Raw genomic sequence first — 144,179 nt, forward strand, 5'->3', positions numbered from 1 at the left:
TGTGTTTTCCACAAGCCCTTTGTTAGAGTGGTTCAGTCTAGCTCGATCCAGTCAGTCACATTGTGAGCCACTCGCACATCTGTTGGTTGGCCGTCTTGTAAAGAACCTCCTAGGTGTTAGTTGACATCCTAGGTGTTGGTTCACAAGAATCACTTTGACAACGGAAGGCTCCGCTTCTCACATCACCACTAGATTCCATATACATTTTAAAGTTGTCACATTAAATGTATTATGTTTACTGGTAATTGCTGATTGTTGAATTAAGTGACACTTAATTGATTAGAATGTTACCAAAGACCATTAATGCAAGTCCATACGCTGTTTTATACAATCTATGCTGCTGATCCACTGCACATCTCTCAGTGTATCACAAAAGCTGAAATTAACTGAATATTATTGAAGACTACCTCAGGGACTCATTGATTTCCTTCTTATTTAAGTAATTTGTAATGTTCATGTGGTTTATAAAATATAATAGCTTAATAGAGATTATTAGGGTTAATAAAAGCGCACCCTAGTTTAATTGTGGTAGTCTGTGGTTAATTTATAACAGTGAACAATTGTCTCTAAGTGCTGAATCAATGTCCTGTTGAGATAACAATCTGAACAGACATAGACAACATTGTTATTGCGGTAAATGATGAATAACTCCACTTGAAATTATAATCCAAGTTATTGACACCCACTGGTGGTGAAGACAAAAATGGATTTTTGCCTTCATCACTAGTGGGACCAGTTATCCAGGTAAGCAAGATAATACCAACTATTAGACTTAGACATATTTATTTTGTCATCTAGTAATTCAGCAAACTGTTATTACAATCCATTGACCAACATTCATGGTATTTCTTACCCTTGATTGGAATAGTGAATTTATTACATATAACCTTGTGTTGTAGTTAGTAATTAATTTATAATAAAACTGGTAAATTGCATGACAGCTATATCCTCCCATCTTTGTTTTATCCATTTACAGCAACGGTACTTACCTTTGTTATTAGTTTCTTAATTCCTTCTTTCTTTTTCCCTTTTTTTATAAGTATGCCTTAGGCATTCCTCTCTTTGTAGAATTACATATGTTCCTCTGAGAAGAGATTCTAGGCCTCAAATTCCTAAATATCTTGCCCAAGGGCACACATCTGGCAGGAGAGAAATTTGAAAATTAGTGATTCCGGGATGAGTCTGCTGATTAACAGAAGCCTGAAGGAACTTTATATTTGTTGTGACCTGAAAAGGGTTCAGGATGTCTTGCTCTCTAGTACAGTGATCAAAATAATATATTAATATTTTAATTGAATACTTTGCCGTGCACAAAGTTGATAACAAAACCATAAAAATAATCATAAATGGAGATAAAATTTATTAACCTGGATGTGGAGTCACACGTAAAATAAAATTGGAAAGCAGACTACAGGCTGATCCAACCTTGATTTCATGTCCTTAAAACAGGTCAGAATGAGGCTCAGTATTGTGTATGGCCTCCATGTGCCCGTATGGTCTCCTTACAATGCATGGACATGCTCCTGATGAGGTGGCCAATGGTCTCCTTAGGACTCTCATCCCAGACCTGGACTAAGGCATCCACCAAATGCTGGACAGTCTGCCGTGCAACATGTTGTGGTGGATGGATCGAGACTTAATTGTCATGTTGGGATCAAGGTTTCTAACCCACATGCAGAACACACGGACTCAGAGGAAAAAGTTCAACAGTTTATTGAAACACAATGTGAATAAAGTACTGATGTTTGGAAACAGATCCAGGACTGGTCACAACAGGGTTCTCTGCAGAGAGGGACAGCTCGGTTAGCTGAGATCCAAATTCTGTTGTTAGTAGAGAAAATGCAGGTCTGTACCTGTTCAGTGATTTTGGCTGAGCAGCAGAGGGAGGGAACCAGGAGGGTCCAGAGGCAGAAGGTAGGCAGAGGGCTTGGCAGAGGCAGGGCTTGACTTCAGACTTTGCAGTGTTCAGATCAGAGTTACTTCCCAGTTCTCTTCTTGAGAGCGGGCAGGCAGGTTCTGATAGTTTGACTTTCCAAGGTTCTTCTGAGATCAGACAAGCTGGTTCAGCTGAGAGACTCTTCCAGAGTTCCAGGGTTCAGTCAGGTTCTTCCTAGGAAGCAGAGAGGACAAAAAGGTTAGGTTCTGGTTCAGGTTTCAGGGGAGTCAGAGAATCAGACAGGTTGGTTGGCTCAGGCTTGCTAACCGTAACTGGCTTAGCACTCTGGCACTGGAGTGTTGCTCTGCCACTGCTTAAATGCTGGTCTCCTGATGAGCAAACGAGCCGCAGGTGTGGTAGTCAGCTTCTGCTCCAGGAGACCTAGAGACCCTCTGCTGGAGAAAGGTGGACAGACCTCCAGATCCCAACAATAATGTCCCAGATCTGCTCAATCAGATTCAGATGTGGGGAATAGGTGGGCCAGTGTCTTCATCTTGCAGAAACTGGTGACACACTCCAACCACATGAGGTCTAGAATTGTCCTGCATTTTGAGGAATCCAGGGCCTACTGCACCAGCATATTGTCTTATCAGGGGTCTAAGGGTCTCATCTTGGTACCTAATGGAAGTCATGCTACCTCTGGCAAGCACATAGAGGGCTGCGTGGTCCTCCAAAGAAATCCCACCCCAAATAATTACTGACCATCTGCCAAGCCAATCATGCTGAAGTATGTAGAACTCTGCATATCATAGTAAATTGACATTTCCGATTTAGAACCTATCGAACCTGGAATGCCAAGGATCTCATCTGATCCGATCAGCTCTAAATCACCTAAGCTTTGGAGCTCATAAAATGTTCTTTCTTGAACAGTTATAATTGAATAGTATAATTTTTCTTGTCTAAAGCATCAAGGCAAATGGCATTAACAAACTTTCAGACATCTCCATACTTCAAAGAATGGAAAGGCATCCAATTTGATCTAGGTTTCTTTAAGATCTACTGAAGTTTTTTTAAGCCAGCTGAGAATAAAATCGTTTATACAAATTATATGAATAAATAACACAAAAAAAAGGAATTGCAAATACATTTACATTAGAAAAGTTAAATTCCTTGTATGTATAAAATGTTCAAATTAATAGAAAATTCCATATTTGCACCAGGAGTAATTATATTAGTTTATAAAAGAAAACCAGTGATATTCATCTTAAATTTGGATTTTTAGTGTTCCCTTGGCCAACTGTAAGAGAAAAGTACTTCCCTCCAGATAGATCAGTGATATATAGTACCTTCCAGGGAGACATTTAACTGCTAAATGCTCCAGTGGAGCTGCTCGAAGTCAGAAATGGAAGACTCCATCTGTGCTGAGCGGTCCCCAGCTGTGAGTATATCTACACATATAAACGTGACGAAAGGTTGACAAGGAAAGCACTGATGCTTGGCAGATCATTCCCCGGTTTAGTAAAAGATGGGAAAAGACAATTTGTCAGACTGTGACGCACTTGATTCTTAATAATAGATTTAGGGTTATGTAAATGTCAAATACCATAATGTGTTTTCTGTTTTGCCTATAATTAACAGTGTGAAAAGTGCACAGGAAAAAACTGACTATACTGAACATTCTGAGAAATATTTTCATGTTTCTTGAATAGTTTTCTAGTTCCATTTCATTTTTGTTTTTATCTACGTTCAGGGAACAGAAACCAACCAAAGTTTTCAAAGGCAGCACTCAAGTGTCACAAAAAACCAACAGTGTGTCCCAAATTAATCTCAATTTATGTTAGTATTTCTCTGAATCCCTTAGACATATTGTTATACAGAGGCTCAAAATCTAACACTGTATACTTCATAAAAAATGTCTTCCCTGGGTTTCCATATATTTTGTTGTTATTCCTGTTTTTCTCAGGTAACACTAATACAGTTAGATTTTCCCTAACATAAACCCCATATTTCCCAGTAAATCTGTATAGGAGATGAATAGCCAACTTTTTTCAGAAGACTAGGGCCCTAGTCAACTAAGAACCCAAATAAGGAACTGAACTGTTTATACCAAAAAACAATACTGCATATGTAATTTGTTTGTTGGTGCTTTGCTTGGATTGTATGAGATAATAGTTACAGAACTGCTACAGACAACCAGTGTTGGGAAAGTTCTCTTTCTACGTGAACTAGTTCAAAGTTCAGTTCACACATTTTAAAATGAACTAGTTCAGTTCATAGTTCATAATTCAAAATGTTGAACTAAGTTCACAGTTCCAAAAAATGAACTAGTTCATAGTTCTTTTTTTTTTTTTTTCATATATTGCTCAATTACACCACAGCCTACTGTAGAACCACAGACAGCAATTATTTTATCAGTTGTAACACTGAAACTGTGCGTCAGATTTCATCTTCATATCCAGTTTTGAATCCTTATCCAACCAGGATTTACATTAGCATTAAGGGGACAGCATTTCCCCATTGCTGCTTTAATGCTTTGTTGCTGTCCATTCACTTCACACTAGTAGCAGCTGCAGCTTTCGTCCCTACAGTATATTCTCAAAAACCTCAGGAAAAATGTGCTGCTTGAATGGTCTTTTTTATGAGGAATTATTAAAAGAAAACCAGGAAAGTAGTCTTTAAGGTGCAAATGTTTTTTTTTTCATTTTAATATTTTTTTCCATTTGAAATTTCATTTCAGTACATACTAAAAAGGAATCCTGGAATCCTGGAAAATTATACCAGGCAGGTTTAAGTGGTTTGCAGAGAAATGGAAGATTGTTGCCTTCATCCTCACGGACCACCTGGTCATAAACCTGTTTTAAGTGATCATACTGCTGCTTTGTCGCATCCACGGTCGCCTCCATGCGGCTTTGGCTTCCATGCTGCATTTTGTTTTGATGACGCACGCGGCTGTAGGCTACGACACTGGTAGCTGGTGTTGCCAGATTGGGTGTTTTTCCCGCTACATATTAAGGCCTGTTTACGGTGTGATTTAGCCGGGGTTTCGCCTGGAGGGCTCCATAGAAATTTGGCAACCTATTGAACGAAGTTGAACTGAGAGAGCGTGCCGTTCACAGACACCAAAATGAACCAGTTCACAATAACGTTCATCAGGCAGTAATACAGTACGTTCAGTTCACGTTCACCCAAAATATGAACGAGTTCATGAACTTTCGTTCAATGAACGCGTTCAGGCACAAGACTGCAGACAACCATATTCAAATAGTGATTTTGAGTTGCTCTCACCAGAGTTAACAGTGGGGGGAGATAAGTATTTGACCCCTTGCTGATTTTGCAGGTTTGCCCACTTACAAAGAATGCATTAATCTACAATGTTAATCATATGTACATTCTAACAGTGAGAGACAGAATCCCAAAGAAATTTTCAGAAATTCACATCATATGAATTTATAAAAATTGATAACCATCTGATGAGGAAAAACAAGTATATGACCCCCTACCAAACAGCAAGTATTCTGGCTCCTACAAGCCAGTTAGTCTTTCTTTAAGACACAGCCCCAATCCCAACTAATTATCTACATTAAATGCACCTGCCTCAACTCGTTACCTGTATAAAAGACACCTGTCAACACCCAAACAACCAGCATCCAACATCACCACCATATGTAAGACCAAAGATCTTTCTAATGACATCAGGGACAAGATTGTTGATCTGCACAAGGCTGGGATGGGCTAAAAGAGAATCGGAAAGCAACATGGAGAGAAAAGATCAAGTGTCGGTGCAGTTATCAGGAAATGTAAGCCAAGTGGACGGGACAACTCCATCGTATTGAGGGGAGGATGGACGGGGCCATGTATCGTGGAATTCTGGACCAACATCTCCTTCCCTCAGTAAGAGAGCTGAAGATGGGTCAAGGATGGGTGTTTCAGCATGACAACGACCCTAAGCACACAGCGAAAGCAACAAAACAGTGGCTGAAGAAGAAGCACATCAAGGTTCTGGAGCGGCCAAGCCAGTCTTCAGACCTGAATCCAATTGAAAATCTTTGGAGGGAGCTTAAAATTCGAGTTGCCAGGTGACAGCCTCGGAACCTGAATGATTTGGAGGCTGTCAGCAGGGAGGAGTGGGACAACATCCCTGCTGAAATGTGCACAAACCTTGTCACATACTATAAAAACCATTTGACATCTGTGCTGGCCAATAATGGCTTTTTTACAAAATACTAACATGCTGTTTGTCCAGGGGGTCAAATACTTGTTTTTCCTCATCAGATGGTTATCCTAATTAATAAATTCATATGATGTGATTTTCTGGAATTTTCTTTGGGATTCTGTCTTTCACTGTTAGAATGTACATATGATTAAAATTATAGATCGTTGCATTCTTTGTAAGTGGGCAAACCTGCAAAATAAGCAAGGGTTCAAATACATATTTTCTCCACTGTAAGAGAGTAGACAGAATTGGTTGTGCATACCCCAAAGACCCCAAAATTTGAAACAGCAATAAATGGTATATTGGATAGCTATTTGGAGAATTTGCAGAAAAGAAGAGACATTGTCTGTTTATATTAAAAATTAGAAGTAACAAGGAACTATTGCCTAAAATACTACTTTTTTATTGTCCTGTTATGGTGTTGCAGGCATACCATATGGACAAGATTGTTGCATACATGTGCCAGGACAGTTCAGCTCTGCAAAAATTATTTCTCAAGTCAGAACGCCTATTGTGTTTGGTGTTCTCCCATTTGAACTTGGTGCTTTTTGAGGAAGATCAAGTCAGATTGAGAAAATTATTTTCAAATTGGGTTGCAACTTGCATGATTTATTGTTAAGTTTGGAATGACTGGTTTTCTTTTTTAGTGGCTCTCTAGGTCCTCTTTAGAAATATATTCTGGACTGAGGATACAACTAGATCAGTTGAATTCTCAGTCATGCTCCACTGTCTCTCTCTTTGTTTTATTGACTTGCCCTAATAGAAGAAACCCCCCAAGCCATACTGGGGAAAAAAATCAAAATATAGATGAGTAATTTTTTCTTAAAATAAGTGCATTGTTTCTTGAATTGAGGTAAGTGAGACACTTTGCCAATGGAAGAAGAAAATTTACATTTAAATAAAAAGAAACAAAAAAACAATTGAATCGTCTTATTTCAAGTGTATATTATCTAATTACCTTATTTTAAGAGTAAAAATCCTCATTTTGTTGGCAAATCATCTTATTTACCTACTCAAACTAAGGGTAATACACTTAATTTAAGAAATTTTGACTTATTTCTAGATTGTTTTTGCAGTGCATACCTCCAACCTCATGGTTAATCCCATGCTCAACATATGGTTTCATCTTAAGAAACAGTTTAAATGTACTGCTCCTATAGTTTTAACCCCATTGTTAAAGAATTGAATGTTTAAAACTTTAACTTTCTCTATATGGCATTATAAGGGACTGAAATGTTTTGAGGATTTTTATAGTGTCGGGACTTTCTGTTCTTTTGCCAAAATTGAACCTTAGTGCATCTCATCTCTTTTGATATTTTCAAGTGAGAAATTGGATAAAATCCCAGCCAAGCAGGAATGCTGTGAACTAATCAATCACAAAGTTTATGGATCTCAAAGGTTTTTCAGTTCTGGGCAATCATATGATGAACATTTATCGACCAAAACACGGAAGATTTGTTACAGTAGCAGCCATTCAAAATGGCCCTTCCCAGTCAAACACCAGCTGAATGGCAGCCCACTTCCCTGTGACTCCCAGCAAAAACCCCTCCAACTTCCAGCCACTGGCCTTCTCCTGGGCATGCTTTATTTTTTACTCCGAATCCACCATTTCACTGAATTACAGGGTCTGACCAGGAGATGACACTTCTCTTTAGATCTTAATGTAAACAAATCATGACAGAAATAATTATTTAGTACAAAGATTGATGTTTAAAAAGGAATTGTAGGGGACCAGCCAAGGGCCCATCAAGGAACTGGGGAAATTTTGAATGGCTACTACTCTAGCTTGAGCTGCGGTCCTTGATGGAGACTGGTTGGAATCTGTGGTGGAAATCATTCAAAAACCTCTCTGTGTGCCTGCCTGACCTTGATACAGTTGGAAAATTTTGATACCATTATTTGAAGACAAAGCCTGCACAGCTTTTCCCAATACTGGGAGTTGCCTGTGACACATGTTGAGGCTCATTTTGCAATTGTACATAAATGAATTTCTCTTCTACACCATGTCTAAGGTACTTTCAATAACTACTGCCATCTCACCATACATTGGTACTTTTGGCCATGTGGAAGACTATATTATATTAAATCATTGGGAGTAATAGCTTTTACCTCACTGTTGGCTAATGCCACTTCCTTCAGAATTGGAAATCTACTATGTTTATGTTTATGCATTGAGCAGACACCTATATCCCAATATAGTTCATGTTAATTTACTATAAACAAAATTGGCTTACCAGAACAAATCCTTAAAAAAACCAAAAACAAAAAAAAAAACGATAACACCAACAAACAATGTGTTGGTGTTAACATTTCAATACCTGCTTAATGACAAAACAACAAAACAATACTTTTATGTTTTTCTCTCTCACAGTAATCATAATTCCTTATGCACGACTTGAATATCAAGATAGACAGGGAATGTATCTGGGGCAGATTTTCCGTTTTTGTACTACAGATGTGTGAATAGCAATGATGAGAAAGCAACAGACAGAGTAGCTTGTATTTTAAATTGTGATACATTAATGCATCTTGCTACTGAGTAACACAAAAAGAGCTACTTCATATTCATTAGTGCTGCAAACCTTTACATACATTACGTTCCTTTACAAAAGACAAACTTCTTGCTTATTTACTACAGTTAAATAACTAGCTTTCTTTACAACATAAGAATAGTAGATCTAAAATCACCACAGCCAGTATATTTGAAGATGTGGTTTTGAGTCTTTAATGCATCTTTAAAATCAATCTTCTTATATGCTGTTAAAAATGAAACATGGCTTTTTGTCAAGCTTTTTTTCCAGTTTTGATTTCTACATATTAATTCAAGCAGCAGTAAGCGGTTGACTTAAAAAGAGCATTGCCTTTATTGAGTGGGTTGGCAAAGTGCTGCCTCAGCATTAATTGACAAGCCTCAGTTCACTTTTACTGAATCCACTTTCTTTGGAGTGATCAGTGGTCTTCACAGGCTATGAACAAATTTTGGATTTAACGATAAGAAGTCAAGTAAAACAAGTTACACTTTTGACCCTTTACAGAAATTGCAAACCCAGCAAGCCAAAAAAGAGTTTTTTCTCTCCCAGTGATACTTCATTAAGAATAATTGGCTAAATGACAAGTCACCATGTTGCACAGCCATTTCATCAGCAGTTGTCACTGTAATTGGGAAAACACTTGCAGTAGAAGGTTAGCTTGTGATAAGGATGGAGGCTGACTTAAAGCTGCACTCCTGAATATACCTATAATGTAAAAGCCTTTTAGCGGAAGCTGGAACACTGTGATGCTTTGAAACAAAAAAAAAAAGCTTTGGCGCCAGTATTTTGAAGTGATGGAGGTATACAAGAGTATATCCATAAAAAGGGAAATATGGCACTTAAACTAAATATGCTGTGCCTAGATGATGCAGCAAGATTTTGTTCTGCTTATGTGTACATGTGGCAACTAAAAATTTGTTTTCATAAACACAACAATGAGACGGAAGGATTAGGGTCTTCTAAGGGGTGTGAATAATCAGATCAGAAGACCAGCTTTGCTATATTTAGGGTATATTCAGCTTTTGAACACTGATATTAATTATAAGGGTTGAAAAAGAATTAATGCTTTCCACATGATTCATATATTCAGACAGGACTATGAATGAGAGCATTTTTCCACATTATGTTTGCAGGTGTATTGCATTAAGTACACAGCTGTGCAATTTCCTCGAAACTCACCATTCAAAGTGTTCTACAGCCTAGGTCAATGATTGGGCACATTCATGAGTTACCAGCTGTCTGCAATGTTTGTCTGACAAATTCCTGCTTATGTCTGCTGCTGATGTGCTGATTCCATGTGATCACACCTGGGTTCAGCAACAATAGCCAACATATGGAGAGGGATATAATACATGGAAATTGAAACTTGGCAAAAATCAGTGGGAGTTTGGAGAAATTTCCTCAGGGAACAACAAGAACATGAGTTGTTTGTCAAGAATTTTGAAAAAAAAAATCATGCATTTCCATTCCTTGAATAGAGGGATTCCATTCTAGGCCCTAAAAATTTAATTAGTAATTACGATGGATGGATGGATGGATGGATGGATGGATGGATGGATGGATGGATGGATGGATGGATGGATGGATGGATGGATGGATGGATGGATGGATGGATGGATGGATGGATGGATGGATGGATGGATGGATGGATGGATGGATGGATGGATGGATGGAAATCATATTGTGTTTCCACGTTAGTTAACTTCCCTTTGAAAATCTGGCGAGAGTTGGTACATTGTAGAACTAAACCAATTGCTCTCTATTTATGGATTTCTATGGTATGTACCGGTAACCTGCATGGAAATCCGAAAAATTTGTTTTGTCATTTGTTTGTATTACTTATGATAATACGCAATTCTACATATTTACTATTTTGAGTTTTGTCCTGTTCTGTCTTATGTCCACCTATGTGCACATTTTAAATGGATAAACTCACAGCAAAACAGCAGTGTGTTGTAAAGAAGTAACCCGAATTTTATAATGTTAGAAAGAGAATTTATTTATCGAAAATGATAAACTTTAGGTGAACCTTTTGACCTTCTGGATGTGTTCTTCCTCATTTTTCTCCTTGGATCTCTCTAGACAGGGAAAAGTTAAGCCATAGGGGCATTAAATCACATGGACGTACATGCACGCACGGCAGGCCCAGCTAGTAATCATGAGACTGGAGCACAACAGAGAGAGAAGGTGTGTTATGTCACACTATATTCATTTAGATTATCCACTTGACAATTTTGAGTTATTCCTCCTTATTTCTATTTAAGTATTTCAGGTACAAAAGTAAATTAAGATCAAAGCAAAAAAAAAAAATGTCAGTATTCCATTTACTTTAGGATCCATATGGTGTAAGCAGCCAAGAAAAACAGTGCACAGTTATTTTTGTCCAATAAAAGCAATTTCAGGAGCTTCCACCGTATTACTGGCACAAGAGACTTGCAGCAGAATGGTGGTATTTGTTAATTCAAACAGCATGACAAAAATTATAGCATCCAGGTCTCTGAAGCCTACAAAAGAGAACAGACAGAGTGCTTTGAAATACTCTCCAAGCAGCTAATTCCAGTCTTCAGAGTATCAGTTCCATATGTCTAAAAGAATGGGTGACAAAGGAAGGAAAGTAATCTGTGGAGACAGAATACTTTCAGATGACCCGATGAGGGAAAGTGATGTCACCTAAAGATCCCACAATCAGCAGAGTTGGAGCTTTTTAAGTCCAAATAAGATCTTGTTTTAACCCTTTTCTGGTACACTGACTGATTATGCAAAGTTGGAGTTAGTATAGCTTTATTAAATAGCAGTTTGGGAAAAGGTTTGTTTAGGTTATAATCTAAACACCAGTAATTTTATAAAAATATGGATAGAGGTCATGGTTATGTTATAATGAAACATAAGTCGATGTAAGATATACTATCCTGTTTTCAGTTTCTAAACTTAATGGGTTTGAAAAAGTGGAGGGGCTGCAACTTTAGTGCACAAGCTGTGGCTTCTGCTATAAACTTCAGAGCTGCTTCAATTATTATTTTCATGTGCTTTAGGTCTTGGTTGGGTGACAGCCTCATGAAAGTATGGTTACACTTCTTCTCCCTACTCTTTAAAACCCTTCCGACCTCAAATTGCATTGTAAAGAGAAAACCAGTATGAGGATCACTTCATTTTCTTTTCTTGTCTCAGAGAATGTCCCTGTAATTTTAAGAAGATACTTCTCCAACCTCATGTCGACATCACTTTTCCTGCAGTGCCTTGCAAAAATATTCATACCTGTTAAACTTTTATTTTTCATGTTTTCCAACTTTACAGTAAACACACCTTTTATAATTTTGCTGCATGTTGAAGTAGCTTTGCTACCTTGATTTTGATATTCGTTTTCCTTAAAATAATATCTTGACAAATAATATCTTAAAATAATATCCTCTATTTCTGAATCAAATTGGCTTTTATCTTTTTTTTTAACCTCTGGTGTCTAATGCTGTGCATTTTCTATTTTTAATCATTTCATTATTGGACATTTGTCCTCATTCGTAACCGCAACAATGATAAAAAAAAAACAAAAAAAAAAACATCTTTACACCGGGAAGCAGGTCATTAACATCTCAAAAGATTCAAAAATAACTATAAGCAACTACTTCTGCAACTAATAACTGAATTAAAAGAGGAGCCAAGGATACTAAGAAGGGCCTAGGTAAAGAGACAGAAATACAAGTAATCTCTTCCATCACTCAATATGGCAACCTGGAATCTTTAGGAAAGAAGGTAGAACTCAAAGCCCTCACAACGACCCAGCTAGAATATTAGGCATCCTTTTATTCATTTGGTATAAAACGTGTCTCCAATCTGCAATGGGGATCTTTTAGGCTTGCAAAAGAGTATTGTTATGGGCAGCATTCCTGCTATTTTGATCATTTACTGACCAAAACACCTGTTTAAACTTTGTCATTGATCTGTAGTATATGTTGTGTTTATTGTTCTTAATTACACTGATTGTTGGCTATTGTTCTCAAAACCTCTGCCTTAAGCTGAATGTGTTCAAACTAGTTAACGCATGGGTGAGCTACTTTTACTGTTCAACAACTTTTGAGTTAGATTTTACTTAGGGGTATGTTTGTAAGGGCTTAATACACATGCAAGCCAAATATTTAATATCCAGGTTTTGAAAACCATGCATCAATGCTCTTCCAATTTTTTTTCTTTTTTTTTTTTTTAGTGTTTAAGTTGTTTTTTTTTTGTTTTTTTACCATGAATTCCAAAAAATATATGTTTGTGGTTATTATGAAAAATACAGAACAAAGTTCACACATATAGGTACTTTTGCAACGAACTGCACATCTCTAATTTATGGGCAAATTCACAAGGCTGGTCCAGGCTAGTAATCTGTTTGAAAAGTTTTCTTTCCTAAATAGATAAAAGACAAAGCCAACCAATGACATGCACTTGTAATAGATTGTTTCAGGCGCAGTTGATCCAGTATCAGGCTGACTGAGCTAGAAAAATGTAGAAGAAAAATCATCTAATCAGCTGGTCCAGACCAAAAACAAGTTAAATTCAATTAAATTCTATTCTGTTAACATGTCATCTCAAGGCACTTGAACAAGTAATCCATTTACTTAACATTTGCAACACATATAGGACTTTGTTCACCAAACTATAATGCCCTCCTACCCTCTCTCTCAAACCCAATATTTTAAACACTTCATTGTTTTGAAAAGCAACAGCTGTATTTAAGGACTGATTTCAGTGCAGAGATAGGTTTTCAGAGAGGCAGCCACATATGAGGGAGATTTAGACCTGGAGGAATACACCTCTGTTCTCGGCTTCATCCTCAAGTGTACTGAAGATGTCACTGCCACCGGGACCGTAACCTTTTATCCAAACCAGAAATCTTGACTCAATATTAAGCTCTGCTGAAAGCTGAGGACCCTGTTTCCCAGACTGGTGAGGCACTCCAAGAGGTGAGAGAAGGAGTGACTGGAAACATTGCAAAGGCCAAAGCAACATGTGTCCAGAAAATTCATGGTCATCTCACCACTTATGACCCACAGCGCATGCAGAAGGTCATCAAATACATAATTAGCTACAACATACGACATAAAATATGCCCAATGGACCCCTAGTTACTAGATGCTTGGAGCAGATTGTTTGCCTGATTGTTTGAGCATCCCAACTCCCCCGGTCAGTACCAGATTTCTGTCATGCCCCTCTGTGTGACCACAACAGATGTGAGAGAGAGGCTCCAGGTAGTCAATCCCCATAAGGCCACAGGCCCTGGCAACCTCCCATGGTAAGGGACTGTAAACACCAGCTGTCTAAGGTGTCACTGGTATCTCTCCTGCTTAAAAACCGGCTTAAAAACCGGCACCACTGTCTTTGCCCCCTAGTGATACACAGTGAGAGGCCTGAATGACTACCAACCTATAGCCTCAACATTGGTAATCATGACATGCTTTTAGATGATAGTCATGAGCCACAGCACTCAATGTTGCTGCAGACCCACATCAGCATTCCTACAGGGGTGACCTGTCCACTATTGATGTCATGTCGTTGGTGCTCCATCCAGCCCTAATCCATCTAGACCACAACAATTCTTACAATTGTCTACTCTTTTTGTATTTTCCTAGGCCTTACGAAAAATCCAATAAAGACATATAAACCCACCAAAAAATATAATTCAGACAAGAAAAAATAGATTTTGCCTGCACAATGCCTGTGAAAAGTTGATAGCTCTATAATATGTTCTGGGTTGAGAGTAAAAAAAATATACATGTTATATGCTTGAGTCATGGGTTTTGTTTATTAACATTGCACAAAAGCAAAGATCCATATGAATTTCTAAGTTGTAACAGTCTAATAATCCTACATTTTTTTTAAACTGATTCAAAGGATCACTGAAGACAAAAGCTCACATTGCAATGAGGGTTGAATGGTTCTACAAGTTTGAAAGAAAACTTTTATATTTTTACTTTTCAAACATCTCTACTCTATTTTATACAGTAAAGCTGCTCACCGCTTGCTGTGTCCAAATACATCCAATTTGCTTTGAACAAGCCAGTGTTTGCTACATGGTGGAGAGAGCACAGCCATCCTACTAATTGAAGGACACCTCCTGGTGAGACTAAGCGTTGGTTAAGGCTACCATTAATGAGGGGGCCGGCCTGACTATAACCTTGATTTCCTTGTAAAATGACTTATTATATGAACAGCAGCACACAGTTGTTGAAGCTAATAATTAAACAAAGACACAGACTAACAGGCCCAGCAACATCAATAGCCCCTTTAGTAATGGTTTGTAAAATAAAACCAATTCAATACACCTTTAGGAAAAGAGAATGGATGCTTAGAAAGCAGGTTGGGTTGCAGAGGATTTAAACATTGACTGAAACCTTTTCCTTACACCTGGAATATGCTAAAAGATGACTTTATATATCAAGTGCAGGCAGATTTACGATTTTGGATCCAGTCAAATACATTTTGATGGATAGGAGTTTTTGTCTAATATGTGTTTATATTATTAACAGCTCTCTTTGATAAAAGCTAATCTCCATGCTAAGTACTGTGACTGGTACATTTCAGTGGATCACAAGTCAAAGTCTATTTAAGGAATTCCTTAGAAATAAAGTTCCTCATCTCACAGAAGGCTTGATCTTCAGTGCAGTGATGGATAATACCTCCAATATGTTTTTGAATTTCCCTATTTGAAAGGATAACTGGAGACTGCTTAGCTTTTTTATGAAATACATAAATTATAGCTGACAAGAATCCCATTAATAATTAATTCATCAGTCTCACCGAGGGGTATTTAAAGTTCGTCAAAAAAGGAGTCCAGGTCCAATTTATTTAACTCCAAGGAGTCCAAATAAATTGTCTCTTCAATCCACCTTATAAAGCTAGGTGGTGATTGTCTTTTGCATTCAATCAGGATCAATTTTGTTGGACAGGACAACTCCATACACTCTCTAAATGTTTTTAATTCAGTTAATTAATAGGATCTGTAATTATTAATTGACATTAATCACATTTCAATCAAAAAACACTTTTTCAGTTCCAAACCACTTTTTCCTCCTCAAAATTGAATAAATAATTGTGTAAGCACAACAACACACACACATATATATATATATATATATATATATATATATATACTTTCCATGATGGGCCCTTGGCTGGTCCCCTAAGATTAATTTTTAAACATCAGTCTTTGTACTAAAATATTCTTTCTATCATCATTTGTGGCCATTAAGATCTAAAGAAAAGTGTGATCTCCTGGTCAGACCCTTTAATTCAGTGAAAGAAAGGAGTCAGAGTAAAACAACATGCAAGAGGGCATCACTCTAATGGCTGGAATTTGGAGGGAATGGGCTGCCGTTCGGCTGGACGTTGCATGGGAAGGGTAATTTTGAATGGCTGATATTGTATGTCAGAGAGAAGATTGAGTATATCATGATATATCAATGTTGGTTTTTAATGTGACAGTGATAGAATTCAATCCAGGTTATTGCCACTGGGTATGTTTTGAAAGGAAGAAAAGTTTTTCTTTGAGTAAAGTATTGTAAGAAGTAACACTTTGGGGGATTGTATGTTGCAGTTTGTTCAGGCAATGAGAAAATGTGTCCCTCAGAGAACAGATTGAGCAGAAACGTAAAACCCTTGGTATACCACAAGTGAAAAGTTCCATCCAGGCCTGGTGGAAAAAATTATTATCTCCCAAAATATGAGCATATATGGAAATGTCTTTCAGGTCAAAATGCCTCCTGAAATGTGATCCTAGCCTAACAGTTGTATTAAGTATTGAGTTTATTTGAAAAGGAGGTTGGGTTAAAGCAGAACATACCAGTGGCATATTCTATAGATACCCATGAAGCACAACAATCTTTATTCAACTCCAGGATATCAACAATAACAATGAGCCAATTTAAATAGATATGTAGAGAAAAAAAAATAAACAACAACATACAGGATCATTCTGTTTCAGAAGGAACAGCAAACTCTTATCTAAGTGTACTTTGTATCCTAAGAGTGCTCCAAATTGAATGAACAAGTTAATAATAATAGGAGGAGAAGAATTTGGGTTAGATGCACAGAGTGGTAAGTCATCTGCATACAGAGACAACTTAAGGCATGAGCTACCCCGTTCATGGCCTTGGCAGGTATCAACCTGCCTAAGGGCAATTGTTAGTGGCTCAACAGCAACTGTACAGAGGAGTGGGGAAAGGGGGAACCCTAGGCGCGTGCCTTTAATCAGAAAGAAGTATTGGGACCAGTGACCATTGCTTATCACTGTCACAACTCTGTTGGAGTATGGCAACTTTATCCATGAAATGAAACCATCTCTAAGGCAAAATTTGCGAAGTGTAAGATAAAAAAAAATTCACACCTAACCTGCTCAAGTCTTGTTCTGCATTGATAACTAAAATACAGTGTCTTGGCTGGGTGGGGTAGGAGCTATGTTAAATAGTCATCTCACATTGGCTGTGAGACTTCTTCCCTAAATGAAGCATGTCTGGTCACATGAAATTGTGACGATCTCGGCACTGGTGCTGGCTTAATCTCCAACTCCTCACACCTGCTCACTCCACCCTGCCTGCAATTATCTCTAATTGGTCCCACCTCTATATATAGCTCATTTGGATCTGTTCCCAGTGCCAGATCGTCTCAAACCATCTTTTGAGTACCTTCCAGCTCTTCTACTTCTTGCCTGCCTACCTGTTACCTGACCTGTTTTTGCCTTTTTTCTCTCCGAGCCTGCCCAACCCCCTTATCTGATTCTGACTGCCTGCTCTGAATCCAAACCAGTAAACGGACCCTCGAACGGACCTGGACCTCTCTTTTGGATTGCCCCTCTGTACCTTCGCTTGGACCCCGTCTCTGAATCCACAAACGAACTGCCTCTGGAGCTCATCGGCCTAAGCCCTCAGCTGACCATCCGCCGCTCTACGGCCACCGTTTCCACAAGCCCCTTCATCGGTCGGACTCCTGCCCCGGACCCTAAGCGGTGCTAATCGCCCACCCTGCGACCCAGTAACAGGGGATTTCCTGACCGAGAGCCGCCTGTACGCCCCCCTCGCCTTCCATTATAAATAAAAACTGTTGCATTCTGCTTACCGTTCTGAGTTGTTTCCTGGGTCCAAAATCCTGTACGTTACAGTACGATCTGGCCAAAACATGGACCCATCACCAGACGGTCAGTGGCGGGCCGGCGTGGAAAAATCCATTTCAGACTTAGAATCCGGCGTGAACGAAATTTTACACCATCTTCGTAACCAGGCTCCCCCAGCCCCACCACTTCCGCAAACAGTTCCTGTTTCCGCGTCACGTGCTGTGACGTCATTTCCTGAACCGCGTCTGACTCCGCCAGAGCTCTTTAGGGGCGATCCCAAGCATTGTCGGGCTTTTCTCACCCAATGTGAGATTCATTTTGAACTGCAACCCTCCTCCTACCCCACTGAACGTTCAAGAGTTGCTTATGTTATTTCCTTTCTCACTGGTAAAGCGAGACTGTGGGGAACCTCTGAGTGGCAGAACGACTCCCCATTATGCCACTCGTATTATGAGTTCTCCAGGGAGTTAATTAGAGTGTTCAGCCCAATATTGCCCAGCAGGGAGTCCACTAGGGGGCTTTTGTCTCTGAGACAAGGAGACAGGCCAGTTTCTGAATACATCATTAACTTTCACCTTTTAGCGGCCGAAAGCCCGTGGAACGAGCCCGCCCTCATGGATGTCTTTATCACTGGGTTGAACGATAGAATTAAAGATGAGCTCGCTACCAGAGATTACCCTAGAACCCTGAAGCAACTAGAGGACTTGGCTACCCGCATCGATCTCCGTCTTATGGAACGGCGGAGGGAACGCCGCTCAACTTTTTCCCGACCATCTTCGTCCTCCCCTAATCAGGCAGCGCTGCCGCCCCCTCAGGTTCTGGCAGACCCTGAGCCTATGCAGTTAGGGAGAACTAGACTCACTATTGAAGAGCGGCGCCGCAGGTTCCAACATAACCTCTGTCTGTACTGTGGAGGAGAGGGACACCGAGCCAACACCTGTCCGTTAAAAGGGCAGACTCAGTAGGGGGGGGGAGATCCCTACTGAGTCATACCAGGGTCTACGTCTCCTCCGATTTTCTGCTACCTGCTACTATTTCTGTCTCTGCCAGAACTCATGACCTGTCTGTCTTTATTGATTCTGGGGCCGATACCGAGTTTATGGATGAAGGACTGGCCAAGAGTCTTAACATCCAGCTTCTTCCAGACCCGTCTCCTCACAGCATCCTAGCACTGGACGGCCATAAGTTGCATCACTCTCATCTGGTCTCCGAACCTGTCGGGCTTCTGATTGGAGGTAATCACAGCGAAGTCATCACATTTATGATCATTAACTCTCCTCAGGTCCCCATTGTCTTGGGCAGCACCTGGCTCAAGAAACACAACCCTCTTATAGACTGGCGGAGGGGGGAGGTTACTGGCTGGGCTTCTTCCTGTTCTGCCTCCTGTTTGAGGTCGGCCCAACCTCTCCAGTCACCCGTGAGTAAGCCTGAGGAGACCTACCCTGACCTTTCCCGGGTTCCCTCTGAGTATCACGACCTTAAGGAGGTGTTTAATAAGGCCAAAGCCACTAGTTTGCCTCCTCACCGCCCTTATGACTGTTGCATCGACCTGCTCCCCGGAACCACTCCCCCTAGGGGCCGCCTTTTTTCTCTGTCTTCCCCTGAGTCTGAGGCCATGCAGAAGTATATTGAGGATTCTCTGAGGGCAGGTATTATCCGGCCCTCCTCCTCGCCTGCTGGCGCGGGGGTTTTTTTTGTGGGGAAGAAGGATGGTTCACTCCGTCCCTGCATTGACTACAGGGGGCTGAATGACATCTCGGTTAAGAACCGATACCCTATTCCTCTGATGAACACGGCATTCGATCAGGTCAGGGGGGCTAAATTGTTCACTAAGTTGGATCTTAGAAACGCCTATCACCTGGTCCGGATAAGGGAGGGGGATGAGTGGAAGACAGCTTTTAACACTCCCACGGGTCATTATGAGTACCTGGTAATGCCCTTTGGTCTCACAAATGCACCCGCGGTCTTCCAGAACCTTGTGAATGAAGTCCTCAGGGATATGATTGGGAGGTTTGTCTTTGTTTACCTTGACGACATCCTGATCTACTCAACAGACCCCATTTCCCATAGACAACACGTTCGCTCTGTTCTGCTTCGACTTTTACAGAATCAGTTATATGTCAAAGCGGAGAAGTGTGAGTTTCATGTGACTACCACTGCCTTTTTGGGTTTTGTCCTGTCCCCTGGCCGGATGGCCATGGATCCTGCCAAGGTCCGGTCAGTCACAGAATGGCCCACACCAACCGACCGCAAGCAGCTTCAGCGGTTTCTTGGCTTCGCCAACTTTTACAGAAGGTTTATTCGGAATTATAGCCGAGTCGCTGCCCCTCTCCATGCCCTGACCTCAGTTAAAGCGAGGTTCAACTGGAATGAAAAGGCAGACCAGGCTTTTCACAAACTAAAGCTCCTGTTTACCTCTGCCCCGGTTTTAGTATCCCCTGACCCGGAAAGGCAGTTCATTGTTGAGGTTGATGCCTCCAGTGTGGGTGTTGGGGCAGTCCTCAGCCAGAGGACAGAAGAAGGCAGAGTTCACCCATGTGCCTTCTTTTCCAGGAAGCTGTCTCCAGCTGAGAAGAACTATGATGTGGGCGACCGGGAGCTCTTGGCAGTCAAGCTGGCATTGGAGGAGTGGCGGCACTGGCTGGAGGGATCTAAACTGCCTTTTCTTGTGTGGACAGACCATCGGAATCTGGAGTATCTCAGGACGGCCAAGAGGCTCAACCCCCGACAAGCCAGGTGGACCCTTTTTTTTAGTCGGTTTCACTTCACTCTCTCTTACAGGCCTGGTTCCAGAAATGTCAAGCCTGATGCCCTCTCTCGAATTTTCGAGTTGGAAGAGGACGATGATCGGGCACAGGACTATATTCTTCCTGACTCGGTTCGATGTGGTGTTACTCGGCTCGGTCTGGAACAAGAGGTTAGAGACTCCCTGGTTGGGGTGAATATTCCTGAGGCCTGCCCCGAAAACAGACTTTTTGTTCCTGATCTCTTACGGGGTAAGGTCCTCGAGTTCTGTCACTGCTCCCGACTGTTTTGCCACCCTGGCATTATCAAGTCCTTAAATATTGTTCGCTCCCGTTTTTGGTGGCCCACCCTGACCCGGGATGTCAAGGACTTTGTCTCGGCCTGCACCCGTTGTTGCCAAGCCAAAGTCTCACGTCGTCCCCCGTCAGGCCTTCTCCGGCCTCTGCCTGTTCCCTCCCGGCCCTGGTCTAGTTTGTCAATGGACTTTGTCACTGGCCTCCCTGTTTCTAAGGGCAATTCCGTAATCCTTACCATTGTGGACCGCTTTTCTAAGATGGTCCACTTGGTCCCCTTAGCTAAACTCCCCTCTGCTAAGGAGATGGGCTTCATCCTGGCGAGGGAGGTTTTCCGGCTGCATGGCCTCCCCTCCGACATTGTCTCAGACAGGGGTCCTCAGTTTGTGGCCCGTTACTGGCAGGAATTCTGCTCTTTACTGGGGATCTCAGTCAACCTCTCCTCTGGTTTTCACCCCCAGACCGACGGTCAAACGGAGAGACTCAATCAGGAGGTCGAAGCTAAACTTCGCCTTCTATGTGGTTCTGACCCCACTACTTGGTCCCAAAATCTGCCTTGGGTGGAGCATGCCATCAACTCCACACCCTCCAGTTCCACCGGGCTCTCTCCCTTCTTTGTTGTGTACGGCTTCCAGCCGCCAGTGTTTTCCGTCATGGAGAGGGAGGCCAGGGTCCCGTCTGCCCGCCTTTCTGCACTAAGGTGCCAACGTGCCTGGAGAAGGGCTAGGAGGGCTATACTTACCTCCTTACATTCTCAGGTACGGGCAGCCAATCGCCGACGGATTCCGGCCCCTCTGTATCAGCCTGGGGATAGAGTTTGGCTTTCCACCAGGGATCTTCCCCTCAAGGTAGAGAGCAGGAAGCTGGCTCCTCGGTTCATTGGCCCCTTCCCCGTCTCCAAGGTCATCAACCCGGTGGCGGTCCGTCTGCGCCTTCCCCCGTCAATGAGGATTCACCCTACGTTCCATGTGTCCCGGGTTAAGCCTGTCAAGACCTCCTGCCTTGTGCCCACCTCCAGGCCCCCGCCTCCCGCCCGTCTGGTTGATGGTTCCCCAGCCTACACGGTGAGGCGCATTCTTAGGTCCAGGAAGTGGGGGAAGGGTCTTCAGTATCTCATTGACTGGGAGGGCTATGGTCCGGAGGAGCGGCAGTGGGTACCTTCCCGGTACATCCTGGACAAATCTCTCGTCAGGGATTTCCACAGTACCCACCCTGACCAGCCTGGGGCGTCTGGTATCCGCCCTTGAGGGGGGGGCTCTGTGACGATCTCGGCACTGGTGCTGGCTTAATCTCCAACTCCTCACACCTGCTCACTCCACCCTGCCTGCAATTATCTCTAATTGGTCCCACCTCTATATATAGCTCATTTGGATCTGTTCCCAGTGCCAGATCGTCTCAAACCATCTTTTGAGTACCTTCCAGCTCTTCTACTTCTTGCCTGCCTACCTGTTACCTGACCTGTTTTTGCCTTTTTTCTCTCCGAGCCTGCCCAACCCCCTTATCTGATTCTGACTGCCTGCTCTGAATCCAAACCAGTAAACGGACCCTTGAACGGACCTGGACCTCTCTTTTGGATTGCCCCTCTGTACCTTCGCTTGGACCCCGTCTCTGAATCCACAAACGAACTGCCTCTGGAGCTCATCGGCCTAAGCCCTCAGCTGACCATCCGCCGCTCTACGGCCACCGTTTCCACAAGCCCCTTCATCGGTCGGACTCCTGCCCCGGACCCTAAGCGGTGCTAATCGCCCACCCTGCGACCCAGTAACAGGGGATTTCCTGACCGAGAGCCGCCTGTACGCCCCCCTCGCCTTCCATTATAAATAAAAACTGTTGCATTCTGCTTACCGTTCTGAGTTGTTTCCTGGGTCCAAAATCCTGTACGTTACAGAAATAATATAAAGATGGAACTTGATCTAGTCAGGAACCAAGACTTTTGACCAAATGTTCTAATCTTATGAGTTTGGATGGTATCAACTACATTGAAAAGGACATTTATATTTTCACAAAAGGACAAAATTTTTTTTTTTTGTGGCTAACTCCACCAGGGCCTGGCATTTTGTTTGTCCTTATATATCTGACTTCTAATAACGATATGGGAACAGATACAGGTATTTTTTCCAAGTGGGAGAGCAGTAAAAACAAATAATTGAGAAAACTATTTAATTGGGACCTATTATTTAGATTTTTATGTGTATAATTTAGTATAACCTGTTTAAATGTATCATTATGTCTTTGTGACATATTAATAGGTTTCCTGTATTTTCATGTATTTTAGTGATAAGACATTAAGCTGACTTTTGACGAATTTGAATTAGCAATGACTATCTTTCTCACACTGGTGGACTTAAAAAATGAATTCACTAGGAAACACAGCTCTTACTGTTTTCACTAAAACATTCATAGCCACAGATCATCATTCCATTATGTCACAAACTTTACATATAACCATGAGACTGTAATATACCACTATTAATGTGTACATCTCTTTGAAGGAGAAGTTAAAATATACCTGGTTTTCATCAGTGTTTACAAATGAAACAATTTTAAGTATGGCTTTGATTTTGTTTTCACCTCCCTAAGGAAATATTTGTAATGAAACTATCAACTTTCAAGTTCTGCCAAAGATTATTTATTAGATTTAGGTCCAAGCTTTAACCAGGCCATAGAAACTGATTAAAATGCTTTGATCTGAACCAACTTCTTTCAGCTCCAACAGCATTTGTAGGATGCCGTCTCATTGCAGGATAAAAAAAAAAACTCCCTACTTCTCAGATTCTTACAGCCTCTATCAGGACTTTTCTTTTTTTCAGGATTAGTACTGTCCATGTTCTGATTATGTCAAGCCACCCTCCTTATATCTGCTTAGTAAAATCATTCTCACAGCATTATGCTGTTACTAACATATGCTACACACTTAAAACAATGCACCGAAGGTATTTTAGAGTTTCTCACACAAAGTCCGAATTTTATCAGATGGCTGACAATATTAGTTTTTGCCTTACCTGACCAGAGAACTATCCTCCTTATCCTTTTGAACCACCATTTTGTTTTAATTAATTTGTTTCTTCTGACCAATACAATTCATAGATATATATCTAAGGCTGCCACTGTAACCTGAACAAATTTAATAATGTCTGATTAGTAAATATGATTAAAAACTTGCTTTTGGTGCCCCCTGACGTTTAAATGCAAATCACACTTTGTTATCCAAAGTGCAGACTGTTTCTGGACTCCTCAAGCAAATTATAAATTAGAAAAATATTACAGTAACCTTAATGAACCTTATTAAAAGCAGGCCTCAGATAAAAGACATGAGAGGAAATGATAAGCACATTCAACATCAGCACGGGCCAGACTGAAAGGTTTTCATTCAGCTAATTATTGCCATGACCCTGTCAGAAGATTATTTTGGAAGAAAAATGTAGCCAATAATTTATGCACCATTAGGTACCTGAGTAAATCCTCACAAGTTTTTCATGAAATTGTAATCATGCACATATCAAGAAGAAAAAGAAACTTCATACTTAATGAAAACTGCAAAGTTTCAAAATATTACAGATATTGTAACATTTACAGATGCTAACAAGGTTTACAGTACCAGTTTGGTTGCGGGAACTGGTTTTACAGTTTGACCTTTGAAGTTATTATAAACAGAAAAAAAAAGAACAGACAAAAAACAAAAATACTTATCTCCACAGCTCACCTTGACCGGCATCAATAACTAAACAAAGCAGAATAGGAACAATAAAACTTCTAGGATGGGTTTAGTTTTGTTAGGGTTGCACACTGCTGTGCCTCTTGCTGTACCTGTCAGCAGAACACCATGCCAATAAAAAACACTCCAGTTCATTTCAGAGTTTGGCAGAGATCCATATATTTGCTCGACTTTGGCAGCTTACCCTCATCTGCAGCGCTAACAGACAGATTGGTCTGGCTCTAGCAAAGTCCTTCTCTATACTCTTACGGGAGGGGTCTTCTGAAACTTTCGCTTGCCAAATAAATTCTCCAGCAGCCTAAACATCTGCCACAGGATGACCTTTTAGACTTCTTTATTCAAATAAATGAACCAAACGTGAATCCAGTCTTAAAGAAAGTGTATACAAAGTGGTCCACATCGCCAAGATGCATAGTGTCACCAGCAATAATGAGGTTATACAAACTTGTTTGGCTGTGGTTAAGAAAAGGAAATATTGCCCTATACTTTACAGGTTTAACAGCCTGCAAATAACTTGAAAAGAATACTAGGATAAGAAGCTGCAACAACCTTTATACCACCTTCGCATCATGATTTTCACCTTCACTAAACATTGCCATGGCAAACTTAATGGCTCTAGCAGCCTAAACACTTAATTCCAAACATAGCCACTAGGTGCTATTATAAGCAAGACTAGGGTGACCAAACGTCCATATTTCCCGGGACATATCCGTATTTCACGTCCTGTCCCGGGCGTCCCGGTTTTTTTTAGAAAGTGAGGAAATGTCCTGATTTAACTGCGCACGACGCTCCGTGTGACGTAATCCCTGAGCCGCGTCAGTGCGGGCAGCCCTGTTCTTAATCAGAGGCTCTGTTCGAAAACCTGGGCTGCATCCTCCAAGGACGCGGTCTACCTAGACTGGATCCTTCCAAGTCCTTGAAAATAAGGAGGCCGGAAGAGTTTTGGCTGTAAATTCGAACAGGTCCTCCCAGGGGCGCAGATAGGTTTTTGAAACTGTGGGGGACAGTTAAAAGAAAATGTGACGAACTTGAGAGGACCGTGGCAACCAGCGGAGCTCCAAAGCTGACGGCAGCTTCGGAGCTCCGCTGGTTGCCAAGTTGCCAAGTCAACTTGGCTGGTTGCCAAGTTGACTCTCTAGGACACACCCCCTCCTCATTTGCATAATGAGGCATAAATGCATAGAGAAATGTAAAAAGGGCAGAGAGAAATAAACAGCGGCGAAGAAATAACTAAGGTAAAAAAATACAGAGGAAGAATAAAACAGACAAAAATATTATAACATGCACATAAATCAATACTTAAAAATATAAGTAATTAAAAAATAAAGTTGAAGATTATAAAGGACAGAAAAATAAATAAGGTAAATATTACAAAGGCAAATAAATAAAGAAGCTAATTAAGAGTTATATACATTTATGTCTCACTTTTTTGTTGGCAATTAATTGTATGCTTATACATTTATTGAGCATTTATTTATTTCTGTATTTATTTTTAAATATGGCAGAGTTGGTCCTTCATAGGGTCTGTTCTATATGTTGTCTTCTCAATTCAGGGGGCCCCATGCATGTCTTTGCCTAGGGCCCCAAATTTCCTAAATCCGCCCTGTGTAGTGGAATTTGTCTAGCTTTGAAGTTCGTTTTTCTCATGATTCAACCTGTAACAACCTAAACCATTTGGCTTGGCATAAATACGGATTCAAGTAGCCTACTGTAGCCTACACATTTCTGAAAGACCCCCCAACAACTCCAGAAAAAGTCGGAACAGTCGATTTAATTATAAATAAATAAATGCCAGTCGATTTCCCCTGCCTCCCGCCTTATGACATTGGCACCTCTCTTCACGCTATTCTCACTGACCGTCTCTACTCTTTTTTCCACGGCGACATCGAACAGACAACCAAAAAAATGCAAGGTGATATGATACTGCGATGAACAGTTTACTTACAGTTGGTGCTTTTCGAAAAAAGGATGCAATTGTTTTCTGTTTTTTCGGTTTGGCTGGCCTCATGTTGATGTCCGGACTCCGGAATTGGGAACTGTCCCGCCACTACTGTCTGTCTGAGTAACCATGGAAACCAGGCTCGAGACGTAAATGCCAGAGACAGGATAACTTTTAGATTAGAAACGACGCAGGTAGCCTGCAGTTAAACAGAACGATTTCCCGTCTATGATCTGACTGTTTTATGTTGTTGTTGCAAAGCAGTAAATTAGAAAAAGCTTTTTTTGATTTTCTGTGAGTTTCGCCGTATGTTTTTTTTTTTTTTTTTTATAAAAGTGGGGGGGACGGATTGAGGGTCATTCGAATCTGTGTACGTCAGAACACCCCTGACGTACACGCTATCTGCGCCCTTGGGTCCTCCCATACGCCGGGTTTTACCGGCGTATGCTCTGTTGCTTAGCAACCGTGAAAGTTGACACACAAAGCAGGAAAAGAATGATTACCGAGGTTTTCAAAACTGTTTGTTTATTTATTTATTTTTAAAAAGTTAAAGTGAACAAAGACTACACTCACAAGAATCCAGAGTGGAATAAAGGTTCCAACCACCGGGAGCAGGAACAAATCAAATCAAATGTAATGATAGAAACCTTAGTCAGTTAAATAACCTGCTGCTGTCATTCTGCTCATCTCTGATGTTGCTGCTATTTTCAAATTACTGTAAAAATGTTCATAGCTGCATATTGGTTATTTATTCTCCAGTTTTATATTGTTAAAACACTTTACAGTATTTTATTTTTTATATTTTAACTCTTCCCTATTATGTTATTCTTATACATTTTTCTAAGGTCCTCATTTGTGTTACCATTTTCAATAATCTTTCTGCTGCTGTAAATTTGCCCATTGTGGGACAATAAAGGGATTTTCTATTCTATCCTATAAAAGGGTTAGAAATACATAAGTAAATCTAAACAATGTATGTATAAAAATATATCTGCAAAATCTCTAATATTCAACAACAAAAAATACTTAGTTAAGCATATTGTGCAAAACAACAATAAAAAAATTAAACTCCTATCAGATTTATAGTCCTACTCTGCAGATCTATTAGAATCTGTCCTTAAATTCCAGCCAAACTCATTTAATCAGTAACAGATAAAAACCTTTAGATAAACCAAACATTACCGCCACATATCTGACTCTATAACAATTAAAACAACTATTTTCATTCATTTCAGACGGAACTATTCACTGACTGGATTATATTAAACTGAACTTCCAATTTTCACCACTGTTCTGCGCCAAGTAACATTTCCTCTGATCACGGAGCAAATCCCGATGATTAGACATTTGTTCTTTCAATCAACCCCCCCCCCCACCGCTCCAAGGTGTCCTGGTTTTCCCAAATGAAAATATTGTCACCCTAAGCAAGACGTGATGTTACAAGTCAGGGTTAAGCAGCTCTCACCAAAATCTAACCTTCTTTATGAAATTTATTTTTCTTTATCTCTATCAGTTTTCATATAGTCTGAGTTTGGACATCATGAGATTTTGGTTTCACAACAGCAAGTGTAGGTTAGCTTAAACAAGTCTCAGTATGTTCACTCGGAGCCGAGCGGGTGCCAGTAACAAATGTATAAAAAGCCATCATAAATGAAGCCCTGATTCAAAGAGTCACCATGACAATAGGCAAGAAGAGGTCCGCCTACAGTATTTCACTTTGCTTAAATGCCAGATTTTAATGTAGAAATATGGTAAGTTGGAGCAGGTTTATAAATTAAAAGAGCAACAGAGCTCCAGCTGCAAAGACAGCAAGATAGGAGATTAAATCAGAAGTTTATATGTCTGTTATAATCACAGTACCATTACAAGGGAAAACTATTTTACTTCTGCTGGTGAATATTCTGTCATTGTCATTCCAAAAAAAATTTAAAAAACAATCCACTGGACTTTTTTCCAAATTCAAAGATGTTTTGCTTCCCATTCAGGAAGCTTTTTCAATTCAAAATGTCAGAATTAGCGTTGAGTTCAGGGCTTTACAGAGTGTACCAAAACAAATATCTTGTTTTGGCTTAAAAAACATGCAAATTGAACCGAAGAAGAAGAACAGATCCGCTCGTTTGGGTTCTTTCTTAGCCTGCAATACCCAGTACTGTTCTATGCCTCTGAAAGGGGGATGTTAGCGGGAACTGTTGGCCTTGCTGAACAGGCGAGAATTTATGGTCCCCTCTATGGGTGTTCATACAGGGGACCAAAAAATCTCACCTGTTCAGCCAGTAATGGTAGTGTATCAATCTATTGTTTTTAGGTGTAATCTCAAGAGGTAGAAGCGTACCAGGGAGCAGGTGAAGATGAAGCATAAAAAAGTTTTTCAAACAGGTAAGATCTGTGCACCTGGTTTACGCTCCTCATTTTTATTCTGTCTTAAACCACAGTTAACACTGAGCTGTTTGACTGGGCAAAAGTCTGATCATTTGGATAAGGATAATAACATACATACAAAAAAAAAGGCAGCTATTTCACTCATAGTACAGATGCTATTCACTTTGCACCTGCTTTGTCGTTCAACTTTGCACATAATAATAAGCTTGCATGAGACTGGGCTTATGTGTGCCACATCTTAAATGTGGCAAAAGCTGGTCCACACTACGGAGGGGAAATTGATTAGCAAGGAAATCTTATTTCAATTTACATCTCAGATATAGATGTTGTGTTCATTTTCCTGTTGGTTCATTATGATCAGCATAGATTGACGGTAAAATGTTTTTGGGGAATATCAGTTTGATTATATCATCTTCCTTATCGCTACATATAATTGTTAATCAAGAACAAGCCCCTTTCACATTGAAATTCATTGCATCTTTCATTCAAATGTAAATGGCAATTAGAATGAGCTGTACCTTTGAATCTTTTTCCATGTTACAAATTTACTTTACTTCTCCATTACGCTTACTTGCGATCTAAGAATATTTAAGACTATTGAGAGACTATTAAAAAAAAATACTAAAAATATTCATGTCTTGTTGTTACCATGGGACCTCTCATTAAATTTGCCTTAAGCTGTTTTATTCTTAATTAAATTTCTGTTATATCTGGCTTTAACACTCCTGTGTGATCTACTAATAAAAATAAAAGCATTGTACTACCAAACATTTCCTTAATGTGAATAACGCCAACATTAAAAAAAATCCATAGAGAGAACGCTTTGCACTCAACCTTGTATAAAGGGATGATGGATGCATGACACACAAAAACAACATGTGGGCAGGTTGCTTATGAACACCGCCGTTCTTTGACAGGATGCCAATTAAGCGTTGGCAGGAAACTTTAGGCGTACACTCTCAGCATGACTGCATTTTCAATCATTCAGTCACTCAACCATTTGTTGTTTCTTGCAATTCCTTTTTAGACCTCATATCAGAACTTTTTTTATGTATGTGCTTGGAATTCTGAAGTCTCTTCAAAAAGTGAAGATGAAACTTTAATTACCCCTTTGGGAAAACTGGGTTCCTGCTGCAGAAATTAATGAAAACAAAAGAATTAATCAAACAAAGTGTTTTCAGGTTAACACCAGCAATAAATTAACAATATTCAACATATTGATATCTGCTTGGTAAATATTAAATGGTATAACTTGTTCTTGTTGTGCTGAATTTTAAATGTTAGCTTTCTGTTGTATTTGTTTATTAACCATACAAAAATATTTGTTTTCACATTCTGCCATATTAAAATCCACTTAATTTCCACTTAGCCTTCTTTTAATATGCTGTCTTAAATTAAATCCAGTACATCCAACTGCCTTGAAAAGCTTATCAGACAGTATTTATTCCTTGGAGTAGAACTCTGAGAGATTTGCTACAGAATATCAGGGAAAAGAACATAATCATGAAGAGGGACACCTAAATAAATAGACCAGAGCTACTGGGCCATTCCAATCAAGTAAGGGGCCATTGCAATACTCGATTGGAATGGCCCAGCCAAAGTCCAGATCAAAATGGAATAGGAAATGTGTGCAAAATTTGAATATGCCATTTAGGAATGCTTTCTATCCTGATTGACAGAATTTCTAGGCTGTTTTATAAATAAGGAAAATAATGATATCATAAAACATGTCTAAAGAAGTGCACAGCTGGTAGAATGATTCACTGAAGATTTTCAACTGCAACCCAATTACAAGGTTTCCCCGTGGAGCCTTAATAAAAATACATACTGAACTTTTTATGTCTGAAAAAGTGTATGAAAATGTACTTAGGGAACTTTCCTTGCCTTCAAAAACACACTTTATGTGACCAAACCGCAGAGCTTATTTTTAATCTATCAATGTCGTCCTTAACATAAATAAATGATAGAAGAATACACATCTAAGATTATCTCTCTTTTTTTGCTGATAATCTGTCAGTTGCATTCATGAAGTTTTGTAGATTTTGTCCCGGTGAAGATTTAAATTCCTCCATGGTGAGCGAACAGCGTCCCAAATAAAGCTGTGAATAATTTATGAAACATTCTCAGAGCCCCTACATAATGACTTTAAATGGACATCAGCCAAGCGTTAAATGACAAGGATTAATTTACTTTAGAAATAATAGTCCTAATGGAATATTGAATCTTGTGGGACGTGACCCAACTTGAGAGCCATCTTTGTCACATACAGTGTGACTTCAATGAGCTGTGACCCCAAACCTAACTATTAAAAAACTTTTTGCTCAGACATTCACTGCTTTTATTACATAGATCTACTTCTACTTCTACCCCTACTACTTCTACTTCTACCCCTTTTAAGGCAGTAGTAGAAGTGTGCACCTGGAATGCTAACGAGATTAAAATAAAAACAATAGACTAATTAAAACTAGGGTATAAACAGATATTTTTTTTCTTTCTACATAATCCGATAAGCTCTTTCATCAGTTCTCAAGGTAACTTGTACCTCTAGAACCTTAATCAGTCTTGCAGTTGAACTGAAGGAAGATAATTACTTAAGGAAAGCAAAAGTTGAGGATTTGGCTATCCGACCTTTGCCAAAAACGATTATTTGAAGGTTACTGACCTGAAGAACCGCAGCAACCAAAAGAAAGCTGGTCCTTTCCGAAAACAGATTGTTTTAATTGCATTGTGTTGCAAAGAAATCTGGGTTAAACATCACCCGCTGAGCTAAAACCCACTGGAATAATAAGCACTTAAACCTTTTCCACCACTGTATTCATTCCATGTGACTTTTTTCTGACTGGGACAGTAAAGGCCTTGCTTTTTATTAGTCTTCTTTCATAAGCTTCCATTAAAAATTAAGACAAAGGCCAAACAGGCATTGCGGCTTCCTGATAAATAAAAATTACTTAAATGTGCAAATGGTAGTATTTCTGTACCACTTCTACAGTTGGTTGCTTATCTTACTGTACTATAAATATTATTATTATTTAAATACTCTCATTACTATGAAATATCTAGTTTTTGTCTTACTAAGCAATAACAGCTACTTTTTTGTCATGGTTTTGCACTTTTTCGTTCTGTTTATGTTTTCTTTTTGAGTTTATTTGTTTCATTTCTATTTTGTGTAGTTTTCTGGTGGTATTTGAGTTTCTTATGTATTTTTTGTTTACCCCCTGTTGCTCATCTCCTTCCCCTAGCTCCCTTCTAGACTGTTCTGTCCACACCTGCTCCCAATCAGTTGATTACCCCAGTCTTTGTTCTGTTTGCCATATATGCTTCTCCTCTTTAGTTACTGTTTGCTGGTTTCTCATCATTTCTTTGCTCCTCATTTGTGTTTTTTCCTGACCTCTCATGTATTTTGGTTTTCTATATTTTGTTTTTTGACTTTGCTTCTGTTGCTTTTGGATCAACATTATATCTGCAAGAAACTGCCTCAGCTTCAGTCTAATCACAACCTGACACTTTAAAGTTTAATTATTCAAGATTACATGGTCACCTAAATTCAATTCAATTCAGTTTATTTACATAGCGCCAATTTACACAACACATGTAATCTAAAGGCACTTTACAATTCAAGCAGATCATACAGTCATTGATTCAAAGTTTCCTAAGGTAAAAGCTGATTGTATCAACTCATTGACTCGTAAGCAATCCCAAACAGATGTCTCTTTATAGTTTTAATAAAAATAACACGTCACAACACATTTATATAAAGCAAGGTTCTTCGACCCACAGTCCTGCATGTCTTTAGATTCTAGGTGTTTTCCAGCCTCCACAAACCTGACATCAATGGATGAATTACATTTGCCTTTAATTGCTGCTAAGGAGGTAATGCAATTATTTTATTTAGGTGTGCTAGGGCAGAAAAACATTTAGAACATGCAGGACAGCGTGTCATGAGGACCAGGGTTGAAAACCCCTGATGAAAATGTGCCATATGCATTAAAACAAAACTTGATAGTTGTAAAACTTCGGTTACCCTAATAATGTTATTGATTTGAATACCCTTAACTACTTTTCACTGACTTACTGAAACAAAAAATTGGTTTGGTAACTTCATTAAGATTTTAACTTCATAGCCAGGTGTATCCTATCACGAGAAAACGTATTAAAGATGGCCAGTTGTTCTCCTGTTTGAATATCCTAAAGATTTATCATGGGCACCTCAAAGAAGAATGGTGAGAATGGTCAAGGACAACCCATAGACCAGCTTGAAGGACATGCATCTTGTTGCAGATGGTGTCACTGTGCATCGTTCAAAGATTCAGTGCACTTTTTACAAGGAGAAGCTGTATGGGATAGTGATACAACAGAAGCCTTTTCTGCAGGCATGTCACGAACAGAATCACTTGAGATATGCAAAATCACATTTGGAGTAGCCAGCTTCATTTTGGAATAAGGTCCTGTGGACTGATGTAACAAAGATTGATTTATTTGGTCATAAAAAAGGCGTTATGCACAATGGCAAAAAAGCACAGCATTCCAAGAAAAATACTTCCTACCCACTGTAAAAATTGGTGGAGGTTCCATCATGCTGTGTGGCTGCTTTACCAATGCTGGCACTGGTAATCTTGTTTAAATGTAGGGCTGCATGAATTCCACTCAATATCAGCAGATTCTTGAGAATAATGTTCAAGAATCAGTTACAAAGTTGAAGTTACGCCGGGGACGGCTGTTTCAGCAAGACAATAATCCAAATATCCAAAACACTGATCCAAATCTACTTAGGCATTGATGGCCATCCCAATGGATATCCCAATCCCCAGACCTGAATATCATTAAACATATGTGGGATGATTTGAAGCAGGCTGTCAATGCTTGGCCTCCATCAAACTTAACTGAATTGGAATTGTTTAGCAAAGAAGAAAAAAATCAAAAATCCATTCATCCAAGATCCAGGAACTAATTAAAAGCTACAGGAAGTGATTAGAGGCTGTTGTTTTTGCAAAAGGAGGATCTACTAAATATTAATGTCTCATAAAAATTGACAAATTCCCAAAGTGCTGCCTGTTTAGTAGATGCATTTATTTTGAGAACGGGATACAGGCTATGTATGCTCTTGTTAAGTCGTGCTAGCCCCCGGTCCCCATACCCCAAAATCCCACATCCTCGATAACTGCTCCATGCCAGACCGCCTGACCAAAGCTAAGCCTACAGCCTCGGCAGTTCCTCCCGTCCTGCTCCGCTCCGACTTCCCTGGAGCTCGAGGAGAGCATGCGCGATATTGTTAAATTCATAGGAGCAAAACATTGGGAAATGAACCCCTAATTTAATATGACATATTTAACACTCCCCATCAGCATTAATCACATACGTTTCTTTCCAAGCATTTTCTTTTCGTTGTAGATCTTTGTAATAAGGATAATTAGGATCATACAAAATTGGTTTGTTCTCTACTTCAAAGTTCAACATATCTTCACCCATGCCTGTGATAAAAAGTTTCTTGAAAGTTGTTGTGACTGGATATGATGAAACTTTTAAGCCTTTCAGTATCAAACAAATATTTTGATGGAGATGAGAAATCTGCTTCCTGGTATGTTGAAGTACCAATATTTTGCATCGAATAATTTAATTAAACAGTCTTAGTTTTTGTGAATATATAAGAATTTTGCTCAAATTTTTAGTTACCGGTCTGTTGTTACCATATTTTAATTTGTCAAACTGTATCTTCTTGACGTTCTTTTTCCTGTTTTGTTCGATTGCAATTGCTTATCTTGACGTGGCTGGTCCGGAGCGGAGTTAAAAATAGCTTAGCTCCGTATTTTGACAGTGAAGGACAGAGAAAACATACATGGACAATGACGTGCAGAGGAGTAACGGTGGATGTGGAACAGTTCTCATTGATTAACATTATGCACAAGTAGGGCTGGGTATTGTTAAAAAATTTTCGGTTCCGGTACAAATACTGATACCTTCACTTCGATACCGGTTCCTGAACGATACTTTTTTCGATACCAGTTTTATAATATCAATTCGAAAAAAAAGAAAATTACACAACATAAAAAAGTACAAATCTTGAGTTTTATTTTAAGCTCTGATTTTTCCATTTACATTTTTCCTCTTACATAAAAAAAAAAATTCAGTGTCTAATATTCACTGTTACATTGTGAGGACCTTTTTACTTAGCAGTTTTCCTTTAGAAAAATTACCATGTCTGACAAACAAGCCCGTTGAATGGGATCCTACTGACAGTGCACCGCTGGTATGTGGGGGTCTGAGCGGCTCCGACAGAAATATTGGAAGGCAGGATGAACTGAATGCACTGATTAGTTTTCAGGTGGATTTTCCCACTTAAAAACATAATAAAGCTACTGATCACAGCAAATATAGCTGCAAGGCAAATAAATGATAGAGGAGCTCCGCCCAACGCGTGTCAGAGCCACTTTTCGACCACGCAGCCAGAGCAGCAAAGCTGCTTCAGCCGCGCGTCAGAAGCTGGTATAACATCAAAAAAGGAAGCAGCAGACGTGATTTTGCTGCTCTTGCTGCGTCCTGTGTGAAAGCAGCATGATTCACTCCGCTCTGGCTTTGCTCTGCCCACGGGCTGCTGAGAGGAGGATGGTTGCGCCGGCTGCGGTCCGCTCTTCTTGCAGTCAAACACCGAGCAACTTTCTGCTCTTAAATTGTTTCCGTGCACGATGTATTCCATTGAGCACTATTGGCATGGCACTACTGACACCGATAAGCTAAAATGGTGGGCAGAACTATAGATCTATAAGAACAACCAGGTGATGAAATATCCACCATGGTATAGAAGGCTGGAGGCTAATATAAAGGCACGATGGAGAGAAGTGAGGCAATTGATGGAGGCCCTAAAAGGTGTAATTAAAAAGCAAGTACCCAAGCGGTGCAGCAAGATGTCCATACCTGGAGCACCAGAAACTGCCATAAAAAGGCACCAGTCCTTGGCCAGCTGCCTAAAGAGGTACATGAGAGACAATGAAGCCAGACAGGTAAACCGGCTGATTAAAGTCGCAGGCAGGGGACTGGCAGGCAGGCAGTAGGAGGGGAGTAATAGTAGAACAGGAAATTGGAAACTGAACAGTACTGGAAAGGCATATGAGAGAAGGAGGTAGCATACAACAGTGAGGCATAGTGGTTGGTTGGTATGAGAGAGGACCACAGCAACCTCCCTGAACAGAATCCAGTCACTATCAAAGTGGCAGACATCCAAGGAAGAGTCTCAAGTGTAAAGAACTGGACAGCACCAGGTTCCAATATGATACACTCCTACTGGCTTAAGAAACTCATGGCACTCCATGAATGCTTGGCACTAAAAAATGAACCAGCTGCTGAAAGAAAGGAATCACCCTGAATGGCTAACCGAAAGGCGCACAACCCTGATCCTGAAGGATCCCTCAAATGGTATAATACCCTCTAATTACTGGACAATAACCTGCCTCTCCACAACATAGAAGCTCATCTCCGGGATCATAGCGGCTAAGGTAAGAAGGCACATGGATCAATACATGAGCACAAATCAGAATGGAGTTGGTAAAAACACAAGAGGTGCTAAACATCAGCTCCTCGTAGACAGAACAGTCGCTTGAGACTGCATAACCCGAAACACTAACACGAGCACTGCCTGGATTTGATTACAAGAAAGACTATGGCTCAATGCCACACACTCAATGAATTGGGGAAGTGGAAAACCACCCTTGTGGCCAATGGCAAGACACCGGCACAAGTCTCCATCAAATGTGGCATATGCCAAGGAGATGCGCTGTCCCCACTGCGGTTTTTTATAGGCCTGAACCCCATCAGCCAAATAATCAACAAACTGGCTATGAATACCAACTCAGGAATAGGGCCACCATCAGTCACCTCTACATGAATGACATCAAGCTTTATCCAAAGAATTAGCACAACATCGACTCACTGGTCCATACCACCCGCATCTACAGCAAATACATTGGGATGTCATTTGCACTAGGGAAATATGGTTGGATGGTGACTAAGAGAGGGAAAGTAGTCCAAAAAGAGGGGGTCTAAATCCCAGAAGGAACAATAACAGACATTGAGGACAGTTACAAGTACCTTGTAATCCCACAAGCAAACGGCCACCTTGAAATGGTGAAAAGGAAAGCAGCTACGACCAAAAACCTCCAACGAGTGAGGCAGATCCTAAGAAGCCAGCTTAAAGGAATAGTACACCCAAAACATGATTAGCCTTCATTTTCTACTCACCCCCATGCTGAACAACACTCTGGAGTACTTTTTTGATATCTCAAATGCATCTGGAGATCTGGGAGGCTTCTTGCTGTCTGCTGACATTCAAATAATGGAGGTCTATGGTGACCGAGACAGAAAGGTCCATAAAAGTCCACAAAAAACGTGTCAATATTCCTCCATACTGCTCGTCCAATGTATTCCAAGTGTCCCGAGTGGGTAGCATCCAGAATTTACTCGAAATGAAGTCATTTAGAATGTTTTTAGAGCATAAACAGTAGTGTATAGGATTTCCTGAAAGGGCGCACATGCGCGCTCACGACACTACGGAAGCCGGCAGACCAAACCAGATGAAAGTGCGCATTCAGCGTCTGCTCTGCCAATAATGCAAGCGTAGAAGAAGAAATGTGCTGTTTACCTGTGCAAAGAAAGAAACAACGAAAGAAAAATGTCTGAGGACTTCAGTGTTTAGGAAGAGCATGAGTTCTTTGCTGAGCTGAATGCGCTGGTTTGGTCTGCCGGCTTCCGTAGCGTCGTGAGCGCGCATGTGCGCGCTTTCAGGAAATCCTATACACTACTGTTTATGCTCTAAAAACATTCTAAATGACTTAGTTTCAAGTAAATTCTGGATGCTACCCACTCAGGACACTTGGAATACATTGGACGAGCAGTATGGAGGAATATTGACACGTTTTTTGTGGACTTTTATGGACCTTTCTGTCTCGGTCACCATAGACCTCCATTATTTGAATGTCAGCAGACAGCAAGAAGCCTCCCAGATCTCCAGATGCATTTGAGATATCAAAAAAGTACTCCAGAGTGTTGTTCAGCATGGGGGTGAGTAGAAAATGAAGGCTAATCATGTTTTGGGTGTACTATTCCTTTAATGTCAAGAATAAGTCTTGGGCAATAAATAGCCATGCTCTACCAATGATAGGATACCCTGCAGGAACAATAAAAAAAGAAAGTAATAAAATGTAAGTTTTGAATTCTGAAATATTTTATTTGCATTTAAAAACTATTTTCTATGATTGAGGTGGCTTTTTTCATTGACTTTGTTGTTTGTTTGAAGCAGCTTCTTTTTTGATTGAATGATAAAGACACAAATGTCCTACCCAATATATGGTCAAATCAAAGAACAATGTTACTTCAATTAAAAAAGTTGCTTTAAACAAAAAAAACTTGACTTCTGTCAAAGAAAACATTTTCAAAGAAAATAAGTGTTCATATGTAGTTTCTTGAGGCTCAACTATATTTTTGCATTCAAATACTTGTTTTTCTTTGAAGTTTTTTTTTATTGAAGTAAAGGCATTTTTAATTGAAAATATATTTTTTTTGATTGAGGCAACCTTTTTTAAATTGAATAATAAAGAAACAAATTTACCTTCATACGTTACCGGCTTGCGTAAGAGTGAAATACAGTACACTGCTGAGACTGGATAAATGCACACAGTGTGAAGCTGTTTACTAGCAAAGCTCCAATATTTTTGAAGTTTCAACAGGGATTTACTTTTGTTACAATGCCTAAAGCTGAACAAAACAAAACAAAATTCAGAAAAAGCTCTGGGGCTTATTTTAGCTTGAAAAGCAGCAGTTACACAATATTTTATAGATTTTGGGGTTATTTTAGGTTTATAGTTGTTACATATAGATGTTTGTTATATACACTGATTTTGACAAACTGTGGAAAAATACTTGCTTCATAAATGTTTTGTGGTCATCAAAATGCTTCAGCCTTATTCTATGTGTAAAATAGCTGAGTAAAAGCATGTGATACAATTTGCCACAATCTGGCACATTTGGAGAGGTTTGTAGATGCTGGTGACAACAAAAGCTCAAAGCCCCACAGCTCTTTAACTGTTGCAGCTAGAGGTTTAAATTTCCTGTATTTGTGCTTGAAATGATGTAGAACAAATGTAATTGTTACAGCTGGTGATAATTTGTGTGCAAATGTAAGTGTGCAGGTGCCAGTTGCTGATTGGTTCCAGGATGATGACATCATGACATCCCATTGGTGGCTTCCTGGAAGTGACAACTATAAAAAGGCTGCTGATGTGGACTTCCTGGTTCCGTCCTCCACTCTTCCCAACTGGCCACACTGTTAACACCTGAACATTCTGGAGCTTGTAGGAGTGAGCTGCCATTTCTGTTGCTTAAGTTTTCTCCTGTTTTTCTTAGTTAGGGAGGTAAGGTGACTGTCATTTGTTTACTTATACTGCAGTAGGTAAGTTGGTTCATTTCTTTGTTTTAGACAGTTGCCTTTTGTTTGTTATTTTTGGCATATAGCTCTCTCTGAAGTCATTTGCTCCACTTATGTTGTAACTTTAGAATTATTTTCCTTTTTGTAAATAAATCACTTTCTAAAGATGTGCAACTTTGTATGTGTGAGCTACTTGGGATGGGAAGAGGATGGATCCACTCTTTAATATGTTATGGTCTGGCAACCCTAGACGGGTCGTAACATATTAAATTGGGGGCTTGTCCGTTTCTTCTCTCGTTCTGTGTTTGGTAAGTGTTTGCACGCTCTTCTGATTAGCAGTTTTATTCTATGCACAGGGGACTTATGGAGAAGGGATTTTCTCTTGAGGATTTTGTAAGTTCACCTTCTTGGATAAAATTGGAAAGATGTAAAAAAAGTGATCTGCTTATATTGGCTGACCATTATGATGTTAAGGTGTCTTCCAGTGATCGAAAGTCAGAACTGAAGGAAACACTGTGTGAACAACTGGTGGAAAAAGGTGTGTTGCTAACAGCTGCGGTGAAGGAAGTCGAAGACGCAGCACTGGCTGATATGCCTGCTACAAGCTCTGAACCCAGCACCAAACCTCTTGAAGGTATGTCGTCAGAGGATCTGCGTCTCACACTCCATATTAGGGAGGTGGAGAACCGTACCAAGGAGCTGGAAGTGGAAGCCATGCGTCTTCAAATCAGAGCTCTTGAACTCCAAAACGGTGCTTCTGCAGTTTCGCCACAACCACCAAGCACAGGTTCTTCTGTTTCTGTTTCTTTTGACATTAGCAAACACATCACATTGGTTCCGCCATTTCGTGAGTCTGAGGTTGACTCTTATTTTAGCGCATTTGAGCGCATAGCAGTTGCTTTAAAATGGCCGAAAGAATTTTGGTCACTGTTGTTGCAGTGTAAGCTTGTTGGAAAGGCCCAGGAGGTGTGTTCAAGCTTGTCGATTGAACACAGTTTAGATTATGACATTCTTAAGAAAACTGTTTTACAAGCATATGAACTTGTCCCTGAAGCATACCGGCAGAAATTTAGAAGTCTTAGTAAAACTGCTAATCAGACGTTTGTTGAGTTTGCACGAGAGAAGAACGTTTTGTTTGATAAGTGGTGTTATTCGTGTAAAGTTGAAACTATTGATGACTTGAAATCACTGATTTTGATGGAAGAGTTTAAGAAATGTTTACCTGAAAGGATTGTAACTTATTTAAATGAACAGAAAGCATCATCGTTGGCAAATGCTGCACTTTTGGCTGATGAATTTATTTTGACTCACAAAAGTGTATTTCCTTCACAGAATGCGTTTTCTGAAAATGTATCTGTAAAATCAGTGAGTCGAAATGTGCCATCAGTTGTTTCAAAATCAAACAATCGTGATTGCTTTTATTGCCACGCACCTGGACATTTAATTGCTGCATGCCCAGTCTTGAAGAAAAAAGGTGCTAAAACCATGAAAACTCCTGCAGGTGTGGGGTTAATACAGTCAACTTTCCAGCCGACCATACGCGGCGACATTCAGCAAAAACCCAAAGTTGATGTTGACCCACAGTTTTTGCCATTCATCTCGCAGGGCTTTATTTCTTTGACGGGTGAGGAAAAGGATAAAGTTCCAATCACAATCCTTCGAGAGACAGGTGCTCATCAGTCATTCTTGTTAGAATCCGTCCTGCCTTTATCTGACGGCTCATCTTGTGGTTCAGATATTCTTGTGTGGGGAATAAAAATGAGTGTTATCAAAGCTCCTCTGCATATGGTGCACTTATGTTCACCATTAGTTTCGGGACGTGTTAAAGTAGCAGTGCGTCCAAGATTACCTATTGAAGGAGTTTCCTTCATCCTTGGTAATGATTTAGCTGGCGGAAAAGTGTTTCCGGCACCAGAAGTTGTTGATGTCCCAGTTTCGCTTACTTCTGTGACTGACTCAGCTGCCACTTTGAATGTGTTTCCTGCATGTGCAGTTACACGTGCGCAAGCTCGAAAAATGGGTGATGTCATAGATTTATATGGGTCTTTTATGGCTACACTTGATGAAGATGGCTTTGATTTAAGTGACTCTGTAAAAAGGTCAAAAGGTGACACTCCTGAACTTATTCCCAAAGATGAAACTTTGAGTTTGAACATTACTAGGGAAATGTTGATAAAAGCACAGCAGAATGATCCATCACTGAGTTCTTGTTTTTCTATTGCAGATAAGAGCGAATCTAAAGCACCGGTGACCTATTTTGTTGAAAATGGTGTGCTGATGAGGTCTTGGTCTCCAGATTCAGGTGATATGCAAAGAATAAATCAGGTGGTTGTGCCAAAGGATTACAGGTATCAGATTCTGAGTCTCGCACATGATGCCAGCTTGGCTGGACATCTGGGTGTTAAGAAAACTTATCGTGTGTTGCGTAATTTTTTTTTGGCCTAAGTTAAAGTCAGATGTGGTGAATTATTGTAGTTCATGTCATACATGCCAGTTAGTGGGAAAGCCAAATAAGCCGGTTTCACCAGCCCCTCTTCATCCCATTCCAGTGCTTGGTGAACCATTTGAGCGAGTTTTATTGGATTGTGTGGGGCCTTTGCCAAAAACTAAGTCAGGTTATCAGTACATCTTAACAATAATGTGTGCTGCCACTCGTTTCCCAGAAGCTATTCCATTACGCACATTAAAAGCGAAGAACATTGTGAAAGCTCTCATAACTTTCTTCTCAACTTTTGGTCTACCAAAAGTTGTTCAGACAGATCAAGGGACAAATTTCATGTCAAAGGTGTTTGCTCAAGTTTTGAAGGAAATTAACATTAAACATCAAACCTCCAGCCCTTATCATCCAGAGTCTCAGGGTGCGCTGGAGAGGTTTCATCAAACCTTAAAAACAATGTTGCGCAAGTACTGCCTTGAATCTGGTAGAAGTTGGGATGAGGGTCTTCCACTTCTATTATTTGCCATTAGAGAAACGATTCAGGAATCCCTTGGATTCAGTCCAGCAGATTTAGTATTTGGACACACTGTTCGTGGTCCGCTCCAACTTGTTAAGGAAAAATGGTTGTCGGAGTCATGTCAAACTGAACATAATGTGTTGGACTACGTTAGTAGTTTTAGAAACCGTCTATTTCATGTATGTCAGTTGGCCCAAGAAAACTTAGCAGAAGCTCAGAAGAAAATGAAAGCTCGATATGATAAAAAAGCTGTGAGAAGAACTTTCACTCCAGGTGACAAAGTTCTGGTGCTACTTCCTTTGAGTGGTTCGAGTCTTCGTGCTCGATTTTCAGGACCATATGAGCTGGAAAGAAAAATTAATGAGACAAACTATGTGATTAAGACTCCTGATCGAAAACGAAAAACAAGAGTTTGTCATGTTAACATGCTCAAACATTACATTTCCAGGGAAGGTGTTGCAGATAAAAACTCTTCCGTTGCTTCTGCTTTAGTTTGTTCTTCATCCCCACCATATCATTTAGCAGATGATAATTTGAGGGAGAACACTGGTTGCATGCCTATGGCTCGCTTGCGAAATTCGGAAGTGTGGGCAAATTTGGAATCTTTCCTATCTCATCTATCACAGCCTGGCCAAAAGGATATAATCGGCCTGATAGAAGCTAACTTGTTGCTTTTCTCAGACCATCCACACCAAACATCCGTGCTTTGCCATGATATTGAGGTGGAGGTTGAGAAGCCAATTAAACAACATGCATATAGAGTAAATCCAACCAAGCGTGTTTTAATACAACAAGAAGTAGCTTATCTGATTGAGCATGGTTTAGCCATACCCAGTAACAGCGCATGGAGTTCGCCCTGTATTCTAGTTCCGAAACCAGACAACACGGCTAGATTTTGTACTGATTATAGAAGGGTTAATGCTGTCACTAAACCCGATTCTTTTCCACTTCCAAGGATGGAAGATTGCATTGATCGCGTCGGCTCTGCTAAATTTGTAACAAAGTTGGATCTGTTAAAAGGTTACTGGCAAGTTCCGTTAACACCGAGAGCTTCTGAAATTTCTGCGTTTGTGACTCCTGATAATTTCCTGCAATATACCGTTATGCCTTTCGGGTTGCGTAACGCACCTGCTACGTTCCAACGGTTAATGAAAAAGGTATTGTTTGGAGTGAAAAATTGCGAAGCATATTTGGATGATGTAGTCATTTATTCGGCTACTTGGTCAGAACATCTGGACACTCTTTCAGAAGTGTTCAGTCGTTTTCGTGATGCTTCTCTTACCTTGAACCTGTCAAAATGCGAGTTTGGAAAAGCTACAATCACGTATTTAGGAAAGCAGGTTGGTCAAGGACAAGTGCGGCCTATTGCTGCTAAAGTGCAAGCAATAATTGATTTCCCTATTCCGCAGAACAAAAGAGATTTGCGGCGATTTTTGGGATTGTGTGGTTTTTATCGTGGATTTTGTAAAAATTTTTCAGATGTGGTTAGTCCACTGACTGAACTTGCTAGCCCACTGAAGTATTTTGTTTGGTCTTCTTCTTGTCAGGTTGCGTTCGACTCTGCCAAAGCACTGCTGTGCAGTGAACCAGTGCTGGCTGCGCCTAATTTTGAGCGTCCTTTTAAACTTGACGTTGATGCAAGTTTGTGTGGTGCTGGAGCTGTGCTTCTACAAGAGGATGAGAAGGGCATAGAACATCCTGTCTGCTACTTCTCGAAAAAGTTTAATAAGCATCAGGTTCATTACAGCACAATTGAGAAGGAAGCTCTTGCTTTGTTGTTGACTTTACAGCACTTCGAAGTGTATATTGGTTCTAGCGCACAACCCGTACAGGTATTCACTGACCATAACCCACTCGTGTTCGTCTCCCAAATGCGAAACTCCAACCATCGGCTGATGCGATGGTCTCTGTTGCTGCAAGACTTTAACTTGCAGATTAGTTATAAAAAGGGGAAGGATAACATCCTAGCTGATGCTTTGTCTAGAAGTTTTAACTAATGTGAATTAAACACTCAGGGGTGTGTTTAATTTTTTGTGAATGGGGGTGTTACAGCTGGTGATAATTTGTGTGCAAATGTAAGTGTGCAGGTGCCAGTTGCTGATTGGTTCCAGGATGATGACATCCCATTGGTGGCTTCCTGGAAGTGACAACTATAAAAAGGCTGCTGATGTGGACTTCCTGGTTCCGTCCTCCACTCTTCCCAACTGGCCACACTGTTAACACCTGAACATTCTGGAGCTTGTAGGAGTGAGCTGCCATTTCTGTTGCTTAAGTTTTCTCCTGTTTTTCTTAGTTAGGGAGGTAAGGTGACTGTCATTTGTTTACTTATACTGCAGTAGGTAAGTTGGTTCATTTCTTTGTTTTAGACAGTTGCCTTTTGTTTGTTTGTTTTGGCATATAGCTCTCTCTGAAGTCATTTGCTCCACTTATGTTGTAACTTTAGAATTATTTTCCTTTTTGTAAATAAATCACTTTCTAAAGATGTGCAACTTTGTATGTGTGAGCTACTTGGGATGGGAAGAGGATGGATCCACTCTTTAATATGTTATGGTCTGGCAACCCTAGACGGGTCGTAACAGTAATACAATGAGACATGCCTATTCTCAAGCATGTCTTTATTACTGCTGTTAAAAAAATATGAATATTTTCGGGAAGAAAAAAAACAACCTTGAGTCATGTTTGGACTTAGGCAGCTTAGGCTGTGTTTTAATCACAATATTTTTGAGAAACTAGAAGGAGTTAGCTTTCAAATAATGTATCACACATGTAATTTGGGGTTATAGTTCCTCAGTTCTTTGCTTTTCCATTTGGGTGTGCAAAACAGGTGAGGCTTACTTCTAATTAGGTGGGTTTTGTACAAGGCAAATAAATTTCACTTCATAGCACCTAAAACAGCTCCCCAGTACAAAAAAGTAGAAAAAGCAGCTCCTAACAGGTATTCGGCATGTATCCTAAAGAATAATATGGAAGCTCTCGTTCTATGCTGATGAATATGTATTAACCCTGGGAAGTGATTTTTTTTTAATAGGTAAAGTGAAAATGATGGCATGGCCTACTTACTGATTCGTTTGGCTAATGATTACCTGAGTATCTTGAGGCATTTACTCAAGATTACACAAATTCATATTAAGATCTTCATATCAGATTATGAATATTTTTCTAAGCATTAAGTAAGTACAAAAATGTTGAATGCAGATGATTCAACATTTTTGATCAAAATAATCATGTGAAGCACAGTTTAATGACCCAAAGTGACCAAAAAAACAAAATCCCGGATACAAGCGGCTGAAGTGAATATTCTCCGTGGTGTGTCTGGGCTCTCCCTTAGAGATAGGGTGAGGAGCTCAGTCCTCCAGGGAGGACACAGAGTAGAGCTGCTGCTCCTCCACATTGAGAGGAGCCAGTTGAGATGGCTCGGGCATCTGATTAGGATGCCTCCTAGACGTCTCCCTGGTGAGGTTTTCCAGGCACGTCCCACCGGGAGGAGGCTCAGGGGAGACCCAGGATGTGCTGGAGGGACTGTTTCTAAGCTGGCTTGGGACCCTACTCAAGCTGTTACCCCCGCGACCCGACCCTGGATAAGCCGAAGAGGGAGGGAGGATGGATGGATGGATGGATGGATGGATGGGTAAGTACTGTTTACTTAAGAAGTGCGTAAGATAAACGCAGAATTCATAAAAGAATAAGATGTTAAAAAGAATTTGGTTTATTTCCTCATGTTTAGATGAAAGAAACCTTTGCTTTTAGTACATGGCAAGATATGACATATAGTTAGCAGTGGCACAAGTTTATATGATGTTTTTTTGAAGAAAAAAGTATTCTTATTGGCCATTGTTAACAAGAAAAAGTCAAAGGTTTATGGGTAATTTTTCATCTTTTGTGTTCAAACCGAACACAAAAAGAAATATCAGAAATCAGTTATTAAATTTAATACCAATATTTATCCTAATAAAACTTTTAAAATCCATATGTTTCGGCATATCCACGCAAATACAAGGAACATGGATTTGCATTGGAGGCTATGCAATGGAGTGAATAAATTGGATGAGTGTCACATGAGCCTAGAGTAGAATTTCATCAATAGCCAAGGCTCATTCATCCAAAATCATGTTCAGTGATGCAAATACTCCATCATTTGAGCTCATTTATCCTAGCTTTAGGGTGTGCAATGGAGATAAATGTGATTGCTCTCCACCCGCCCTCATACACAACTCTACCCCAAGGAAAGACAGGGAAAAAGAAAAGTAACCTTGTGAATGCATCTATTTCATACTCACAATGACTTGTTGCTCTTCACAGTACAAGCCTGGTGACATTTCACTTCAAAGCCTTCCAGGCTCTTCCTCCAGAGCTCCATTTTCTCATTCAATCTTTGCTCTGTAAAAAATCTGAAATTTTCCAAATGATCAGAACCTGCAATCCCGAGTTAAAATGTACTTTCAGTCAAGGCATGTGCTATACTGAAATCCACAGTAGAAATATGAGTGTCTGTTTGATCAGTTATGATTGTTTTTTAATACATTTAAGGTAAAAACTGAAAGTATAAACAACAAATTAAGATGGAAACTTGCCATCTTTAAACCTTAATTACCAAGTCACAAGAAAGCTTTATTTATTCATATTTCCTCTAATAGTCACCATGCAAAATTAATGACAAAACTCCTTTAACTGTTGGAATGTCCTCAATCTGGGAATAGTTGAAATACCTATTGTAAACAATAAGCAGTCCTTTATGTAATGGATAAAAAAGCTAGTTATAAGATAAAGACATTTAGGGCACCTGCAAATATTTCCATTAGTGAACTTGCTAAAAAGTCACTACAAGGTTACAAAATACAAATACAAAGAGATGCAAATAAAGAGGAACAAAAAAAAAAAACTGCTTAAATAACATTAGCTTTTAAAAGCGACAGCCCACAAGAACTGAGTTTTTAATAAAGGCTTTTAACATTTAAAAATGCAGAATACAAGTCCAACAATCAATATTTAACAGCCTTAAAGTACAATAGTAGCAGCTTTTATTTTAGTTCTTCTGTTCCACTACTTCAGAAGAATATCACAGGAATATAAAAGTGTAACAACCTTGAGTTTATACCTTAATTTTTTTACAGAGGCTTTTGATTACATTATCTATGCATGTAGAGACCAATTATAGTACATATTTTATTAGTTTAATCATCAATGATTTTGTTATTCATTTTAACAGTATCTTATTTAGATTTTTTTTTATTTTCTTCAAATATTCGTATTAATTCATTATTTGTATTAATCTTTGTGCAACTGTAATGTACTTTTCACTGTGACTTTTTCTATATATTTTCCTCATACAATACTTAGAATTCTCCTTCTATTAAAATGCACTATATAAATCAACTTGCCTTGCTTTACCATGTGTGCTTAATTTGTGAACCACAAGCAAGACGCCTGTAGTGGAGGTAGCTGATTGAACTCACAGTTTGTAAGCAAAAACCTGTTACTACAGTAATACAGCATAATTACATCTATAGAGCAAACTACTATATAATGCATACCCTCTCAAAAAAAAACAAACAAAAAAATAATTTGTGTTTTATTGTCCTTAAGCAGCAATATGTGTGTCATAAATCCTATTTATCTGCTTTGCAAATAAGAAAGTTGATCCCAAATAATTTTTTCTTAAAGTGCCTAAAATGCTTCCTTTTAGATTTTCTGCTTATGGTGAGAATACATTTCTATATTTTGTACATAAACTTTGATAACTTGGCTTTTTTGTCTTTTGTTTCCACCATACTAATTCCAGAGCTAAAGTTCTTCTTGTGCTTGCCTATCAACCTGTGAATGCAAGTAAATCCCCCTTCTGGTTGCATACTAAGCATGTCTAAGTTGTTTAGTAAATGCGTATGTTTTTTGGTTCAGATTTATTCAAATGAGAAGTAAAGTATTCGGCCTTTCTTCCTCTTTTGATAAATCACCAGAGGAAAGTCATTTATTGAAGAAAATAGCATTATGTGTCAAGTCAGTTATATCCGTAGTAACACATGATGAAGCATTCCTGGTGACGTGTTTTAGCTACTGGTACGAGTGTCCTGCAGATACTCTAGATGGGACAAAATATCAGTCACCGTCAAGAAAACAGATAAAAGAGAAGGCAGCATTAGACTGGGACAAATGCTTAGCTTTAAATAAATAAAACCCTTTGGGGAAATTAAACATGTTTGGGACATCTCTACTGTTTATAACTTTCGTTGTTAAAGGTCATTCAAACAGAGCTTTATTTGCCATTACCTGATTTGTCTATTTTAATGCCCAGGGCAGTTTTGTTTAGATAATAAAAAATAAAGCAAACAAAAAACTAACTTGTAATCAAGGGGTGCGAATCTTTGAATATATATATATTTTTTTAGCAAAATGTGTCTGGAATATGTAGCTTTTCTTATAAGCAATTATAAAACAGCAAGAAAGGACAAAAAAAAATCAATAAAAGCAGCAGATCTGATTGGATTTTTGCAAACATAACTTTTAGTTTTAATTGTAATATTTCACAAAAAGCTAAATTTAGGAAATATGCTTCTTTTTTATTTACTATAAAAAATCCTGTTCACGTCAGAAATCATAGGAACAACCCACTATATGCAAATAGATCCCCGAAGCGAATAAGGTCTAGTGTTAAACCAGATAAGGTGCAGCAGTAGTATGTGACGGCCACTTATATCTCCTTAAAAGGGAAAACCAAAAAAGGCTGATCAGAACTGGATACTGGATAATATAGTGGTAAGACATTGTCAGGGCCTATGAATCCTCAGCTGTGATATTTAGGTAATAATTGGGGGATTTCAGATATAAATGACATTAAAACATGGATCCATGCATTTGTACCATGCATTATGTGAACAATTAGAATTTACATTCTAAAGGCTTGAAGCAGAGCAATACTCTATGTCACTGCTAAGGCTGGAATTTTAACACGTTAATTTCAATTAGTTAATTAAACACATTTCAAAGCATAAAAACAAAAAAATGCAATTAAGTGCATTTTCTTATATACACACTATAATCCCAACCGGGAACTTTTGTACTTGCAGTTTTTTGTACACCTGTACATCTACATACAGCATTACTGGTGTTGGTTCATGGCTGGAACCCAGTACGACTTCTGCTACAAGGTGAACTTACTAAATACATCAAATCCATATAGACATCTAAGCCGTGGAAGTGCATCTGCAGATGCAATAATTAGAGCTACAGTGTATATCCAAACAGTGCTGGAAGTTGGGAAGGCTTTAGGACCAGGAACATGGTTTATTTCTAAGTAACTGGCTTAGCAAGAAAAAATAGCCTCAGTGGTAGGCCTAAATGCTTTCATTGTACTTAATGCTTCAAATTGAAAAGCAATTGTTTAGCTCCTAAAGGAAATACTTTATGCATAGCTGAACTCTCATAGTTCAGTCAGTATAAGAAATTAAATGCCTTGTTGCTATATATATTTCTGTACAATATATGGTGGAAGGAATCGTGCTATAACTAACATTCATGCACTGTTGACACAGAAGTAATTTTTCATAGAAATTGTATAGAATATCAGGGGTTTGTAAAAAAAATATATATATATATATATATAACATTTTTATGTGATGAATTAAAAACATTTAGAGAGTGGCACCGCCAGTTACAGCACTTAAATCACACAAAAAAAAAACATACGAGTTTTCTCAGCTCACCCAAATAGACTCTAGTGTTACCAGTCCCATTGAATGAATTTAAGGCCATGTTAAAATGTCATGTAATTCAAAAATGTAACTGCCCTATGTGACCTTTCTTTTCCTCTATGTGAGATTTTGTCTATGTTGTATTTCTGTTTGTATTTTAACTGGTGTGCCGTCTTGGCCAGGTCTCCCTTGAAAAAGAGATTTCAATCTCAAGGGACTTCCTGGTTAAATAAAGGTTAAATAAATAAAATAAAATAAAATAAAAACCAGCTTCTAATCTTAAAAAGAAAATCTGTGATGGTTTTGGGAAGAAAGATTTGCATCGCGGATGTTTAGCAGACAAACTTGTAGATACTGTGTGATATCATGTCAACATAGACCAAAATCTTTAAGGAATGTTTTAGACAGATCAGGAGGCAAAAGAGGGTTAATTCCAGTAATAGAAAGATGTAAATACGGTAAATGCAGATTGCACATGTTATGTTGAAGCAGAGAAACTATGTGAAAGATTGTAAGATAAACGGTTTTTCTTATCAGATCTTAGTGTTGTTAAGAAAAATGACTAAGATAGGGAGGATTCTCCCATCCCCATTTCAGATAACGTGTCCCTAGATTATGATAATCTGAAGTAAAATAACAAATATCAATGTACTGATAAAGCTCTCCATCGAAAAAAAAGCAGAAAAAAACAAACAAATAAAAAACATACGACTAACAGAAACTCAAATGGAAAGCTTGCTTGCAGTTGGGAGGATCTTTGAAGATAAGAAACTGACCAAGACAGATTTTTTTACAGTGAAGTTATTTTTTTCTTCTACTAATGTTTTTTCTTTACTTCTACAACATTCTGTGTGTTAGGCCAGTTAAGGTATGGAAAAGGAAGAAATGAGGAATTAACCTGACATGAAGACTTCTTTTTCTGGGGGGATAGAGTAAAACACTTGAAGAAAACATTCTGTCTATATCAGCACATCAAGGCGTCTGCTGTGGGGCTTGTCTGACAGCCGTCACAAACTGTGACTATGAATGGCACTGTGGTGACCGGGGAGTAACTGTGGCGTGGGCACATGAAGCCTGCTCCGTCGTTGTATCTTGCCAGCACACATACACACACACACAAGACCTCAAAAACTGTGAGACTTCTAACTTGTCTAAACTTCAGTGCTGATTCAAGCTGGGTTTTGTGACGTCTGATTTGATCGCTACGGAGACCTGCCAGCAGTATTTGAAATAGAAACTTGCAGTTCTGACACTGCACAATTGGAACATATACACACACATAACACCTACTCATTCTTTCAGAGGCCTGAGATAATTACATTTTTTTAGGCACAGTAAATGGAGTCACTCGGAACGTGTGTCTAATCTCAGTATGGTGACTGGTGATTACACAGATAAAAGGGCAAGGCAGAAGCGGCGCGACCAGAGGGAGGAAATAAAATCCAGTGTTGTTTTGTAGCAACATCCACTGTGATAGATGATGGCAAGAGTGTTAAATTACAGCAAGGGAGGTCAGGGTTATCATGGATTTGAAAAACAAAAAAAAAGAAAACCCCTTGTGTGATTAATATGTTATACTCACACTGATAAGAAGGAAGTTAAAGAAAAAAGGTCTCTACCAGCATTAACACTGCATAGAAAGTATAGTACTCTACGTTTTGAGTTTGCCTTTAAAGTATACATTATAGTGCTAAAATGCCCAGTTTTTATGATAAAGAAAAGTTCAGCATCACAGGAAAGTTACTGCAAAAGTTATAAGGTAGTGATGGAGTACAAAATAATAATAAAAAAAGTTTAAAAGTACTATGAAGCCCAAAGGAGTCATCAACCCAAAGATGACCATCAAAATTGCAAAGAAGAGAACAAATCTGAGAAGCTGCTTAAATACTGATAGAAACATTGGATTACCTGCAGGATTTTCAGTTAAGTGCCAGCTGTTGTAGATAAAAGCAATCCTATATTAAATGTATGAGTAATGCGGTAAGTTGGCAGAATGGAAGTCATTTATATAATGAAAAATATTTAAACTGTAAAGACTCAGAACAGAGGGACCCAGTATTCAGACAGTGGGATAACTTAAAAAGTATTTATTAAAGCTTTGTTTTCTATGTTTTAGATGAAATTAGACCTTTAAAGCTCTTGTGGCAAAAAAAAATCAAACATTGCTTTATAATAAAGCCCCAAGTGGGTCAGGAGTTAAAATTGGAAAACACATTAGTGGTATAGCAAGTTTACCTCTTTGCATATTCCAAGAATTCAGTTGGGTTTTCTTCATTCAATACAGTCCTTGATGACGTTGACAATTTTTTGCACTAGAACTTTTTAGAGAATTCTGGAAACTACAGATTTTATTATTTTGTTTTCTATTGCTGCTCTATACCTGTTATTGGCTTTTTCCTTCGAAGTGGGGTTTCTTCTTTCCATTACAAGATTTGGCACCAGGGCTCATTTTGCTTAAATAATTGACTTAAATTGTTGTTTGTTTCGACAAGCAGCAGCATCTGCAAAAGCTGATCTAATCAATATTTAAAATCGGGTGTTTATAAGTCGCTCATGTCAGCAAACTAGCACCTCAACAGTTTTCTAATCGGATTATTTCCTTCGATGTTAGATAATTTCTTTATTTCAATTACAGCTATGTTTGCAACAGTAATTGCTGAATTTTATTATTTTATAAATGTAGTGTAGACAGTTTACCCAAAGCAACCCCGTGTCCCTGTTTGGAAGCCTATGTTCCATTATCTTTATTGGAAGGCAGTGAGCCCTCTCTTGAGACTCCTCAAGTGTATGAAGCCAAGTCTGGTGTACAATTACTACCCTCCCAATGAGCCCTAACTTGCAGTGATGGAAACTGCTGACAAGAGGGCTGAAGGAAAGGAAAAAATGCACCAGCATGACTGAACCCAATGCATAGGTTGGCTGTCAATGACAGATAAGTCCTTTTAATTAACCTCAACACACTGCTGTGTATGTGCGCCGATAAGGGCAAGGAAATCTGATAACAGCTGATGACTTTCAGAAAGAGCCACAATCAAAGGTCTTGAAAGTTATATTACCAGTGGGTATCTCCACAGTTTTATGACAGTACCCCTGTTACTTCATGTAGTGCTACATCTATGAATATTTCCATAAACAGTAGTTCCTGAAACAGGCGGCATCTTAGTGTAATCTACCATTTATTTTCTATTTAAGAACTAATAAGATTATTGTATTACAGCTTATTCATTCAAGAGACTCCAGACTGTCACATGATGACATGGATAAAATCAAAATGTCATAAGATACCAATATATTAGGTTAGAAATTATTGGGCCAGAAAAAAAGTAATTATTATTTGCCAATGAAAGCCTCATGTGGAAAAGGTCAACCTTTAAGAATTTTTTCACATACTTTTTTGTATTCAACATGCACAAAACAATAATCGTGACTAAAGATGATATCATTAGGGATGGTCAGACTGGTACAAAAAGTAATACCTTTGCTTTATTTCCACCTCTTTGTCTGCTTGGATGCTTTTCTCACCCACCCCCTGCTTGTTTAAATTATTTTACTCACACCTTTTCAATCAATTAAGCAAAAAAATGAAAACTGTGGATTCAAACTACATCAAGGATCATTATCTATACCAAGGAGGTTAGGTTTTCCTAACCGTTGGTTTGTCTGTTTTCAAAATAACTAAAAAAAAGTTATGGATGGATTTTACTGAAATCTTCAGAGAAAGTGTGTATTGTAATACAGCATTCTTTCATTTTCATCATCAATCATTTCATTTTTTTTAATCATATTGTAAATTATTTTTGCGAATATGTACAGCACTTTAAGTTATCTTCCTACTGAAATATGCCATGTAAATAAACTTGCCTTGCCTTAAAATTACCTTGTACCCTAAACTATAAATACAAAAGGAATGTTATCTGGGGCTTCAGAGGATCTGTTTGCCAGTACAACTGAAAGTTTTTAAAATTTGCACAAATGCATTAGTGGTGGTATGACCACCTCTAAATTTGAGAAATATTATAAAAAGTTTGTCAGAGGCACACGAAATGAGTTTGCATAACTTTTTTGAATGTAAACTTGCCTAGATTCTGAGGAGGGGTGATTTATCTATGTGTTTGGTGAAGAAAAGAAATTAGTTATAGCATAAAAACCAACAATCGGTGATCTCTTTAATACAGTTATAAAGTTATAGCTTTGTTCGATTAAAAACATAAACCCCACACTTCAAAATGAGGCAAAGTATTATTATGTGATGGTATAGAAAAATTTTATTGAAGTTTGTTTATCATTTTATTCATTTAAACATGCATTTACCCTTAAGACACATTCTTTCTGTAAAGTGCCTTTTTCTTTTTGCCTATATACAGAAATCCTTTCTGATATCCCTGTCTTAACTACACAATGGGGGCCTGTTAAAGCAAGGATACCAAATACATTAATGGCTTTCCAATTTATTGAGTTTTAAAAAATTATTCGAGCAGGGGTGAAGAATGTTTTAAAGATTTGTATATTTGAAATGTATTTATTATTTTTCCAAGTTTTATGAGGCAAAAAGCAACTCAGACACCTGATCAGATCAGTCAGAACAAAAATATAAATGAATATTAATGTCAGTAATCAGAGTTTGTATTAAATTAAAACAAGGCAGCAAAGGGTCAGTTTGGAGCAAAACTAATTACAGGTGAAATGTTTTTAGAGGGCTGCTAGGCAACCAAAGTTTTTATTTGGTGTCAGATATTACATAGTTGAGAAATATGCAACCAAGCCCTTAAGATGCAGCTTAGAAGGACAAGAAAAAACTTATTTACTGGTGCTGACAAGAGGTGTAAACCTGATAACCTGTCTTCTACATTGTAATCCTTCAAGACATGTCTGTACAAAGAGCAGCTACAACTATTCAAATTCTAAAATCTATGCACTGGTCGATGGAAACAGAAATTCCTGGATTCACTAACAATGGTGGCATTATATTTTTACATAGTAGTGAGAGGAGGCTGTGAGCAAGACCAGCATACATTTCCTGATGCAGCACTTAACTTGCTCCCCCGAAAAAGGAACATGCTTATCTTTGCACCTGAGGTTGTAAAGCAGCTGCAAAAATGGTCGTCACTTAAGGCTTAAAAGACAACACAATTGAGATGACAGGGGATGAGCAGCTTTCCAGAAGTTGCATAGACAGCATTAACCTGGCTTTAAGTGCGTGACAACTGAGGTTTTTATCCGTGTCAACCCACACATAGTTGAGTCCCAGAGATGTTTATTACTCTAAAAGGACAATATGATGGACCTATTTCCCATAACCACTTGCACTCTCATCCAGACAGTATAATGAATCAGATGTTTGATAAAGCATTCCCATAAGCCCTTGCTCTAACTTTGATAACATGCATTTGCGGTTTCGCTTCAATGTCATTACATAGCATCAAGTACAAGGAAAAAAAAAAAAAAAGTCCTGCCATTAGTTTTATGGAAATTGCTTCCCGCAGGGCAAGGATTATTGTCTTCATTTAAATCCTACTTATGTCAGCCCTCTAAGTCACATCCCAAACACACATGGGTATAAAAGTCAATTGCTGGAGTTCTATAATTTTGTTTTATTAATTTATTCCAGCATAAAGAAACAAAGAAGATGCCCTCAAGGAGTTCATTTGTTCCTGCATCAAGCTTGGATGGACTCATTGGGTGCAGAGAACAGCATTAAAGCTGAACTTTCTGGAAACAGTAGAGGGTGAGTAACGCATATATGGGGCAGATAAAACTCTCTATGCTTTTAAATATTCTGGAATCACAGAGGAAGCTTTTTATCTAAATTCACTGGGAATACAAAAAAAAAAAAAAAACTCCTGGCATTGGTAAAAAGATCAAATGTGTAAGAAACCCTGTTAATAATGTTCAGCTATGAACTTGCTCTTGTGAGTAAAGTTAAGTTTCCATCTTAACAGAGTTTTCTGATAAACCAAACTAATAGGATTGCCCATGATAATAACTTAGTCAATTATATTCACAATTTATTTTAATCTGGAATAGATCTGCAATGTTTAAAGTTGATCTTTAGTGTGCATGCCCCTGTCAACTTTCAGATTTTGTAATGTATAAATGATGATATCATAATAGGTAGAAATGTAACAAAAAAGAAACAAAAAACTAGTAGCCTGTGGATGCACATAACTAAAAATGTAGCTTTTTATGTGCACACCTAACATCAAATCAGAGTGACATTGTTCAGCTGCACCAACCTTATTATGTTTTCAACCTTGTTACAAAGGTATTAGCAAGGAGATAATTATAGTGATGATATAATGATAACTCTATAAAAACCGAACTAAGAAGACAGTCTTGAGCTGATTAGAAAAGCTGCCAGAAGGCCAAAGGTACCAGAAAAGGCAGCAGGTGTTTACACCAAATATAGCTTGTGCTCTACTGTATATGTGATAATAATGAAATATCTGCCATATATCTGGACTAGTGTTTAGGTTTGCCAAAAATAAGCTAATTAGAAAGAAGACACACAGCTTTCAATGAAATATATATATATTTTATTGAATATAGTATAATTTAAGATTGTGCGTCATAGTAGGATTAATCAATTTAAATTCAGCACTGAAGTTAAAAAATTTGAACTTTTCTATGAATTCGCAATGCGGCACCCAATAAAAGAATGGTTGTGGGTGCAACCTAGGTTAAAGAAGTGTAGCCAAGGTACTCTGAAGAGATTTTTGGGGGGTTTTTAGATAAGCAATTTTGATTTAGCCCCACCTCACGTCCAGCTCAGAACCCGGTCTGCCGTTGTTTCACCCCAGCACTGGTGCTTTCTGTGCAGGTAGATCTAGAAGGCAGTACTGCTAAATCGAATCGTCATCCAGACATGTTCTATTTTTTTCAGAGCTTCTGGGTCTTTTCCAAAAACATGTGCATAGACAACAATTTAGCAGCAGTCTGTAATGTTATCTTAGACCTGTGCTTTTATTGTGAAGCACCAAAAGCAAGACCCTGACAGGGAATGCTATGGGGTTGCTAGGGGTAACGGAAGATCCAAATTGAAGGACACCACCACGCTCAGTCTGAATCCACCGTTAGGTCCAGAAAAACATATATTTATCACCATAGAAAATCATGTTAGCAATTACCTTCTGGAGGTCAGCTAGACTCAATACGCACATACTCCCTACCAAAAGGTAATCCAGCTCAGGTCTCAGATGTTTTTTTTCAGTGAAATATATTGGCCATGGGATTATGATTTGGGGTTACTTTTCTACAAATGGATCTGCATTTTTTTCAAGATAATTGCAATTTTAAACTGTTCTATGTGTCAGCCAACTTAGCCTCTAAAACAGGGGTGCCCAAGTCCAGTCCTCAAGAGCTACCATCCTGTGACTTTTAGATGCATCTCTTCTCTAGCACACCTGAATCTAACCTCATTTAGCCCAACAGAGGCATGGTAACGAGCCACTCATTTGATTCAGGTGTGTTAAAAATGGTTTCATCAAAAAGTTGCAGGATAGTAGCTCTTGAGGAATGGACTTGAGCACCCCTGCTCTAAAACCTTGTGATCAGAAGCAGAGATGAACACGGTTAAATATTTTTCAGAATCACTACAACCCTAAGTACACATTTTAATCAAAAAGAGAATTGCTTCACAGGATTATGAGAGAAAATCAAAGCTTTAGTAATAAAAAACAATCTATGAGTCAGCTGAGGAGGACTGTTGACATAACAAATCCACACAAGCAGAGAGATCTATAGCGCTTTTTAAAGATTCGGGGGGAACATTTTTTCTAATCAAATGGTCCATTAAATTGAAGTTAAAGGCTGCTCACCCTTAAGCAACTAGGTTGTTGTAGTTACTTAATGTTTTATGTTACACCTCTAATAGATAGATTTACTGGAAATGTTAAAAGTTTTAATTTGCTTATTATTGGTCTCGTTTTTTTATGCCATAGAAAGAACCCAACAAAGATGCAAGATTACCTGTCTACAATTCAGGCTGAAATACAGTATGTTTCTTATTTGTTCATTCAGTTGTATTTAAGACCTCAGTCAAGTCTTCATCTGAGGGAACTTAATAAAACCCGGTAGTTTATTTGGCTCATGACATACATAGATAAAAAGAAAACAAAAAACTAACAATAATGGCAATGGCAATGCTGATTAAACTATATTTGGCGTAAAAAGAAAACTGCAATAAAGGCTTAACGGTTTCCTATATACTGTAATCCTGGTGGGAGCTGCTTCTTTATCCAGTATGGGACACTGTGTCCACAAGGTGGATCAGCTGTCTTAGCCTCGGTGAACCCTTATTTTCAAGCACTCAGAAGATTCGATGAGAGGGCAAATGAGTCCAATATCACTTATTGTACTAGATGACAATCAAATGTATTGCTGTTAACTTTGACTTTGGGAAGTCACTCACTTTCATACCCAGCCTCAAATAGCCCTTGTAGGCTACTCAGATATGCAGCTTGTCACTGCCAGGCAAAAACACAGGACTGGATTCTGCTTCGGAAGGAAGGAAATTTCTTAATTTCTTATAATTAAGGCTTCATACTATGGAGGACATAGGCAGCCACTGAAAAATGAAACCAACCATTTTAAAAGTAACATTTAAATCATGCAATTTGAAATCTAATTTCAAAAACATTTTCATTTATATTGAATTGTTAAAGAGGAATTGCAAATTATATTTATCAATCAATTGTTAAATACTGGAATTTGAAATTGAAGATTTAAAAAACAAAACTCATATATCTGATAATAAATACTGTATGTTTCATTAAACATTAAACAAACATAAAAATCTCATACATTTTCTTTTGAACTTTTTCTGCTCCATTAAACTTTTTCACGACCTACAGTATCTGGTCCCACACTAAGGGACCAGAAGGGTCAAGCAAAGGGTAAATGGAGCAGGTAAAGCAAAAAGAAAATGCAATTTCAAGGAAAATACAAGTTAAAAAAGAAAAATGGAATTACCTTTTTTTAAATAAGTGATTATGAAAGGTATATTCAGATTTATGAATTTAGTTTTTTATACATCTCCAAAATATTTTCAAATTCCAGTATTTAATAATAGAATAATAAATACAACTTATGATTCTTCTGATAATGCAGTTTTTAATGATCAGAAAAAAAAAAATCAAACTTGATTTAAAATTGCTTACTTATTTATTTAAATTTTTTTGGTGAAATACTTACTTTTACCGCACACAAAACTGCAGTAAAAAGGCACAAGGTGGGGCAGTGCAGTTCTCTGAAGAGGGGAATATGTGAGCCAATGTAGAGGTTGATTGATTGATTGATTGATTGATTGATTGATTGATTGATTCTCTCAATCGCAGAGACGAGTAAGAGTCAAGTACACTGCCACGAGCTGTGTTTTACTTCCTTTCAAAATGGAAGACGATTATATCGCTAACTTAAAAGTATTAAAAAAACTGGACTGTAAGCCGAAACAGCAAGTGATTAAAAATGGAAGACCAATGCCAGAGCTAAAAAAATTGGACTGTACAGCTCACAAATGCTGATGATTAAATGCAAATCTGCTGGACAACTTCTCAGCTTCTTGGCCCAGAAGATTCTGCAACAGACTGTTCCTGAAGCGACAAAGTTACTCTAACTGGTGGTCATTGTAACAGCCAAAACACATCCATGGAAAGGCCATTGTCTGCATTGAAAAGACTGGAAAACGTACGATCGGAATAGGATCGATTTAGGACGACTTGCCTCCCTGTCGTTCATCTCCAGTGAGGACAAGAGACCTTTAAACTAAAGGAAAATAGGGAGGACTTTTACAACAAAGTAACAGAAGTTTTTTTGGCGAAGGATAGGCGCTTGGACTTCATCTAGAAAAAAAGGTAAGGCCACAAACAGTTTTCATTTCAATCTAATAAAAAACTGCAATTAGACTAAGAAAAACACAATGGAATATTTAAATACTCAATATAGGCCTTAATTAATTTTTTTCTTTTTTTCTTTTCATGATTTTCGTTGAGCAATCCGTATTAAATCGATTTTAGTATCACAATTAAAAATGTTTAAATATAACAGAATATTTTACTAAGGATCAACATTTAAATCTTTCTTTTTGTACACCACCTTATACTAAAATGCCTTCTCTCACTGCTGTAATTGTCATGTTTTATTTTTTCTTATCTTTACTTTAATACTTATCTTACGTGTAAGAGAGTGTGTGTATGTGAAGAACACTAAGGAGCTATGGAATAACCTGTAACCAATTGAAAATGCTACCCTTTTAGGGTTATATATTTGTAAATCTGACTCTAAAGGAGTCAGTATCTCACCAACCATGAACCTCACCACACGTCACGACACTTGCAGCATGCTGACATCTTGGACCTGTTGCAAAATCCGGTATAAATATAATACTTACATATTTAGACTACCTATAACTTAATTTTCATGACTATCGGCTCAGATATATTTCCCTTCCACTCAACTATTCACTTCCATTTTTTGATCCAATGCTCCTATCATCCAACTTTATTATATATACATAAATCTGTTTGAGAATTTGGAATTGAATTACTGAAATAAATTATTATCTGGGTAAAATTATCATTCACTGAGATGCCCCTGCATATATTATTTATATATTAGAAGTACAGAGCAACACCTTTCCAAGAACAAATGAGCTGTTTATTGCCTTATTGATTACCTTTTGTGCTTGTGCCTCCCATTCCAGGGGCTTTATTACCATATTAAAATCTATGTGGGCCTGCTGAGAGAATTTCATCTTGGCCACGATTATGTCTGGCAGTTACAGTCCCAATCAAAATAGGATTTGCATGTGCGGCAAGGGAGCCTGTGATGTGAGCTGCAGCTGTGCCGGTTCCAATTAAGAGGGAGTTGTTGTTATAGCCATATTTCATCCAGCAAAGCATTGATTTCCTGCCAGTGCTTTTTTTAAGGACACTTAATTGATGGAGTCATCACTTTTATGAATTAAATGCTAACATCAGAGGTCTTTGTCTGACGTTTCGTATTGTTAACTGAGCTCGGTTTGTACTGTGGATTAATCTCTGGGGTTAAAATGGGACACTGGGACTTTCAGGTAAAAGAAAAACATTTAATTCATCACATTTAGGTTGCACATAATACTATCTTTCTTGTATGGCCCTAAATTTAGCTACAGTAATCTTTTCAAAACAGTTGACATGTTTGTCTTATTGGTTTACTCCGCCTGATAAGTTTATACAATCATCTCGAAACTTGTGACCAGATGTAATTATTATTCAGAAAAGGTTCTATTCTCTAGTCACAATTTGACTATTTTACCATGAAGAAGACTCTGCTGGAATTGCTTTAACCTTTACTTGCTTTTACATATTAAACTATTACTTTGAATACCTAAAGGAGACATCCACTAACGTTGCTTTGAGGCAGTTTGTGATTCTAAGGCACATAAGAATAAGAAACAACAGCAAATTCCAATAAAGAAGCAAGGAAAATAAAGTAGGTTCTCCACACATACATGGGTTTAAACAAACAATGTTTTCAATCAGAGGCTGGTTTATTAAAGTTCTGATTCTTTTAAATAGTTTCTCCAGATAAGATATCCGTAAACCTCGGTTTCACCTTGGCCTGTGCAGGAAGCTGTCAGGTTTCACACTAAAATCCCTTTTCTTCCTTGTGAATGCAACAACCACAAGAGCTCATTTGGAGCTGTGTTTTAATTCCAGTTCATTGATGTGGTTAGCTCTCAGCCAGCCTTCTTGGCTTTGCTCTTTTATATAGAACATTCCTAGGCTCAGTATATAGGCTGAGATGTTATTAAAAACACATAACTCTGCATAACACAGCAGTGCTAATGGCAGATAATGAAATACAGCTTAAGAAAAAGCAACAAAACAGAACAGCTGTTGTTGATTTGTTTGAAAGTCAATTTTCAGACCCTGAACGCACTTCCTGACTGATTCAGATTCAAGAGGACAGCTTGTTTACAGCTGGCATTAAAAATTGAAACAGAAAAAACAGGATGACCAGTACCCTATAGTTCCTAAGGGACAAGAATGCACATTTGGGCTGCATATCATTGTCATCTCATTACAGTTCTAAGAAAATCAATCTAGATAAAGAAAATTAGTCATCTACTTTAAGCCAATCAGAGGCCAGTTGAGCAATCAGCCCAAAGAAGAAACATCCGTGTTTCGATTTATCAACAATAACTTAAAAAGAACAAATCCATATAAACCTACAAAAGTAAATACATAAGATCATAAAATACAGATAAAGTTTAACATATTTATTTTCAGGGTTTACTGTTTGTAGAGGAAATCCAAAATTCTTCTTTCTTACAGCACAATTTTTTTTTCTGTCACCTCCTCTTTCAGGATTAGGCACCACTTCTCTGATTTGAAATTTCAGGGATCAGATATCATGGTCAGATATCATGAGAGCTCTGGCAACAAGGAAACCCTTATCTTTTTTACATCATCAATCCTTTTATTTTCTTTTTCTTCTGGTGAAGCCCAAGGAAAATAGGCTACAACACAAAAAAAACTTTTTGCGGTTATTTCTGGGTGTCATTTCAGTATCATTTGTAACAGTTATGTGGTTTTGAGCTTTTGCTTCTTAATGGGACTTTTTGTTCCTTTGTGACATAATGTGCTCTAATCAAAACTTGGATTGTTGTAATTATTTTGGATGGAATTATGCTCTTAAAGTAGTTTTTTTTTTCTAAGACTTTTCATTATTATTATTATTATTATTATTATTAGTAGTAGTAGTAGTAGTATTGTTAGGGGTTGCAATAGGTGTAGTAAAGAGTGCCTATAGGTGATTCCATTAAGGATCAAATTGTGAAAAAATAATTAGGAATAATAGTTCCCTAAGTGGAAACACACATTTTCAAAGAAATCATGTTAATCAGTGAAAAGGTTTTATGCTTTCAATGGGTTGGTTTTTCCTTCATACTGAAATTATTATATTTCACTTTTTTCGGATCACAAAAGTCTCATGTTCTGCAATTTAACCTTACTGCCTTTTAAAATGAAGAGGAGGAAGCCCGGAGGTAGTTGCAGGATGATGGCACCCACTAGAACAGTGGCTGAGATATGGATATATCTCATGTCTATATTCAAGTCATCGCATGAACGAACATATTCTCCTGCAATCCTAATTGTATTGTATCACAATTGCAATACATGGCATCATTTTGTGCACATTTATAATGGAAAAGCAGCTAACGTAAGTGTATTGAGACTATCTAGGACAGGTGGTAGGGTAAGGTCTGAATAGGGTCAGATAAATTATTATTCTGCTACACAAGAATATAATAAATGTGTGTAATCATTTGAGGTTTCAATTTCCACTCTTGGACTTTTTAATAGATAAAGGAAAGATCATCTTTAAAGCATCTTATCAAAACAAAGGAAACAAACATATGCACTAAAGCTACAGTATAGTCACAGTATGATTAAGTTTGCTTAAAGTCTGAGTCAGTAGTGAAAAAAAAATATATAACTGGATTTTGAAAATAAGGAATAGGTTGAATATGCATTATTAAAACATTATATCACCTGCTGTTTTCCTTGTAGCTAATACAAATTTAAATCACCAAGTCTGCTGGTGAATGAGATGCAGGAAGTTTTCTGAAAAATATTTGTAAGGTCACAAACTTTTGCTGTTTTGAGGTGCAATGAAAAAAAAATAGAGAAATGTACATTTTTCATTTTGGTACATTGAAAAACAAAACGGCTCCCTGGTGAGGTGCGCATCCCACCGGGAGGAGGCCCAGGGGGAGACCCAGGACATGCTGGAGGGACTATGATTCTCGGCTGGCGTGGGAGCGCCTTGGGCTTTTCCCGGAGGAGCTGGTCCAAGTGGCTGGGGAGAGGGACGTCTGGGCCTCCCTACTGAAGCTGCTACCCCCGCGACCCGACCCCGGATAATTGGAAGAAGATGGATGGATGGATGGATGGATGGATGGATGGATGGATGGATGGATGGATGGACTCAATTACTTGTTCTGTTTGGCATTTATAGTCCTCCTTTGCAGTTACTGTTTGCTGAATTTTCTTCATTCCTTCATTTCCTCCTCGACCCATGTGTTACCTTTGCTCTGGCTTCCGTGTTTGACGATTATTTGTTTTTTGATTCACACTACATAGCAGATTTTTTTCAGAATCCCTTTAAATAGAGCACAGCTCAATGCTTTTCTGCTTTTTGCACCATGTTTATTTATTGCACTGCACTAAACCTTTCCAAATCAATGCATTTTTGCACCATGACTTTTAAACTGGTTTTACTTTTCTACTAGATTGTTTACGTTCTCAATCAGTGCTTCCCATTATAAATGGCAAAGTTCATTTCACTGTTGTAAGCTGCTCATTTACTATTGAAAGCTGTTGAAAGTCACTATTGAAAGTCTTAAGTCTGTTGCCGCCAGTCCTAATTAAATATGCAAGAAACCACCTCAGCTTCCCTTCTGCATTTGGGTCCATTAAAGACCTCCACGCATCATGTCAGATGCTACATTACAAACAGGGACTTTTTCTGATTTGTTCCATGTACATTAGCTTTACCATCAGCTCCACCCAATATCCCTATCCTTACTTACAAACAAGGGCCCCACAGCAACTTATCTTGTAAATTCCCACCTCAGTGGTAGAAGTTAGAAAAATGTCAAAAAGTTCTAATCTATCTACCGTCTAATCAGCAGGGTAATGCATCACTTCTACAGTAATTACATCTATGGAATGTTTCTGGAATAAGAGTCTTTGTGTTATTTTCCAGTGTAGCAGTATTATTTACAAATGTATCATTGTATTTTTATTTTTATTTTTTTGTAAAGATCAACATAGGAAAAAAATAATTGCACTTAGTTTGGTGAAGCCACTTCTATTTTCAGCTTAGTATCTCCATGTCTCTAATAAAGTTTTCATGTCAGATGATTGCTTTTGTACCTTCTCTTGTGCAAGTCTGTGGGACATCAATTTTTAAATGTCCATTTTGCAGCTTCTTTCCAGGCAACCTAGAACTCTCACAGATGTTGTGTGCAAGATGCCTTGATTATTTCCCATGTCCACATCCTAAAGGCAGTCAGGGATTCCAACAATCTTGGTTTTACATTCCATTCCACAGTGAACACTAGAAAAGTCTGCCAGTATTGTTAAATGATTCAGCCCTTCATCTGTGTAATGTCAGGGTTTCTTGCACCATACTCTTCAAAAGCGGTCCTCATGTTCAGTTTTTAGGATGAATTAAGTCACCTTGAAGCACTGCCAGAGGCTCAGAGCCTGCGGGAACCCTCATTAGGAGCTGCACTGAAGAAGCTTCATCAGCTGTCCTTTCTGACAAATGCAGCCTCTCCTGCTGACTGCTGTCCCCCTTACCTCTAAGCCTTCACAGAACAGCCTTTCCTGCATGAAAGCTGTATGTTGAGGTCAAAAATTGATTGGACTTTTGATAGCGAAACCTTTACCGACAGATGCTGTTTTAAGACAAATCTACAAGTATTTTTTTTTCCAAGAAATGTTTTGACATACTATATTTCCTACTTTTTTCCTCAGAGGAATGATAACAGACAGGTATTTATCCTACTTTATAATCTATTGGAAACCTAACTCATTCATACCCTTGTTAAAAAAAGAAAAAAGAAAAGAGATTCCAATGTTAAAGGAGGATTTCATTAAAAACAACTTATGTCCTTTGACTTTTTTTTCAAAAAGAAATAAAGCTAAAACTGCCTTTTTTTTACTTCAGCCATCCACTGCTGGTTGACATGTTGACGTTGTACTTCATTGCATTTCATAGGTCAAACACATTTATTTATCAAAGCTAATGCTTCTGCTGACTTCTGCCAAGATGTATTTTCAGGAGTTGGTGAATTAACAAAATTGTTGACAATTACTCTTACTTATAAAGTAAGTTAGACTGTTGAACTTAAGCTGTATTTTTTCAGCTTTATCTCCTTCTCTTTCTTAAAAAATGGGACCTGTCCTGAGGTATAAAGATCCAAGACTTGGAAAAAAAAAAAAAGTCTCGAGAACACCATCCCTAATGCACTCATGATGCTGGGTCAAGCATGACTTTATTTATTATCATCGGATTTCTTAACTCTGCTTTGGTGAAATAGATCTCAGTAATTATAATTCAGAAAAGGTTCTATTCTCTAGTCACAATTTGACTATTTTACCATGAAGAAGACTCTGCTGGAATTGCTTTAACCTTTAATTGCTTTTACATATCAAACTATTACTTTGAATACCTAAAGGAGACATCAAGGAACCTTGCTTTGAGGCAGTTTGTTATTCTAAGGCACATAAGAATAAGAAACACCAACAAATTCTAATAAAGAAGCAAGGAAAGTACAGTAGGTTCTCCACACATACATGGGTTTAAACAAACAATGTTTTTAATCAGAGGTTTATCTATTTATTATCATCGGATTTCTTAACTCTGCTTTGGTGAAATAGATCTCAGTAAGTAGCAATTTCTAAGAAATACAGACAGAAAACCAGCAAAGGGCCCAAGTAAGTCAGAAGTCTGATCCATACACTAGATTAGGCCACTACTGTATTATATTAGGCGCTTATTTATTTATTTGCATTTTTTTCTTTTCTGTGTTTCATTGCAAGGCCTAATTTTAAAATTGGAGCATTTTGGATGGTAAAAAGTACAATAAAATCAAAGTTAAAGCTGTTGTTTTCTGGCACCCTCGAATATAGACCTCATGTGAATATTGTTTCCTAGATGAAAAAAACTACTGTAAAAAAAAAGTGATGTTTCATACATTTTTGGCTTCTTTACTACATTCAAAATTTCTAAGGAGGACTGACTTTATGTTCAACTTTCCAGTGATCAGAAACTACAGAACCAGACATTTCTCAAAAACAAAGGCTGGTCACGTAAATTCTTAAGCTCCAGTCCAGACATCAGTATGCTTACAGTAGGTGTCTACATTCAGTTTAGAGAACTGACAACCTTTACTGCTGGGTCTTGCTTATGTCAGTCTGTATTACATATACAAACTCAAACGTGAGGCTTCTATAAACTCTGGTAGAATTATACCTTCTGTTTGTGTCGCTTTATAGTACACTCGTAAAGTGTCACATGAAATATATACCTTCAGACTGTGGGCTGCACAAATGAAATTTGTAACAACACATGAATTGATATAATCCAAGTATGCACATCCTTTGTTATATATCTGATGAAAACCCAGTAGACTAATTTCAAAGTGGTGAAATATACAGATTCAGACTTTTAGCTTTGCAGTCAATACAAATTCTTTGGCAATAAAAAAAGGTTGGTTGACTGTAAAACAGTGACCCATAAAAATAATAGCAAAAAGAAAAATTGTTTGAGCGATGAAAAACCTTCCTACTGTACTTGCTTACAGAAGAATATGTGCACACTAATAAAACATGACTACCAAAACGATTCCAAAGTTCAAATCCATGTTCTGTTCTGTGTAACTATGCCCAGTGATCACACTTAATATATTCCGACTACCCAACCATAGAAGATGGAGAATTTAAAGAAAAAAAGATGGCACTGACGCTTACATTTTCCCTGGATACTCCTGTTTCTTCCACTAGTCCAAAAGTATCATTCTCAGTTAGTAAATTATTTTAACTTGTGTTTTTTTTTTTTTATGTACTTGAGTGTTTTTTTTTATCTCTTTCTTGACACATATTTCCAAAAACCTTTTCATCCATCTTAAACACAACATAAACAGGAAATCAAAACCTCTTTTACACATAACCAACATCACAGGGTTCTTTCTCTGTAAATTTCTCTTCCGATCTGCTTTGACCATTAAATCATAAAATGAAAGAAAACAAATCTAATTAAAAAAATTCAGGGCTCCATATTTGACTCACTGAAGCACAATTTAAGATTTCTGTGGTTTTATATTTAGGAAGACTCCTTATCAAAGTATTATCTCACAACATCCTGAATTGACTAATTCAGACCCATGATTGTCTTATTACAGCATTAGATATTGACGCAAGTATGACATTCATTTCCTATGGTGGATCATATGATTTAGAAGTCAACGCACTTTGGTTTATTCAATGTTTTACTCAGTCGGATGGAAAAAGAATGCCAACAAATTCAGTAATGTGGGAAATATTACAACTTTGTTTTTGTGAAGTATTCTGTCTGTATTGTGCACTGTCATCTAATTTAATTAAATCTTATCAAGTTCTGTCTTTTTATTGCAAGAAAACACAGGCCTCGGCTGCAGCTTGTTTTAGTAGAACTAATAAAAAACAATGAGGACTCGGTCTGCTGCAAAGGGGTCTGTACTTTTTCCCTAAAAAGCTACAACTCTCATTGTGGTCCTTTCAGTTCAAATCCATGGGTGTTATATTTGCAACATAGCGACACCGATTATAGGTGTGAAGAGACAAATGAGGTGCAAAGTTGCACTCATCCTTACTAACTAGTTAACTACAGTTAATGGCTCACATATAATCCCAAATGAGGCTCATTAATAAGCTGCAATAGAAACAGTCTAAATCCCAAGGCACTGGTAACCACTGCTGCAAAACTCATACTTCTTTGGCAGCTATTTGTGAGGTTCCAAGGCTTTAGGCGAGAGCAGCTGTGGCTGAGAAATTACTGTAAATTAGTATGGATTTAGGCCAAGCACATTTTTACACTGCAGTGTTTTAGTGGTAGCAATCAATCAAAATGATCAAATTATACAACTGTGTCAAAATGAAACTATTTTCAAGGAAAGATGAGCAGAATTAATTGTCTCTTACCTCCCAATAATTAATGCAGTTTTCTATCTATTAAGAACATCAATAACTAACTACAGTACACATATTAACCTTCCTGAAACCTGTTGGAAAAACCCAAATGATCATCCTTACTTTGATGTTTATTAACTTATATAAGGTATGTGATTCTAAATTGTGTTTCATTTTTTTTCAGATTTCTCTCTAGTTCTTCTCAATCTCCATCTCTACTTTGTGCTCAGGATATCTTAGAAGATCTGTTGTTCTTTTAGATGAAATCTTGCTTATGTAAATTATGCTTTTTTCCTTTTTGGCTGCATAAAGGCTGTGGCCCTAATAATCCAAAATCAGCACAATCAGGGCTCAAATATCCTATTAGAATTCCAATGATACTTAATCTAGCGTTATACTTTAACTTCTGCAATAATAGTTACTAATGTCAGATGCATAAACTTGACATTTAGGTATGCTTGAGAACTACTAGTGTAAAGATTTGAGGTGAAAGAAGTGAACAGCCCGTTAGCAACCGATGAACCCTGAAATGCTCCGACATCCGTTTGTTAATTGTAAGTGTCCTCCTACATTAAAGCCATTTTAAGGATCCCTAACCCCATTCTCTTTTTCCGCTATTTAAAAACAAATTGCATAAAATAAGAATATTTTACCTAATCAGTTATTGATTTCTGATTAGGCTCATTGTTCTTTTAGTTTATTTGTTTTCAATCAAATGTATCCTTATTCAAAGATATCCCATTGTTATTCAACATAAAGTGTATCCGCTACTGTAAAATCATTACATCTGCCCCGCTCATTCTTTCTTTTGTGTGTACATAGGATCCTTTGTGTTTAATTGAGTTTTACTAGCTTCGTTTTTTTTTTTTTTTACTGAATGGTGATTAAACTGAGGTTGAGGTTTTGTTTTAAAATATTCTTGTATTTTGAATATGAGTTGTACATTTATTTCAAATGTGTATATACTTTGCAGTTTGACCCTTACTGTGCTCAAATTCACTCTTTCATCTGTGGTCCTAACATCAGAGCCATTTCAATCTGTGTTCATTGTAGAAAATATGACAGACCAAAAGTTATTTGATTAAATATTGAATAATATCACTGTCTTTAAGTACACAACAATAGTGAGAACTTGAGAACATCCAGAAACTTTGGCTCCTTTTTTTCACCAGTTTCTCTTAAATGGTATGAATGAGAGTTCTTAAAAGTTCTGCTATTTTTCTAGATGGGTTACAGCCACATATGGATAATCCTACTCCGTAAATAATGATGTAATTAAAATTATCTTGAAATTGCCTTCCTATATTAATGGACAGCAGTAAAAGATACTCGAAGGTTGGATGTCTTTCTTTCTTATTATTGTGTTAATACTCAATTGTATTCTCTAGACCAATAACCCACAGTGATGCTTATACTTTATAATACTCAGTTAATCAGCTATAGTGTTTAATACCTTCCCCTTTAAATACTTGTAACCTGGTTTGTGTTTTAGCTTTCTTACGTTAGATAGAAATTCTGGAAATTACTCCCATTTTCCCAAAGACTGTATATACTACAAAGGCTTTTGTTAAGAAGTATATATACTAGAGAGATGTATTTTTAAATGCATGCAAAATGATTCCTGTAACAATAGATAAGCACCCCCATGACACTTTCATTTTTTTCTTTACAGATAAATGCTACAGAAGCTATTCATTTACCTTTTTTTTTTTACTTCTATTGTCTGCTTCCCATTCCAAAGGTTTCCAGGTACCTGGCAACCTTATCTCACACAGACCTGAATCATACGCACACTTAAATGGCCAAAATAGAGGATTTGCCTCAGTAAGTTATAGATATGATTCATGAAAACAGTTGAAGCACATTTCTTGGCTCCCTCTTGGGCCACTCAAACCCACCGAGGGCACTAGTGACTGATGATCGGCTTCAATCTATAAAAGGTTTTTACAGCTGCCTCGGATCAAAGTGCTTTCTGCCAAAGCGACAACACTGTAGTCCGCAGGGGGTTGCATGGGCATTCACTAGTTTGATGAACATAAAACCCATATCAAACAAATGCCACAGCTGTCTAAACTGCCAAATCTGAATCCAATTTAATTCTCCAGGAGAATGGATGCATGTTTTCTTTTTTTCAGTTTTTCTTTTTTTGGTTGCTTTTTCTGCTTACAAGTAATTAAAAGGGTTACTCTGTATAAACAGAGTTGTAATTACTTAATGTAACTTGAAATGTGTTTATTAGCATATTTTAAGGAAGCAAAAAGGATGCTGGTTAGCCAGCATTTTAACTAAATATGTCTCAACTGATGCAGACTATAGCTAATGTCTGAAGTTAATCCAAAGCGCACAATACAAATGGAACATGTAACCAAAGATAAATAAAAGGGCCCCTGAGTCAGGATATTTGTAACTTACTGATCAGACAAACCCAGCAGGTACAGTAGGAATATTATACATTTGTCCTGATTCTGCCCTTCTTAGATTTATGTTTAAGTTTTCAGTTATTTATGCCATTCTGTTTTTTGGGGCACTGGTTTCTTTTCCATTTTAATTCAATTCAGTTTATTTATATAACGCCAATTCATAACACATGTCATCTCAAAGCACTTTACAGTTCACAATATCATACAGTCAAATTGATTCAAAGTTTTCTATCTAAAGAAAACCAGTTGATTGCATCGACTCATTGACTCGAAGGCAAACCCTCATACTTAGCATGCTCGTAGCGACAGTGGAGAGGAAAATCTCCCTTTTAACAGGAAGAAACCCCCAGCAGAACAAGGATCAATGTGAGTGGCCATCCGCCGAGGCCGACTGGGGTTCAGGCAGACAGAAGCAGAGGTACAAAAGACAACTGTAAAAGGCTGTAAAACTGCAAAAACCTTCTCTACTCTGCATTTGGGTACACAACAACACCCACTAAGCCTGACAACCTTGCAATAATCTAACTTAACCACACATACTGTAGCTACTTGTTAAAAATTTCACTGAGTCTAGTACAAAGCTGACACTTAACAAGTAAAAGAAAAAAAAAAGATCACTTACAGTTGCTTGCCACTACTAATCACAACAATGCCTGCTAGTGTTAATTTCACAGAAGAAACAAGTTGTTAGTGAAGCCGCAGTAGCAGAGAGGAAATCTATTTCAAAGTAGATGCTTTAGAATAATGAATTTGGAAATATTGAAGATAAGAACATCAAATTCTACAACAAACATATGCTGTTGAACATCTAAAACTCCTAAATGCAATTGAGTGACTTAATAAGCATTTAATTGTCAAGAAACCCCCCCACACACACATACACCAAAATACTGGCTCTAAATTGCATTAAGACTTGTCCCACATGATACAAGAAATCAGTTTTTCTTCCAAGGTGCAAAACAGAAGTTTTATCACTTATCCCTTGTTATCCTGGTTTGGGAGTTCTTGCTGCTTTTGCATAAGCTTATCATCGCTTTTGTCTTGTGTTATTTCAGAAGAAATATGAAGTTGCTGTACTGGAAAAAGGAAAAATTAATACTTGCTGGGAGATCTGCACTGTAAAGTATGAAATGTCCTTGCCAGCAGGAGCATTGTGTATTTTAGCCTAAAATAAGTACATTCTCTGTTCTTGTGGAAAATGAACAGACCGTTGATTGCCTGTTTACCTGTTTAATTGCTATCATTTGCTAGTAATACTAACTAACATCAATAATACAAAATAAACCACATTGTTAATGGCTTTTGAGGTCTATATGCTTGACAACTGATAACTGTGAGTTGTCTTAAATAATTTGAATGTGAAACAAGAGTATTATAAAACATGATACTCAATAGACCTTTAGTTGGAATGCTGTTAAAAGTTTCAGTTTATTGGCTGGTAGTTGAAATAAGGACCTTAGATCAACTTCACAGAAAATCCTGGAAAATAAAGAAGATATATACTATGAAATCACTCATCTGATGATAACCCCATTCAACCAACCTCTTGCTCACAGAAAATTAAATGAAAGGCAAGATAAGCCACAAACTAACATCTAAAGGGAAATACTCTTATGTCAGGGGAAAAGGGGGAACCAATTTATAGTTCTACTATCTCTATGTTTAAAACCTTTGTTCCTATTTGAATGCAGTCTTTGATGATGAAGATCGTTAAACCTCAAACAGCAAAAATAAGCATTTCGGGAAAAATCTTACTGGCATCTTTGTTTGTTAATTGGGGAAAAGGGCCACCGTATAAAATATTTCCCAATCTAACAAAACAAAAATCTATAAACAAGTAAAATAGCCTCATCTGTAGACAGTACACAAAACTTCTCAACCTACAGAATATATATTTTCAGAAATCTTGATTATACTAATAACAACAAACCTATTTTTGTGGGGAAAAAATGAAACAATTGTTACTTTATGTTATGCTGCAGATAATCCCCACCCAGTGTTGGGACAGCTGAAAGTTTGAAACAATGAAATCAGGATCAATTAAGAGAGTCGATAGGTAAGAGGAGTATGTTTGCCCTTTTCCCAGGCTCACAATGTAGATTAAAGGTGAGATGAGGTGATCTGGGGATATGTTACTCCACCAAGGGCCATTTAATCATAGTGTTGATAATAGGAACCTCAATTAGTTACCCCAGGCAATTTCTGGGCTCTGTTACCTTAGAACAATAATGCGTGAGCAAGGAGCTCCCTTTGAAGGTGACATTTGGGGGAAAAAAGGTTACTGCAGTGCCACTACAGACTTTGATAAATTATTTTTCCATCAGCCATGATCTTGCTCTGCACCTGTGCATGGACCTAATGAAAGTATAGAGGTTTTTATGGTGAAACTATATGTGCATGCCTGTTTGTGCGCGTGTGTTTAAGCCAGACTGTGTTCTTCAGAAGTGTGTAACCCAGGGGATTCTGTGTTGTCCTTCCCACTTCTTACAAATGAGACAAAGTTATTGAGTCAGCATGGGAAACAAAGGGATAAAACATGAAATAAGAGAGAACATAAACAACAACAAACATATCCTTTCATCATGAATTCCCATTATTTTTGAACTTATGCAATTATTTCTGCATTTTAGTTTCAAGTCATGAGTCGATTCTTAAAGCTAAAGCACAGCATATCTTAGTGAACTATAGCAATTCATTATACAGTTTCCTTTCTACAAAGCATCTTGTGTCCATAAATACAGGAGAAAGCCAACAAGACAATCATTGTTTCATGAAGGCTGTCAGGCATCTACCCATCAAATGAAACCCTCCCGTGTTCTTAGCTGCAGGCATTGATTTTCTCTCAGAATATTTTCTTTTCCACGGTCCCTCCTGAAAGAGATGTTTGTCTGTCAGCATGCATACCTCAGTGAAGCAATAAATGACAAGCTGGCAGCATCAGAGCAGATTTGATCATGGAGGATAGGGATAGTGCTAAGTCTGTCAGAAATGTGCTGATGCTACTCATGAATCCTCTCTGTTCTTCACTCTGGGATAAAGAGATGGACAATTTGACGCTTCTGAAAGGGAATATCCTTTGCTAAGCTCTCCTATGAGTTGCAGTTGGTTGGTAACTTGGTGTGGGAAAATAAACGCAATTGTGTCATGGAATTGTGAGATCTATGCCACCAAAAAAAGGACATCTGAATGGATATGTTTATCCATTTCAAATCCCAACTGTTGCTAAAATAAGAATTCCTTGACATGATTTGAATAATTGGTTCAAAGACTTTAATAATTATCTTTTTTACAAGCAAAATGTGAAATTTTCACAAATATCTGAGTCAAATATAGCAGTTTTATCAAGTGGCTGTTGCGTATATTTTGTCATTCTGCTTCTTTCTAAAGCAGCATGTACACAAAGCTGAAATCACTCGATTTAAAAAGTCAGGCTATCTGCTCATGTAGCTTCTGCCCGGTGTAGATTAGCTTCTATGAGCCACTCCAGGCTCTGCCTCACATCACCCCTCCCTGATCAGAGAAAGGGAGCTTTTGTTTACAGTGCCAGCACAGCCTGGTTGAAAGATTACAATATAGATATAAGCTCAAAAAAGGCCTTTGCTGTCCCAAGCCTTTCCTGCATAACTCAGAGAGCGAGAGAAATAAAGATAGCTTGGTCTGAGATATCATGTTCTTGAAAGCAGGTTAGCAAGCCTAATTTAACCTTAGGTCAAAGTTTGAAGAATGCATTCCTTGCCACCAAGAGAGATGCATTTACCCTGTGACTTGGAAACCCATGGGCGAAAGATAAAGAGCTGTGGAGAGACAACACTTTTAAAGAGACATTTATGAAACCATCTTCAAAATAGACTATATATTACCACAAAAACTTTGTACGATGTGCAGACTGACCCTTCAGTATTTTGGAGCCTGCAGTCTATTTTTCTGTATTTATTTCAGGTTGGAAGTTTCCGTGGTGTTTTGCAGATGTGATGTCAATGCCATCTATGTTATGGGTCCGACCTAGCAGACAATTGACTAAAACAAAAGAAAGTGCAAATAATATTGGCGGTAACAGATCAAACTACTGTGCAAAGACCATCATTTGCTATATATTTTGCTTCTAATGAGGTTAGCGAAAGGCTGATTTATACTTCGAAACTAGGTTGTCTGCATAGGTGTTGCAGTGAATAAAAAGGTGACCCCCCCCGCAGACACTCCGCTGCACCTTTCCCAAGTTGTAGCTGAACGCAGACAGTGCCACAGGCAGCAGGCCGGCTTGTGTTGTTCTTATGACCAAAATTGAGGAAAACAACTGTGAAGTTGGACCAGCTAGAAGAGCGAGGTGGGCGAGAACGCTGGGACCCTTTTTCCACCTGGATCCCCCGCTATTTTCCACCGTCATGTCCCTCCGTTGTCGGACACACTCGCACGCACTTCCTCACCGCCTTGGCTGTATCAGACCCACAGGGTATAGCACAGACCTTCCTTAAATACTGGGCATAAATCTCACATCAATCTCACTGCTGCAGGAGTATAACCAGCCCTTAGGACTGTGAAGCGTTTCATTAACTGCACCCCACACTTGAAAGGGATTGGCCCATGACATTAAGTGTGTAGTTGGATTTATTCAGAGCAGTAGCGTCTTTTTCCAGTCTTTATTTGTTTTTATTTCAATCTTTCATCAGTCTTTTGAACAACATTCAGGAAAAAACCTTAGGACAGAAATTCCGTAAAAATTCAAAAAATATCCACTGGACTTGGTTTTCAAGTCCAGTGGATATTTTTTGAATTTTTACGGAATGACTATGACCTGGATGACTGAGAACCTTCATCAGCTTAGGACAGAAAGACAGGAAAGTTAGTGAACACACATGAATTATAAATGACATCAGAATAATTAAACAGACCTGGTTCCATTATATCCATGACAGAGTTTTACTAAATTTACATGGCATCTTTGCACCTTGCCCAGTTATTTAGCCATAAATATCATACAATATAACCCCATAAAGCACAACATAAAAACACCTTCCCCATAAATGACTGCAGCCCTTTTTTAAATCCAGGTGTACAAACCAAACGAGGAGGACTCCTCTCACATTAGACATACTAAATTAGACACAGCAGCAGCAGTAAGATCCTGTATAACATTTCTTACCAGCTGCCTGCTTATTTTTTCTACAATGGGTCCTCAATTCTCTGTAGTTTGCAGCATGTATCCCTCACACAACAACTGAATCCTAGGTATAATTTATGCCCTCACCAATGTCTGTCCAGCAAAGCACTTCTGGTGTGCATACACCAATAGCCACCGCCCTGGGCTGCTAGTAATTAGCAGGTAATTGCTCTTTACCTAGTAGTATGAAGGAGCAGCCTTTTTAAAAGATATGAAACTCTTAACAGAAACATCTTTTGGTCGTAAATTTGAATGTAGATGTTGAAATAGATACTGTTTATCTAGATCACCTACAAAACTGCCTGCCTTAACTAGGCATGACATGATTACTAGAGCACATGTTGCTCTGCTGCAAATTGTTGTTTTATCTAGAGACAGTTTGCATATGCCAGATAATGATGAAATCTGTCTGACATATGCAAACTGTCTCTTGAAAGCTTTTAGACAGCACAGTCAGAGCAAAGAAATGAACTGTCATTGTTGTCCTCAAGTAATATAAGCATTAAAGGAGGAAATAATAAACACCCACTGGGAAGTGAAGTATATATACATATGTATATGTATATGAACATATATTTATAATTGTATGTATATGAACATTCCTTTAGACAAAAGGAATCAACATTCCTTTTGTCTAATTTCCCTACAACTCGCACATATAAAATATTCAAGGAATGATTATTTTAAAAATACATGGGCAGGATGTTTAAAACAACCTTAGGCCTATTAATTATGGATAATAGTGCCCGGCATTACATCCAGTGTCTTCTCACTAGACACAAGCTGTTTTTTTGTTGTTGTTGTTGTTTAAAGGTTCTGTCATTCTTTGTTTTGCTTTTTTTTTTTTTTTTTTTTTGCTTTTTTTTTCCTTTGGAGTAAAGCCTGAGGAATATGGCTAAATGACAGCTGAATAATAACATTGTATGTGTCTTCCGTGTATGGTCTTTGAACTATCCCAAGGAACCATTTAAATAAACAGAAGTAAAACTACTACATTGATTCAAATATGAAATCAGCAGGCACATGTTAATAGCATGCATTTTTTAACAAAAGGCTAACAAAAGCTGTATGGATATTGCACAGGGTATTATCCCTTTAATTCTGAACCAGTTTTGATGGGATCTCCACCTACTGTAAACCTTGAACACTCTGGGATATACTCAGCTCAGGTACTTCAATTCCTTGGATATGATGTTTGATATACTTTCTGTGTAAAGGCATCTGGCACCCAGAGGTAATATTTCAAACTATTTATATTGCATCTTGGTTCTATCTGGAAGATGAAGTCTTTGACCCGTATTGCTGATCTGCTGAATGTTTTACCAATGTTGCCATGATCCAGTATAGGAACTTTATTCAATCCAGCCCTCTGCCACTGGCAGCATTTTTCAGTATCCACACATTCTAAAGTTTTATGTGTTTCAAGTCAATATATTAAGTCTTCTTTCTTCTATTCGTTATAGTCTAGGGAAGTGAATTTTCATAGGAATCCCCTGTGCAATGTAATTGACTTCCTTGTCCTTTGGTCCGGTTATACAGTAACACGACCACTCTATATGTTGTCTGGCTAGTCATTTTGTTTAAAACAGATATTGTACCCATTTCTTTACTTTATGTTAAAACTTGGATATTTTGAATACTGTTGAATATTTGTAAAGTTACTGTTTTTGTAGTTATACCCCTTTGTTAATTATCTTTTTACCGGTACCTCTTGAGAATACCTTTCATCAAAACATATCCTATTCAAATTCAATTTCCAGCGTGTTTGGTGTAAGTTAGTTATTGAGCTAAGGGCTACCTAAGTCATACAGTAGCTTGCACCGGACATCATCCATACAGAGAAGGTGACTGAGGGTCGCTCCATTTTCAATTAGATACTGGTAGATAATCTGTGATGATCTTTGTGAGGGGCTTCATACAGTTGTAAAAACAGTAGCAGGGAAAGAACATCCACTTGGAATGTGACAAACTTGATGGTTAGTTCTGCAATGAAATTTCACCTCTTATACCATCTTACATATTCCTTCTAAGCCTTATATAAATACCCCTTGTGTATTTTTAATGTTGTACGGTTCCAAGCTATCTAGGGCATATATATGTGTAAAATTAAGTTATAGGCCTTTTTTTGCGCTCAACCTAAGTGATGCACAGATTTTCATCTGAGGTATTGTTGCCTTCAGAGTATACTCTATAAAATACTTTTATGGTTGACAGAGTTCGCTGTAAGCAGGGAAGATGAGATATTTTAAATCTTAGTAAGAATCACAGTAAGATGTTGAAAGTAGTAAGTAGTTATGGTAAATGGTCTGCACTTATTTGATGCTTTTTGAAGTCTGCAAAAGTCCCTCATTCTCAGATATGTGGGGATCCATCCTTGGTTTTGTCTCATATTTTAGTTTTCTCTTTTCTAAGGAGTACCTCAAATGCCAGCCTGCAGGATTCACCACGGCAAGCACCTGCAAGGCCATACTGCTGTTCTCTACCCCACTCACTCCACCTGCGACCCGAAGCGGCCATGCCAGCAGCTTTAGGCTGCAAACATCACCTGTTTAATTTTGCTTAATAAAGAGCTTTATTTCGTCAGATCTATGTCTCCCTGATCTTTAACAATGGATGAAAGAACTGGGCCTTAACAAAGCCAGACGACCCTAAATAACTAAGGTAGTGGCAAATTACATTGCAACCATTGCTGCCCTGATGCAGACTGACAGAAGTGAGACTGCCATACAATTGGCTCCAGTAGATCCTCTAACCACAAACACCAGGGAAGTCAGGTAAAGTGTCTTGTCCAAGGAGCACATCGACAGAGACAGACTGAGGGGATCTACTTTACTCATCATTGACAATACCTTCAAAAAAATGTCATTTCCTGGTTTACATTTTTATTGTTTTATGAAAACAAAACCCAATAAATTAGATTTAAGTTGAAGGTTGTAAGAAAATGTAAAAAATGTGCAAGGATTTGAATACCTTTTTAAGTCTGTAGAAAAGGTAGCATCAAGAGTATTTTAGATTGTGTGTTTTTGTGTTTGAAAAATACCTCTCTATCTGTTACGTTTAGCCTTATACATAACTTTTCACAATGACAATTATTGATTTTTTTTGTCTGACCCTTGTCAGAATTTGAAATAATAATATGAAAATTAAAGCAGAAATATTGCTTAAAAATAATTCTGTGTCTGCTGTTGCAAAAATACATTCTTCCTTCTTTATCTAATAGGTAGCTTCTACAAAATAATTTACTAAGGACAGTTTGGCAGGTGTAAAGTAGTCTTTCTTTGCCAACACAAAGATTCTTACTAAAGGAAAACTTGATGCAAATAAATCAACTGAAGGATGAAGCCTCTTTTTCTCTACCTTTAATTTATTTTTGTCCTCTAACAGTTTGGTTTACTCAGAGCATCTCAGCATAGGTCAAATTGGTCTGAGGTATGAGGACAGGATTAAAAAATATGCTACCAAAAAAATATTTCAAAGACCTCAAACAGCCAGAATTGCTGCTGCTTAAGACCACTTTTAAAGATTACAAAAAACTAAAGTTGCTTAGTGGTTGATGATTGAAGTTTTTTGGTGATGCAAATGCTGTAACATGGATATGGAAAAGTAAAAGGATATAAATAAACAAAACAAAGAAACAAACAGACAAAAAAAAAAACAAGTGCATGGATTATTATTTTCATGAAAAGCGAAAAATCAATTTCAAACTAGCTATATTGCCAAAGAAGACTTAACCCAATAGTCATGTTTATACAAAATCCTATAAAAAAGAACCAGAAAAAGGTCTTCATATTGATACAGTATTTGCTTTCTTAGAAAAAGTCTGGTTCTCCTTTTCAAGCTGAGTTCTTAATTTACTCTACATTGGATAAATGGCACTTTTGCTAAGCCGTTTTAAGGGCTATTTTAGGGCTATTTAATTATCTAAATGGCCAAACAAATTAGATAAACAACCAAGAAACAAGAAAATAACCTCATCCGTTGGTATAATGGTGTTTGTCAGTAAAGATTACATAAAAAATATGACTTTTCTTTAAAATAGGTACAGAAACTGACCAGATTTGCCTTGCCGTCAAGCATTTCAGAGTGAATGATCTAATAAGGCATTATTTAACGCTTCTTGTTCTATAAATAGCCACCAGTTATCATGTCCAGGATTTGATTTTAAATCCCTTGAGACTAGGATGTGAGGTCTGTAGAAAACCCAAATAAAACTCCTTGAGCTGTCTTCCATAATATGCTGTCAAACAGCGGCTCCTGTTTGAGGATTTTCCTTTCATTTGTTTGTCTCTCTATACACTCTTTTATTGCTGTTAAAGTAGATGAGCTGCGGCATTCATCATCTCTGCTACTTGTGCCATGTCATTCAGGGTTGAGCAGTGTGAATAATCAAGCGAATCATGCGGCTCGAAGAGGGAAATATTTGTGCACTGGGAACAAGGCTTTATTGGAAGAATGTTTGTTTTTAATTCTGCATGCACACTCCAGGGACAATATAACTCTCCTCCCAAGAAAGTACTGTACATGCCGAACTGTGAAGATAAAATGTTTCATCTGTATCCTGTTCTCATCATATCCCTTTAGTTTTCTTATGTCAGTGCATAAAATGAGTGCTGATTTTCATTTTCCGTGCTGAAACCTTCTGCCAGATCTAGCTGTCAGCTGATTTCCTTCACTGTATTAAACATAGATTTAATTTAAAATGCATAACATTTTAAACCTAAAAATAGAGGGAGGATAAGATAATCTTTATAAAATTATATAAATTATCTTTATAAAATCAATCGCATTGCAAAGCTGATTGACTCCCTTGATGAACATTTTTTTTTCTGTATCCTGATCAGGATCATCTTAAACTACAGTACAGCTGTACTATTACTACTACTAGTAAACTACTACATCTTAAACTACTACTGAGGAGCAATTACTTATCTTGAAAAAAAAAAGGAAAATTTCTTATTTTTTTATTTTTGAATTGACTTATTTTTGTGCAATTATTCTGATCTGATTGTAAATAGTCTCAATTGTAATTATTGGACACTATAATAAAAAAAATATAATTCTCCTGAAAATCAATGCAGGGAAAAAAAATATATTTCTAAGACTATTGTTATCAATACCAGCGTTTTAGGAATATATTTAACAGTTTGGATTATCAATTCACATTTAACTTATTTTACCAGTGGATATCTAAACCAGCTGTGGACCTGGGTTTGAATGAGCAATTAATAAATGCTATGCATAATCTAACATTGCAATTGGTAATGGCCAGCAAAGGAACAAGTGCTAAGTTCAAGATGCATAGAGTCTTCCAAACCAGAAAAAAAAACCCAGGTCTAGGCTGTGTATAGATTTCCCTGAGACAATACAGCACATACTGTAACAGAAGGGGTGCAATATACTAGCAGGTAGGGCATTTATGCGATTTTACCTCATTGATTTTAAATAAAGTTAATCTAGTTCAATTTAGGTTGTTTATATAGAGGCAGTTCACAACACATGTTATTTTAAGGCACTTTAAAAAAAGACAATTTAATGGGATTATACAGTCAGAATGGCAAAATATTTTTTTCAAAAAAAAAAAAACAGCTGATTGCATAGAGTCATTGACTTGCAGAAAATATAACCTTTAATATTGCTGGAGTTTCATAATAGAGAATATTTTACAAAAACTCCTAATTATCCCTTGTGCTATTGATAAACAACCTTACATCAGAGCAAAAACTTTGATGATTTGAAAGGAGCTGATTAATTTGGTCCAAGTACAATTTGACAGATTTAACTTCCAAATCATTTTGATTTTTATTATTTTGTTGAAACCTCGTTGAGAAGCAAATAAAAGTCTGACTTTCATTTCTTCATTTCATATAATATATTTTATTTATTATTACTTTTGTTAGATTCAAGCTGTTTCTGTAACTATTGTGTTTTTTGTCTTTAATATAAAAAGTTGTTTCAACAACTTTACCCACTTGTATATGCATAGTATTTATTTTAAGGGATAACATATTATCAACCATTAAAAGAAAAATGCTATGATGTCATCTCATCTTCAAGGACTGATATTAGGGACCCCGGACTTAATCATAGGTGTCCATTTTAGTCATGGTACAAATTTCAGAATATTTCATAGATTTAGAGATTATGGAGTCCTTTTTTTATCAGATAAATGTTTGAGCCTCCCACTAACATCTTCAAAGCATTCTGTGTCTCAAGGTGGTTGAGAATACAGGTAAATTCCTGCCAAAATGCCTGTCCTAGCAAGATTTGTTTCCTGTATTATCTGTGAGGTCAGGTTTGGGTCAGGCTTAACGATTTATTTTCTTAAAAGATATAACTCCAGTCTATCTAGTTGGAGTGGAAACAAAATTTTGTTACACAAAAGATAGAGGACTAATACTTTAGTTGACATCTTTTATTTTGTGCAGACAAAGCTGGGTACAGCAGACACAAGTAGAGCATGCAGTGCACACATTAATGCGTCCTAGCCTGGCATTCTGATCAATTTCTGTCTTCCACATCCCATTTGATTTGGATGCGCTCAGAGTCAGGATGATGGGACCAATCCTAGAGCTGCAGGAGCAGGGACGGATAGCACATCTGTCTGCTTGACAGATAGCATATGTGACCTGCAAAGAATGCACATCTGGGCAGGATTGATCTGCTCTGGTCCAGTGCTTGCTGTGGCATGCACTGTGTTGAGTGCTATAGCACATACCATACAGACTTTAGTAGTAACACCTAAAGTAGTAAAAATATCTATAAAAAACTATGTCCAGGTATTCACATCAGGTTTTCTTCTTGCTCAGGCTGACAACTGAAGTGTGTTGGTCAGGCTCGGGTCGGGTCATGCAGGATTTTCTCGACCTGATTTATTCTCTACGGCAAGACCATTTTCTTTAGGAAACGAGAGCATGTCTTATAAAAACTTGTTTTTGTCTCATTGTCAACAAGTCTTTTGTTTTATTTGTTCAATAAAAGTTTGAACCACACCACTAAAAACAAGCAACGTGAAATGCTAGTATTAAATTGGATTTGAGATCAAATTAATTCATGTTAGTTTTGCTCACAGCTAATGGCAGATAGAACCAATCATGATTTACTGCACCGTTTCAAGCTTTCTAGCTTCATATGGATTTTAGTAAATTTTGTTAATCATCAGCATCATCTTTATTTGCAGAGCACTTTAAAACAACTACAGCTGAAAACAAAGTGCCTAACATAAGTAAAAATAATAAAATACTTCTTAAATTCCTCTTAGATCTTGATACCTGCAGGAGCTGCTGTTCTTCTGACCTGAGGGACCAAGGAGGCGAGTAGGGGTGAAGATGCTCAGAGAGGTAAGATGGTGCAAGGTTATTTAGCCACTTAAAAAAAAAAGATAAGACATCATATCATGATGGAGTCACTTCTCACTATGGAATGAGAGGGACAGTGATAAGTTTGGACAGGAGAGCTGGCCATTATTTGGTTGCGATAGATTTGAAAATCTTGTTCTGGCTCTGGACAACTCTGAAAAGAATTGTTAAATAAAAGTAGCTCTTATCGTAAGAGATGTTGCATCTGGTCTTATTGGTCTTCTAGAGGCCCAGAAGATTAAAATTTTTTCTATCTGGTTAACTAATAACATCTTCTTAGAAAGACCTCAGTTGAGTGTTGTAGTATTGTCTCCCTTAAGAAGAGCCCCACCAACTGCTTTAATAGGAAAGTTTTCAGAGGCATGGCAACCTGAAGCTACACCGTTTAATGGCTACAATGGTCATTTAGCTGCTGCATAGCAGTGCAGTCTAAACCAAAATGTAAAATAAATTTGTTTTTCTCAAGAGAGTATGGATAAGCTGAAATTACTAAAAGCTAAAAGGAAAAAAAACATGTCTATCTCCAACTATAGACCTAATATAAATGTGAAGGTCTCTGAGCCTCAACAGCATGAGCATGCTGGGCAGTACAGTGATACCCAGCTGGTTATTTTGGCTAGTGATGACCTCCACACCCTACATAATGCATTCATATTCAAAGGATTCCCCATGTGGTAGCTGGAAGAGGTAGGATACTTATAGCCACGGGAAATTCTTGATTTTAGAGTTCAGTCAAGATTTGGCAAGCCCAGTAATGATGACTATGGTGGTGAAAATTGGACAAATTGCATAAGTTTGCAGCAAATATGAAACTTGTTGCAAACACAAAAATGACTTGCAAACACAAATAGACGAACACACAGATGCACAAAACCCCATGCAAATAAAAAAAAGATACACTGCTTACCAAAAATGCTACAAGCTCAGAAAATAATAAGCCACAAAGTGCAAATATGCAGTCAACACAAAATGTGCTCCAATCATAAATAGCTTACACTCAAAGAAAACACAAGTGCAGGAAAATGCTGCAAAAAAGCAAAAACAGCAGCATATGAAGAAAACCTGTAAACTCGTTCCTGTCAGGATCCGGGACTTTGCCCACCAGAGGGCGCCGTGGATCCAAGCCTGGGGAGTTTGGATGCAGCTTGATCAGCTGTTTCCAGTCTGCTGATTGCGGAAGTTTCCTATATAAGCTGTGTGTGAATATCTCTCTGTGCTGGATCGTGTGTCTTACCTGTGCCATCATGCCTGTCTGAGCTTTGAACCTGTAGATTCCTCCGTGTTCCAATAAATATTGGACTTTTATTCCTCCCTCCGTGTCTGTTAGTCTGCATATGGGCTAGTAAAACCAACGCATCATGACAGTTCCACATTATGGAAGTGCTCCAGACAGCTAGTTAATTTAAGGAAAGAGATAACTAGAGGTACTAAGCTGCATTTTTTGATTGTCGATTGCTTTAGATAGTATCTCAATCTACCAGATTCACATTACCATTATGAATATGTACCCTCTTCTCTGCACAGTAGTGGGGAACACTTGCGAATAACATTGACTTATTACATGCATAAGGTTACAGTAGCTACTCTTTCATATAAATAGCATTACAAATTCAATTTCTAATATAAAAATTTACTTTATTTCATTTTCACAAATGATTAAGTCATAATTGGCTTTTAATCTACCGATAGACTAGAGGTGTTCCTTCAATGCTTTATCTTTTACCCAGTTTCAACCAACTGTATTTCCATTGCATTAGCTCAAACAAACAATAGCTCCCCAAGCAAACATTGGTTATTACTTACTCTGCCAAGGCGAGGGCCACTGGTGGAGCATTTGCCTCACTGGAGTGGGAAGGAAGGAAAAGAAAAGGGAGGGCTAGACTGGGCTGGTTTGTTTTAGAGTGAAGTGGATTTCCACAAGGCACACATGTTATGCACACATGAGCACATCATTACTGTGACTGCCAGGAGGGGGAGACAAAAGTTTTGCCCTGGCAATTTAAACTTTTTTCTCTTTCTCTAGAATGAAATGGGCTACTTTTTTTCTTGCTGAGGTGTTTTTTAACTGTGAAAGATAACACAAAAAATGGTGTATAATTAAAAAAAAACTGAATACAGGTTAAAGAATTGAGCAACCTAGTAGGCTGATTTCCTCTTATCTATCTACTGTGTCTATCTGTCGTACACTTATCACAAATGGTGGTCTACCTCTGAACGCTACAGCATGCCCTATGAAGTCATCCTAATGCATCCATATCCAGGTGGGTCAGAGCTTAGTGCAGGTTTAGATTAGGGAATTAATTACTCTAATATCAGCTCGGAAGGCAAACAAAAACAATACTAACAGTTTAAGGCCAACTTCTCGAGGGTTTTTTAAAAACAACGTTTGTGCTGTTGGTCATTAATTCCTGAGGCTGCTCGGTTGGGTGGTCTTCGGTACTGGTACCAAAGGAAATGTTCCACATCTTTGGCCTTTTCTCCAGCTTTAGGCTTATTTTTACATGTCTTCCATCATAGCACTTAATTAATCTATTATGAAACTAAGGAGTCTAGAGCTGATGTAAGCCTTTAGCACCTTGATCTGCATCTTACCACTCACGTGAATTGTTCAAAGGGACAAGATGGTGGTGATTGTAAGGTTTAGGGCTTCTTAATGGAGTTCTCTGCATTGGTGAAGGTGGTTGATAAGACAAGCACCACCACCATGTTGCTTTGCTATAGTGATTCCTCCATCCTCTTTATATGGATGTTTTTCCATTCCTGCTCTTATTTCCCAGTTCCTTCAGCACAGATTTCAGGGTCAATCTGTAATTGGGGAAACACCATACCTCAAAATTCCCATAATTGTGGAGGGGGTGATAGGTCTGTACATTCTTATCTGCAGTGGTGGGATGTAACACAGTACAAATACTTTCTTACTGTACTTCGTTACTGTACTTCAGTACATTTTTTTTAATGTATCTGTACTTTACTTAAGTAGATTCAACCGTGGATACTTTCTACTTTTACTCCACTACAATTTTCACCAAATACTTGTACTTTCTTACACTTTTCATGACATGTTACTGTACACTCACGTAGCATTGTGTTTTTATTTCTTTGTTTAGTTTTCTGTAAGAGTTGGAAAGTGCTAGATGGGGATTGGTCCACTATACAAATGCAAAGCGAGCAGGTAGCATTGGACCCGCCTCCCCCAAGAAGAGATAGATGATCATTAGTGAGCCTCATTCCAGAGCAACATTCATCAAGATTCCATTAGAATCGTGCACCATTGGCTTTAAGTGAAAGACTTATCCTCTTTCATTGGCTCAAAAAATTACTCCTGGAGATTTCCAGTGCCACATTTGTCTCCTCCCAAAATCACAAGCTTCTAGCTTTCAAAACTCACCCTCAAATCTAAAAAAAAAATAGACATAAATAAAAGCTTAGCTAGCTTTTACAAAAGTGCCACTAGCGAGAAGTAAACACGATTAACATGCACAACGTTAAGCTTTTTAAATCGGTGTTTGCTTCGATGCATTTCAATGTTGATGCCAACTTAGAGAAGTCCCTATATTGAGCAACAGTCCAGACCCATTTAGTGGCTTATTTGAAAAAACAAAAACCAAACAAAAGACACTACAAATCTAGAATTTCATCCCCTGTAATGGAGAAGCACCATTCTATTTTCAGCGAGGGAGCTGCGCAGAGCACCTGCCTAAACTTATGGAGAAAGGAACTCATTCTGTTTCGTTTATTGCAACTTAATCGCACATGTGCAAGGTTGTGAGATATACTGCCTGGATTAGAAAACAAGATTTAATTTCACTTATCATAATAATTTATTCCATCGAGTTTGGGGGGTGGCGGGGAATGACATGTATATGAATGCTTAATTTGATTCAGAAAGTACTTTTAATACTTTAAACATTTTTCAAAGCAAGTACTTTGTTACGTTTCCTTAAGTACAAATATCAGTGTGATACTTTTACTGGAGTATTTATTTGTTTGTTTATTTGTACTTGTACCTAAGTACTGTTTCTGAGTGGTTTTTCAACCACTGCTCATCTGCCTGAAACACTCCATGAAAGCATGGATCCCACATCCTTTCCTTCTTAGTTTGTAAGAGATATCGGACGGGCAAAACCGAATGCGGTGCCACAGATCTACCAAGTGCTAAGTGGGTGGTCACTCACACTGTCTCCATACACAAATTCCATAATTGTCCAGCTTCATAACCTTTACAGCTAAGAAGTTTAAATAAGACAAACTGGAAGCTGTTGAAATAGTCAAATATCCATGTGGTGCTAGAAGTATTGAGGTCTCTCTCCCACTAAAAATATTAATGGCAACCAAAGTAAAGCATGCTATAACTGCAATTTGTGAAACATGACCTATGGTTTACAAGGTTAATTATCACAGTGCCCACTTGCTAATCCATTTATAAATTCCAGTTACAAAACTATACATTTTCATGTTTTACTCCCTTACCTCACTTCCCAACAACCCAGTTTTTTGCCAATGCAGCAAAGTATGCTTAATTGGATTTGACATAAAAGAGCAAAGGTTGAGAGATTTATAAAACTTTAGTTGTTTGAGTGGTCTCATTCGGCCAAGAGGAAGTATTCCTGTTTCACCGGATTACACCGTGTGCTCAGCATCCCCAGAATTAAAGCAGTTTAGAAAGTAAGGATCTATGCTTTCTGTTTGACCTTTTGTAAAGGTTTCGCAGTAACAAGCGTGGGACTAGCTTCTTCACACAGAAGAAAGTGTGAAATGACTCCACTTAAAGAAGTAGAAAAGAATATCCATGTCTAAGATATAAGGGTGATAAATATGAAAAACAGTTTTAAAATAGACGAATTCTGGAAAAAAAAAGCAAATTATGAGAAAGGAATTACAGTTGTAACTCTAAATCCCTCCTTATGTTGAAATTTGGAGGCCATGAGCTACAAAAGCTATTAGAGTTTGAAGACACAAATACAGTGCAACAGAGCAGAACAGCTCTTGCTGTCAAAAAGAAATTGGACAGATAAGTTGCAACGATTTTTAAAGCAACCACTCCTCCAACCTAAATGCCTGGGTACTGACTAGAATACCCCTGGTCGCTCCAATTGCTGTGCATCCCTCCCCTGTTTTTTCATTTCACGCAACACTATCTAAGGTGTTGGTGGAAACTGGCAGACAAGGTCCAATTTTACACACTTGCTGCCCGGACCTTGGTCATGTTTTAATCAGCTCACTTGTTCCAGCAGTGCAGTGGAAAAAGATAGATGAGAAATCTGAAGCATACAGACAACACTCCTGCATGGAGAAAAGGATATTATACGGCAATCAAGTGGCCAGTGCTCCAGGTCTCCGGAGGGTTTCAACCTTATTCTAACTGACAGACATCACACAGTATATGAATACCAGCTCCAGAGTTACATGAAGCCTGCTTGTGCAAAAAATGTTATTCCTCACCCTCTTTTTACTTTCCATAAAACCGAAAATGTTTAAGTGCCTAATCCCAATTAATCTGGAGTGTACAGAAATCCCTCATTACTCTACTGAATTAGCTTAAGGGTCATTATCCCTTGACAATGACTGGAGGCCCCACTGTTTAACCACACTAATGGACATATCTGGAGTCTTCATTAACACTGTCCTGCAGTTTAAACTAAAATATATAATTGCAAATATATCAGTTTAATCAAAAGTAAAATGATAGAATAATATAAGAAGAGTATTTTAAATTATGACTAACAGGAATCTTATAGAAAATAAAATAAACACAACCTTACTATGGTCATGTGATTTGTGTTCACTCTAGAGACTATGTGTATGTGTCGATAATGAGAGTGTCAATGAACACGTTTGTCCTCCAATGTGTTTTTGACCGTATTGTGACTAACAACAGAAATGGAAGACATTGGATTTGAATCTGGTTTAAGTTTGCAGCTTGCCTTAAAAGCTACCCATAACGGTTTGTTTAAATTTAATTTAAGAAGGATAGTATTTTTTCTTATTGGTTCCTTAATAAGAGAAACATACAAAGCTTAAGTTACCCCAGACAAGCTCTGTCATAACTCATTAAAGAGAAAAACTCGAGCTCAATCCAAATATTGTTAAATAAAGTCAGAATGTCAAACCTTTACACTCACCAGCCACCTTTTAAAGAACACTTGTCAAATTGTGTGTGGAGATGAAAATAGGAAATAGGATATTAGACAAGGCACTAACATAATTCAATACAGAATTTAGACATGATGGAGACAACTTTCTGAAAATGTTCATTCTTTTAAAATCAATTTATCTTTAATGCTATCAGCCATGATTTGCAACAATTTGTGCTATTACGTAGCTGATTATGGCATTGATCTTGACCTTTTTTAATGAAAATATTACAACATTGCTAAGATACATATTGGTGCTTTTAGAATACTTAAATTCTTTATTGAGGTACTGGAGCTGCACCAAATGCAAAAAAATAAAATAAAAAATGTAGTATTTACGCTGAGCCCTGTCGCAAAATCAAACCAACACAGTTAAAGTGCTCATGCATGCTAAAAACTGTGACACGGTGGAAACGAGGCCGCTGTGGATTAGCCTCGTGAGACCATCCTGATCTCGCAAGCTTTCAAGGTTTCACTTACAGATCAGATTAAAGAAAATTTGGAGCCATTCACCAAACGAACGTCCAATCAGCGTTGGCTTTGAGGCGGGTTGAGGTGTGACGCAACGAGAAGCGTGACAGTTCAGTCTAAAGAACATGGCGGCTTCAGCCGATTAAACTAGCGTTAGAGTGGCTATCGGGCAAGTTTTATCGGAATTACAGAGTATTTCTTCACTGAAAGAAGAGCAAAACACTACTCTGGAGGCTTTTCTCAGAGGAAAAGATGTTTTTGCTCTTCTCCCGACTGGTTTTGGCAAGAGTAGCCTGGCTTGTGGTTGTGTTTTCGTCGTCGCTCTGTTAGTACGTCATATGCTTCTTTGATCTGATTGGTTTATTTGGCCCGTCTATCACTAACATAGGCCAATCAGCTAACCAGTATTTTCGCCCCTTCCCAAAATTACTTCAACTGAAGGTTTCCAGATGGATATGCAGAGAGAATCGATCTGGCGGAGTCAGTTTAGCTGTGGATTACAGGGATGGAACTATGACATTATTGTTACAAAAAGGCGGAGCTTGCATGCACATGCTGCAAAATATCACCTTTGTATTGAAATTTCTCCTTCTAGCATCAGTTCACAAAAATATTGTTTATCGTCCCACAAAACACCGGGGTTCCATTTGGATGTGAAGCTTAAAACACAACATATTTAGTGCCGGTACATGTAATTCTTCTTGTTGATAGGGCTTAAAAGTGCACTTTTTCAGCATTTTAAAATTTGTTTTTCTTAAATTACTTAACGTAAGTATTATTGATGGTTGCAATATTACAAAAAAGGATAGTTTGTAAAGTACATTACCAGCTACCTACACTGATGATTTTTTATTTATTTTTATTTTTTGCAAAGGGATTAAAGAAGTTGATTTTTTTAATGTATTAGAATGAAAATACAAATAACTAATAACATAAATAGAAAAAAATATTTTTCACTTCACTCCTATTTGACTGATATCCACCTTTGACCAGACATGTCTTTGTTCTCTTTAATCCAGATTGCTATGACGGCATGTCCTGACAAGACATTTGTCAAGGAGGCTCCTCAGATAACCTGACCTTTGAGTAGTGTATGTGCAAAAGGGCGTGAATTGCTCAGTGCTCATGACATAATAGTCTACATGATTAATCTTTGGCATCTCATCATGAGGGAGCATCCCTACAGCCTTCTTTTTTTATCAACTTACAATTAAGCAAAATTATGAGAAATATGTGTTGCTATTTTCTTAGTTTCTAAACAAGTTCTTACTGGATTTTAAAAAGGGGTCACATCTTGTATAAAAACAAACAAGAGCTTTTGCTGCAGTGAAATTTAGACAGTACCTTCTAAATGATTAATCTATTTATTATTTCAACCCTTGATTTATTTCAACTGATATACCAGCAAGAACAACAACCTTATCAATTGAGCCAAAAATATATATGTTTTCTGAATTATTGCTCCAACATTATGGGTTTTAATTTTTGGTTATAATGTTTTTGATTTGGATCCAAGATATACATGATCAAATTTATGGGAGTTATAACATTTTAAAAGAGTTGTTATAGATTAAATCCATGTTCCCATTGGCTCTTGGAATGTAGAGTTGTTTACATAGCAGAATTATATTATGTTGATCTGCTTCATAAAATGTTATCTTATGTAACTAGTGTGACAGCCCTGCTCTGAGGCAAGTGGCCAGTAATTGTTTTTCAATGCAGGTCCTTGATTATGGGAGGTGCTTCTGATTATGTGGCCACCTAGATGGTAGTTAAGGAGTGCTGTTCCACCCATGAGGAGGTTTATCACTGTGTTACTATGTGTCACCGAAGTGCCAGGTGTGTCAGAGGGTCTGAGCACCAGTGGCTCCGTAGCTCCAGATAGGACTAGAGAGGACAAGGGTTGATCCAGGGGACCAGCCGAGGCTAGGACCCAAACGAGTCCCAGGTCCAGTCGGGTCCAGAGGTGCCAGATCAGTCGTCAATAACCAAGCCAAGCGAAAAACCACATGGAGGTAGCACATGCTGGAAGCACAACTTAATAATTGCCTAAGAAGGGCTAAAAACGTGTCTGATTGCCTTCTCCTCCTTGTTTTTGTTGCAGCCATTTGAGACAGGCTGTAACACTAGTAAAATATAGCATGATATTTATCAAGTGATAGACAGCTTCTTCAAAAGCTAGGTTTATGCTGTTTGGAATTAATTTGGGTCTAGTATTTTGTATCAAATAGAAGACCCCTTTTTAAAATAATAAATGGCCTGATAAGAATTGTACTTAAATCTCTTCTAAAGGATAAATATTTTAGGATGGAAAAGAATTGTGCTGTTTAATGATGTTGTATGTGAATAATGTTATAGCCTTTTTGGGGGTATAAAAAAAGGGTATATTTTGCATATACACTTTTTTTTTTATTAATGAGTCTAGGTTAGGAGCTAAAAGTTCATTTTACTATTTTATCCAATATATGGTGCTGAAAAGCTATTGCTTGAGTTGCTTCAGTGCATTATATTTACAGTGGGTAACACTGAACCACATTTGACTGAGGATCGGAATAAGGGTAGAGTTTTAGAGTTATCTGTTAGTTTACTTATTTGTTCAGTCAGCTTACCGGAGTTCTTCTTGTCAACACTAGAGTGGTTTTTCACGAAGAACTCCAAAACTGAACCTACTGTATTAATAAACAGGTACATGAGATTTTAGTATTTCTGGGTCCCTACTATACTACTATTATTGCAAATGCCTTACTGCAAAGAAATACTATACTATAACCTCTTGGTGACAGACACATAGGAAAACACATTGTTGGTGCTCTTTGGACTAAACAGGGAATAATATACTGCAAGATTTATTGTTTGAAACAAGTTGTTTTCAATTAAACAATCCATTTTTAGTAAAATAATGAAGCTTGTATAAAATGGCAAAGTTATCAATTAATTTGAATTATACTCAGTAGATACAGCTAAAACCCTTCTGGTAAAAAAAAAACACTAGATGCAATTTTGTGTATATTAGGTATTGAGCAGATGGAAAACAATTTCTGTGAACCTGGAACATACACCCACACACACGGTTGTGCTGTGATTTTCTGCTCTCATACAATAATTTAGATATTTTTTTTTAATGTTCCAGCCTGTGATTGTAGATGCAAGAAATTAATCGCATTATCTCAATTTCACAGCTCCTCAGAAGGGTTGCAAAGAGAGAAACTCAATCCTGCAAAACATGGCCTATCTATCCCAGTCCCTTATGGAGCTCCAAGACAGGAAAAGTATCTAATTGCTAAGCCTTTTCTATAACAAGAGACCTCATTGATCCAGTCAGGATTATTTAGACTAGTTACCTCTTCAGAAACTATTACATGACTTGAAATTTATGTCACTCACATTAGAAGAATATGATGAATATGATGAATTTTACATTTCTGTCAATGTGAAAAAGCTTTAATCTGGATTAGTTATTGAATAGAAACATATAAATTTAAATTTTCCATTTAAGGCATTAAAGCACTTTTATTTCACATATAATTACTGAGAAAGTTACATCATCCAAATTATTTAGTGTTAGGGACTTGATATGTCAATGACCTTTAATAAAGGCAAAAACCCTTCAGACATTTTCCACATCACGGCCTTTACAGACAGTCCATAAGTGCATACATCTGAAGCAAGGGCAGAAGTACCCCTCTGAAGACTAATATGTTGTTGTTGTTTTTTTTTTTCTCCTGGTAAACCGGATTTGCAGCAACATTTTAAAGTAAATCTCCCCACAGCAGGACATCGTATAGATAAGGTCGTATGTACTGAACACAAGCATTCCTCAGGATGGTCAAAATGTTAAATGTTAGAGGGCTAATCTGAAAGGTCCAGGTGTTTTCTAGCTGTGCAATATGTGATTTGGTATTTGCAAGATGGTGCCATTTGTTTGTTGTCCCAACAAGAAAAAATGGCAAAACACACACACACACACACACACCGGCTCCAAAATACGGTTGACATTATTTTGCTTTACATGATCAGTCACAGCACAGATAGAAACATCAAATTTCAGTAATGCATCAAGTAGTGTGAGTAAGGAGTGCACATAAAACTAAAGGCCCTAAAGGCTACAGGAGCTGTTTAATCGCTCGGGATTCTGTACAAGCTGCAAAATCACCATGCGGATGTGAACACTGTGGGTGAGAATAAAGCTAAAAATCACTTAGCCCTTGCTGCACATTTAAAATTATGAAAACTTTATTTGGCAGTTGGAAAAATAAAGTTTAAATTGTAAATCACCTACTATAAAGATAATATTCTGCTTTTGGTCTGCATTTGGAAGAATTAGGAATAATTTGGCATAACTCCAACCCCTAGACAGCATCTAAATGCTTTAAATATGATCCTTAGTAGGTGTTTCATGCACTTAAACCCTTTTTAGGGCAAGTTACAGCTCTTGATCACTTGCATCCTCCTTACAAAGGGAGTCCCCAAATCCCTCAGTGAGATCTAGAAGCACACGATTTATATCCAGCCATTTAGCAAAGATGCAGATGTGTGGTTATACAAGTTATTTTGGCATTTGATGAATTAGATGAGCCCTATAATGATATATTACCTACTGTAAATTAAGTTGATAAAAAAAGATTACGCTAAAGAAGTTAGAAAAGTAATTTCAAAGTTAAAAAGTGAATAAGCTAAGTTAAAAAACTTAAAAACTTGAAGTGCCTGTATCAGCATTAATGCTCTAAGGATATGATGAAACAAAAACAGTGTATATCTTTCACTCTGTGTTTTTCATAAATTTGGTAAAGATTTACTTTTGTTATATTTCTTAATGTATTAAAGCAAGTGCTTCTTTCTTGTCATTTCATCGACATTCATTTTTAAATGTACGTATCATTACTACATTTTTTTTTTGTTTTGTTTTTTTGTTTTATTGAAAGGATCCCCATTAGCTACAGCTATGCTGCAGCTATTCTTCCTGGGGTTCTGAAAAAAATATATACATTAAAAACAAAACCAAGAATACAACCAATATTTGAAAGAAAAAGAAAATACACAAACACATATACAAATACATATACAATATATACACATATTAACGTACATATGTACCCTCATGCGGGTGTGATATATGACAAATATAAAACACATTCTACACTTACACCTGTAAACATACATACACATATACATACATATTCACACACATATATAAATATAAACATTCAGTTATATTATTTTGATAAATGCTGTTTTACATATAATTTGAATTTATTGACATTATTAGCAAGCAGGATATGTTTTGGCAGATTATTCCATTCTTTCATACCTCTAAACACAACAGTATTTTTTATGGCATTTGTTCTCACTATGGATAAAGTAAAATTACCTTTAGTTGCATTTCTAGTACTGTACTGATGATTTACTACACTGAAAGAAAGATGCTTGAACAAAACAGAAGGAAATTTGGAATTAGAAATATTTCTTATGAAAATTAACAATGAATACAAGAATCTACATATACATACTATACTATTTTTTAAGTGTTACAATTATAAGAAGGTCTTGTTAGGTTCTCCAAAAGCAATCTTAGCTTGAAATGTTGATTTTCAAAGTATTTCATTGAGAACCTTATAAAAGGAAATTGTGTAAAAAGTGTAGTGCAAAATATTCACTAAGTTTAGGACTGCAAAGGCATATTATCTGTATGATTAGGACTTCTACTATTCTGCTGAAACATACCAAATGTAGTCTTTAATTTAGGAATTTGCGTTTTTTTTATAATGTTCCAGTAGTCATCACAGCTGTGAATATCCACTAACCTGGGTGAACTCCCAGAAAAGCATGGTACTCTTTAGTTTAAAAAAGCTTTGAGAGCTTGTGCACTTATTTTATTTCTTTGACTAAATCTGCCTTATTTTATTGAGGATTTAAAAAAAATTAATATTCATTATTGCTATTTTAGCCTTATTCCCATCATAGAGAGGTCCCTCTAAATTATTCTAATCACCCGCTTTAGATAATGACATCCTCTATTCTTAATACTTCCTCATAAAAAGAAAGAAGAGATGGTTGGATTTGCCTAAAACGCCCAATCATAAGTTCTCATCTCCAGGTCACTGAATACTGCAATTTTGTCAAACCCAAATGTTAGGTTCTGACAGAAGTGCTCCAAATGTCAAGTGAAGCGTTCAGTGATGACTAAGCAACAATTTTCTTAAACTGCAGCTGGATGGGCATTGAGGAAAAGTTTATGGAGCAAGACTCAAGTTTGAAGCTCACTTAATTTTCTGTATGGTCATTCATTTGGGCTTCCATCATGCTGGACCATGACTGCATGAAGGCAATCATTTGCATATCGGCCTACAACAAAAGAACCTAGAGCTACAATGAAATGTCAAAGCATTTAGGCTTGCATATAAAAAACAATACTCTAGAATGAAATATAGGTTGATATAAATTCAGTCATGTTAACAGGCAATGGAAGTTTGAAAACTTGTAAGTCATATTTCTTCACTCTTGATTAGATACAACAAAACAAAAAACAAAAACAAAAAAAAAAACTTTCTCATGGAAACTCTTCCCAAGATTTGCATCAAGATCATTTTGCCCAATATACTTGATAACATCTTCTTTAGACTGTGCTATGGTGGGACCAATAACTTATTACTCCAGTATTACAGATTTATAACAGAATGAATCTGTATTCATGTCATATGTTCACACAAAGTAAATTAAATAAATAAAGGGACTGTTTAGCATTCAATGACAGAAGATAAATATATTGTACAACGAGTAAGAATTGATTCAACATGACTACATAAAATCATTAATCAAATACATTTCATTCAAAGGTCTATGCCTAGAAGTTAATTAAATGGAGCTGTGCTCAATAAAAAAAACATACACACCTCAAAATTTCACAAACTAAATTGACCTGTCACATCACATGTAACACATTCCTGCATAGCCCATTTTTAGTGATTAGGAGGAAAGGAGAAGTGGACTAAGTAAATTATCGACAGTAGTTTGCTGTGCTTTAAATCATTGATGTTTTGGATGTTATATGCAAATCTTTGTCTGAATGCAAAGATATGTGTATATTGACTGACTTTATTTTGGAAAATAAAAGTTGTTAATTGATTGTGTTATTACTAATGTGTACATCATTATTAGATTTTAGTGAAATGATGCATGAAAATAACAGCCTAATTTGACTTTCCTGTCTGTGCGTATTTAATCAGTTTTTTGTCCAAAATCGTTGTATTTTAGGATATAATATTAATAAGAGATTGTGTTTTATATATATGTATGCATATATATACATATATATTGTAGAATTTATTTATTTAGTTCAACAACATATTTCCCTATATTAGAACAACAGTTAAGTGAATTATTTTTATACACTCCTTTAAGACATCAATTTTAAGCATCTACAATATCAATACAGTAATTAATCATACCCCTTCACTTATTCTTGCTTTGTTTGCTTCAGACTAATAAAACATGTTGTTTTCTTTTATAGAAAAAAACTAAAGTTTAAATAAATCAATGAGAAAGAAAAAAAATGTATAAAGAGTTTATAGTTTGTTCAATTTCTCCAAAAAAATAAAAGAAAATACATTTCAGTACATACATGTTGAACTGAAAACAAACACACCAAAATGTTCACACTTCACTTCCTACTTAATTGAAAGGCTTATGTAACTGGAGATTGTTCCAGTTTAGCTAGTTTCAGCTGATAGAACATGATATTTAATGGAATAAACTCTTGTATATAAACTGCTAGTTCAAAGTTTACTTTTAAATAGGAGCTAGAAAATTACTGTAAGAGCACAGATTTCCGCCATGCAACAAATTTTTCCCCTTTTTGTGACTTACACCTATAGCTAAAATATACACATGTTTTGGATTATTGATGTAATGTAAATCCCTTTATTGTCCCACAATGCGGATATTCACTCTCTGCATTTTACCCATCCCCTTGGGGATTAGCGAGTTGCCATTGTGTGGCGCCCGGGGAGCAATCAGGGTGGTGGCAACTTTTTCAGAGCGCGAGCGCACTGCTCTAACCACTAGGCCAACACTCCACCATTATTAATGAATTGTTCTTTGGCTGTACCTGAGGTCTCACCTCTGGTAAATAATTTCCTTAAACCCATTCATAAGTTTCAATTGATCCAACACAGTTCCCTTTTTTGTGTTCTGTCAGTAAAATACCTCCAGACTTTTTGAATCTGATGTTAAAGCTGTCAAAAGTCACTGCTGCCACCCTCTAGTTCAGTGGGGAACTGCTTGTTTCTTGAAATATCCCTATGCCACCATGTTAGAGAATCTTAAAAAAAAACAAAAAACTTTATGCAGATTATAATCTTTATCATCAGCAAATTTAATGGATTGTTCCTTGGCATGAGGCGCACCTTTGATAAATGTTTCATTAAAATTTGCCCATAACTTTTTTTTTTTGTTGTTTTGAAAACAGATAAACAAAAGCAGATGAAAACATAGCTTCCTTTGCCAAGGTAACTAGGCAACAACAACAGATACATTCTTTGGAAACCCATTACAGTAAGGTAAATATTTTAGCGTTTTTCTTCCTTAGTGAAAAAAAAGACCCATTAGTCCCATTGATACAAAAACAACTCACCAATTAGTACTTGGCAGCTGCCTTTAAAAGGTTAGTCAAACAATGATTCATCTTCCAAAATGACAATGACTTAGAGCACACAGCATCAATTACAAAGGAGGGGTTTTAGGAAAAGCTTTGCAGTGATGTTGATTGGCCTAGCCCAAACCAGAACTTAAAGGGGTCACACTGGAAAAAATCTAAATCTAGATAAGTAATTTTTTCTCAAAATAAATGCATTTGTTCTTGGATTGAGGAGGTAAAAGAGACATTCTGCCGATGGAACAAGACAATTTACATTTAAAATAAGAAAAAAGAAAAACAATTGCATTGTCTTATTTCAATTGCATATTATCTAATTATCTTGATTTAAGAGTATAAATACTCATTCCATTGGCAAACTATCTCATTTACCTACTCAAATCAAGGGTAATTACACTCAATTTAAGATATTTTTACTTATTTGTAGATGGTTTTTCCAGTGCATACAACCCAAAACCGAGTTTCCATTGTCATAGATAAATAACGATAGTTCAATGGGTGAAATGGACGTACAGACGTACAACTTCAAACCCCATCGACACCTGCTTTCTCTGCAAATCTCACAATTCTAAACTTCAACCATCAAACGGGCAAATTCAAACGAAGCACCGAATTGATGTCAATTCAGGGAGGTTGCCTTATTTGGTTCTGGCCTGTACTTTTGTCACAGCCTGAAATTGACATACAGACCAGCCCACTGGTTCACGATCGTAAATGCAGTGTTCTAGGCTGTACAGAGAAAGGGGAACATTTTTACAGTCTTCACAACGATCCAAAGACTCGAGAGGCATGGATTATGTATGTCTATAAGAAGATCCGTGCAAAGTTTGATGCTCAGCTGTTCGTTTGTTCTTAGCATTTTACTGAAGACGGCTTTCAAAATCTTGGACAGTTCAAAGCAGGATTTGCTAAACTTCTTTTACTGAAACGAGGGGGGCTGCTCTGCTCGTAAGGTCATCATAACCGCAAGCTGGAAGTAGGATTCAGTCGCTAAGCTGTTGATAGCAATGCTAGCATATCTAGGGTGACTAGATGTGGGTTTCTGAAAAGGAGGACACACTCACGTCTTACTGGACAGGCAGGGGGAAGCATGGGGCCAGGCTATCGTCTCCAGGTCGGATTCAGTCGCTCTGTCCCCAGCCCCAGAGCTTATGGCTTGGTTCTGCTGCCCTTTAGTCGACCAAAATTCCAGACAATTTTGAAATTCCCCCAGATATTTTTTTAGGTATGAAAAATATGACATGTCCGGGAAAAAAAGGACATCAATAATTTGAGGTTTCAGTGAGTGAGTGCTTGTTGCTATGATGTGTCTTTGCTCAGTAGTTTTGCTTGCTGTAAATCAACCAATCAGTGCACAGCTCATCTAAATATTAATGAGCATACCATAAAAAGAAGAAAACCTGTCGTTTCATTCTAGGGCTTTAAACCAGGCTTGCATTAGGGCTCATAGAACAGCAACTGCAAATATTCTACAAATACATAATTTGTCTATATACTAACACTGGTCAATAAAGACAACTAAACATCTAAGGATCAACAAAGAAGAGTCAGGTTTACACTTGAAATGTGTTTTTAGCTTGTGAAGACATACCTGAGAAGATATGAGGTTGTGATTGATGTCAAAGAGGCATAAACAGTGAGGAGATTCCTTCCTTTTTTCTTTTTCTTTTCTTCTTTTTTTTTTTTTAGCAAACCCTCATGTAAATATTTTAAACTCATTAAACAAGGTTTATCAGGTCCCCCTCATTATTAAGGCATCTAAGTGGTCTGTTGAGTTCATTGCATAGAAGGAGTTTAAATGTGTTCCAGCTTGCACGTTTAGCAATTACAAAGTTATTCAGTGGGATTACAACTTGATAAATATTGAAAAACTATAAAATATAAAAATCCAGCTTCACACATTAGGAGTTAGTGGTTCAAGACATCCTCTTCCCTTGTTCCATTATCTGTATAATTGTCTAATTTCCCTTTTATTCTTCTAGGCTTCCTTTCTTTGCTTTGCAATTCCTCTTTATCTGTCCCTGCTACCTTTCTTTTCAGGCATCTCCCTTCCCTACCTTATTTCCTTGTATCCTTTCCTCCTCCTCATTTGTTCCACTTCCCCTCCTTTCTTGAGTAAATTGTTGCATTTTGCTAGTGTCAGTTTTTTCATTTTAATTATCTGCTGTTTGTATTTGCAGTATATCTTCTTAAATGCGTGATTTGCTGTATCCCTCGTGTCCTCCCTTAATTTACATCCCACATCCCTCCCTTATCTTGTTTTGGATGCGTTTTCTCTAATTTCCACATTCAAAGCCATTTCTCCTTGTTTCCTGCTCTTCCTGAGTTTACCCCTCCTTCTGCCCAATGACCTCTGGCGATATATATCAGCATCCTTTCATAGATAAATAAATAATAATACCAAAAAAATGAATTACATTTTTTTTTATCTCACTAGGAGAAATTTACTTCTGTATTTAACCCATCCCCTTGGGGAGTAGTGGGCTGCCATCGTGCGGCGCCTAGGCAGCAATCGGTGGTTAAGGGTCTTGCTCAGGAAACCAGAGTGGAGGTAGTGGGATTAAAACCAGGCAACCTTCTTAGAGGACAAGCGCACTGCTCTAACCCACTAGGCCAACACTCCCATCCCAAATAGTTAAAGCAAAGTATTTAAAGCCTGGAAACTATGAAATTATTTACTGTAAAAGTATAAAGAGTGTTAATATGCTGTTTTTCAAGGCAGATAGGTTCCAATTTTTCAAAGATTTGTAGTAAAATATGAGCCACAATGAGATGTGGCCAATGACGCAGTTAGACTTAATGAAGTCTGACATGATTAGTGTGTGGCCTGACTGGCTGCTGCGCTTTGCATTTAGGCAGAGGTTTGACAGAACAGGGCTTATAAACTCAGTTTATTCCTTTAGCACCTGTCATGTTGTTTACAGTTATAGCTCTTCTTGCAATCTTCCTTTTAATCCTTTTCTCCTACTCTACACTCTTAAAAGGGCCAACATGGCACTCTCTTCCAATAAAAGAGGCTCTACTTTTATTTTGATATTACAAAGCCAGGACAAGCCTCCCAATGACCCCATACCCCAGAACACACACTCACAAAGAAAACACATAAATTCCCTCAGACCAAGACACAGGAGATGTTTATTTGTACGCAGGGGCTATAATCAGTCATGAGTGATGTTTACGACTAATAAAACTTCTCTCTCCGTGCCTGGATCCTAACAGTTAATTAATAACCCTGTCAACCCAGCAATCTTTAGGGCATTCAAAGTCTTTCTTTTTTTAAGTGGAGTTCATTTATAGATTGAAAGACAAATTGAGTTGTGAAGCCAAATATTGTCAAGAACAGCACAACCAACAAACACATGGTTTCTGCTAATTTCTATTCATATTGAAAACAGTACAAATCAATTTCCCCCCCAAAAATTATTTGGTATATGTCATTAAATTGCACTTTTTGAGTTATGTTTTCAACAACGTCATCTGATCCCTGCCTTTTCTCACAAGCCTCAGCTAAATACAAACTCATAAAAAAACAAAAACAGAGCTCTTCTGACATCTTGTGGCTAATCTAAGTCATAACACCATTAATTGTCTCCCATTGGTGACCTAAAAAAATGCTCATCTATTTCATGCATCATTAGCAGGCATCAACCACTGACAATAATGAGCATAATTGGCTTTTAAATGAACACAGTTTATAATTTTCTTTGGAGTGTGATGGATATTATTGATGTCTCTCACCAGCCATGCAAATACAGACATACATGTCCAAGAAAAAGGCTACAAGTTTCTGTCCTCATGTCACCAAAAAAAACTTTTTATCTACAAAGGCTGACACAAATGGAAGATTTTGCTTATGTATTTAGTGTATTTTAGAACTGGCATCTGTAATGTTAATATAAAACTACAGTGACCTATCAAACTGCGAGTCGCAAAGTAAGTGAAAGGCACATGTTTACAGTAGTATAGATGCAGAAATACATAGCAAGAGGGGAAAAATGTTAATAGGGTAACTGTCAGACAAGCATTTGACAAATTTGCCCTTTAGTAAAGGGTGATGGAGGCAGTATTAGATGGAAACAGCAAGACTTCATGACCAGAAGATATAGAAGGTACGGAAGAGGCAAACGAGTGATTAAACATGCTTTTGTCAACTAAGACTAAAATGTATCTTTTTGTTCTTTTGTAGAAGCAAATCCTTTCTTGTGAGAGAAAATTAACTGCACATTGTTCTAAGCCTATCATTGACACCGAAAAAAGGGAGTTAGTAGTGTTATGCTATGAAGATGTTTTTTCTTCATCAGGGAGGGGGAAGCAGGTCTGTGTTAATAAAAAAGAGAGATAGCACTAAATGCAGGTGGAGGTTCCCCTTCCAGAAAGAGAGAAACCATACATTTACAGACAGATCTACAATAAGTAGAAGTAAGAATAAGCCACTAAAAGGATAAGATGAAATTTAAAAATTGTGATCACGCATGAAATTCTTGTGGAAACACTTGATATTAATTACAATGAATACACCTAACCAATCTTACTAAGATTGGTTAGGTTGGTTATACTTGCATATAAAAAAATCTTTCTATCTTAATTTTTGTTAAATTAAAGTAATGAAAAATTTTTATTGATATTTTACAGCCAGTTTTCATAAAAAACGTAGCTTTAAAGCACCTAGTTTATTATTGTATTATAAATACTGAACATAATCACATCTATATAAATACATAACAATTGAGGTATTTGGCTCACCTGTCTCTCCACAGTTACCAAAATGGTATAAATTAGTATGGGATGTTTTCAGATATGTAGTCCTTTTCATTAGTTACCCATTTGATTTATTTTCATTTATTAATTAATATTAAACCTTCTATATATATCCCAACTGAACTAAAAGTTGTATTTAAAGTAAAATCAGTCTTCCAAATAGAAATTTTATTTCACGAAAAGTAACTTTGAAGTTACTTTGCCTAGTAACTAGTTACTTGGATTGAGCAATAACTGAGTAACTGTTACTTTTTTTGAGAAGTAACTAGTATGTTTAACTAGCTGCTTTTTAAGCAAGGTTCCCAACAGTGTTTCAGAATGATTTCAGAAGGACTTTATATGTAAAATACAAAATAATGACTCCATTTAGAGCGAGTAATGTGGTCTAAATATCTTAATCATGTTGTTGATCTTCTTCCCCCTTTTACTACTATTATACTATTGACTCTTAGTCTTCCTTGGACAAACCGGTGTGCACGATAATGCTAAAATTAAGTTGGTCTGGCCTTTCTTTGAGTGGTTTACCAGATATTGTTTGGTTTTACTTCTTTTTCCTTCCTACCGACTCAGTCACTCAAAAATATACTCACACTCACTGACAGCGTTATTAGGTAACCTTGCTACTACCAGGTTGGATATCGTTTTGCCTTCAAAATTTGATCTTTTGTGGATCAGATTCTGCAATGGACTGAAAACATTGCCCAGAGTTTGGTTCATACTGGCATCAGAGCATTACACAAATGCTTGTTGGCTCTACACTAATGATATGAAGTCCACTATATCCACCAAAGGTGCTCTATTGAATTAGGATCTGGTGATTATGAAGGCCATTTGAGTACAGGGAAATCATTATCATGTTCAAAAAACCAGTCTGATTATTCAGATGGTAAGAACCACTTCTGTCCAAGTTATTTATTTTAGCTGATTCGCCTTTGTTTGTATTTTTCTTTCAGTAGTTTTAGTGTTTTTCAGTCAAGAGTAGTGCTGATTCCTCATTTTGCATCAACATCTAAATTACAGTATATAGAGACATTTCTTGTCTTACAGTTAAAGATTAATAGTTACCGATCAGACTTGGAAATTAAAATGAACATTAACTAATGGTTAATTCAAACCCAGGGTTACAACTGCTTTTTAATATTCACTTTTAATAAGATCTGGTGACTGTGAAGGCCATTTGAGTAGAGTGAACTCACCTTCGTGTTCAACAAATCACTCTGAAATGATTAACGTTTTATGACTTGGCATGTTATCCTGCTAAAAGCAGCAATCAGAAAATGGTACTCTGTGGTCATAAAGGGATGAGCGCGGTCAGCAATTATGATAATCCAGATTAGATATAACCCAGGGCTAATCAGTTCAGTGACTAATTGTTAATTGAAAATTCAAATAGTTACTCACAATCATTAAAGGCTGGGGCAGTTGCAGCTATTCAAAATGGCCCTTCCCAGTCTAACGGCAGACAAATGGCAGCACACTTACCTGCAATTGCCAGCAATATCCCCTCCAATTTCCCACCACTGGAGTAACCCTTTCTTTCTCCTGGGTGTGCATATTTTTTTACTCTGATTTCACTCTTTCACTGAGTTACAGGGTCTGACCAGGAGATAACGCTTCTCTTTAGATCTTAATGGCCACAAATCATGACTGAAAGAATATTTTAGTGCAAAGAATTATGTTTAAAAAGGAATTGTGGGGGACCAGCCAAGGGCCCATCAAGGAAAGTGGGGACATTTTCAATGGCTACTACTGTAGCTATTAATCCAAATCATCAAAAAATATATTTATGTTGTAGAATTATTGCACAACAAAATTGTTGAATTCAGAAACACAGAGTACTGTTTAAACATAAACCAAGTTGACACCTTTTATTTTACAGATAGTGTAACAATAATCTGATTCCTAAAGACACCACCCTCTGTTACTCTGTAGTTGTCTTACCACAAGGAGCAGTTTTGCATCCCGCTGAGCCATCGTCCACAGAAAGCTATTAAGAGGAATAATTACTGGAATTAATTCCATTGTGTCGCATACCTACACTCCTGGTGCCACTCTGATATCACTGCTGTGACTGAGCATAATTACAGTAAGAAACAATTACACAGCAGAAGGCCTTTCAGAGGCTATCACCAAGCCAACCTATTAGCAGCACAGGCAAGCTGAGCTGTCAGAATATCAGCAGGCACCCTACTGTACAGTGTTTCATGTTGTCAAAAGTGCTGACATAAAAGTAACAAAGAACTTGGGCTTCCAATAAAAAAAAAAAAAAAATCATACATTTTTAAGCTTGATAAATAGTGGAGCAAACACTGAATGTGGATATTCACATTCCTGAGTCTAAGGACAGCTCTAAACCAATGCAAAATGACAGCATCAGTTCTAAAATCTTAAACAGTTGCTGCATTTCCCCCCTGACCTTATCTACTGCTACTCTGGTGCATTTAAGCATTGACCCAAAGAACAAGTCAAACCCTGTAGATGTGCAAAAAGCACTTTTCAACAGCAATCCCACGCAAAACCTTGGCAAGAAGATGAAATTTAGGCATCTTTTATTTCAAGCAAGTTATATTGCGTACAGTCTCTTCTGTAGAAAATTCTGTCAAACTGAAATTTAAGTCTATATGACACACATATTAGTCCAGACCTTGAACCATAATGCAGAAAATGTTTATAGCATTGTTAATACATTAGACCAGAAGTAATGTAGACATATTTCTCTTAAAATATAATCTGAGTATTACCTTCTGGCATATAGTTTTACATGATTTAAAGTTTAATAAAGGCAAGAAGCAAAGTTGCCAAAGTTGAGAAAAAAATCGAATCACCGACTGTATAAACATCAATGTATTTTATTTTGAATCAATCCTGATATTTATCAGTGGTTGGGTACCCATTCCCACTGCACCATAGTGTTGTGATTGCCTGATCCCGATCCGTTTCAGTATTTGGACCTTTGAGGCTGCCTGCCCAAGTCTGATCTGTTTGCCTGGAGCTTTCTTCAGACTCTTATTGGATTCTTCTATGGACTGAACCTGGATCTGCCTCTTGTCTTCGCCCTGTTAGGGTTCCTTCATCAGCTAAGATCTGATCTCCTGTCAGCTCTGCACCCTTCTAGGCTTCCACATCTGGAACTCTCTGGCAGCTTCCGTTGCGTGTCGTCAGCCGACCTGCAGGAATCATCCTTGTTCTCTGGGAACGGACTGTGTCAAACCACGTTACTGACTTACGCGTTCATAATCATCCTCCATCATATTATCGTGGTCACTAAGCTGTGTTTCTCTATTACTGACATTCTTGTTATAGAATAGCTTATGCAAGTAATAGTTATTTCTACTGTAATTATTCCCTAAATTATCTAATACTATTACCCATCTAATTATAGTTCGTTCAAAAGGAAAGCCTACTTTAGGATATAAAAAAAAAAAAATGGAAATTTCTTCAAGACCTGAAGTAACCAACTTAACTGCAAACTTTGATCAATCTATTTAACATAGCACCCATGTTTCAAACTTATGCTGTTATGCATTAAAATTTAATTTAAGCAGATTTAACACTGAGTTTCAGTTCCTTCTGTGCATGATCCCTCTGATTTTCTTCAGATATGACTGACACTCATCAGCTAATGTCTCTTGTGGAACAGAAAAGTCATTAAGTGGCTGTATATCCACTTAATGACTTTTCTGTTTCAAACACCTATGGATTACTAATATGAGAAATTGTTTCATTGCAGAGGAAAAAGCACAGATTTCCTCCCGATCATTGTGCTTGTTTTACCACGCCTCAGGTAAAAGGTATCTGTAAGAATTGCCTTTTATTGAGGTCATGTTTTTGTTGTAGTTGAAAGGTTCCTCTTTGTTACAGAATTTGACAAAAAATAATGCTATAACTTTTTAATATGACATTTCATTTTACTGTATTTGACAGTTTTTTTAATTCAACCTCAAGCCTATAAGCCTATACTGTATAAATTGTGGTTGTCTGTTGTTGTTTTATATCAGTGATCAACAATCTCAAGGATTAGTGCTAAATACTTGAGTTATTACCTTAAGTATATAGAAATTTGTTTATAGAAATTGGATTTGTTGTTAATCAATAATTACCTGTTTAAATTCTAATTAAAACTGTTAACATTTATGAGGAGTTAGTCTGAATGGTTCAAATGTCAACATTTAGAGGTAAATAATAATATAATAATAATTGTTGATTGATAATCCAGTGTTATTTATTACCTTTAATACAATTATCTAAAATATTTTTCCTTAAATCATTTTTTTCTTATCTGAAAGATGAATCATTGTAATTATAAGTAATACAACAATCCTAATCAAATGCGAATAAGTGTATGTATTTTGGAACCAGTTTCGCCTAAATTAAAAAAAAACAAAATAAGTGAAGAATTATTCTATATTTAACAAAAACATTTGAGACCTAAGCAAAGGTAGTAAATGAAATATTGGAGATCTTACTATACTTAACTTATCTGTGATACAACAAAAGTCAACAACAAGCTCCATGACAGGTTTTGAAACCTCTTCAAAAAAACTGAGTAAAAGTGAGGTTGCTTGTGATTTAAGTCTTTTTTTTCTAAGTTGCTATGACTTAGAACAGGCAACAAAGTTCATCTTAAATTAACTCTCCAGCTGTATCTCTATAACCCACTAGGGGATCATAATCCCCACTTTTAAGAACTCTGCTATAAACCGTTGCTTAAGTAGGTTCAATTCCCCACCTATTCTTTTCTGGCTCAGTTTTCCAAAAGTGGCAGCGATTTATAAACAGTGCAGCATTTCAAACATTGAGGCTTGGACAATGACAAGGCCATTATAAACCCTTGTTTCTTTTTTCCCAAACACTGTGTATTAGGGCTCAATATCCTTCTTGCGTGAAATCTGCTCATTTGCTACAAAGCATTCAGAGTGGGAAAAAAAAGAACAAGAAATTAGAAAAAAATAAGCTCAAACTTCCATCCTAGATTGATAGGCATCAACAATTTCCTCTGAAAGGCCATTGCTATTATATCTATTATTTTAAGCATAGGTTTATCTCACCTGTATGCCCAAAATCAGGATATTGATAATTTTTTTTTTTCACAGACAAAATAACGCTTGGTAAAGAGTTTTTTTTTTTTTTTTTCAAAGTTGGGAGGTCGTTGTTTAAAAAAAAAATAATGTTTTGTCCTATGGCAAATCAAGTTTTGCAGGGGCCACAAATACTCACATTTAAAAAAATGAACAGAATTTATATTTCTTATCGGTTTTAAAGTGCACTGTTACTGCATATCTCCCATAGATTCGATTTGGTTTAATGATCAATTTTTTGGAGAGACTGAAAGTTATCTATGGAGATAATAGTAAGGCTCTGTATATACAGCAAAGTAGTATATTACTGTAACTCAATAGCCTAAATGACAATCTTTACACATTTATCTAACCATTATTTTGGGTAAAGCACACATCTGGCTTTTGCTTAAGTGTTTGTGTCTCTGTGTCATTGAAATAGTCAGATGGGAATATGAGGTTCTCTTCAGTCTGAGTTTTTCTGCCCACTCCACTGTATGGGAGGAAGGGGAGGAATGGAGCATGCTGATAATAACATGAAAGGGATTCAGTTGTGCTTTCAGACTCCAAGGCAGAAGATTTTCTTCCAGGGAGGCTAGTTATACTCTGGAAGAAACTTTAAGGAACAGGCTGGCAGGGAAATCAAAGCTGGCTACCTTCACTTTTACAACCCAGGTAATTTTGCTACATTAGAAAGAAAAATGAAAGGCTGTCTGTAAATTCAAATGATGCTATTCAGTGAATACACAGTATAAAAGTTTATAGCAAAAAAAAAAAAAAAAAAAGAATTACAAAAGCAAACAAGCTTCAGACTGAAAGTCACCCGCTGAGCTTCAAGCTGTGTTAGATTCACATAGTCACATAAAGGGGGAATCTGGTGGAGGGAAAAAGGAAAAAAGCTCCTGGTGATATAGAAGCAGTGATCAGTCATTTTAGATGATTTTAATAAGTTCAGAACCACAAGAAACTCAGATAATTTACAATAATTTAAGGGATCATACTAAAATAACTTCACCACAGGAAGTTATTACTTTGACCTCTGTCAGTCTTTTATCTTTTTTTTTTTCTTTTTTTTGCATTTCAGAAAGACATTTAATGATGCTCTTTTTTCTGTATAGTTGTTTTAAAATACAAAGGAATAAAAAAAGACTACCTGGATCAGTGAATCAAATATGTTAAGATTTGACCATTAAAAAGAATATGAAGCAACCTATGTTCATTTTCCAGTGTATAGTTAACTTTAAAAAGAACAAGGCTTTACTATTTTCTTCCGTGATAAATAAATTAAATCCATTTGTGGTATAACAAACCACAAAACTAGAAAGTCATGAGTAAATAACTTTTTGAAGGTGACTCAAGTACCTTAAGACTTTATCCACAGTGAAACAACAATGGAACCAGGAAGTTGAAGCTTGGTTATTTGGGGCTTGGTATTAGGCAATGACCATAAACAACCAAATTAGGTATAATATAATTGAAGAATAACAAAGTAAATATGTTGGATTGACCATCACAAAACCCTGCCACCATTGCTATAGAAAATCATTGACCAGCTGCAAAAGCATATGAGCAAGGGAAGCTATAGTTACACCTGTTCAGTAAGAACAAAATTGACCACATTCCTGCAAACGACCAAGACACATTTCAGATTAGAAGGTTTCAGAGTTGAATTTAACTTAGAAAGTGTTGCTTTAACCCATACAGATTTAAATGGTGCTTGTCACTACCCGTTCCATCCCGGAGGCAGGATCCGTCCTGCGCATGAGCCATCAGCTCATTTGTGCATGCGCATCCAGGTATACATCAGAGTCGCCCTTGATTTCCTTTTCGTAAAAAGACTTAAATGATGTTTTTCCCTCCCCAAAAATAGTAATAATAATACTAATACAAAAATAATAATGCTAAAATATAATGTGTTAAAGGTTATTATGTATTTCCTGAGCAACACTGACAGCTTCTACATAGTCATGGACAAATGCCTAATCCCATAACAGGCCAACCGCTCTCTAGGAGCATTTGATGAGCTGTTCAAAGCACATTTTGTGTTTAATGTCTCTTATGATGCTGCATTAATGAGTTTTTTATACATTTCTGCAAACAAAAGTGTATAATATTTATGTATGTAAGTAAAGCCAAAAATGTTGACATGCTTTATGTGTCAGAAACTTTAACACTAAAAATCCAAGAGCTCAATTTTCATAAGCAATTCAATATTCAGAACTCCTATGGAGTTTCTAATGAGCGTTTCTTCATTGTACCACAATTTCAAATGTTGGAAACACATCTGCAAAAATAAAGCCTCTTAAGTAGATTTGTTTTTAATTTAGTTTTATTATAATTTACCAGTCATAACGAGACTTATTTTTTAGTAGATAACACTTAAAAGTGTTAAATCAACTCTGACAAAGTAATTAATTTTTCTCCTTGGATCAGTGTTAACTGTTACGTCCACACAGCCTTAATTGAACTCTCCCTTGTGAGTTAAAAAAGGAACTCTGTTACCTTGTTAAAACAAATGTAACTATTTCAATTATGTCAATTTAACTTTGAAGACTGTGGACCTATATAAATCCTGAAAAAGTATTAAAATCAACTCTGTCAGAGTTAAATCAACACTTGACATTTTGCTGTGTATAAATACAATTAAGCCAAGCAACAGAGTACCATTAAGGCCTATAGAAATGAAAAAAATTAAATAAAATTGATACCAAAAATCTGCATTTTGGTATCAATCAAGAGATCATCCGATAGATGGATGTATGGTAAATTTATTCCTTAAGCACTGAAAAATTATATCAACTTTGTTGAAATAAACAAAAAATAGCCTGTTCCTGAGCTACCTTAAAGTATGTTTGCAAGACAGTAATTGTCTAACTGTGACTGTCTGCAGACACTTGGCAGGAATGCTTCTCCCTCCCGACCTAGCTTGGATTTGACAGCACCTTTTGTCTGGAAGTGAAGCATTTTGGGACAGCAGACTACTTGGGACTCTGTGCACGTTCACAGTAGTGCCACTGAGGGATCCGAGTTCCAGACAGATAGCTTAGCCCTGACTTGTGCTGGATGCCATGGACTGGCACTGCCTTTGTGTAGCAGTGAAACAACGCAAGACAGCAAAGACGCTCCTACTCAGCTCAGACAAGTCCACAGCAGGGGACATTTAGCTGTGTGTGCAGCTGCCAAACAGTAAATAAAGAGCTTTGTTGGGTGGAATGGAGATTTAGCAGCTAAGGCACCATTAAAGGAACATCTGCAAAAATCCTTTGAAATAAGAGGAGTCTGAGGTTTATTTTTCTGGGGGATTTTCTTTTAAATTTTTGTATTAGAAAAAAATTAATTACTGACTGCAAATTTCTTATAATAACTTTTTTTTCTTTTTTTAAGAAATTTGATCAAACAGGGATACTGTTTCATAGAGCAAATTTTGTCTTGAAAACAATTCTGGTTTCAATACCAGTACTGGAATAAATAATTTTTTTGTGCCTTTATTTCCCACCTTTAGTTCCTATTATTTTATTATGAAAATCATATATTTCTTTTGGCAAAGAAGTGACACACATACTCTGAATACTCTGAATACCAATCAACATACTAAAAGTCATTTAAAAAAAATAACAAATGTGTAAGCTTTTCACCATTGCTGGTGATTATATATATATATATATATACCTCAACTTTATTTTGCATTTCAGACACTTTGATTCACAACATTTTCACAACACACATCTATGTAGGGCATTGTCTGGGGGGTGGGTGGTATAGACACCTGGCAGGGGCTTATTGTGTAGGCCTCACCTCGGATGGCCACTCGAGGCCGTCTCACATTTAGACACTGGGGGCTCTTGGTGGTTGGTGGTACTGGTGTGAGATACCCCCTTTGGTACTTTGATCACACTCGAGAACAACACGCAGCAACACAAAATTTTAAGGAGGGTAAGGAGGATGTTAAAAAATTTCTATGACAATTTTTTAACATTTACTTTCTCTATGAATAAGTAATGTTGCTTAAGGAAACACATAAAACCATGAGTTAAATAGAAAAGAAAAAAAAAAAACTGTTGTCAAGGACACCTTTCTTGCATCAGTTTAGCCTTTTTTACCCTCAAACTGAAGCACTTGTTAATGAAAGCCATTATTGATAATAATTGCATCGCCACAACTTCACCTTAGCAATCATATGCACAGAGCATTGTTTGTTTTATATCTTGCTTTAAGCCCTTGAGGCAAAAAAAAGACCTAAACCTATATTGCAATCACAAATACAAGATGCAGTTTGAGGAAACTGGGCACAGCACAAATTGCTTTGTAACACCTTTATCGTGAAATCCCTCCAGGGGCTCACTGATGATGGATATAGCTTATTACACAGTGAAAATGAAAATTTTCCCTATTTTTCATGCTTCTTGCGTTAAGGTGTCTCTGATTACAAAGTATTGCAGAAATTTAAGACTGGTGACTCAGCCTTGACAAGCTCTTTGTCTATGTTGTGTAATAAAATGCAAAGTCTGTAACTGCAAAAGTGACAACAAAACTATTCTGCTGCTTAACAAGGCAAAATAGATCATAATAACTCTATACAAAAATATGTTCAAATGAAATGAAAAAAATAAGATTTAAGAAGCCAGTTCATGTCTTATCAGCATTTTCAAATTGATTTGATTGTTTTTGTGGAGAAAAAATGCTCACTATTATACAAATAAGACAAGGGGGCTTTGAGAGATAGTTTTGACGGGTAGAACTATCAATCTAAGGTTGGCAAGAATGACTGATCAGTTTGTCAAGTTTGTATTAATTTCACATAAAAGTGCAGTTTAGACAAAATGAGGAGATGATCCTGGCAAGGTTTTTTAAGGATGAAGACATAAGTCTGTAAACACTGTCTTTTAGGTGATGGTTAAAGATTTAGATCATGTTCTGTAAGATTTTTTTTGTTTTTAACAACATCATTTTAGGTTTTTCAATTTGTTTCTAATCATTTTTCCCAAAAGTTCTATAAAATGGGAGTATCTGTGTAATAGACGCCCCCCAAAAATAAATACATGAATAAATAAAAAAGAGCTTAAGAATTTTCCTGTATTTATTTTTCCTTTCTTATGTTAAAGAGCCCCCTGAAGTTTTTTTGATGAACCACCAATCTCTAGAATGCATGAAGACTATTTTACAAATTAGTAAAATGCATAATGAAAAATTAGAAATCAATCTGTAAAGCAGGTGAGGCTTACAATATGTAAATGTTCGGTTAGATCATATTCAGATATTACTGTTTTTTTTTTTTTTTAGCAAAACTGTTTCAGAGTGGCTGATAAACAACAAAAGCATATTGGTTGATGGAGTTCTTGGTTTACCGGAAAATATCCTGATAGCAAAATTTCACAGCAGCTCCTGGTGTTGGTGATGTTGAAGACTACAGGGACAACTGCCACTTCTTAACCTCCAACCACTGTTTTCCGAAAACCTTCAAAATAAAATACTTGCATTTAGTTTTTGTCTTAAGAAATATAATTTCTTTTGTGGAAAATAACAATGAGAAACAGTCCAGTGAATGGTTTTCTAAAGTGCACCTGAAGAACACTGTGTCAAATCAGAATCATGCTCCTATCCCTTCCAACCCCTGAATCAATTTCCATAATTACAATTTTTCTTTAGGCGCTTTGGTGCATTTTTTTTTTTTACATAACCATTGCCATTTGCACAACAAGTTGAACCTGAACTTCTAGTGCAACTGTTTCTTATTCTGTTCATAAAATAGCAAATGCTTTTTGACATGCATGTTACTTTCATACAACACTGCTGTCTTATAACATTTCCATTATCTTACTGTATGTCATGTCACTCAAAAGTAACTACACCTCTGAATGCTAAATAGTCATTCTATGTGCACCTATTAGTCCTCAAAATGTTGAAGTTACTGTCAAGTTGCTGAGTTGTTAGAATAGGAGGGATCTAAAAGTAGACTGTCTGAAAAGTATGTTCTTTGGGATTATGTGTGCTTTCATCACTCAGAGAGCAGTGCAATATCTTAACTACTCACAATCCCTATAGTAAATTCAGTAAAAGAGTTCTCTTCTTTCTGGAGTTGTAAACCTGTATCAGCATACCGAGAAAGCCCTTCTAGCAACCATGGATGCAGCATGTTCCAACTTCCCTGTCGAACCTTGCAGAAAGTGGATCTTCTACTCGAGGAGATACTTTCCTGGCTGCAATGCAAGAGGTGATTTTCACTATGATGCTGAGAGGGAGGAATGTCTGGATGTGCATGAATGATTTACAGTACTGTGTATGGAATATGTTCATTTGTTATATGTGCTGCAATGTTGTTTACCACTGTACACAGCTCTACCCTAACAGGGGCAATGTTTGTAAGAAATGAGGATGCATTTTATTCTTTTTCACAATATCGTCAACCAGTTAGAATTGGAGGGAGGATATAGATAATAATGTAAGCATATTATATTAGGCATCTTAGTTAGAATTAGGAGGTTTAAATAATTATGTCTATAATTTTGATTTCTGCTTAATGTTGCTGTTACTGATTCCCTCCTAAAAGCATACTAATAAAAGATAATATGTTAGTAAAAGTGTGGACAATAGGATGATTCACTTTCTTTTATAGAGTTCTTCAAAAGCATGAAATGAATGTGATTAATAAGGACGTAAATACATTTTTGGGTTATCTGAATTGGCTGCGTGTCGGCAAACTATAAAAACATTATTCGTGGGACTTTTTAGCGACTTAAAACCTTTATGAGCTGTTTAATATGAACTGTTTTATGAGAAAAGAAGCTGCCTTTAACTAAGATGATAGGTGGCTAACAAATGATCACTGGCTTGTGGATTGTTTGACCTGCTTGTTGCAAAAGGGTGTGACCTAGCAGAAGGCATTTAGCAGAGGTAAGCAAGTTCTGTTTGCCTAACCAAATAGATCTAAACAGGGTAATAGTACATCCAGAGATCTATGTTCCCAGATTGTTCTCTGAGCTGTAGCCCATAGAGACGTGAGGACTGAGAAGGATTAGCCTCTATTTGCTGACATGAAATAAAGTTTCAATTTGAGCAAATAATAGGCTTTTGAGGGTTTACAGGAAGGTTTTGAAGTTTGCCCTGATTGTTTTGACAACTGCATTAACGGTTGTACAAATGTAAATAATGATGTGAGGAATGCAAAAGAGCAACAGAGAAAAACTGTAGTAAACCTCATCTTTAAGCAAAGAGTTAAAGCTACTTATATTGATAGTTCTCCACGAAATCTGTCAATATAACCCCAGACAGATGAAACATGACAAATAAAGCTGGTCCTCAGAGATAAACAAAGAAAATTACTAAAAATGAAAATATTTTTTTTTTGCCTAATAGTAATGGTGTGATGAAAAGCATCTATCTATCCATCCATCTCTCACTCCATTCCTCCACAAATGTATAATTTTTCCCATTCACTCTTTCCAGTAAAATCTTGACCTATCCGTGAATCTCAAAAGAAATCCAATGACTAAACTGGTGGAAACAAACCATTTAAAAGCACCTTTATCTTATGGTAACACTGTTTCTGGTGAACCTTTTCATGAAATTTTATAAAGGCCTTCTTTCATTAGTGCTCATCATTAACATTATACAAACAAACACTTCTTTCCATAGCAGAGTTTCTGTAGGAAAAGGAACATCTTCACCTGAAACATAGAAGTTCATTTAATCATATCAGTTATGGTGGGCACACATATAAATCATTAACAGGCAAGGCAGCCATCAATAAACTATAACAGGCTTAATGAGAGAGTGGAGGGGGGAAAATGAAAGATGAGCAGATGTTCAAAATGAAAACCTCATCAACTATGGTTATGTAAAGGTGTCCCATCTATATTTGGCCACTGGATGGTGATGTTGCACTGAAGACAAGCGGGTAGTAAGTTTGAGACTGAGGCACATCAAGGATGCGTGTTTGTGTGAGAGTTAGGGGAAAGATACAGTGAGAGGCTGACAGAGATACAGAGGGAAGAGAGGGGAGCTAAAGAAGTAAGGAAGAGAGTGAAAAGCTGCATAGGGGGCTTAGAACAAGAACACAGTACCTTTTTTTCAAGAGAGGGGTTAGAGATAAGGTAGAGAGGGTAGTGAGTGGAGGGTTAATAGGGTATAGACATATCAACTTCCATGCTGTGTTAATTACACCCATTATTACCATGCTATTTTCTGGATCGCCTGCATTTTTATCCCCCACAACAACCTAGCAAAAGTGATTACAGAAAATCTGAGCCAAGCATTCAAGGAGGAGGCCCGGCCTTGTTTAGCTGTAATTGTGAAAAGCAATATAGCGCTCTGCAAGACCATGTTTACCACTTGAGCCCTCCCTAAGGGCCTTGCAGCGAGCCGTACATTTATTTTGCTTGCTCTTCACCCCTTTGACAATTTCTCCTCTTCTTCTTTATCTCCAGCTCAGTGCCACATCCTGAGAGGCTAATGAAACCATGAACCGTGACAACGGCATGAATCCTGTGTAATTATCAGAAAAGAAAGAAGGTATCTCTTTTCAAGCAGTAGGATGTCACAGTCCTACTTTGTGCAAATCTCCCAGTACCTGAGTACACGGACAGGTGTGTGTTGGTGTCACTGTAGAGTCAGTCTCTGTGTGTGAGTTCTGGCTTTTGATGAGCAGTTATGTGAACACAGAGGGGATTGTCAGCTGCGTGCTCAGGTTTGCAAACTGAACAGACCACCAAGCGACACTCCAACAGGGGAAAACAACCCGATGGGAATAAATGTAGCTCAGGCATGAAAGATGGAAGAGGAAAGTGTACCCCACACAAAGACAAATGCACCAAAAATCCTTACACACAAAAGTGCATGGCAGCAGATGTGGCAGAACCGTGGAGGTATATTTTGTAGCAGATCAGCCTGTCAGGATCGGCAAGATCACTCAGAGGACCCCCTCTTTAGAGCCAGAGAGGCATGATGCAGCAGAATGTGTAACGGCTGCGACTGCGCGGTCCTGCCAGCGTGAATCATTTATTCATGGATCCCGCATAAATCAAAAAGGCGCAGGCTGAGATAAACAGCAAAGACGAGCCTGTGAGATCTGTCAGTTACACGGTGCTACAAATAAACAGGATTGGCCGATAACGGGGGCGGTTGTGAATCTGACAGCAACGGCTGACTCTAGCCGTTCGGGTCTCTGCAAAGTCTCTCCTCTGTTTTTCCTTTTCAAATGAAAACCTCTACAGTGCAAACGAAAAAACATTAAGAGGCCTCAAACTTTTAAAAATTTTGTTGCACTCCAAGAACACACTTATGCATATATATTTTAGTGATATTTTATGTAATTGTTAAAAACAAACTAGTACACCCCTGTAGGATACAATCGATTCATGGTTTATCTAATAAGTATCATATGCATACTTACAATGAAAGTAAAAGAAGCTAAAAAAAAATATACACTGCTCAGGCAGGACAATTTTCTGAGAGCGAAACTAGTCATTTTGAACTTGACATACCTGGAAAGACTGTTGTGTAAAACAAAAAAAAAACATCTTTGTTTCAACCTAAATATATAATGAACGAGAACTGGTCCTAAGATTCAACCACAACAGGTAAGTGACTTTTACAAGCTTTATTGAAAGTAAATAGGGGAAATGCTTAACACGCAGGAAACGCTGCTGGCACTCGGACTGGAACCCCTGGAGGCAGCGAAACAGGTTAGAGACCAGTGGAGGCAGGTATAATGATAGCTAAGGAGCTGGCTCGCTAACTTGACTGAGGAGGACCAGGGTAAGAAGTGCCAGTATGAGGTGGAGAAGCAAGTTAGGAGCTGAGATCCACTCACAGGGAGAGTTTGCTGGGGCATGGGCCATGGACAGGGCGACAGGGAGGCGGAAGGTTCTAGCTGGGCTTTTCATAGACGAGATCCAGTGGTGTCCGGGTTCTGCAACAGAGAGACAGAAATCCAGTGGTATGACAGAACAGGGAGATCTGAGAGGCAAGGTACAGGTCCGGTCCAGGTTCGTTAACTGATTGGTTTCAGAGATTTACAAAGGCTAGGCAAAATCCGGTACTCACTAGCAGGAGGGTCAGGCTTACAGAGAGGCAGTCCAGGAAAACTAGGGTCCAAAATCCAAGCAGATCTGATCAGGTTTCCAGACAGACAGAGGTAGAAAAGGTACAGGCAGGCTCAGTAACAGAAAGCAAATCAGGTCGGGCAACGGCAAAGCAGACAGGTTTGCAATAGTACAGCTGGCAGGTTCTCATCGTTGGTCTGAGAAGATCTGGCACTTGTAGCTGATCTTAATGGGGCTTATAAGCAGGTGAAAACAGATGAAACCAGTTGAGGTTGATTACAGGTGAGGTGGTGATCTAAATACATACCAGCAAGTCTACCATCAAATCTCTCAAAAAACAAAATCAAGATTTTCTTTTTTTGTATGGAATGTTTAAAGTCCAAAGTATTTTACTGAAATGCAGTAAACTGATCATTTATGTCCATGTGGCTTTAAAATAATCTGAAAAAAGGAGTGGGTGAAAATTCCTATATGTAATGCAGAATAAGTACAAATGCTTGATGACAGTAGATGCTGATATGACACAGGTTAAGTTACACCAAGAAAGCACTTTTTTTTTTACACAAATGTCAATTTAAAAAAAAACATCAATTAATGGGTCTAAGGTCCGATGTACATAAAGTCATTTGAAAACAACATTTTGAATTTACTTAGATTTTTTTAATTGATATTACACACTTTTTATCAATCAGAGAAAAAGTATGATAGGTTTTTCTCTATAACACAATTATTATTATTTTTTAACCGGCTGTGAATGATGACTTTGTCCTTTGGAGGTGTTATTTTCTAACAGCATAAAGAAATATGCAACATGTCTTCCCATATATTATAAATGTAGCAAAACCAGGCTCTGAAAAGCTGTACAATGGGAAGAAAGAAATGTTTTCAAAAAGATTTGCCATAAATAAAATGTTAAATAAAGGTGAAGAAGTTATAAGGAGTAATTACGATTATTTTAAAGGTCTTAGCAATGACAAGAACAACCCTTTGAGTTAGTTTAATGTGTTAACAGTGGCATATAAGCTGTGCTATTGGCTTTTTAGTGCTCCCAAAGTATCAGGTGACATGAGGCATTATGAAGAATCCTCTGCAAGGGGCAGACCGGGGTGAAAAAGCAGAGCCCTTTATGAAGGTAAAAATCATTAAAATGGCATTACTTTATGGTGTAGTTTAAAGGAGTAATGCCTGAAGAGGACCCTTTTAACTCAAGTAGTGTGATATGTATAGTTTTAACTACAGTAGCTGATTTTTCAAAAACAAATATGACAAAATGACCACAAACAATTGTGATTACGGATTCAAGTAAGATTTAAGTGTTTTTTTAAGATCTGGATACAATTGTGGAGAGAATACGGAACTTGAATTTGCTTTTATTTCCAGACATTGTGGCCTATACCATGTGTTGTTACATGTGCCACAATATAAACCCTCACAAAAATTGAACATTTGTAACATTATACCAAATATACTGTAGATGTGTTACACTATAAGTCAGCAAGATGTTTTGCCCTGTCCAAGAAAGACATTATTCCCTTTGTTTAGCTGTGGTTTCAGTCTTAAACTTGCCCCAAAGAGGTCATTTTTGCCCAGTTCCTGTGTAGTTTTCTACATTTTCACTATTGTAAAATGGACCTTTCTAAGGTTCATCAGCCTTAGAGCCTTAAAAATGGACTAAAACATCTTCCCAGAGTGTTTTTTTTTTTTTACTTGATCTACTTTGCAATCTATTTAGATCAGGGCAGAATGTTTTGTTTTATTAGATCTTTTGCCCGACTTTAAGAGATTACTTCATCTTACAGGTATGCCAGGGGTTGTTCCAGAGAGTGGCTAATGCAAGTGAAATAAAACACTACAATGCAAGAACTACACAAATGTAATAGCAATGATCTAATTACATTAATTAATCCTAGATGCTCTGTTTTGACTGATAAAGACAAAAACATACCTTCACAAAACTTGCTGTGGCTTTAACTGCAGGGGGATTAATTTAGCCAGTAATCCGACAATTGGGGGGTGCCTTTTACAAAACAGAAATTTTATCACGAGATTATAAGAAAATAATTAAATACAGTCGGAAGGGGTGGGGGATGTGGGAGCAAGAAAAACAGCGTGATCAAAATGTAGTATCATAAGAGGATTAGATATATCACAGAAATCTTTTTTTATGCAAAGACTGGTAAAATGTTTTTAGCTCTACAATCTGTAAAATATATGTAAACTTTAGACTTGTATATAATCCTAATTAAATGTTCAATTCAATTCAATTCAATTCAGTTTATTTATATAGCGCCAAATTCACAACACATGTCATCTCAAGGCACTTTACAGTTCAACCAGATCATACAGTCAAATTGATACAAAGTTTTCTATCTAAGGAAAACCAGTTGATTGCATTGACTCATTGACTCAAATACAATCCCCCACACTAAGCATGCTTGTAGCGACAGTGGAGAGGAAAAACTCCCTTTTAACAGGAAGAAACCTCCAGCAGAACCAGGCTCAGTGTGAGCGGCCATCTGCCGAGGCCGACTGGGGTTCAAGTAGACAGAAGCAGAGATACAAAAAGCAGCTGTAAAAGGCGGCCCCGTCCAGGAAACACACAGCCAGGCAGACGAGCTCCAAGGCAGCTCCCATGCCAGAGGACGAAGAGAGCACATCCACTCAGTCACGGTCAGAGAAACAGGACCACACTGGAAAACAGGCCGATCTCCAACATCTATTAACAAGGGTGTTGATAGAAGCAGCACAGCTGATGTTTTTTTCCAGGATGACGTCACAGCCAAACAGGAACAGACGAGGCAAAGCTACTCTGAGGAAAAGCAGAGAGAGCAGAAGGTTAGAGATTGAACTAACAGATTCTGCAGAATAGGAGAACAGAGAGAGAATGAAGCAGAATGATGAAATGGGGGTCCCTATGTCCTCCAAAAGTCTAAGCCTATAGCAGCATAACTATAGAGATAGCTCAGGATAACCTGAGCCACCCTAACTATAAGCTTTATCAAAAATGAAAGTTTTAAGCCTAGCCTTAAAAGTAGACAGGGTGTCTGCCTCACGGACTAAAACTGGTAGTTGGTTCCACAGGAGAGGAGCCTGATAACTAAAAGATCTGCCTCCCATTCTACTTTTAGAAATTCTAGGAACCACTAGTAAACCTGCAGATTGAGAGCGAAGTGCTCTGTTAGGAACATAAGGAACAATCAGATCTCTGATATAAGATGGAGCTTGGCCATTTAAGGCTTTATATGTGAGAAGGAGGATTTTAAATTCTATTCTTGATTTAACAGGAAGCCAATGAAGAGAAGCCAGGATAGGAGAGATATGATCTCTCTTTTTCATTTTCATTAGAACTCTGGCTGCAGCATTTTGGATCAGCTGAAGGCTTTTAACTACAGTTTGTGGACTTCCTGATAGTAAAGAATTACAATAGTCCAGCCTTGAAGTAACAAATGCATGGACTAGTTTCTCAGCATCACCCCTGGACAGGATATTTCTAATTTTTGCAATGTTCCTCAGATGAAAGAAGGAAATTCTAGAAACCTCTTTGATATGGGATTTAAATGACAGGTCCTGATCAAAAATAACACCAAGATTTTTTACTTTATTATCTGAAATCAGTTTAATCCCATCCAAATGAAGTGACTGGCTAATCAGTTTCTTTTTCAGAGACTCTGGTCCAAAGACTATAACTTCTGTTTTGTCTGCATTCAGAAGCAGAAAATTAAGAGTCATCCAGGTTTTTATGTCTTCAAGACATGCCTGTAATCTATGTAATGGGTTAGCTTCATCTGGATTTATAGACAGATATAGCTGGGTATCATCAGCATAACAGTGGAAATTAATCCCATGCTGTCTAATAATTCTACCAATTGGGAGCATGTATAAAGTAAAGAGAATTGGTCCTAGCACTGATCCCTGTGGTACTCCACAGGTAACCTTTGAGCGTGTTGAAGATCTATCATTAACATGAACAAACTGAATTCGATCAGATAGATAAGATTTAAACCAGTCTAGTGCTGTTCCTTTAATTCCAACAAAATATTCAAGTCTTTCTAAAAGAATATTATGGTCAACTGTATCAAATGCAGCACTAAGATCCAACAGGACGAGCACAGATACAAGTCCATTATCTGAGGCCATGAGAATATCATTAGTGACTTTCACCAGAGCTGTTTCAGTGCTATGATGAGCTCTAAAGCCAGACTGAAACTCTTCAAAAAGTTCATTATGGTGGAAGTGATCGCAAACTTGTTTGGCAACTACTTTCTCAAGAATTTTGGATAAGAAAGGAAGATTGGATATAGGTCTATAATTGACCAAGTCATCTGGGTCAAGAGACGGTTTCTTAAGCAGAGGTTTAATTACAGCAATCTTAAAAGCTTTAGGTACATATCCCTGTAACAGAGATAGATCAATCACATCTAAAATGGAGGAGGAGATCAAAGGGAATACCTCCTTAAATAACCTGGTTGGAACTGGATCTAACATACAAGTTGAAGGCTTAGATGAAGACAATAATTTTGCTAATTCAGAGAGTTCAACTGGATCAAAGCAGTCTAAACCCGGTTCAGATTCCATGACTACCTCAGGTACAATCGCGGATAGAGGAGTGCTTATGATCTTATTTTTAATAAGATCAATCTTATTTATAAAGAATCCCATAAAATCATTGCTGCTAAGAGCAGGTGGAATGGACGGTTCAACAGAGCTATGGCTCTGGGTGAGTTTGGCAACTGTATTAAAAAGAAATCTAGGATTATTCTTATTCTCCTCTATTAATGAGGAGAAGTATGCTGCTCTTGCTTTACAAAGGGTCCTCTTATACAGCAGTAAACCATTTTTCCAGACTAGGAAGGACTCTCGCAGGCCTGTGGAGCGATATTTTCTCTCCAGTTTCCTAGCATTTTGCTTCAAAGTACGCAGCTCTGCATTAAACCAAGGAGCAAGCTTTCTATTTTTAACGGTTTTCATTTTCAAAGGAGCTGCGTTGTCTAAGGCAATACGCAGAGAACTAGCAACCCCCTCAACAAAATCATCAACCTGTGAAGGGGAATAAGCTAAGCTTTTGCACTCTGCAGCACTGCTCAGTGACACAGAGCAGAGAGAAAGTGAAGCAGATTCTTTAAAATTTATAACTGCACTATCTGATAAAGATCTACTAAAATTGAACCTTCTTTTGGGGGAGGAGAACTCTGTTAAAGTAATCCTGAAGGTTATTAGAAAGTGGTCAGAGAGGACAGGGTTGTGAGGAAATACTGTTATTTCTTCACATTCTATGCCGTATGTCAGCACAAGATCCAAAGTATGAAGATGAGAATGCGTGGGACTATTCACATTTTGAACAAAGCCAATAGTGTCTAAGATAGCATTAAAGGCTGCTCTTAAGCTATCGCCTTCAATGTCAGCATGGATGTTAAAATCTCCCACTATGATGACCCTGTCAGTATTTAATACCAAATCAGAAAGGAACTCTGAAAACTCATCTAAAAATTCAGAGTAAGGACCTGGTGGACGATACAAAGTTACAAAAAGAAGAGGTTTTCTTGCCTTGAAATTTGGATCAGGGAAATTAAGGGTTAAATGTTCAAAAGAGTTGTAGGAATTAATTGTTTTGGGAGTAATCAGTAAGTCAGACTCGAAGATTGTTGCTACTCCTCCTCCTCGCCCAGAACTTCTGGGGATGTGAAAATTTAAATAGCTTGAAGGAGTTGCCTCATTTATGCTCACATAATCCTCTTGCTGCAGCCAGGTTTCTGTAAGGCAAAACAAGTCAATGTGATTATCACAAATCAAGTCATTAACTAGTAGACTTTTAGAGGAAAGCGATCTTATGTTAAACAGACCGCATTTAATTGTTTTAACTTTTTCCCCAATTGGAGTTATTTTGATTTTAATTAGATTATCATGATTTACTCCTTTGGGAATCTTTGCTAATTTATTAGATTTTGGTCGTGGGCAAGACACTGTCTGGATGGAGTAAAGAGTGGGTAACAGTAGAGAAGCTGCAGAGATGTGTGTTAAACTACAACTCTGCTAAATGTTAAAATGCTGTGTTTTTATATGCATGATAACTAAAAGGATTCAACAAATACAAGCAACAGTGCAGAAAATTTGTTTCCAAGTATTCCAAAAACTAATTAAACAGAAATCGATGTGCGCTACGCCCTTTAGACTTTGTAATCAAGCTAAAAGTTTTAACTTAAATAAATGTAGTCCTTTTTCTTAACCTAGATTTCCAATTTCTGTTTGCTTTCTTCTTTGTTGTGTAATTTCCTCAGTCATTATCATGCAGCTGAGAACTTTAGCTCAGTGGTCAACGCCAGAGACCGCTTTGGCCAAATAGTGCAGCAGCTCCATGTCAGAAAGGATTAAATGATCTCTTTATATCTGCTGTTTGATGACTGACTGCAGTGGAATGCTTTACATTTTGTCAACAGATTCAATTCAATTTCAATTCAGTTTATTTATATAGCGCCAAATTCACAACACATGTCATCTCAAGGCACTTTACAGTTCAACCAGATCATACAGTCAAATTGATACAAAGTTTTCTATCTAAGGAAAACCAGTTGATTGCATTGACTCATTGACTCAAATACAATCCCCCACACTAAGCATGCTTGTAGCGACAGTGGAGAGGAAAAACTCCCTTTTAACAGGAAGAAACCTCCAGCAGAACCAGGCTCAGTGTGAGCGGCCATCTGCCGAGGCCGACTGGGGTTCAAGGAGACAGAAGCAGAGATACAAAAAGCAGCTGTAAAAGGCGGCCCCGTCCAGGAAACACACAGCCAGGCAGACGAGCTCCAAGGCAGCTCCCATGCCAGAGGACGAAGAGAGCACATCCACTCAGTCACGGTCAGAGAAACAGGACCACACTGGAAAACAGGCCGATCTCCAACATCTATTAACAAGGGTGTTGATAGAAGCAGCACAGCTGATGTTTTTTTCCAGGATGACGTCACAGCCAGATGGCTGTTTGAAGTCAGACATCAGTATGGAAATATTGCGGTGTAGGAAAAAATTCAAATGCAATAACAGAATAACAAATGTAATGCAAAGGCATTTAAAAAAAATGTAGAGCTGTAAAAAAAACAAAACAAAAAGAAAACATTTGGCCGTCCTATAATTTTAGGTCAAGGACTTTTTCCCTTTGGTGCAAAAACTGCAGTTTTGAAGGAACATATTAAGGCTGAGCTAATGCTGTGCTCTTGTAACTCAACAAATGACACGTTTGAAAAAAAAAAAAATAAAACACAGAGGTCTCACTAGTTGGCCCCAAAGCAAACTATTCTCTGCCATCTGTGAGTCTCCCGTTCCCTTTCTTATCTTCTCTTTATATGACTAAAATTTAGCTTTGTTTGTGTGTGTCTATATTTGACTGACTGCATGATTTCTTTGGTCCAAAAACATTCTTTTCATGAGCGGTGCATGATAGAGGAGCTAAAATAGTCCGGTTCCAGAAGGTACATTTTGATTTTGTCTCACCCAGCAGAAAAGGGTAGCAATTTGCACAAACATTTAGCACATACTACAGCGATGTAATTTGTTACAGCAGCACTCCCGTTTATCATGATTTTACACTGGCTTTTGATATGCACACCTATGTATTGTGAATGTGTAAGTGGTCGGGTCATTTTAGCACCATGCATTTTTTCCTGACACTTCTATTTCACATGTGTAAAGAAAGCATTTTGTAATAAATTACTTAAAAACATCTTCAAATATTGGTAGTACTTATTTTGCTATATATTGTGGCTCAAAAATGCTCATATCTTTCAAGGAAGCAATCTACGTATATTGATTTATGAGAATATGATATCCAGCCTATCGTAAGAGATGGCCTTAAAGTATAGTATGTTAGGTAAACTTACACTATAAGTGACTGTCTGGTGAGAGATGTATAATTGCATTATACAGGTATTTCTCAGTAAGCTACAGATATAATTTTAAGGTTTGTATAAGTTTTTTATAAATTATACAATTATGTATTATATTTTTGTCATGGATTTGGTTCTGTTTAAGTTATCTTTTCAAGTTTTCACTGGTTTCCTTTCCATTTTGTGGTAGTTTCTTTTCTGGTTATATTTGAGTTCTTATGTACTTCTTGTTTATGCTCTGATGCCCCCTTATGTCAGTGTCCTTCCCCTAGCTCCCTTCTAGATGCTTCCATTCACACCTGCTACTTGTCTTGCCATTTCCGTGCTCCTCATGTGTGTTTTCCCCAATGTGTCTTGTTTATTTGGTTTTCTATATATTTTTTTTGGACTTTTGCTTCTGTTACCCTATATATCAACATTAAATTCACAAGAAACCACCTCAGCTTCTGTCTCTGCATTTGGGTCCTCTTAAAACCTCAACACAACCTGACAGTTATTGCAAGACATGCCTAAATATTATATATGTATACTTTATTCAACCAGGAGAATAACTCAATAAGATTATAAATCTCTTTTCCAAGAGTGTCCTGGCCATGAAACATTCACAAAACTCTGCCGAGAGTCATTAACCTTGAACACAGGGAGGGTATGCCACAAAATGTCATAATAAAAGTGTTGGTTATTTACAGACTGTTCTATCAAGCATCATAGTGGAACATTTAGTGGGAAATCTGTGATGGGAAAAAGTTCCCATAGCAACCAGCTTAACTATAGCCTTGAGATCAGTTTGAAAGAAAGCCCTTTCTACAGTTTGCAAGAGATTCACAGTGTGTTGGGCTGCTGCTGAGGGTGATGCTTTTAGAGTCCTCACACAAACATAGGACAACAGTCCCAATTCCTTTTTTTTTAGAAACAATGTCAGCAAATATTAGCTAATTAGGCAAAAAAATAGGACAGTCATTTGGTGGTGTACATTTAATTTACATATAAAAGGTAAATTAATTGATTGATTAATTTTATTCAGTTGCATTGTACTTGGGCATCATTTGATTATATTTTATGAATTTGTGTAGCCTGAAATAGATCTACCCCTGCCAGGTCAGGCTGCAGGTGCCTTTTTCCTTTCTCTCTAAGTGATTGCCTTTTTTTTGGAGTTACAAACCAATTTTCAATATTAGTTTGTCCTATGCACATCTGATACTTAAAGGAATAGTACACCCAAAACATGATTAGCCTTCATTTTCTACTCACCCCCATGCTGAACAACACTCTGGAGTACTTTTTTGATATCTCAAATGCATCTGGAGATCTGGGAGGCTTCTTGCTGTCTGCTGACATTCAAATAATGGAGGTCTATGGTGACCGAGACAGAAAGGTCCATAAAAGTCCACAAAAAACGTGTCAATATTCCTCCATACTACTCGTCCAATGTATTCCAAGTATCCTGAGTGGGTAGCATCCAGAATTTACTCGAAACAAAGTCATTTAGAATGTTTTTAGAGCATAAACAGTAGTGTATAGGATTTCCTGAAAGCGCGCACATGCGCGTTCACGAGCCTACGGAAGCCGGCAGACCAAACCAGCGCATTCAGCTCGGCAAAGAACTCATGCTCTTCCTCAACACTGAAGTCCTCAGACATTTTTCTTTCGTTGTTTCTTTCTTTGCACAGGTAAACAGCACATTTCTTCTTCTACGCTTGCATTATAGGCAGAGCAGACGCTGAATGCGCACTTTCATCTGGTTTGGTCTGCCGGCTTCCGTAGGCTCGTGAACACGCCTGTGCGCGCTTTCAGGAAATCCTATACACTTCTGTTTATGCTCTAAAAACATTCTAAATGACTTCGTTTCGAGTAAATAATGAACGCTACCCACTCAGGACACTTGGAATAAATTGGACGAGCAGTATGGAGGAATATTGACACGTTTTTTGTGGACTTTTATGGACCTTTCTGTCTCGGACACCATAGACCTCCATTATTTGAATGTCAGCAGACAGCAAGAAGCCTCCCAGATCTCCAGATGCATTTGAGATATCAAAAAAGTACTCCAGGGTGTTGTTCAGCATGGGGGTGAGTAGAAAATGAAGGCTAATCATGTTTTGGGTGTACTATTCCTTTAAGGACTGTGTATGTATATGTTTGTACTTCTGTGAAGATGTCTGCACAAGCTGAAGGCACAATAGAATGGTCAATAGCCTCCTCTATAGACACCACTGCGGAAGTGCCAGCATTAGTGTACAATGAATGGTCTTACTTTGCAGTGAGCCCTTATTTATCTTTTTTTTTGTTTCGTTATGATTTTTTTATTTATTTATAGGTCTTATGTAAAGCAAAAAAAATTTTCATTCTTGTACTAATTTGATTTCTTTTTCTTCTCTTTTTTCTCTTTTTCTTCGTTGCTAGAACAAGTAAGCTTGAATTAAATAACTCTTCTGTTGTACTGTTCTGTCGAAAATATTTAGAATAAAAAGTTTATGTTGCGCTAGATAATGGTACATCTGCTTTCAAACTAAAAATATGGCCAAACCTGTTGGAAAGGATCGCTCACCCCTTGGGCATAGTGAGGTCTGAAATGCCTCAACTGCATCAAAAACAGACCCTTCAAGACAAACCTTAGAAGATCAAGAGAAGTGGAAGTGATGCCTGAGGAGCAACAATACCAACATTTCAGACTAATGTTCAACTTTACATAAACCACATCTGAATGGTTTAAATAGGAAAAAGGTAGGATTTAAAAGCATGATGTGTGCTCCTTAAGGTTAATAATACTAAATAGTTCTTCATTCTATTGGTGGCTCCGAAAAAAGTGATTTTGACAACTGCCATATTTGTTAAAGGTCAACAGCTTAAATAATCTTCAGAAAGTGCCAGTCTCTTTTTCATCTACAATAATCCGGATCTTATAAACAGATAAACATAAGGAATAGTTGTAAACCAATGGTTGGCTCTCAAGTAGCCATGGCTAAATTATGCAAGTAGGGAATGACAGCTGGCCTAAATGGTCATGTCCAACAGGCCAAATAGAAAAAGAAGCTAGTGCTGGTTCTGGATGTACAGAATGCCTCACTGTTTACTGTATCTGGGCCCAATTTAGTTAATTGTAATAAAAAATTAACCATAAAGCAAATAAGAGGCTGAAAGCCATATTTTGCATTATGGCTATGGGTTCTTATGTTCTCAATTGGGTCTGTTCAAAAGAAAAGCCATTAATGGTGATTTAGAAGCACAAGAACATGATTTAGGTGTTAAGGGGTCTATTGATTTCAATGGGTCTCAACATCAGTGGTAAAACAATTATTTAGACTTGAAATCAAAGGAAGGAGATGTTAACATTTGCGTTTTTAGCAAAGTACATTTTACATTAAGATAGTAAGCATATTCAGAAAACAATTATGCGGATGGCAGGAATAATCACTTATATCTCCTAAGGAATTGTTAGAGCCACAATACAGGAGATTAGTTGAAAAAAATACAATGATTGCCTAAATTAACCTTCATCTCATATGGAATTGAATGCACCGCTGAATTCAGACAGCTGTATATAATAGCATATGCAACAATTAAGATTTATTTTTAATCACCTGTCAAATTTCACATAAATTATAGTACATCAATTTAATTCTCAGTGGAGGACTTAACAACATAACAGACCTTTAATTTTATTTCCCCTAGTTTTTAAAATTGATATACCTTACTAATACTAAACTGCCATTAAGCTGCAAAAATCATTCACAAAGCAATGCCTAAACTTTAATTTTCACTAAAATGTCATTTCGCTTTGTTGCTCACTCTTTACTAATCAGGGAGAAAGTGCCGGCTGTAGTGTAAGCAAAGCTGCTCAGGGTGAACGTGCTGAAAGCCTTTTTGGCTTCCGTTGAGCAATTTGTTTGAATAGGGCTTGCTTGATTAAGGCCAGTGTCTGTACCCAAGAAAGCAACATTCAATAATAGGCAGAGTAGATGCAGTTTCCCTTAGCAAAACAAGCTGCACCAAGCTGATACTACAGTAAAATAGATGTTCTGCTACGTTCCAAGTATGCTGGGGATCTAAGGGCCAGTCGTAACCTTTATTCCACTTTGTACTTTTTGAGCAGTTCAAGAAGAGTTTCCAAAACAGCAAGGAGCATGTACCTGCTGAATGGCGCCTGTGGCTGTCTGTCATATTTGCATCTGCATGGTTTGTAACAGTGTGGAGCGGGGTTTTGAGGTTCAAAGAAGCATCCACACAAGTGCCTGGATACAAACAAAGAACAAATAAAGCATCTCAGCTTCCTAAAAAGTTGGTAGGAAAGTTTGAAAAAGGTTGCCAGGTGGAAGTCTTCAATATCATGGATCTTTATAAATAGAGAGAGCATAATTTCCAAGCAAATATTGTCACTTTCTAAATAAATTATGTTATCCAAGATAAAAATTGTGGATATTGAATAAACATTTATCAGCACTGTAAAATACTGCTATTGTCTAATATCTATAACATTAGAGACACATTTTAAACCTCCCGACCTTGACAAAAACTATGTAAATTAATCAATTAATGTTATAATGTCAATTCCACTCAAAGAAAATTAATCCCAAAAACCTTACAGTAAAAGTTAATTTACATCCTGCTTTAGGGATTGTCAGTGGAAGCTTTGCACAGGTGTGACTTACTTTTAATGGTAAAAGAGGGGGGAGTAACTCTTTTCTCTGATGGTAGGCAGATCTTGCTGCTGACTCTGACTGCCTGTCAGGAGCAGCAGTCACTGCTTGCAGCAGCCATCACAGTGTTTTGAATTATTTATTTATTTTTTTAACCAACGCAATAGTCTTTAGATAAAAAAAAATGATCTCAGCACTGATGTCTGATCTGATTAATCATTTCACACACCTGCTTAGCTCCGCCCAGTTCTAATAACCTGTTTATCTGATCCACCTGTAGTAGTCTCTATTGAACTAGCCTTCAGACCACTCATCATTGCAAGATTATTTTTGAGCCTTGGTGAGAAGTATTCTAGCGTACCTGTATTCTGATTAGCTGATCCTGACCTGTTCTGCCTCTTGACCTCCAAGTCTGACTGTTCCCGCCTGATGTGTTTGCCTTACCTGTCTTCTGACTCCTGCCGCATCTCTGCCTGTGTACCTTACCTGGAACTGTTACCTGACTCTGTTTTCTATTCTCCCTCAGCACCTCATTAAATCTCTGAGCTCCTGGCTCTGAAAACCAAGCACATCACCAACATCGGCATTGGCTTTGAATTATTCAGCCTACCTTGTATGCTCAGTTCTCACCTCCTGACTCTACAAAACAGACTTTCTGCAAAATTTCTCTCTGAGTTTAAAGCTATGACTTGGCGGTACAGAGGCTGAGATTTAAAACACAGAGCATCTTAAAGGACAAAGGCCTCCTTGCTAGGCCGTCTGACACAGGCCCATCCAACACAGCCTGGGAGAAGCTTTCCTGAACTTTGGACAACTTTCACCTTCCCAAATGAGGATAAACAGAAAATTCAGGTCTGGCAAAGTTAGGGAAAGGATTTCCAGCCAGAAAATTAGGGCTTTAATGATTTCAGATTATTGTATGTGTTTCCTGTTGTACAGAGAAAGCTAAAAAGAAGCAAATAGTGACAGCTTGCTTCCCAAAGCTTTAAACTATATTTTATAAATATAAAACACACGTAAGTTAACTCTGGATTTAAAAACTAAAGCAACGCTAGCGTTCATCTGTTTTGTGATATGCTCAGTATAATTGATTGCAAGAATATGACCGAAGAATATGACCTTTTCATTCAAGTGTCTGTTAGTTGCTAGCTCCTTTGTTTCATAAACCAAGCCTAAATAATCTAGATGATCCTTACCTTCACTATTAACTCAGGGATAATCACAGAAGGTTTTGAAATACATTTTCTAAAAGGTTATTGATTTCTGATTATGCAAATAATTTTTTGCCTTGATTTGGCATCTTGAACTAATCTTAACACATTCTAATCCCAAACACTTCAAAATTTGATCAGGTTTGTACCTATAAATGTCCCATCTATGAAATCATTGCATAATTTTATTAATTATGGTTTTTCAACCATTCTCATGCCTTTTCCCATGTCTATCTTAGTTTTGTATTACTCATTACGGTGAGTTTAAAACTAAAATAAATTAGACTTTGAGTCGGCCATGTTTTCACAGAACAACATAACGGTCCGAAAGTTATTTGAATAACTAATACGTTAAAACAGATTTTGGTTACACAAAATGTTTTTGAGACTTGCAATATGGACATTAAATGTAAAGCTTTTGCATAATAAATTTGATACTTATAATATAACCAAAGTTTTTTTATTTAAAAGAAAAAATCCCCACTGAGAGGCCACAAAGACAATAAATGAAATTTGCAATGCATTCAGAATGAACCAATAATGATGTCTAAACTAACATCCTATTTCTTCAGGAGCTATCTGTGAATAGCTTTTAACATATAATTATTTAATCAAAAACCTTTCCATTTGGACTTTGTCTTAGTGTTGAAACTGTGACATGTGTTAGTTTTTTGTTGTTTACGCCTTTAGCTGGATTTAATTCATGTCCATCATGTAACACACTATATGGTTTAAACATTGAAAACTTTAGAGAGGGTGTCCTTTTTGCAATGATTTAACCTGCAGGTGTAAGGACACTAAAATACAGCCCATTAGAGTTATTTCTTTTACAGAATCACAAATAAATAAGATCTAGAAACATGATAACAAACATTGTATGACATCAAACTATTTTGAAATGTGAATTGAGGACATATTCACATCATAATTACTGCTTGATGTTTTATTAAACAATAGGATGACTTGTTAGAAGCTGCAAAAAAATAAATATTTTTGCTGCACGTCTCTAAACTACAAAGCACATAGTCCTTGTCACCAAGGTCTAATGATTTTTTGCTTTTTTGTCAGGATGTGTGCGATTTCCAGTGTTTGCTCTCCTGACACTTGCACCGCACAAACATTTTCCATAAAAGGATGAATGGAAAAATCAAATGACTTTCATCACAATAGCCAGTGGACTGCCCCCTTCAAAGTGAAGAATGTCCTGCACAACAAAAGCTTTCTCTACTTATGTTCAGGCGGACTACTTAAGAATTCAGAGGAGTAACAGCACCACTGAGAGCCTGATATAGTGTTTCCAGTAGGTGAGATCTTTACAGGGATTTCAATAAAAGTGTTTTAGAAAAGAAAACCAAACAAACGTGGTGTCAAAACAGCCCAAAATGGAAACACAAAACATAAAAGAAAACCAAAAGCATACCATGGCATACATAATAGAGTAGATAGAATGTGTTTTTCTTTTTAAGTTTGCATACAAAAACAATGGGTGCATGCACAGTAACTATCTAGTCATTTACTTATTCACTAATGGCGATAAGCTACATAGTAACGATAGCTGTACTTGTAGGCATGAACAAAAGTGAGGTTGCCAGACACAAGCGTCACCAGGCCCTCTGTTCATCATCACAAGGCAATGCTTGTCTTGTCCAAGGACACGACTGAGATGTACAGAGTTGGGGTTAATACCAGTGACCCTTTGGTGGGAGGGTGAAATCCTGCATCTTTTGTCAGTGGTACCAACTATTGATAAAGATCTGCCAAACATTCTCAATAGGGAAAGGTGGGTAGTAATCAGTTACATTTGCTTGAGTAACAATTAAAAATTTTCATTTTAGGAGTAGGTTTACTGTGCTGTACTTCTTACTTTTACTTGAGTAATATTCTTTTAAAGTATCACTGTGTATTACTGCATCTGTGAGTAATTTGAACTATTCCAAAAGCGGTAAACATACAGTAAACAGTAGATAAAAAGAGTGGTAGCTTGTTGTTAAAAAGTTCATCCCTGTCCTAACATAAATACTGTAGAGTTCTCATTTTAAGGATTGGTTTTCTAAGATTTATGTTGAAAAAAAAAAGTTGGTTAAAGTATTTATTCTGCAAAAATTTGTTTTATATTCATGACATTTTTATGTATTCTTTATGTATTAGGTAAGTGTGTGACTTTATGTGTCAAAACTTGCACATGAAGTCTATTTGCATTAAATCTGTTGTTATTATCCAACAGTCACTCAGTACTCAAGTAGCCTTTTTAGCAAATACTTTTTACTTTCACTTGAGGAATTTCTTGGATGACTACTTTTCACTTTTCTTGGATAAGTAAATTAACTTTTATATTTCTGTTCCTGTAATGATTGGGCCAACATGAAACAACATAACGAATTACAATGTTTTCTTTAGCATAATTTTATGTTACCGTCAATCATTTCAAATTACCTCTGCTACAGCCATTTTCTTATAGAGGAAAATGTTATAAAAAAAAAAAAAAAATCAGGTTCCAGCAAAGCTGTGAGATTATGCAATTTAGTGATTCAAGTTTTTTCTTTCACAACTAAATACTTTTTTTATACCACTGAGTGTTTTTATTAATCATTTATTTGAAAGCCATCAAGCTACCCATTAAAGAGAGCATTATCCCATGTAAGACAATCCATCAACAGAAAAAAGATTTGTGAGAGCATATGCAGGATAAGATCAGTCCCTGTCTGAAAGTATGTGTGAAAACTCTTCTAAGAGGACCAGGTTTGATCTTTCCCCTTAGCCATTCCTCTTGTATAGAAATGTATACGGCAACAACCTTAAAGCGTAAGCAGGTAAAATGTAAGGTGGATAAGTAGATGATTGAAGCCTAAAAGTTCAAAAATCTTCCATATATTACAGCTTTAAAACAGATTAACTTTAAAAAGTAGAAATGCATTCAATGGTATGTTTACTCCTTAGGTCAGGTATTGACATGAAGAAGGAGAAGCTTTCTGTAGATCACTCCCTCTCCGCTCCCTTTGGACAATTTTCTGCTTAAACCTTTGCCAAAATGTAACCGTGTAATCTTTTTTAGATATCCTGAGTGCATTATCCCTGCGTGTATTTACACCTGTGCTTTGAGTGGTCTACTTGCGACGAAATGACCCAGAGCTGGTGTTAATAGCAGGTTTAAACATTCCCCTATTTTCTTGTTTAGTGAATATCTCTCTTGATTATCATCATGCACACAACCTTTGTGCCCACTAATAAAGAAATTAGCAAACCTGGCTCTGAAACATCAATTTTTTCTAAACATTTGCTCGACACAAAAGATTTCAATTGAGCTACCATCCCGAAACAAAAACAAGTGAATTACATTTATTGTGTAATATAAGGGAACCATTGCTTCATCAGTCACTTTTTGTAACGCTCTAAGAGTGGGTGTTAATTTACCACTGCTCTGCTGTCAAATAAAGAGAGCAAATAACCACAGAGATAAAACCAAGCCCCAATCCCATGTATGTATTCTCTTGCATGAATGTGACATGAAACATGAAAGGGAATGACCAGAAGATTTAATGGGATTTTTTTTTTCAATATTATAATCCCTGCATATGAATTCAGCATGTTTTTTGTAAGTGTGTGTATGTATGTCTTGGACTTAAATTGTTTTGTTTTTAAAAGCCAATTACCAATTTTGACTTTGCTTTTAAAGAACTTTGAAAGAGTCTCTGTCAAGACTCGTTTAGCATTATAGAGTGATATACATAAAACTCTTTATTTACTACAAGGATTGTGCAGGTATATGGTTGGTTGCGAGTACATACATCTGCCAATCTATCCTCTTCCGCTTATCCGGGGTCGGGTCGCTGTGGTAGCAGCTTCGGTAAGGAGGCCCAGATGTCCCTCTCCCCAGCCACTTTGGCCAGCTCCTCCGGGGGAACCCGATTGGCTCTCCCAGGCAAGCCAAGAAACATAGTCCCTCCAGCATGTCCTTGGTCTCCCCCTGGGCCTCCTCCCTGTGAGCGGTGCCCAAAACACCTCACTGGAGACACGTCCAGGAGGAGTGTTACCAATACATCCTTTTGCCAAAACAATTTTTTTTATCTTTATCTGTTAAAACACACTGTTGAAGCAGATGCATCTAAAACATATTCTACATAAAAGTATTACCTATATTGATCTTAAAATGTTGTCTTCATGTAAGTCTAATGCATATAACCAATATCTATAAAAACTTCAGTCAAAACTCCTGAATTTCACACCATAAAATATACATGGTTCCCATCTTCTTGGTTACAATTTGACTACTTTAAAATAAGGCTGGGTGATATGAAAAACATTTAATATCAAAATATGTTTGGGCTATATCACGATACACAATATATATCATGATAGGATGAAATAACCTTGAAAAACAAATGTTTTTAACCACATGGTGCCTAAAGTTGCATCGCTATATGTGAAATCAACATGTCATTTTTTTCTTTGAAAAATTGCCTCAAATTAAATTTTTTTTTTTAAATATTTTATTTGAACCATTTCTTAACGATCAGCTGCAAATAGAAGTTTTTCACAAATTACAATATTGCAAGATTAGGGCTCTGTTGTGGTCAACAACGAACCGTAAAACAGGACATCACAGTGTCCAAAAAGGGAGGAAAAAATCAGAAACAAAATAAACCTGAAATAAAAAGGCACCCTTTTGTCTTCATTTTGCCCTGGATCACTCTTTAGGTGGTGGAATAAATTTGCGGTACTGCTACATACTGTGGTAACGGTTTTTCATCATGTTTTGCAAATGATTGCATTTTTTTGGACATCCTTCAAGTCGAATCCAAACCACTGCCATATTAGTGATACAGTGTTGTTTTCTCTTGGGAACCAGCTTGTCTGGGTCCTCTTCAGACTCATTTTCTTTTTTAGCTGAAACTACTGCTGTCCCATTAGTTCTCGATGTCTCGTCGACATATGTAAATGCATGTGCTCATTGTGTGTGCCAGAACACTTCCTGTTTTTGAGGAGGAGCAAGCAATGCCATCATAGCATACACTCACAGTGAATTAAATACAACATTTCAATCTTGCCATGAACATTTGCACTCGATGGTCGCGATAAAGTCAGTTTACCCATCTCGCAGAGGAAAACCCAAGTAACATTGAGTATATTGATGTATTGCCCACCCCTACCTTTAAATTGACCTTAAGCATTTCTTTTTCTGTTTTCTTTTGTTACTCTGGTCTTAATTAACATCATTCTAATGTTCCTTATTTAAACACTGCATATGCAAAATTAGCTAAAGAGTCTATATAGCAATTTTGACCTAGATTCAAGGTGTCTGCACTCGTGGAAAGGTCACTTAATGAGAGTTGCTGTGTTTTTATGTAAAAATAAAAAAACAAAAAGGAGCCAAAAAATTCACAATTGGAGGTGTTTCGAACCATCATCTAGGTGGCATTGTTGGGTAATGATTCATTAAAAAAGGTCAGTTTGGTGAAAGAGATTTTTATAATTGGAAGGCAGGGACAGTGATATATAAAAAGGAACTTAAAAATTGCTAAGGAACCCAGAACACAAAAAGAAAAGGAAACTTTGTGTGTTTTTTTTTTAAGTCCATTCTAGTTAGATTGAAAGCGTTTTGACTAGAGTGGGTAGAAAATTCATCCATTTTTTTTTTTGAAGGCTGCTTGCCAGTTAACATAAACGCCTTACTGTATGTCTCAGGCCATAGAAAATAGACTTAATCCTAATTAAAGGTGGGTGAGATTTCAGGAAGGACTCTAGCCAAGCCGGTAGACAGGCAGGCTCTGTAATGTAATTTTTATATTATTTTCTCTTTAAACATTTCCAACCTACCTCCTGTCCCATTTGGAAAATGATAATTTAAATAATTATTTTTCTATTTGCTCCTCTAACCTATTTTGAATAGAGTTTAATAATCTGAAATATCTAAATGCACAAAAGCTGAAGCACCCACTCCTTTAAATATAATTATTTAGGGCAACACAATCATATTATGTGCTACACAATCTATCGTAGCAAGTTTGTGCACATCAGATTAAGGCCCGGTACTCATTTATCCTGCCCTATCAAACCTCTTTCGTGAAAACACCTTTTTACAAAAAATGTAATTCCTCTTGATCAGTAAAAAGAACAGCACCAATTACATTATAATCAGAACAATGACTGTATTAAGCAAATAAATGCCACAGTTAGGGACCAGATTGTGACATCCTCAGTACCATGACTATGTTAACAACCAATCTCTCCTCATAAGTAATCTCTGGAATTAATTAACAATCTTTACTTCTTTCTGTGCTCGTGTAATTGAGCTTGTGTGGGCTAGGGAATCTAATCTCTTATGAAAATTAGACTCAAATTGCACAAATCAACGGGATACTTTTGCCTTCTTTATATAATTATTTCATTATGCAAAACCATGGGTGCTCTTAAAGAAGAATTGATTACTCTAGTTGGCAACCTGACGAGACTGCTTTTCCTTTTTTTTTTTTTTATGAAAAAATACTTGCTATTTTCCCTGTGATTTTAAACAATGTAGCCCACTTGGTATTGCTACCACACATTTAGGGATACCCAGATGTATTTTGCATAGAGCTGCATCTCTAATCTGAAGTTCATATATTTCAGTAATTTAATTCAAAAAGTTAAGTGATGTGAAAGATTTGTTTTAAATGAGGCCTTATATTTTGTGAGTACTAATTTCCTCTGAGGCTCTCTCGTTTCCATTTTGCAGCTGAATTCCTGTAAGCTTTTTATTATTGCTCAGCTGTCTACCTTGGTTCTCATCTTATTTCCACTTAATAGGCCATGACAGTGCATGCTTGAACGATCTTGTCATGGCATAAAAAAAAGAATGAAATAAAGAATAAGAATAACAGCTTTGGAATACAGAGCAACAGGTCTTGAGAGAAATGATAACTTTATCCCTTAAGCCCTTGGGTCTAATTCCAAAAAAAGAGCACACTCATACTGTATTAGGCATCAAAACAAAAAGTGGAACCCCAACTGTTTAGGAGCAAAGCAAAATGGTTCATTTACAACACATGTCATCTCAAAGCATCATACAGAGACGTTTCAACCAGATCTTACAGTCAAATTGATTCATAGTTTTCTATCTAAGGAAAACCAGTTGATTACATCGACTCATTCACTCCAATGCAGTCCCTCACATCAAGCATGCTTGTGGCGACAGGGAAAAGGAGACTGACACAGGAGGTAAACAAGAAATACCTAAGAACTCAAATGTAATAAAAAATAACCCAAACACCACGAGATGGAAATAAAACCAATGAAAACTCAAAGATAAAACCAAAACCATGACAATACCCCACATCTAAGGGCCAATCCCAGATGCCCTAAAAAGTCCAAAAACAACCCACTAAGGGTTGGCGACGACAAGCACATTCTCTGAAGGCCAGCCATTAGGCCGGAAGCGAAGCAAAGTGTCTAGAGGACGGCCATGAGGCAGGAGGCCAGGCAGAGTCTCTGGAGGATGGCCGTGACGATGGCGATGAAGGAGGACCTGTGGAAGACGGCGCCTCTGCAGCAAGCTTGGTGGCCACCGACTGCTGCACACAAACCTTGGGGGCCGAAGACAAAGCGGCACAGCTTGGGACCCTCGACGAAGCGACGAGGAGCGCCCGCTGAGAGGCTGTGAGGACAAACTCTTACTGAGCTCTAAATCAGGAATCAGCATGCTCAGGGGTCTCTGGACGGCATCGAACTGGCTCAGGGATCCCTGGAGAGGGACAACTAGAGTGGTCCGAGCCTTGTCCGAGCCTTGAGAGGGACAACTAGAGGGAGGTAGCTGTGGAGTTAGTTGTAACGCATGGAAGACGAGAGCAAAAACTGATGTAGCTTGATGGAGGAGTATGGTTTGCAGCAGGCTGACAAGGGGAGCTCTGTAATCTCTTGATCTGATCCACAAGAGAGTTGATTTGTTTAATGAAAGTTAGCATGAACTTGCCCCGTTGTGCATCCAGGTGTTTAATCTCTAGTTGACATGATAGCAGGTGCTCCTCCTGTTTATTTAGCTGTCTCTCCCGGGCCCCCAAAAACTGAGTCCAAGTCTGCTGGGTCCACTCTTGGATGGTTTGTACTGTCACGGTGGGGTGCAGGTTTGACAGGACCCAAATGCACACACTGAAGCTAAAGTGCTTTCTTGAATATTTAATAACAAAATATCGTAACAGAAGTAAAAATCCAAAAACATAAATCTACAAAATCCACAAAAACTGAGAACCAGGAATACTCAAAACAAGGAGGGAAAGAAATTACGACAAACCAGCAACATTGACTGAGCAGAAGGTGCATATATGGGAGAGAGAAACAAAGACCAGGCTAATCAGCACATTGGGAGCAGGTGTGAATAGAGGAGTCTAGAAAGGAGCTAGGGAAAAGGAGACTGGCACAGAGGGCAACAAGAATGTCTAAGAACCAAAAATAACCCGAATAACACAAAATGGACATAAAACCACTGACAACTAAACCATGACACATGTTCTACTTGCAGTATGAAATTAAAGTTATTTGAAATATGATTAAAATACTAAATATTATTCATAGTGAGAACATATCATAGAGAGCCAATCTCCATGTGTCCAATGGTAAAAGTAATAACAAATTAAATATCTAGACATTGTAAAGAGTTCTTTATTGATCGATTCTGATTTGGGAAATCGCTTTGCATGTGGTAAATGTTTACAATTGCAAATCCCCCACTCATGTTTTTATGCACTTTGGTCATTCGGATATGATCTGCATCTTGATGAAGGCAAACATGCAAAACAGGTTTGCAAATGCTGTTTGCTGAGTTGCAAATGCATGACTTTGTACCTTCCTTGAAGATCAGCTCTGCATGTAAAAACATGGTTGCACCTTTTTTGAGGTAAGCAAACCTTCTAAAGATCAGGCCTTTAAAGGAGAATATTGTGAGTGGACAACAATTTCATATATATAATGAATAATACATTTATCCAGCAAAACAATTATAAGACCCTTTTTAAAAGTAACTTAGTGCGTTATTAAAACAGAGGATTTACCGCAAACATCTTAACTGTTAATTTTGAGCAGTAAAGCATTAAAGATATGAAGGAAAAATTAGAGATAAGTTTTAGGAATCCTTTATTGGGGGTGACAGGTCGATCTTATTTTACATGATGCAACGTTCATTTTGATAGCTGTTTCCCCACCCAAAATAAATGCTGTTCATAATATACAGGTGCTGGTCATAAAATTAGAATATCATGAAAAAGTAGATTGATTTCAGTAATTCCATTTAAAAAGTGAAACTTGTATATTATATTCATACATTACATACAAACTCATATATTTCAGATGTTTATTTTGTTTAATTTTGATGATTACAAATGACAACAAATGAAAATCTCAAATTCATCATATCAGAAAATTAGAATATTGTGAAAATGTTCAAAATTGATGGCCCCTGGTGCCACACTCTAATTAGCTAATTAACTCAAACCACCTGCAAAAGCCTTTAAATGGTCTTTCAGTCTAGTTCTATAGGCTACACAATCATGGGGAAGACTGCTGACTTGACAGTTGTCCAAAAGACGACCATCGACACCTTGCACAAGGAGGGCAAGACACAAAAGGTCATCGCTAAAGAGGCTGGCTGTTCACAGAGCTCAGTGTCCAAGCACATTAATAGAGAGGCGAAGGGAAGGAAAAGATGTGGTCGAAAAAAGTGTACAAGCAAGAGAGATAACCGCACCCTGGAGAGGATTGTGAAACAAAACCCATTCAAAAATGTGGGGGAGATTCACAAAGAGTGGACTGCAGCTGGAGTGAGTGCTTCAAGAACCACCACACACAGACGTATGAAAGACATGGGTTTCTGCTGTCGCATTCCTTGTGTCAAGCCACTCTTGAACCACAGACAGCGTCAGAAGCGTCTAAAGAGAAACAGGACTGGACTGCTGGTGAGTGGTCCAAAGTCATGTTCTCTGATGAAAGTAAATTTTGCATTTCCTTTGGAAATCAAGGTCCCAGAGTCTGGAGGAAAAGAAGAGAGGCACTTCATCCACGTTGCTTGAAGTCCAGTGTAAAGTTTCCACAGTCAGTGATGGTTTGGGGTGCCATGTCATCTGCTGGTGTTGGTCCATTGTGTTTTCTGAGGTCCAGGGTCAACTCAGCCACATACCAGGAAGTTTTAGAGCACTTCATGCTTCCTGCAGCTGACCAACTTTTTGGAGATGCAGATTTCATTTTCCAACAGGACTTGGCACCTGCACACAGTGCCAAAGCTACCAGTACCTGGTTGAAGGACCATGGTATCCCTGTTCTTAATTGGCCAGCAAACTCTCCTGACCTTAACCCCATAGAAAATCTATGGGGTATTGTGAAGAAGAAGATGCAATACACCAGACCCAACAATTCAGAAGAGCTAAAAGCCACTATTAGAGCAACCTGGGCTATCATAGCACCTGAGCAGTGCCACAGACTGATCGACTCCATGCCACGCCGCATTGCTGCAGTAATACAGGCCAAAGGAGGCCCAACTAAATACTGAGTGCTGTACATGCTCATACTTTTCATCTTCATACTTTTCAGTTGGCCAACATTTCTATAAATCCTTTGTTTTTATTGGTCTTCAGTAATATTCTAATTTTCTGATATGATGAATTTGAGATTTTCATTTGTTGTCATTTGTAATCATCAAAATTAAACAAAATAAACATCTTAAATATATGAGTTTGTATGTAATGTATGAATATAATATACAAGTTTCACTTTTTAAATGGAATTACTGAAATCAATCTACTTTTTCATGATATTCTAATTTTATGACCAGCACCTGTATAGTTTTATATTTGTCTAAACTAAGGTTGGTAACTTAAAACATTTAAGCGTGACCAGAGCAATAATAGAACAAATCTTTAAGAGGGTCAAATATCTTGACCCAACCTTGTATCAATGCTTTATAGGATTTTCAATGCAATTGAATTGAATTGAAGGAAGAGCTATGCAATAACCAAGATTAGAAAATGATTGCCTGCTTTAAAATCAATAAGATCCACCCTTGATTAAAGATGGTATCATAACTCGTGCTGTTTCTGCAGCTCAATCAAGAGAGGAAAACCTTGATAGTAAGAAATGGCCTAAATTAATAACATTTTCCCTGTTTTTCTTTTTCTTTTGGCTAAAAATCTAGAAAAAAAAAGCACAAACAGAAACCCATGATTGGTTGTGGTCTTGTAAGGACAGTTTTTTGCGACCTAATGATGAGAAGTTTGAGTAATACAACAATACAATGATCTGGCAGGGCATCTGTTTCCTGGCTACGTGTTATATTGTGTGCTTTTAGGGTCGGGGTTGATTTAAACGTGATTTATGTGTGAAATAAAACAATATTGCCTATTTTTTTTTCCATGCTAGAGGTGTAAGCAGTAATTATGAGACATTACAAGGAAAAGGTGGATATATTGCCATGGTGCAATGCTAGCTTATGATCCTAAAGCTCAAGAATTACAAAGAGGTACAGTAGATGTGCTTTTTATAGTTACTGGATATGGTTCTGAAAGAACAGTAACCATTATGTCAATAGATGAAAGTGTTACAATACATTTTGAAAAAAACAAAATAAAGCCAAGCGTATACTGTGTCGCCTACAACCAAAATGACACACAGATTACATTTTCTCATTACATTAACCCTTCCATTAATCACTTAAGCCTCATCCTTGCATGTTCGTCTCTGTGGGACTGTCATCGGTGAACATAGTGGTGCTCCAAATCATTAATCAACTCATGGCGAACCAGTCTAAGGGCTTCCAGAATGTCAAGGAAAGGAGGCCGGAGCTTGTTGTGCATCTACACTAGGGAACTGATCACAGCACAACTCCCTGTTGGTCCCCAGACAGACATAAGAG

This window comes from Cyprinodon tularosa, unplaced genomic scaffold, assembly GCF_016077235.1.
Source record: "Cyprinodon tularosa strain WSP-4 unplaced genomic scaffold, ASM1607723v1 ctg1, whole genome shotgun sequence".
Taxonomy (NCBI): Eukaryota; Metazoa; Chordata; class Actinopteri; order Cyprinodontiformes; family Cyprinodontidae; genus Cyprinodon; species Cyprinodon tularosa.